We start from the raw sequence: 144,179 nt of genomic DNA, 5'->3' as shown, positions 1-144,179 counted from the left end.
AAAATAAATAACAGAGCAACAGCAAATGATGAGTGCAAAAGTGTGTGTGTGTGTGTGTGTGTGTGTGTGTGTGTGCGTGTGTGTGTGTGTGTGTGTGTGTGTGTGTGTGTGTGTGTGTGTGTGTGTGTGTGTGTGTGTGTGTGTGTGTGTGTGTGTGCGTGTGTGTGTGTGTGTGTGTGTGTGTGTGTGTGTGTGTGTGTGTGTGTGTGTGCGTGCGTGCGGGCGGGCATGCGTGCGTGCGTATATGTGTGTGTGTGTGTGAGTGTGCTTATGTATTTTGTAGGTATGTGCCATCGGAAAGTATTCAGACCCCTTGACTTTTTTCACATTTTGTTACGTTACAGCCTTATTCTAAATGTGATTCAATTGTTTTTTTCTCTCATAAATCTACACACAATACCCCATAATGACAAAGCATGTTTTTTAAAATATATTTCAGTTTTCTGTATTTGTATTTATTATGGATCCCCATTAGCAGCTGTTACTCAACAGTTACTCTTCCTGGGGTCCAGCAAAATTAAGGCAGTTATTTATACCATTTTAAAAACATTACAATACATTCATAACAGATTTCACAACATATTAAGTGTGTGCCCTCAGGCCACTACTCTACTACCACATACAGTAGAAGTTGGAAGTTTACATACAGTACACTTAGGTTGGAGTCATTAAAACTCCACAAATGTCTTGTTAACAAACTATAGTTTTGGCAAGTCGGTTAGGACATCTACTTTGTGCATGACACAAGTATTTTTTCCAACAATTGTTCACAAACAGATTATTTCACTTATAATTGACTGTATCACAATTCCAGTGGGTCAGAAGATTACATACACTAAGTTGACTGTGCCTTTAAACAGCTTGGAAAATTCCAGAAAATTATGTCATGGCTTTAGAAGCTTCTGATAGGCTAATTGACATACTTTGAGTCAATTGGAGGTGTACCTGTGGATGTATTTCAAGGCCTACCTTCAAACTCAGTGCCTCTTTGCTTGACTTCACGGGAAAATCAAAAGAAATCAGCCAAGACCTCAGAAAAAAAATTATAGACCTCCAGAAGTCTGGTTCATCCTTGGGAACAATTTCCAAACGCCTGAAGGTACCACGTTCTGTACAAATAATAGTACGCAAGTATAAACACCATGGGACTAAGCAGGCGTCATACCGCTCAGGAAGGAGACGCGTTCTGTCTCCTAGAGATGAACGTACTGTGGTGCGAAAAGTGCAATCAACCTTGTGAAGATGCTAGAGGAAAAAGGTACAATAGTATCTATATCCACAGTAAAACGAGTCGACATAACCTGAAAGGCCGCTCAGGAAGGAAGAAGCCACCACTCCAAAACCGCCATATGAAAAGCCAGACTACAATTTGCAACTGTACATGGGGACAAAGATTGTACTTTTTGGAGAAATGTCCTCTGGTCTGATGTCCTTTGGCCATAATGACCATTGTTATGTTTGAAGGAAAAAGGGGGAGGCTTGCAAGCCGAAGAATACCATCCCAATCGTGAAGCACGGGGGTGGCAGCACCATGTTGTGTGGGTGCTTTTCTGCAGGAGGGACTGGTGCATTTCACAAAATAGATGGTATCATGAGGCAGGACAATTATGTGGATATATTGAAGCAACATCTCAAGACATCAGTCAGGAAGTTAAAGCTTGGTCGCAAATGGGTCTTCCAAATGGACAATGACCCCAAGCATACTTCCAAAGTTGTGGCAAAATGGCTTAAGGACAACAAAGTCAAGGTATTGGAGTGGCCGTCTCAAATCTCTGACCGCAGTCCCATAGAACATTTGTGGGCAGTACTGAAAAAGTGTGTGCGAGCAAGGAGGCCTACAAACCCGACTCAGTTGCACCAGCTCTGTCATGAGGAATGGGCCAAAATTCACCCAATTTATTGTGGGAAGCTTATGGAAGGCTACCCGAAACGTTTGACCCAAGTTAAACAATTTAAAGGCAATGCTACCAAATACTAATTGAGTGTATGTTAACTTCTGACCCACTGGGAATGTGATGAAAGACATAAAAGCTGAAATAAATCATTCTCTGTCACGCCCTGACCTTAGTATTCTTTGTTTTCTTTATTATTTTGGTTAGGTCAGGGTGTGACATGGGTGATATATGTGTTTTTGTACTGTCTAGGGGTTTTGTATGTTTATGGGGTTGTTTACTATCTAGGTGTTTTGTATGTCTATGGTTGCCTGGATTGGTTCTCAATCAGAGGCAGCTGTTTATTGTTGTCTCTGATTGGGAACCATATTTAGACAGCCATATTCTTTGGGTAATTCGTGGGTCATTATCTATGTCTAGTTGCCTGTGTCTGCACTAGTATTTAAAAAAATTATAATAATTATAGCTTCACGTTTGTTGTTTTTGTGTGTTAAGTGTTCGTCTTCATTAAAAGTATGTATTCATCTTACGCTGCGCCTTGGTCTCCTCCCTACAACGAACGTGACATTCTCTCTACTATTATTCTGACATTTCACATTCTTAAAATAAAGTGGTGATCCGAACTGACCTAAGACAGGGAATTTGTACTAGAATTAAATGTCAGCGATTGTGAAAAACTGAGTTTAAATATACAGTGCCTTGCGAAAGTATTCGGCCCCCTTGAACTTTGCGACCTTTTGCCACATTTCAGGCTTCAAACATAAAGATATAAAACTGTATTTTTTTGTGAAGAATCAACAACAAGTGGGACACAATCATGAAGTGGAACAACATTTATTGGATATTTCAAACTTTTTTAACAAATCAAAAACTAAAAAATTGGGCGTGCAAAATTATTCAGTCCCCTTAAGTTAATACTTTGTAGCGCCACCTTTTAATGCGATTACAGCTGTAAGTCGCTTGGGGTATGTCTCTATCAGTTTTGCACATCGAGAGACTGAAATTTTTTCCCATTCCTCCTTGCAAAACAGCTCGAGCTCAGTGAGGTTGGATGGAGAGCATTTCTGAACAGCAGTTTTCAGTTCTTTCCACAGATTCTCGATTGGATTCAGGTCTGGACTTTGACTTGGCCATTCTAACACCTGGATATGTTTATTGTTGAACCATTCCATTGTAGATTTTGCTTTATGTTTTGGATCATTGTCTTGTTGGAAGACAAATCTCCGTCCCAGTCTCAGGTCTTTTGCAGACTCCATCAGGTTTTCTTCCAGAATGGTCCTGTATTTGGCTCCATCCATCTTCCCATCAATTTTAACCATCTTCCCTGTCCCTGCTGAAGAAAAGCAGGCCCAAACCATGATGCTGCCACCACCATGTTTGACAGTGATGAGCTGTGTTGCTTTTACGCCAAACATAACGTTTTGCATTGTTGCCAAAAAAGTTCAATTTTGGTTTCATCTGACCAGAGCACCTTCTTCCACATGTTTGGTGTGTCTCCCAGGTGGCTTGTGGCAAACTTTAAACTACACTTTTTATGGATATCTTTAAGAAATGGCTTTCTTCTTGCCACTCTTCCATAAAGGCCAGATTTGTGCAATATACGACTGATTGTTGTCCTATGGACAGAGTCTCCCACCTCAGCTGTAGATCTCTGCAGTTCATCCAGAGTGATTATGGGCCTCTTGGCTGCATCTCTGATCAGTCTTCTCCTTGTATGAGCTGAAAGTTTAGAGGGACGGCCAGGTCTTGGTAGATTTGTAGTGGTCTGATACTCCTTCCATTTCAATATTATTGTTTGCACAGTGCTCCTTGGGATGTTTAAAGCTTGGGAAATCCTTTTGTATCCAAATCCGGCTTTAAACTTCTTCACAACAGTATCTCGGACCTGCCTGGTGTGTTCCTTGTTCTTCATGATGCTCTCTGCGCTTTTAACGGACCTCTGAGACTATCACAGTGCAGGTGCATTTATACGGAGACTTGATTACACACAGGTGGATTGTATTTATCATCATTAGTCATTTAGGTCAACATTGAATCATTCAGAGATCCTCACTGAACTTCTGGAGAGAGTTTGCTGCACTGAAAGTAAAGGGGCTGAATAATTTTGCACGCCCAATTTTTCAGTTTTTGATTTGTTAAAAAAGTTTGAAATATCCAATAAATGTCGTTCCACTTCATGATTGTGTCCCACTTGTTGTTGATTCTTCACAAAAAAATACAGTTTTATATCTTTATGTTTGAAGCCTGAAATGTGGCAAAAGGTCGCAAAGTTCAAGGGGGCCGAATACTTTCGCAAGGCACTGTATAAATCCATGCGCATGAGTGTGCTTGGTGCGCATGTTATCATGTGTGTATGTAGGTGTCTGTGCTTGTGTTTGTGTCGCTTTACAGATGTATGTAATTGTAATATTGGGATACAACATAAAAATGTAATACATTTCATCTCTATTTTTGACATGGTACAGGTGTCTTCTTTTCTTAAGCCCATAACCATATATGTAATTTGTATACTTTTTTTTCAGGGTAGCCTAGTGGATAGAGCGTTGGACTAGTAACCAAAAGGTTGCAAGTTCAAATCCCCGCGCTGACAAGGTACAAATCCGTTGTTCTGCCCCTGAACAGGCAGTTAACCCACTGTTCCTAGGCTGTCATTGAAAATAAGTATTTGTTCTTAACTGACTTGCCTAGTTAAATAAAGGTAAAATAAAAGTAGATTTGTTTAAGACTACCAAAAAACACTCTGTGACCATGATTCAGCCCACTGCAGTAAAAGGTTAGATACACATTTAAAATATATGTCAACAAGTGTTCCTCCAAAGGACCCTTCTGTGGATGACATTTTTTGAAAATCCTAAGAAGCATGGTCTATTTTTGTTCTAGTTTCGTGAGGAATCACTCATGGGAACAGATATCTAACTGGACATCTGCGGTGAACTCCAGAATGTGCTACATTCTTCCTGGTGGTTGTTTATGACCTACATTTAAATTGGCCAGAGGTCACACCCATGGGTTCTGTCACATCAGGGGCCGTCATAAACTTCCTGGAGATGCGCTTTGCTCTCTGGGGACTGCCTGCAACTCTGATCACGGACAGCGGCCCTCAGCTGGTCTCCACCGAGTTCAGCTCTTACATCCAGAGCAAGGGAATCAAACTCATTAGAACAGCCTACTACCACTCCCAGGCCAATGGAGAGGTTCAATCAAACCCTGAAAAAAACGGACTGAGAGCTACAACAAAAGAAAGAGAAGACAAGCTCCAAGTGAAGGATTGGGTCAGGGTGCAACAATCACACCACACAGACAAGCTCCAAGTGAAGGATTGGGTCAGGGTGCAACAATCACACCACACAGACAAGCTCCAAGTGAAGGATTGGGTCAGGGTGCAACGATCACACCACACAGACAAGCTCCAAGTGAAGGATTGGGTCAGGGTGCAACGATCACACCACACAGACAAGCTCCAAATGAAGGATTGGGTCAGGGTGCAACGATCACACCACACAGACAAGCTCTGCACCTTCTGGTCAACACCATGTCAAGTTCAACATCAGCTGGGCCCAGCAACATTTCAACTAACTGACGGCTCTCTCTGGCATGCCAAGCGTCTGAGGAAGGTGCCACCTCCTGCATGTCCCACCTCTGCCATTGATGCCACCCTGAGTGGGGGTGGAGAATGTTGTATTATGCTCAGCACTGATTGGTTAGTGTAGAATATATGATTTGGATCATCAATTACTACAGTCTGTTTTGTTTGCAAGTTGTTTTGGGAAATCACTAGGTGGTTTGGTTGTCCCGTTTCTATTGTATCTGAGGTCTATACCTGAAGTCTATACCTATACCGTTTATACCTGGTGCTAACTGTTGCATCCCCGGTTAAAGGAAGCGGGTTCTTTTTCGTTATTGTAAAGAGAAACTCGACAGTTTATCTCCAATATAACAGTGAACACTACATAGCCGGTTCCAAACTGAGTCCATCTGCACCCGCTCAAAGGAAGCACACTTGAATACCTTGGCCAACAACCAATGAGACCTGCCAATAAAACTATGTGCATCCAATCAGATACATGTTTCCAATATCACACACTGAACACCTGCATACCATTTGAACCAGGAGTGCATAATAACATGCTGCGTATGTCTCAAACACTACACTAACATGGGTCCTGTATCCTGATCTTGTCCACATTCTGATTGTGCCCATGTTTTGAAATGTGTATACATGTGGTATTAAAATGTGTATCATATCCGTCCACTGTGTCTGCATTGTGACCAGATTGTGAACAGCTTTTTAAAAAATATATATTTATTTATTTATTTTAAGACATATTGTTAATATAAGTCAATGGTGTCACCTGTCAATCGTTTTTGAGGGCGGGACAATGCTGATTTAAAATCGTTTCTCTGTCCAGATCTGTCTAATGCCTCCGGAGGGGGTCAGAAAGATCTGATCCCAATCAGATCTTAATGCGTCTTTTAATTGTCTATACCTGTCTAAAATTGTGGCCATAACCAGAAAGTGGACATGATCAAGACAAAGGACGCATGTTAGAACCAGGTATTAACAAGGCTGGAGATGTGACTCATTCAGAAAACTTCAGCCTCAACTGAGAACAAGTGTTTGTTTCACTCTTTTAAAAGATAACAAACCAATCTCTTACTGTTGGGACTAATATGCAACATGTTGTTTCCCATGTTTCTAAATGCTGGGGGTTATTTTGTTAAGAGAAAACATAGTAAATACACACATTATTTCCTGTGTGTTGAGTGACAGCCACAGAATCCAAAGACCAAGGACAGATTTAGCATTTTCTGTGTTTTGCACCAGCTTTTGAAACTCAGATTGAGGAGGGAGAGAAAAAGTTAACCTTGGGAAATATTGTTTTGTCAGTATATTCTCTGTGCTCACGGGGAGGGCCTAGCTCTCCCTACTGCAGTCTGGAAACTGGGCCATGACTGTGGAATTGGGTGGCTGAGGTGGGTGGCAGCTCTCTTTGAGAGACCAAGGAGAGGTGTGGGAGTCAGTGTACTGTTCGCCTGACTGCCTACTAACCGCCAATAGACAATCACCAAGGCTGAATAGTCCCAGAACTGCTTATAAACCAACCTTATATACTTTGTTGGGGTCATTCTGGGGGTTAGAAGTATAGAGAACTCTCAATGTGCAGACTCAGAGGCGAGAAACTGAGGGACTACATCTTGGACTGTAGTCTCGGGCTGGATTGAAATTTCAAGGTAATTTCTGATTGAGCCGACATACGGTGCATTCGGAAAGTATTCAGACCCCTTGACCTTTTCCACATTTTGTTACGTTACAGCCTTGTTCTAAATTCGATTTAAAAAATATATATATTCCTCATCAATCTACATACAGTACCACATAATGACAAAGGAAAAACTGGTTTGTACAAATTGGCTAACATTTCGAAAAGCCTGTTGTCGCGTTCTCATTATGGGGTATTGCGTGTAGATTGATGAGGAAAATTATTTTTTTAAATCCATTTTAAATGATGCTGTATCGTAACCAAATGTGGGGAAAAATCAAGGGGTCTGATGCTGTGTTTACCGTGAATGAAGTCTCTGCAAATGTGGGAACGTTGCCTTTAAATTTGAATCGAGCTCTAATGCGGATCTTCCACTATACTTCAGCGATACAGACGTAATCCAGCCCCTCATCTACAGTTGAAGTCGGAAGTTTACATACACCTTAGCCAAATACATTTAAACTCAGTTTTTTACAATTCCTGACATTTAATCCTAGTAAACATTCCCTGTCCTGGGTCAGTTAGGATCACCACTTTATTTTAATAATATGAAATGTCAGAATAATAGTAGAGAGAATGATTTATTTCAGCTTTTCTTTCTTTCATCACATTCCCAGAGGGTCAGAAGTTTACATACACTCGATTAGTATTGCCATTACATTTTTAAACTTGGGTCAAACTTTTCGGGTTGCCTTCCACAAGCTTCCAACAATAAGTTGGATGAATTTTGGCCCATTCCTCAAGACAGAGCTGGTGCAACTGAGTCAGGTTTGTAGGCCTCCTTGCTCGCACACGCTTTTTCAGTTCTGCCCACACATTTTCTATAGGATTTAGGTCAGGGATTTGTGATAGCCGCTCCAATACCTTGACTTTGTTGTCCTTATGCCACTTTGCCACAACTTTGGAAGTATGCTTGAGGTCATTGTTCATTTGGAAGACTCATTTGCAACCAAGCTTTAACTTCCTGACTGATGTCTTGAGATGTTGCTTTAATATATCCATATAATTTTCCTGCCTCATGAAGCCATCTATTTTGTGAAGTGCACCAGTCCCTCCATAACAAAAAAACAAAATTTTGGCTAAACAGTTATATTTTTGTTTCATCAGACCAGAGGACATTTCTCCAAAAAGTACGATCTTTGTCCCCATGTGCAGTTGCAAATCGTAGTCTGGCTTTTTTATGGCGGTTTTGGAGCGGTGGCTTCTCCTTCCTGAGCGGCCTTTCAGGTTATGTCAATATAGGACCCGTTTTAATGTGGATATGGATACTTTTGTACCTGTTTCCTCCAGCATCTTCACAAGGTCCTTTGCTGTTGTTCTGGAATTGATTTGCACTTTTCGCACCACAGTACGTTCATCTCTAGGAGACAGAACGCATCTCCTTCCTGAGCGGTATGACGGCTGCTTGGTCCCATGGTGTTTATACTTGCGTACTATTGTTTGTACAGATGAACGTGGTAACTTCAGGAATTTGGAAATTACTCCAAAGGATGAACCAGACTTGTGGAGGTCTAATAAAAAATTATAAGGTCTTGGCTGATTTCTTTTGATTTTCCCATGATGTCAAGCAAAGAGGCACTGAGTTTGAAGGTAGACCTTGAAATACATCCACAGGTACACCTCCAATTTACTCAAAGGATGTCAATTAGCCTATCAGAAGCGTCTAACGCCATGACATCACTTTCTGTAATTTTCCAAGCTGTTTAAAGGCAAGAAATTTGAGGAGTGGTTAAAAAACAAGTTTTAATGACTCCAACCCAAGTGTATATAAACTTCTGACTTCAACTGTACATAGTACTTTCAGAAGTGTTCTACCTAACTACTTGTTTCTCTCTTGATTATTTGTTGCTGTATTCAAGGTACATGCCCTTGCAACAGCTCAGGCGATAAGAGACGGTGGGAGATGCACCAAGCAGAACGATGTGAAAGTCTATCATGTCTAAAGGACATAGGTTGCCTGATCCGATTCCTGAGCAGTTTTCCCAGACTGCACTGCTGCAGTAGCCGGCGCCAGCTAGGGAAATACTGCTCCATTGATGGAGGCTGGTCCTTTTTAAAAATGCATAAGACGAAAGGATGAGCATGGGAGCAAACAGATATGTGTGAATGCCTCAGAGATTCTGGTAGGATGACCGGTGAACTAATCCGAAAAGGTTTAAAGGTCCCCTCAGGAGCTGACACCATGAAAAAGTGAAATGTCAAGTTAGATATCCACACCTGGGTTGAGCCATAGTGTATGTTTACTCCTATTCTCAGCTATGCATGTTAAGTATGAGTCTCTTATGAATACTACTGTTTAATAAAATATCCTGATGATTGTATATAAAAGTAATCATAGTACTGTACAGATGTAAGATCTTAATTTGACCAGTTTTGAAGCAGGAGTAAAATAATGCTGCAGCAGGAGGATTTGATTACTGAAAATGTATATATTTTTAATACGCTATAATTGGCTGTAGTTTTGAGATCTACTGAGAGAAAAATAAAGGCTCATTTACGTTTCTTGTGGTGCAGGAACATTCTCTGTGACAGCAGAATGATCAAATTAAGATAGCATCTGTAAATTAATTGTGAGTATATTAGAAGATTATGCCACAAGCCCGCTGTGTAGGAACCAAACAAGGACAGCAGCCAAAGTCCACCATCTTTGATTTGCTTTCCAATTTCAACCTTTCCAATCTTGTCAAATTGTTTCATAGTATCCCAACCATTGTGCCAGACCATAGTGCCCACATTTTGTTTGGCAGTGGGAGGGCCCCAAAATGATGGATACCACCCCAAAACACATTATACACTGCAGGCTACTCTCTTAGTGGGAAAAAACATTCAGAACCTAAACTCTACACTAAGAACATTATGTGGGCTAATATTGTCTGATGGGTCTGTTGTACCTTTCTATCAACAATACATGACATTTAAACATACAGCATTAGATTTGTGAAAAAGTTTCAACCACAGTTATTCCCCTTAAATCTATTTTACTTAGAACCTCATTATCATGTTATTGTGAATATTGTTTAACATTTTGAAAATGTCTCTGCTTAATGGGAATTAATTTGTTAGAATTATCATGTGCCATATTTAAAATGTAAAAAGTATGCATTTCCTTAGACAGCCAGTGATCCTGCATAATGTGTACTTTTTAATGCAATTACTTAAAATGTGTGGAAAGTCAGCATGTTTTGGATTAATTTTCACAGCCAGTATGTGTGATTATTCTTTCATGCTCTTCAAACATGGATTCTAATTAAAGGCCAGAATTCAGATTACATGGAACTCACAAACACACCAGATTTACTCTGCTCTATCTGAAAGATCCCATCAATGTATTAAATATTCATCTATTAGCATATTAACAAGTTAAATGAGAGGGGCTATGGTAAAATATATACAGCTATTTGCCGGAAAGGAAATACAAATGTTGAAGCAGAACATTGGCTCTGTTTTAGCAGCAGATCTGCTAAAGGGCTGTCTAAAAAGCTGCTGTCCATAGGGGCTCATTACCAGCCCATATGGTCCAGATGTAGGGTCTAAAGTTGAGCCAGTTTGCTACAGCAGGGAAATAATCCTGCAGAAACAGGAAATGTGAATTATTATGTGGATTATAATTAATGGACATTTTAGTAGGGGTTGATACATTTTCCGTAATTGAAGAAATGTAAAAGTGGAAATTGCAGAAGCCTTTTTAAACCTCAAATACACGTTTTAAATGCATTGCAGGAAAGTTCTCCTGCAACAAGGTGATCAAATTAAGATCCTACATCTGTAGAACCCACTTTTTGTCAGGCCATCCTGATCTAACCCTCCACTTCTGCCTTATCGAACTGAAAGTCTGGACTTCATCAGGTGCCTTATCAAGCCACACTGTAAGAATGTGTGACACCTGAACAGGTTCAGAGATCAGCCACCATTGCTTATCAGCCACCTTGAGTAGAGCTAATATATAGCTGTCATTAAGTTAATTCATTAATTCATTCATAAAAACCAGTCAGCTGGACAGTTCAGCCAGTGCCATGATTCAACCAAACCTTATTATCTGAAGAAATATGCCCACCCTTCTGCAATGGTAAAAATCCCCTCTTCTGCAATGGTGTCATTTTGATTATGTCAGCATTTAGATCAGGCACAACAAAGGATGGGCACTCTTTCACTTTGTTTGGTATTTTCTTCCTCTTCCACTCTTTTCTCTTGGAAATTTGTAGTAGAGTATTTCTTTGTAACTGCACTAGAGGATGCTTATAATATGCTCCATCACTGCAGTTTAAAAGACATATGTGCAATATCAGTGTGGAAAAAGTAATGCTTCCAATATGAGTCATCATTAGTGGCGGGAGCAGTTGCCATGGTAATGTTTCATAGACACGATGCTTGTCACGTTCACTCTGCCCAGCCACCCCATGCCAACCTCATGGTGTACTGGCATGTCCAAACACGGGCCAGAACAACAGAACAGACAGGTCCGATGGGTCACCATGACATCAATTCTAACATTGTATGTCAATCAAGTCAGAAATGATCACTGCTATATGTGAAATAGATATTCTGGTTCATTTTGTTATGTTAGTTTAGAGAAAAGGGATACCAGCTGGCCGTCCCCATATGTTTGGTATATTTGATTGATCTAATAATAGTTTGGCGATATGGGTGTGACATTTTATCACTGCTACTCTCATTAAAACTATTTAATTCTGAAAGGACTTACTGCTTGCAACAGAAATATTACATCTCATTCATATCAATAGTCAACAAATAGTTGATAAATATGTTGATTAAATAAATGATATGTTGTTTTTTGTGCTGACCTGCCTAAAGATTACTGATATTTCTAGCCCCTGGGCTAGGGGCGTGAGATGGAGCATCTGTGCGGCAAGACAGAGGTAATGAGACATTTGGCTGAATGGTGACCTCAGGGGGAATGGGATGAGAGGCAGCACAGCAGGCAGATGATGTCATCACTAACAATAGATTTTTGTAAGTGTGGTCATTTTTTTTATGTCTTTGGAGCTGCCATGATTTTCATTCAGTGTGCAAGACATTGTTGAATCCATTTAGCCTCTCTTCCCACCCTCTCTCTCTCCCCTAATGACCAGACAGGAATTCCACTCTCTCCATAGCGGCTGCTTCCCTGCTGCTGCCCTCAAATGGGAGGTCCTTTGCAGAGTGTCTTCCAAGGTTGCTTTGGCTCACATTTCGGCTTTATTTCTACTTAAATGATACAATCAGTAACTGCATGCAATCACCTGCAAGACAAAGTACCTTATATAACTGGAGACTCCACTGCCGGGAAGTGGCGTTGTCTGTCTGTTGTTTTTGGGTCATTGGGGTGTGTGTTATTGACTTGCACTCAGCCGTAGAGAGACTGGACATAAGGAGAGTTAAAAGTTTAGAGGACTTAGAGGCCTGACCACTTAGTATGATTAAGCACATTTAAAAAATAACCTCTGCAAAAACTGAAACATATTTGTCCCTTTTAATGCATTCAAGATATTTTTCTGTCTACCATACTACGGGTGTTTAAAAAATATGTTGCATACTGCTATGACAACCAAACTATATCCCAGGAAGGCTATTTTAGATGGTTGTTGTATTGATATCAAATCCAGTATGTCATTTCCAGATTTTATATGTGGCCATTGGCCAATCTCTAGGGCCAATACTTCTGCAGCAGTGATGAAATGGGCTTCATTCTGTTGCTCAGACCCATTGACAGAAACTGAATTACAGGTTAATCCTCACTCCTCCAGGCATATTCTGAGATTAATGTGTTTACATCTAAATGTAAACGATTTCTCCAACAGTAATCATACGTTAATAGTCATAGACCAGCATACAGCCCTCCAACACTCTAAAACAACAATGTAAAAGCCAATGTTTACTGAACTGGGAGCCAGCTCCTGACAAGAATAATATATTCTGCTGGTGGACGTGCTGTTGGGACATTGCCTAACACTTACGTCCTCTATCATGGGCAGCACAAGACCCTCTGCCACATGGACAATGGAAATGAGGGTACCATGTTGAAAGAAAAACAGTGAGTGTGAGCAAAAAGGAAAGTGTCCACTTGACGTTTCTTTTCCTTGCTTGTAGATAATTGACTTTTCTTTGTGAGACTAGGAAGGGAGATAATGCAGTGGTCTTCATGGCATCAGTCTCTTCTCCCACTGATGAAATCCTCTAATTTGATTGGGCGACAGAGATTGTTGCGCCATCTGAACCAGTTTTCACTGTGCCAACTCTGGGAGGCCCCTAAAAATAGAACTGCCAGTCAGAATTCCCAATGACAGGATTGGGAAAAGAACCGGGATGGTGTAATATATTTAGCTAACAAGCTTCCAATCAAATTTGGTATCTGTGCCAAATGGGAGTGTGGGGGCTGATGTTAACTGCTCTGACTGACGCACATCGCCTGGCTGCTGATGTCGTTTGCAATAGACTCATCAGAATACCCCTCCTTATCCTAGATTTGGAACAATATGCACAATGGGTTTAAAGTGCATTGTCACGGATCCCTCTGGAACTTTCATTGCGCACACCTGGCCCCTATTCCCACTGATTGTATTTGTAAATATGTGCCCTTTGTTCACCATGGTGTTGTCGATTATTGTTACAATGTCCATTGGTGTGTGTGAGTACCTGTGCAGTGTGTTTAGGGCTTTTGTGCCCTTGTGGATTGCGCAGATGATTACGGGTCTCGTCCCGTGTGTTAATCATTGTGCGCGTGTGTATTTATTTGAGGTTCTCCTCGCTCTTTTGTTTGGGTTTCAACCCTGTGTTTTGTTATGTGTTTGTTTGGGTTTCAACCCTGTGTTTTGTTATGTGTTTGTTTGGGTTTCAACCCTGTGTTTTGCGTATGTGTTTGTTTGGGTTTCAACCCTGTGTTTTGTTATGTGTTTGTTTGGGTTTCAACCCTGTGTTTTGCGTATGTGTTTGTTTGGGTTTCAACCCTGTGTTTTGTTATGTGTTTGTTTGGGTTCCAACCCTGTGTTTTGCTATGTGTTTGTTTGGGTTTCAACCCTGTGTTTTGCGTATGAGTTTGTTTGGTCTTCATCCCCGTGCCTTTACACGGAATGCCGTAATTTGGGGCTTAATTTAAAAAAACTATTCCGCATTCCTGCGTCTGTCTCCCGAATCATATATACCAGAGTGACATGCATTGTATTTTGAACATTCAGATTGTACAGCTGTGTTGTCTACATATTTTAGGCTGAAACGTTTTCCTTTGGATTTTGACATATACAATAGGCAAATGAGCAAGTTGTTCAGTTTTGTCTTCTAGATTGGATACTTAGTATCATCATAGCATATTTAAGCAATAAGGCCCAAGGAGGTGTAGTATATGGCCAATATACCACGGCTTAGGGTTGCTCTTAGGCACAATGCAACACAGAGTATCTGTCACAGCCCTTAGCCATAGTATATTGGCCATATATCACAAACCCCCAAGGTGCCTTATTGCTATTATAAACTGGTTACCAACGTAATTAGAGCAGTAAAAATACATGTTTTGTCATACCCGTGGTATATTGTCTGATATAACACGACTGTCAGCCAATCAGTATTCAGGGATCGACCCACCCAGTTTATAATGAATGGTAAACACCATGAAGCAATCCCAAGTCATGCTGTTGTTTTGGCTGGGCCAGGCAAGCAGCTAATGGAAACCCTACTCTATGTTGTCCACCAGCCACAACACTTCACCCCGCAGCCCTTCTGATGAAGCGCCAGTCAACGTCTAACTGGTTCCATTAATATATTAGTAGCAGTGAGGTTTTCTGTAACCTCAGAGCAATGATGTTATCCAGCCCCCACCCTCGTGCTTCTTGTTTGCCATGGCAACATTTCACTCAAGACAGATTTGTTTCCTAGCATGCTTTTGAATATGACTACGTGCTCGCCATTCAACATTCGTTCTACGTTAATGAAAACCCCTGGTGAATAGAGATTAGGGCCTAATGTCACTGCACTCTAAAAACAAAGTGCTATCTAGAACCTAAAAGGGTTTTTCGGCTGTCCCCGTTGGATAACCCTTTGAAGAACCCTTTTTGGTTCCAGGTAGAACCATTTTGGTTCCTTTCTACAGAGGGAACGCAAAATGGTTCTACCTGGAATGAAAAAAGGGTGCTCCTATAGAGCCAGCTGAAGGACCCTTTAAGGATCCTTTTTTCTAAGAGTATGGAATTAATATTGCTAGCTGCAGGTGAAAGACTCCCTCTAATCCTCTATGTAGTCTATTTTCCTGTGCTCTATTTTCTCTCCAGACTTCTTCCCACTATTTCCTGTTTATATTTCCTCCGGCTCAAGATCACAGGGAAACATGAACCCCTTTAACAATACCCTCATGCTGTGAGATATGGGTAATGCATTATCTGAATCACAAAGTGCTTTGTTCATACAGAAGATTTTAGTTCCATGCTGAATTACTGTGGTTCCATGAACTATGATTCATTCTTAAGAATTACTTCAATCACGTTACAGAAACTGTGTGGAGTACATACACTACCAGTCAAAAGTTTTAGAACCCCTACTCATTCAAGAGTTTCTCTTTATTTTTTACTGTTTTCTACATTGTAGAATATTAGTGAAAATATCACAACTATGAAATAACACGCGGAATCAAGTAGAAACCAAAAAAGTGTTAAACAAATCAAAATATATTTTATATTTGAAATTCTTCAAAGAAGAACACTGGCATTTTCTCAACCAGCTTCATGAGGTAGTCACCTGGAATGCATTTCAATTAACAGGTGTGCCTTGTTAAAAGTTAATTTGTGGAATTTCTTTCCCTCTTAATGCGTTTGAGCCAATCACTTGTGTTGTGACAAGGTAGGGGGGTATACAGAAGAGTTCCCTATTTGGTAAAAGACCAAGTCCATATTATGGCAAGAACAGCTCAAATAAGCAAAGAGAAATGATAGTCCATCATTACTTTAAGACATGAAGGTCAGTCAATACGGAACATGTCAAGAACTTTGAAAGTTTCTTCAAGTGCAATCGCAAAAACCATCAAGCGCTATGATGAAACTGGCTCTCATGAAGCCTGCCACAGAGTTACCTCTGCTGCAGAGAATAAGTTCATTAGTTACCAACCTCAGAACTTGCAGCCGAAGTAAATGCTTTACAGAGTTCAAGTAACACACACATCTCAACATCAACTGTTCAGAGGAGACTGTGTGAATCAGGCCTTGCTTTGGCTAAGAAACACAAGCAATGGACATTAGATAGGTGGAAATTTGACCTTTGTTCTGGAGTCCAAATTGGAGATTTTTGGTTCCAACCTCCATGTCTTTGTGAGATACAGGGTAGGTGAATGGATGATCTCTGCACGTGTGGTTCGCACCGTGAAGCATGGAGGAGGTGGTGTGATGGTGTGGGGGTGCTTTGCTGGTGACACTGTCAGTATTTAGAATTTAGAAGTATTTAGTATTTATTTAGAATTCAATGCACACTTAACCAGCATGGCTAGCACAACATTCTGCAGGGATACACCATCCCATCTGGTTTGAGATTTGGGGGACTATCATTTGTTTTTCAACAGGACAATGACCCAACACACCTCCAGGCTGTGTAAGGGCTATTTTACCAGGAAGGAGAGTGATGTAGTGCTATATCAGATGACCTGGCCTCCACATTCCCCCGACCTCAGCCAAATTGAGATGGTTTGGGATGAGTCGGACCGGAGAGTGAAGGAAAAGCAGCCAACAAGTGCTCAGCATATGTGGGAACTCCTTCAAGACTGTTGGAAAAGCATTCCATGTGAAGCTGGTTGAGAGAATGCCAAGAGCGTGAAAAGCTGGCATCAAGGCAAAGGGGGGATAGTCTCCACTGATGTGTCTGTTTCTTGAAATCTGTGAAGCATTTATTTGGGCTGCAATTTCTGAGGCTGGAAACTCATCCTCTGCAGCAGAGGTAACTCCTGGTCTTCCAATTCCTGTGGCAGTCCTCATTAGAGCCAGTTCCATCATAGCGCTTGATGGTTTTTGCGACTGCACTTGAAGAAACTTGAAAAGTTCTTGACATGTTCCGTATTGACTGACCTTCTGTAACGGTCGCCGTATGAAGGAGAAGAGGAGGACCAAGGTGCAGCGTGGTATGTGTCCACATGAACACGGAAATAACAAAAATAACAAAGAGAAACAACCGAAAACAGTTCTGGCTGGTGCAGACACACAACAGAAAACAATCACCTACGAAACACAATAGAAAACCGGCTACCTAAATATGGTTCTCAATCAGGGACAACGATAGACAGCTGCCTCTGATTGAGAACCATACCAGGCCAAACAAAGAAATAGCAAATCATAGAAAAACTAACATAGACAACCCACCCAACTCACGCCCTGACCATACTAAAACAAAGACATAACAAAAGAACTAAGGTCAGAATGTGACACCTTCATGTCTTAAAGTAATGATTGACTGTCATTTCTCTTTGCTTATTTGAGCTGTTCTTGCCATAATATGGACTTGGTCTTTTACCAAATAGGGCAATCTTCTGTATACCACCCCTACCTTGTCACAACACGACTGAATGGCTCAAACGCGTTAAGAGGGAAAGAAATTCCACAAATTAGCTTTTAACAAGGCACGCCTGTTAATTGAAATGCATTCCAGGTGATTACCTCATGAAGCTGGTTGAGAGATGCCAAATGTGTGCAAAGCTGTCATCAAGGAAAAGGGTTGCTTCTTTGAAGAATCTCAAATGTAAAATATATTTTGATTTGTTTAACACTTTTTTGGTCAATACATGATTCCATATGTTTTATTTTATAGTTTTGATGTCTTCACTATTTTTGTACAATGTAGAAAATAGTAAAAATAAAGAAATACACTTGAATGACTAGGTGTTCTAAAACCTTTGACCGGTAGTGTACATATAATATAATGTTTACTCTGATAGGTATATTGCAGACATAACCAGTATACGTATTAGATCTGATGATATGGAACAGCGCAGTAGTTGCACTACAACTCTGCATTCTGTTTTTTTCCTCATTATTAACAGTTGGGATAGTTTAGTGGGTTTCAGCACCATAGACAGCTCCACCCATGTCATTTTCCATGGGAGTGATTTCAGCACAGTTCCTCCAATGCAGCTTTTCATGACAGAGGTCAATGGTCCATGTTTTCTTAATGCATCAAATGCATCAAAGTCTTTATCACTTGTAGCAACATACTTTACTGAATATAGAGTCATCAATCATTTTGTGTTTGTTCATATTGGAGTTTTGTTGTACAGTCATTTGGTCTAATGTAATTTTGAGTCTTCATCTGAAACCATATGTACACAATCATTGGTTAAGCCTGTTAAGACACAGCAAATGGATTAGCTTGTTAATCTACACCTTACCAAATGCGTTAAAACAAATCAGGGTGGCAGGTAGCCTAGCTTTTAAGAGCGTGGAGCCAATAACTGAAAAGTTGCTGGTTCGAATCCACCAGCCAACAAAGTGAAAAATATGCTGCTGAGTCATTGAGCAAGGCACTTAACCCTAAATGCTCCTGTAAATGACTCTGGATAAGAGCATCTGATAAATTACTCAAATGTAAAATGACAATTAGTCAGTCAGCAATCCATACCGAGTAATGCGGACAGGGATGGATTCATGCGTATCTTGGAAGTATCGTAGTGGATCCACGTGAAAATGGAAAGGCCATTTCCGTTTGGGCATACAGTGGGGCAAAAAAGTATTTAGTCAGCCACCAATTGTGCAAGTTCTCCCACTTAAAAAGATGAGAGAGGCCTGTAATTTTCATCATAGGTACACTTCAACTTTGACAGACAAAATGAGAAAAAAAATCCAGAAAATCACATTGTAGGATTTTTTATGAATTTATTTGCAAATTATGGTGGAAAATAAGTATTTGGTCAATAACAAAAGTTTATCTCAATACTTTGTTATATACCCTTTGTTGGCAATGACAGAGGTCAAACATTTTTTGTAAGTCTTCACAAGGTTTTCACACACTGTTGCTGGTATTTTGGCCCATTCCTCCATGCAGATCTCCTCTAGAGCAATGATGTTTTGGGGCTGTTGCTGGACAACACGGACTTTCAACTCCCTCCAAAGATTTTCTATGGGGTTGAGATCTGGAGACTGGCTAGGCCACTCCAGGACCTTGAAATGCTTCTTACGAAGCCACTCCTTCATTGCCCGGGCGGTGTGTTTGGGATCATTGTCATGCTGAAAGACCCAGCCATGTTTCATCTTCAATGCCCTTGCTGATGGAAGGAGGTTTTCACTCAAAATCTCATGATACATGGCCCCATTCATTCTTTCCTTCACACGGATCAGTCGTCCTGGCCCCTTTGCAGAAAAACAGCCCCAAATCATGATGTTTCCACCCCCATGCTTCACAGTAGGTATGGTGTTCTTTGGATGCAACTCAGCATTCTTTGTCCTCCAAACACGACGAGTTGAGTTTTTACCAAAAAGTTATATTTTATTTTGGAGCCTCTTAAAGAAGAAGTTACAGGTCTGTGAGAGCCAGAAATCTTGCTTGTTTGTAGGTGACCAAATACTTATTTTCCACCACAATTTGCAAATAAATTCATTAAAAATTCTACAATGTGATTTTCTGGATTTTTTTTCTCATTTTGTCTGTCATAGTTGAAGTGTACCTATGATGACAATTACAGGCCTCTCTCATCTTTTTAAGTGGGAGAACTTGCACAATTGGTGGCTGACTAAATACTTTTTTGCCCCACTGTACATATTCAGCAATTTAAATTGTCATTGCATTTAAATTTCAATCAAGCTATAACGTGGACCTTCTGCGATACTTCTGCAATATGGATTGAATCCAGCCCAATGCACAATAATATAGATAATTTAAAATCCATATGAACTTGTGTAACAGAAAATCTGTCAGATGTATCTGTAAAGCCTCATAATGACAGTCTTCCCAGCAGCAAGCCAATGTTCCACCCAAAGCAAATGACTAATTCGACATAGGAGCTTATTTTGTCATATGTCAGGAAGATTCAGCCTGCTTGTCAATACAGTCTAGCAGCTTCAAAGCTCATGATTATGATGAAAAAATATGTAATGAATGTGTAATTGATGGATAGTATTTTGCCAGTCTATTTCATTTCCAAAGTGAAATAATCAGTGGTGTAAATGTCATAGGTTTGAAGTCAGGCGCAGGAGAATTTATCTTGGTAAAATGGAGTAGTTTAATGACGTAAAAACATAACTCCAAAACCATGAAAAAATACACACAAAGTGGGTACGAAGACCCGACGCGCACCAATACAAACAACATGAAAATAATAACAAACAATCTCTGACAAAGACATGATGGGAAACAGAGGGTTAAATACATAACAGGTAATGAATGGGATTGGAACAAGGTGTGTAGGAAGACAAGACAAAACCAATGGACAATGAAAAATTGATCAATGATGGCTAGAAGACCGGTGACGTCGACCGCCGAGCACCGCCCCAACAAGGAGAGGCATCGACTTCGGCGGAAGTCGTGACAGTAAAGTACTTAAGAATAAATACTTTAAAGTACTACTTAATTTTGGGGGGTATCTGTACTTTACTTTGCTATTTATATTTTTGACTACTTTTCCTTTTATTCGTTACATTCCAAAATAAAATATTGTACTTTTTACTCCATACATTTTTCCCAACAACCCAAAGTACATTTTGAATGCTTAGCAGAACATGAATATTTTGAAATATACACACTTATCAAGAGAATACATGGTCATCCTTACTGCCTACAGTCTGGCAGACTCACTAATCACAAATGCATCCTTTGTAAATAATGTCTGAGTGTTGGAGTGGGCCCATGGCTATCCGTACATTTTAAAAACAAGAAAAGGGTGCTGTTTGCTTTGCTTAATATAAGGAATTAAAAATGATTTATACTTTTACTTTTGATACTTGCATATATTTTATCAATTACATTTACTGTTGATACTTAAGTATATTTAATATCAAATACTTTTTAACTTTTACCCAAGTAGTATTTTACTGTGTGATTTTCACTTTTACTTGAGTAACTTTCTATTAAGGTATCTATACTTTTACTCAAGTATGACAATTGGGTACTTTTTCCACCACTGGAAATAATGGCTAACTAGTTCTGTAATGTAGTAGTTCTCACTCATCTCTGATGACTACCCTTCCTAAAAAAATGTTTGATAGCATCTAAAATTATTATTTATATTTAAACAATAAGGCCCGTGGTGGTGTGGTGTATGGCCAATATACCGCGGCTAAGGACTGTTCTTATGCACAACGCAAAGCGGAGTGCTTGGATACAGCCCTTAGCCGAGGTATATTGGCCATATACCACAAACCCCGGAGGTTCCTTATTGCTATTATAAATTGGTTACCAACGTAATTAGAGCAATAAAAATAAATGTTTTCTCATACCTGTGGTATACGGTCTGATATACCACAGCTGTCAGCCAATCAGCATTCAGAGCTCAAACCAGCCAATTTATAATTAGACATATTACATAGTATCTGTTGAACCTGTATCTAGGTAATCGGCAGCAGTTGACTTCAGAAAACATGTACCTTTGCCTCTATTTTACATGGTCCTTACAATCAATCACTATTTCATTATGTCTTTTCATGTTTCCTCATGAACTTGCAAGAACTTAGAGAGAACTAATTCACTGGCTTCACCCCTGCAACTGTAAACCTAAAGAAAGAGGTCCCTGTCCCCCGTCGCAGGAAGACTGCAAATGTATTTGGGAGACAAAGATGTACTGACCCAGATTTGCCCTTTCGGATTTATTGAGCGGAATCCCGTAACAGCAATCGTGTCATCTTTAAGGTGGTGGGGTGGCTTGGTAGTATCAAATGCAGAACATGACATATTTAAAGTCTTACAAAGTAGTTGAGATTAAAGGCTGTTGGTGTGAATATGTTCCTGTGGCGTTGGAGGGCCAGGAGAGGAGAGGAAGCTCTGCTGATTGGATAACTAGCCCGGTTAATCTTTCCCCCTCAAGTACTCAGAGCCAAACCTATTCTTCCACACTGAGAATGGATGATTAAGCCCAGTCCATGGACTTCAAGCTGGCCAGAAGGGCAAGAAGCTGAGCTCAATCAGATGAGATAATGTTAAATCACTTTTTAAAGTATAGGATTTGAAAGTGCTTCTCTCCCTCTCTTCATTCACACTGTTAAAGACATACTCCAGAGGAATGAAAACAACCTTGTTATTGTTTAAACCTCCTGTTGCATCAATATGTTTTGACCATGTCAGTTTACAATGTATGGCTCATACATGCATAACAAATCCATCTACAGTCTTTTCCCAGCAGGAAATGGCACAGAATCTTAACATTCTAACCTGCCATCATTTAGATCATGAGATCTACAAACTCGTTCCTGTCATGTAGTAAATGCGCACTCTGAGTGGCTGCATGCGCTCACAATTAGTTACTTTGATAACAGTGAAAATACACTGAATATATCGATCAAATCCATGCATCATAAGTTAGAAAACATCCACACTTAGAAGTTACATTATCTATTAGACCTCGGTAGTAGTGTAACTTGTCTCTTTCAATGCATTTCTCTGCAAACTAGATCATTTTGTGTGCTAAAGATGGTGTTTCTAATCCGATTAGAAACACTGTACTGACAATCTTTCGCTCCTAAATGGTGTCGCAGGTGAATTTTGGAATATATTGCACACACAGGAGGTTGGTGGCACCTTAATTGGGGAAGATGGGCTCGTGACAATGGCTGGAGCGGAATCAGTGGAATGGTATCAAATACACCTTGTTTCCGTTCCAGCCATTATTATGAGCCGTCCTCCCCTCAGCAGCCTCCACTGATTGCACAATAGGCTGAAAGGTTTTTTCAAGGCATGCGTCCATTCATTTGTCCCATTCAATATCACAACGATATTGACGTGCTCGAGAAATGCATACTGGAGCAAACTTTCACCCACTTTTTAGACAATAAATTATGGGTCTACTTTTCTGTTGTGTCAACCATCCCTCCAAATAAAATAATTCCATGTGTCCACCTTTTGTGCTTAAAAACATTCACACATTATTTGTATTTTATTTTTTCGGATCCCCATTAGCTGCTGCCAAGCAGTCCACACAGGAATAAAACAATGACATCAGAATAAAACAATACATCATACTCTATTATTACACATTTTACGATATGTATTTTACAATACTACAATATAAAAACATTACAATATTACAGTGTGTGTGTGTGTGTGTATGTGTGTGTGTGTGTGTGTGTGTGTGTGTGTGTGTGTGTGTGTGTGTGTGTGTGTGTGTGTGTGTGTGTCTCTCTCTCTCTTTACAATCTGGGTTGTGCCGTGAGGATGTTTTATCCGTTTTTTTTATCTGATTTTACTGCTAGCTTGAGTTACCTGATGTGGAAGAGAGTTCCATGTACTACTGTGCATTTCCCACACTGTTCTGGACTTGGGGACTGTGAGGAGACCACTGGTTGAATGTCTTCTGGGGTATGTATGGGTATCTGAGCTTTGTGCTAGCTGTTTAAACAGACAGTTAGTTTGGTGCTTTCAACACATACAGTGCCTTGCGAAAGTATTCGGCCCCCTTGAACTTTGCGACCTTTTGCCACATTTCAGGCTTCAAACATAAAGATATAAAACTGTATTTTTTTGTGAAGAATCAACAACAAGTGGGACACAATCATGAAGTGGAACGACATTTATTGAATATTTCAAACTTTTCTAACAAATCAAAAACTGAAAAATTGGGCGTGCAAAATTATTCAGCCCCCTTAAGTTAATACTTTGTAGCGCCACCTTTTGCTGCGATTACAGCTGTAAGTAGCTTGGTGTATGTCTCTATCAGTTTTGCACATCGAGTGACTGAAATTTTTTCCCATTCCTCCTTGCAAAACAGCTCGAGCTCAGTGAGGTTGGATGGAGAGCATTTGTGAACAGCAGTTTTCAGTTCTTTCCACAGATTCTCGATTGGATTCAGGTCTGGACTTTGACTTGGCCATTCTAACACCTGGATATGTTTATTTTTGAACCATTCCATTGTAGATTTTGCTTTATGTTTTGGATCATTGTCTCGTTGGAAGACAAATCTCCGTCTCAGTCTCAGGTCTTTTGCAGACTCCATCAGGTTTTCTTCCAGAATGGTCCTGTATTTGGCTCCATCCATCTTCCCATCAATTTTAACCATCTTCCTTGTCCCTGCTGAAGAAAAGCAGGCCCAAACCATGATGCTGCCACCACCATGTTTGACAGTGGGGATGGTGTGTTCAGCTGTGTTGCTTTTACGCCAAACATAACGTTTTGCATTGTTGCCAAAAAGTTCAATTTTGGTTTCATCTGACCAGAGCACCTTCTTCCACATGTTTGGTGTGTCTCCCAGGTGGCTTGTGGCAAACTTTAAACAACACTTTTTATGGATATCTTTAAGAAATGGCTTTCTTCTTGCCACTCTTCCATAAAGGCCAGATTTGTGCAATATACGACTGATTGTTGTCCTATGGACAGAGTCTCCCACCTCAGCTGTAGATCTCTGCAGTTCATCCAGAGTGATCATGGGCCTCTTGGCTGCATCTCTGATCAGTCTTCTCCTTGTATGAGCTGAAAGTTTAGAGGGACGGCCAGGTCTTGGTAGATTTGCAGTGGTCTGATACTCCTTCCATTTCAATATTATCTCTTGCACAGTGCTCCTTGGGATGTTTAAAGCTTGGGAAATCTTTTTGTATCCAAATCCGGCTTTAAACTTCTTCACAACAGTATCTCGGACCTGCCTGGTGTGGTCCTTGTTCTTCATGATGCTCTCTGCACTTTTAACGGACCTCTGAGACTATCACAGTGCAGGTGCATTTATACGGAGACTTGATTACACACAGGTGGATTGTATTTATCATCATTAGTCATTTAGGTCAACATTGGATTATTCAGAGATCCTCACTGAACTTCTGGAGAGAGTTTGCTGCACTGAAAGTAAAAGGGCCGAATAATTTTGCACGCCCAATTTTTCAGTTTTTGATTTGTTAAAAAAGTTTGAAATATCCAATAAATGTCGTTCCACTTCATGATTGTGTCCCACTTGTTGTTGATTCTTCACAAAAAAATACAGTTTTATATCTTTATGTTTGAAGCCTGAAATGTGGCAAAAGGTCGCAAAGTTCAAGAGGGCCGAATACTTTCGCAAGGCACTGTAAATACCAGTCACAAAGATGCAGTCAATCTCTCTTCTACTTGAAGAGATTGACATGCATGTTCTTGATATTAGCCCTCTGTGTACATTTAAGGGCCAGCCATGCTGCTCTCTTCTGGACCAACTGTAATTTGCCTATGTCCTTATTTGTAGCACTTGACCATATACTGTAACTGGGCAGTAGTCCAGGTGTGATAAAACTAGGGCCTGTAGGACTTGAGGCCCATTATCAGCAGCCATCACTCATGTGTTCCAATGGCACATTGTGTTAGCTAATCCAAGTTAATAATTTTAAAAGGCTAATTGATCACTAGAAAACCCCTTTGCAATTATGTTAACACAGCTGAAAACTGTTGTTCTGATTAACGAAGCAATAAAACTGGCCTTCTTTAGACTCGTTGAGTATCTGGAGCATCAGCATTTGTGGGTTCGATTACAGACTCAAACTGGCCAGAAACAAAGAACTTTCTTCTGAAACGCGTCAGTCTATTCTTGTTCTGAGAAAGGAAGGCTATTCCATGTGAGAAATTTCCAGGAAACTGAAGATCTCATACAACGCTGTGTACTACTCCCTTCACAGAACAGCACAAACTAGCCCTAACCAGAATAGAAAGAGGAGTGGGAGGCCCGGGTGCACAACTGCTCAAGAGGACAAGTACATTAGATTGACAGACGCCTCACAAGTTCTCAACTGGCAGCTTCATTATATAGTACCCGCAAAACACCAGTCTCAGCCTCAACAGTGAAGAGGCGACTCCGGAATGCTGGCCTTCTGCGCAGAGTTGCAAAGAAAAAGCTATTTCTCAGACTGGCCAATAAAAAGAAAAGATTAAGATGGGCACAAGAGCACAGACACTGGACAGAGGAACTTTGCCTAGAAGGCCAGCATCCCGGAGTCTCCTCTTCACTGTTGACGTTGGTGTTTTGTTTTCTTGAGTAAGGCAGCTCCAAAATCCAGGGGGAAATGTATACAGTAGCTAAGAAAGTAATACTAAGTGTAAGATGTTAGTAGCCCATGTGCTTCAACCTAATAATTTGGTCAATTTCTCCCTCTTAATTTTGCCTAATGTTCTGACTTGGTGGTGCACATGTAGCATATAACCTGTTTTATAGAAATGTAATCATCAAATATTGTAAGAGCTTTCATTGTCTGCTTATATGCCCCCTTTATTTATTTATCCTACAGTTCTGACTTGGTGTACAGGGAGAACACTGTAAGAATGACCCATGTTCTGAATTCTGTCGCTGTACATTTCAAAAGTGCTAAACAAATAGTTATATTGACTACGTCCGTCCTAGCTCACTCATTAATGTCTTAATTAATTGAAATTAAGGATTTCCTCTTATGTGCTTGTCGTCCCCTTGTGCCATAGTTTGTACATCTCAATTGTCATTAGAAACCACATTTGTTTAAGCAAGTCAGCCATGTCAAATATGTTTTTTTGAAAGACAGTAAATGAGACTGAATTAACTCTTTCGCTGACAGAAAGGCTCTGCTGATAGCCAGGTTTAGCAGTGGTAAGATGTTGAGACAGCTTTTTGTGGGCACCGTTTGTCACCGTTATAGTGGAATTAATGTATTGTTTAGTGTTGTGTTGTGTCGTGTCGTGGCTTTGCTGGCATGCATCCCACTTTAGTTTTTTTTGCCCCACCAAGATTTACATGCTAAAATTGCCAATGGGACAGATCTTTCCCCATCTTACCAACCATTGCATCAATATGTTTTGACCATGTCAGTTTAAAATTCAGGGTTACACCAAGCAGTTAATTTTCCTCAACTTGCTCAATTGCAACAGTATTCATTGCAACATGTATAGGAGGTTTAGGATTAAGCAAATGATTTGTCCCAAATACAATGCCTACAATGCCTATAGTTTATATATATATACAGTGGGGCAAAAAAGTATTTAGTCAGCCACCAATTGTGCAAGTTCTCCCACTTAAAAAGATGAGAGAGGCCTGTCATTTTCATCATAGGTACACTTCAACTATGACAGACAAAATGAGAAAAAATGAATTTTAATGAATTTTAATGAATTTATTTGCAAATTGTGGTGGAAAATAAGTATTTGGTCACCTACAAACAAGCAAGATTTCTGGCTCTCACAGACCTGTAACTTCTTCTTTAAGAAGCTCCTCTGTCCTCCACTCGTTACCTGTATTAATGGCACCTGTTTGAACTTGTTATCAGTATAAAAGACACCTGTCCACAACCTCAAACAGTCACACTACAAACTCCACTATGGCCAAGACCAAAGAGCTGTCAAAGGACACCAGAAACAAAATTGTAGACCTGCACCAGGCTGGGAAGACTGAATCTGCAATAGGTAAGCAGCTTGGTTTGAAGAAATCAACTGTGGGAGCAATTATAAGGAAATGGAAGACATACAAGACCACTGATAATTTCCCTCGATCTGGGGCTCCATGCAAGATCTCACCCCGTGGGGTCAAAATGATCACAAGAACGGTGAGCAAAAATCCCAGAACCACACGGGGGACCTAGTGAATGACCTGCAGAGAGCTGGGACCAAAGTAACAAAGCCTACCATCAGTAACACACGACGCCGCCAGGGACTCAAATCCTGCAGAGCCAGACGTGTCCCCCTGCTTAAGCCAGTACATGGCCAGGCCCGTGGCCAGTACATGGCCAGGCCTGAAGTTTGCTAGAGAGCATTTGGATGATCCAGAAGAAGATTGGGAGAATGTCATATGGTCAGATGAAACCAAAATATAACTTTTTGGTAAAAACTCAACTCGTCGTGTTTGGAGGACAAAGAATGCTGAGTTGCATCCAAAGAACACCATACCTACTGTGAAGCATGGGGGTGGAAACATCATGCTTTGGGGATGTTTTTCTGCAATGGGACCAGGACGACTGAGCCGTGTAAAGGAAAGAATGAATGGGGCCATGTATCGTGAGATTTTGAGTGAAAACCTCCTTCCATCAGCAAGGGCATTGAAGATGAAACGTGGCTGCGTCTTTCAGCATGACAATGATCCCAAACACACCGCCCGTGCAACAAAGGAGTGGCTTCGTAAGAAGCATTTCAAGGTCCTGGAGTGGCCTAGCCAGTCTCCAGATCTCAACCCCATAGAAAATCTTTGGAGGGAGTTGAAAGTCCGTGTTGCCCAGCAACAGCCCCAAAACATCACTGCTCTAGAGGAGATCTGCATGGAGGAATGGGCCAAAATACCAGCAACAGTGTATGAAAACCTTGTGAAGACTTACAGAAAACGTTTGACCTCTGTCATTGCCAACAAAGGGTATATAACAAAGTATTGAGATAAACTTTTGTTATTGACCAAATACTTATTTTCACCATAATTTGCAAATAAATTCATTAAAAATCCTACAATGTGATTTTCTGGATTTTTTTTCTCATTTTGTCTGTCATAGTTGAAGTGTACCTATGATGAAAATTACAGGCCTCTCTCATCTTTTTAAGTGGGAGAACTTGCACAATTGGTGGCTGACTAAATACTTTTTTGCCCCACTGTATGTACTGTATATATAGGACTAGCTTATTACTAGCCACCCATTTTAAGACTGAAGCTCTCCGTTAAGGGTGGCAATGATTTTACTTGCTGTTGCAGCTGACATGCATAATCCTGAGTCATCAGGCTACACCGCCTTCAGTGCCAGGTGTTTTGTCATTATTGATAGACAGCCATATTTGTTTTTATACAGGTATGGGGTCATAATCCAACATTGCAATTGATTTCCAGCGATCATCATTCATCATGTAGGCAAATGCTATATATAATCAATACACAACTTTCAAGGAATAGGAAATGTAATGCAAACATATAACTATAACTTTTCCATTGTATAAAAATACATAATCACATTCACTTGCTTGTTTGCCGTACTAGTCTGATGAGACCATACTTGCAACTACGGAAAGTCAGGAACTAGCCTGCAACAATCAAACGTGATAGACAATATTGATTGGCAAGTGGAATGATGTCCAATGAGTTTGCCAGGTTAAAATGGGAGGCGGGGATCAGGTCGGCCCAGTGTTGTCCAAAGAGGTTGCATGGGGTGAGACTAACATACACACCCAACATGGACACCACAGGAACACCATATCGTTTTTTTTATCTCTTTGGGCACACGCTACAGAGGCTTGAGAACAATGACATGATGGGGTTGTACACAATTGTGCAACATTTTCGGGGAGCCGTTTTGGCTCTTGATCTGTACTTTCAAAACTACTGGCTGAAATTATATGAAACTTCCAGAAAATCTCTTTAATGTGCTTGGGTTTCTCACAGAGTGTCTCTCTTTGTGCAGTTTTTATTGGTCCCTCAGGGCCCACTGTATTTATTTTGAAAGAAGATCGAAACAGAAGATGACAAATGGTTCAAAGTTTGTTGTTTGTTTGCTTTCTTGCTATACAACATTTCCCCAATTATTTTGCAGCCTGAGACTTAGGCCCCAATCAGTGTTGAATCATTATTGGCTGGATTGAGGCTATAACTGCTACCATGAACTCTCTGACTCTCCTCCCCATCAGGGTACCTCTGTGTTCACACCCGCTCTCATTTATGGCTAAATTTCCCTCATAAAAGCAGTGTCTTCTTTTTCGTTTAACTCTCCTCCCTGTTGGGTCAGAGAGCTACCATGGTGATTTTATAAAGGGAGAAAGGGAGGCCCTATGCAGTTTTACCATCCCACTGAATATGGGATGTTGGATGTGGTAATGAAATGTAAACAAGTAGCCTCCTTACAGCGTATGTTCTTTATCTTGAGATTGTAATGTTGTAATACTTTGCATTTCAGACAGCCAAGGGCACTTTAACAAGTCATGATATACTGTAAAAATGGGTAAGACCTCCTTTGACAACATACAGTGTCTATGAAATCTGTTGTTATGATATGTAAACACGTTTGTAAGCAAGCTATTGCAGCTGGCCTCCATGATAGTGCCTCCACCATGGATCAGCTGTGGAGCGGAAGCCTTCTATGTCCCGCAGACAGGATGGTGGTCCCTCATGGAGCAAATGGATTCACAGCTGTGCAATGTCCTTGGGGAGGAGAGAGTTTGAGAGAGAAAGAGAGGTTTATTTCAAATTCAACATTAAATAGTATCAATAGCACTTAATGCTGAATTATTTGACACAGCATATATAAATACACAATACACATGAACACCATCAACACAATAAAATATACAACTTATGAGAGGGGGGAGGGGTGTAAAGAGAGAGAGCAAGAGAGAGGGGGGGGGGCAGAGAGAGAAGGGGAATCATTGAGACAGAGATAGTGCCAGGGAGATGAACAGAGGGACAAGAGAGAGAGGGGGGGCAGAAAGGAGGGAGTGCACAGAGAGCAAGAAAGTAAGATTTAAAGTGGAAGAATGGGGGAAAAACATTCAAATGCTTAACTGCAGTTAAAGCAGAGGTATTTTTGACTGCTTTGCTGATCACTAATTTCTTATATGGCCACCCGCACTGCTTCTTGACACACTGCTCGCTTAACTAGCGACTGTGGCAGTGCGCATGAGCCCAGCCCGCCATAGGAGTCACTAGAGCGCGATGGGGCAAGGACATCCTTGCCGGCCAAACCCTCCCCTAACCCGGACGACGCTGGGCCAATTGTGCGCAACCTCATGGGTCTCCCGGTCGCGGCCGGCTGCGACACAGACCGGGATCGAACCCGGGTCTGTAGTGACGCCTCAAGGGATGCAATGCAGTGCCTTAGACCGCTGCGCCACTCTGGAGGCCCAGTGAAATTCACTTCAAATAATGGCACTCTTCTGGGTGTGTGTTGTATTGTCTGTGTACTTGTAGTCTGTCCAGTATGCCCCTCCTTCCCCCATCCTCCTCATCCCCCATATCCCCCTCGGGAGCTGCACGGATGAACGAGTTCATTCTACTCGCTGGCTGTTCCCCATGCATGACTGATGTTCGGTTGGATATCCTTGACTGATTTCTGTTCTGTGGTGAGGAAGTGTGTCAGAGCACAGCCATCCCCCCAGCACCCCATAGATTTAAGCACCATCATGACCACCATAATCCTCAAGACTCTCCAGATACTGGGGGGGGGCTTGTCCACTTGGCAGCATCCCCTCCCTTGAGGCCCAGCTGTAGACACATACCCTGCTAAGATGGTGTGTCTATCCTCCTCTGCCCTCTGCATAGGGAATACTGTTTGGATACTGTATATGGTATAATCTATTTTTCACTTTATTTATTTCTCACTGGGGTCCTTGAGGAGTTTCATTCAAGGTGCTGTGGAAATTAACCTCTTACAGTCTGTTAGAGCTCCAGTGTCTCATGTCAGTTTTTCTGTTACTGTTTTCACTCAGTTTGAAAAACAGACCGTTGGCTGTGCCTATTACAACCCTTTCCACCTGAAATCACACAGGATTAGCTCTTTCTCTGAGCACTCCTCTGACACGGAGCATAAAAACAACTGCAGTCTCAGTGGCCAATGAACCTCAGAAAACTAAAGATCAATAAATGGGCAAGAATAGGAAGAGGGGAATGTCTGGCTATTTTCATGTTCTCTTTTCATATTTCCCCCTTTACATGAAAAACCGGAAGACGGAATATACTGTAGGCGCTGGTTAGTTGTGTGTTTGGACCAAGAGCAACATCTTCTGGTGAGATTTGATAGTGGTGAGCACTGTACACAGTAAAATGACAGATGATACCATTCTGATGAACAAATCTCCCAAAAAGAACATGAGAGAAAAATTTGCCAACACTTTATTTTAAGGGTATCTAATAAACCATTAAAAAATCATGTATAAATTCTGTGTTCACCATTTATTACTCATTACTCCCACATTTATAAACCATTTACTAATCATTAGTAAAGTATTTTTGCAGTCCCTAATCTAAAGTGAGCCCTAGTTATACTTAATAAATCCTTTATAAATGTTGTGAGTGACCAGTGTAATTTCTCACAATAAGATGGGTATGCCTTTGGTAGACAATCCATTAGTACCACAACCTGGAAAAAGATTAAGCACCAACACAGGATCTTTAAGGAAATATACAATTTATGAATGCCTTCTAAATGGTTTATTAGGTAGCCTTAAAATAAAGTGTTACCAAAAATTCATATAAATTCATACATTTCTGTCCATATGTTTTACATCATTCAACATGAAAAAACAAGCAAGTGATGTTTCTTGAAAAGCAAGCGTTGTTTTTTAAAATACCATCTGCTTGTTGCACATAATAACCGTTGTATGAGCTATGGCCAGCAATAAGAGCAAGACTTTTTCATCAAAACTGAAAAATGAGCTGTCATCAGTAGGGGTCATACTATTAGTTATAGCCAGCACACAGCTCTGCTTCAAATGACCCCTCACCATGCACTGGAACTTCTAATGTAATCAGAATGATGTAATCCACTGACCAATGCCGCCCCTATTCTGACGTAATTCCTGTTCTAGAGCCGAAATGCTTGTTTAGGTTACATCTCTGAAGAATGACACAAGCAATACACATTCACGAATTGGGGGTGGGAAGGAACATCAAGGTGATTTCCACGTAGAGTGGAGAAACATCATCAAATAGGGCACTGACAGCTGTCAGTGTCGCTAGCTAGCACGCTAACTTTATCTAGCTAGCTAATGTCATCTGTTGTTGCTGTTTTTTTTTAACTACACTGTATTCAAAAGAGCTAGGCTATGGCTGGTTCTGCAGCTGGAGTTGTCATAAACATTTAGGGAAAACCAGTATCTTTGACTTTGCCATCTATTGATATCTCCAAAGTGTTAACATTTTCCATAAATTGCGGCCTCGAATCCGCAATAGAAATAGTAATAAAATGAAGCTCCGGTAATATGGATTACTATTGAAAGATTTAGAGACATGCGCTTTTCCATATTGTAATGGACAGGTGCAACCTTTGTAGGTAGGCTGCTGGGAGTATTCGGCTGCGATACAGCGAAGCCAAATCAGACCCTGATTTGGGAAGTAAAATGATAGGCTACATACATGACTTTGCTCATGATGCACGCTGCAAATGATGTTCCCAGGGTTGCGTAGGTTACTTTCTAAATGTAATTTTGTTACAGTTACTACTTACCTCTCCAAAATTGTAATCAGTAACAGTAATATACCTTTGGATTACCCAAACTCAGTAACGTAATCGGATTACTTTCAGTTACTTTTAGATTACTTTCCCCTTAATTGGCATTAGAAGGAGACAAAAATAAATATTGCCAATTGAAATTCATCTAGGCTATTGCAGGATAAATCAATGTTAAAGTTTACATAGCTGGCCATTAATAGATGTTGCATTTTACTTTATGGGTTGGTTATATAGGCTTCTTCTAATCCATTGCATTCTACTTTAATACAGTAAATAATACGATTAGGTTATATCTTTACATCCTCGGAGTGTGGTGTCAGGAAAATAACCTCACACTCAACGTCAACAAAACTAAAGAGATGATTGTGGACTTCAGGAAACAGCAGAGGGAACACCCCCCTATCCACATCGATGGAACAGTAGTGGAGAGGGTAGTAAGTTTTAAGTTCCTCGGCATACACATCACAGACAAACTGAATTGGTCCACTCACACAGACAGCATCGTGAAGAAGGCGCAGCAGCGCCTCTTCAACCTCAGGAGGCTGAAGAAATTCGGCTTGTCACCAAAAGCACTCACAAACTTCTACAGATGCACAATCGAGAGCATCCTGGCGGGCTGTATCACAGCCTGGTACGGCAACTGCTCCGCCCACAACCGTAAGGCTCTCCAGAGGGTAGTGAGGTCTGCACAACGCATCACCGGGGGCAAACTACCTGCCCTCCAGGACACCTACACCACCCGATGTTACAGGAAGGCCATAAAGATCATCAAGGACAACAACCACCCGAGCCACTGCCTGTTCACCCCGCTATCATCCAGAAGGCGAGGTCAGTACAGGTGCATCAAAGCTGGGACCGAGAGACTGAAAAACAGCTTCTATCTCAAGGCCATCAGACTGTTAAACAGCCTGACTGACTTAACTCCAGCCACTTGAATAATGGGAATTGATGGGAAATGATGTCAAATATATCACTAGCCACTTTAACTATGCCACTTTGTTTACATACTCATCTCATATGTATATACTGTACTTGATACCATCTACTGTATTTTGCCTATGCTGCTCTGTACCATCACTCATCCATATATCTTTATGTACATATTCTTTATCCCCTTACACTGTGTATAAGACAGTAGTTTTGGAATTGTTAGTTAGATTAATTGTTGGTTATCACTGCATTGTCGGAACTAGAAGCACAAGCATTTCGCTACACTCGCATTAACATCTGCGAACCATGTGTATGTGACAAATAAAATTTGATTTGGTTTGATTTGATTTACATTAAAAATCAGGTTTGTCAAATTTCCATTCATTCCAATTAATTGAATAACCCTCGATCTTCAAGAATAGCACTTGGAAATATAGATTAGCCAAATTGTTTAACCTGAGCATGACCCACAACTAAGGACTTATTATTGTTTATGATTATTTTGTTGTCATGGAGGACCAATTGAACTCATTGCTTCGAGTTGAAAAACAAATGCTGCTCTCATGGAATGGCATCCCTAGTCAAAAAATATAGGATTCTTGTCACGCCCTGACCTTAGAGATCCCTTTTATTCTCTATTTTGGTTAGGTCAGGGTGTGACTAGGGTGGGTAATCTACGTGTCCTATTTCTTTGTTGGCCGGGTATGGTTCCCAATCAGAGGCAGCTGTCTATCGTTGTCTCTGATTGGGGATCATACTTAGGCAGCCTGTTTTCCACCTTAGTTTGTGGGATCTTGATTTTGTTAGTTGCTGTAAAGCCTGCAGAACTTTACATTCGTTTTTTTTTTTTTTTGGTGTTCATTTTCAATCAAAGTAAGATGTTTGCCTACCACGCTGCACCTGTCTAATTCATCTAACGAGCGTAGCACCAATAGGATTTTGTGTCACCTCTATCAGAATCCTATTGAAATCCTATTGGAATCCTTTTTTCCTATTGGAAATAAAAAGTAATAATTGAATCCTATAGGATTCTTGCAGTTCTATAGGATTTTGTGTCACCTGCATCAGAATCCTATTGGAATTCTATTGGACTACTTTTTTTGGGACCCACCTGCTCACACCCTCCTCTCCAGTGCCCGGATCACTCTCCGCCACATGGCCTCAAACTGCACCATTTTGTTTCTCGCCGTCGCACACTCAATTTCAACATTTAGATAATAAAGCAATTTACCTTACCATTATGTTATCAGATTTTGGATCCAGTTCTATTGGACTCCTATGTAATTCTATCTTATATGATTAAATCTTATAGTATTCTATAAGATTCCAATACAATAATCAAATCAGTCCTATTGGACTCCTATAGGATTCATCTTGAGAGAAAAAAATACTATAGGAGTCCAATAGGACTGGTTCCAAAATCTGATAGGAATCATATAGGATAGTCTTCCAAATCTGATATGATTTTCTATTGGATTTGTAAAAATTGTAATCTTATAGGATTTTTTGACTAGGGATGCTTTGGGCACTACTGAAAAGTGCTATTTGCACTTGGGCACTACCGAAAAGTGCTATTTGCAGGCGTAATGCCATAGGCCTATGCTGAATTTGCTATAAGCCTATTGTTTATGTTTTTGTTGGTGACACTTTGAGATCTCTATAATTTGCAGCTGCTTAAGTCTATCAAAAGTGTGTGAGTTTGATCATGTGTCCATTAGGCCTATGGAGAAGAAAAATAAAATAACAGTATGGAGCACAATACCATGGAGGAGTTTAGAAGAAGGGAGGAAATCCCTCAAACCTTTATTCCATAGGCTGGGATCCACACTATGCAGCTGTTGAAAGAGCCCATTTTTTACTTGATGTCCACTTGTCGCAAAAACAATAATTGATAGGCAGCTCAAACTTCTTCAATTCAACCATTATTGGGTTAAAATACACATATACAATTGTGAACAGCCATCCACAACAACCACAATCCGTAATGCGCACATAGCTAAATGAGAGAGCAGCAGTGTGATTCACATGAATGCCCTATGTAGATTTCTATAGAAAGACTGTTGACATCTAGTGGAAGCCATAAGATTTGCAATCTGGGAGCTAGAATTGCATTGGACCCAGAGCTTTCCATTATAAGAGCCTGGAACCTCAACAACAAAATCTGGTTGGTTTTTCTTTGGATTTTCGCCTACCATATCAATTGTGTTATAGTCTGATACATTATTTTAACATTTCTACAAACTTCAAAGTGACTCAGGTAGCCAAGGGGAAACAAAGCTGTTTGGCTTAGCTCAGTCATGAAGAGGAAGAACTTGGCAGCTCTTTCTGATTAATGAACAATGCCATGCTGGTGGGTGGTAACATTCAAATAAAATAAAAACCAGGGCTGAAACAAAACGTAGTCTGAAAAGTATTTGCATGTAATCTTATAAGGAAACACATGGCATTGACACATATTTCTACGAATGTCCCACTTTGGATTTCCCACTTCAACCCCAAAGACAGTGCCTCCAGAAAGTATTCGAACCCCTTGACGTTTTCCAAATGTTGTTGTGTTACTAGCCTACACACAATACCCCATAATGTCAAAGTGGAATTATGTTTTTAGACATTTTTACAAATTAACTACAAATTAAAAGCTGAAATGTCTTGAGTCAATAAGTATTCAAACCCTTTCTAATGGCAAGCCTAAATAAGTTCAGGAGTAAACATTTACTTATCAAGTAACAGAATAAGTTTAATTTACTCACTCTGTGGGCAATAATATTGTTTAACATGATATTTGAATGACTACCTCATCTCTGTACCCCACACATACAACTATCTGTAAGGTCCCTCAGTCGAGCAGTGAATTACAAACACAGATTCAACCACAAAGACCAGAGAGGTTTTATAATGTCTCACAAAGAAGGGCACCTATTGGTAAATGGGTACAAATATTTAAAAAAAAGCAAACATTGAATATTCCTTTGTAGTGGATGGTGTATCAATACAACCAGTCACATTAAAGATACAGGCGTCCTTCCTAACTGAGTTATCGGAGAGGAAGAATACCGCTCAGGGAATTCACCATGAGGCCAATAGTGACTTTAAAACAGTTACAGAATTGAATGGCTGTTCTAGGAGAAAGACAACATTGAATGTTCCTGAGTGGCTTAGTTACAGTTTTGACTTAAATCGGCTTGAAAATATATAGCAAAACTTAAAAATGGCTGTCTAGCAATGATCAAATCAAATTGTATTTATTCGCGTACACATATTTAGCAGATGTCCGGAGTATAAATATATACAGTTGAAGTTGGAAGTTTACATACACCTTACCCAAATACATATAAATTAAATTTTTCACAATTCCTGACATTTAATCCTAGTAAAAATTCCCTGTTTTAGGTCAGTTGGGATCACCACTTTATTTTTTTTAAGAATGTGAAATAATAGTAGAGAGAATTATTTATTTCAGTTTTTATTTCTTTCAACACATTCCCAGAGGGTCAGAAGTTGACTTTCACACTAGCATCGCCTTTCTTTTTTTTTTTACTTGGGTCAAACGTTTCGGGTAGCCTATAGGATTGAGGTCAGGATTCATGATGGCCACTCCAATACCTTGACTTTGTTGTCCTTAAGCCATTTTGCCACAACTTTGGAAGTATGCTTGGGGTCATTGGGGTCATAGTTTGTTAACAAGAAATGTGTGTAGTTGTCACACCCTGACCATAGTTTGCTTTGTATGTTTCTATGTTTTAATTTTGGTCAGGGTGTGATCTGAGTGGGCATTCTATGTTGGATGTCTTGTTTGTCTATTTCTATGTCTGGTCTGATATGGTTCCCAATCAGAGGCAGGTGTTAGTCATTGTCTCTGATTGGGAACCATATTTATGTAGCCTGGGTTTCACTGTGTGTTTGTGGGTGATTGTTCCTGTCTCTGTGTTTTGCACCAGATAGGGCTGGTTTTGGTTTTCCACGTTTATTGTTTTTGTTAGTTTATTCATGTCTAGTGTCTTTATTAAAAAACATGAATAACCACCACGCTGCGTTTTGGTCCGCCTCTACTTCACCTAAAGAAAGCCGTTACAGTAGTGGTTGAAAAGGCGAGTTTTCATGACTCCAACCTAAGTGTAGGTAAACTTCTGACTTCAACTGTATATGCGATGGGATGTATAGACATGATCAACAGTATGTGGATCGAATATTTAGTGTATCTGTAGAATACTGAGGATATAATTGTCACACCAAGATCTGTTTCACCTGTCTTTGTGATTGTCATCACCCCCTCCAGGTTTTGCCCGTTTTCCTCATTATCCCCTGTGTATTTATACCTGTGTTCTCTGTTTGTCTGTTTGTCTTGTTTGTCAAGCCAGCCAGCGTTTTTGTGTCAGCTCCTGCTTTTCCCCAGTCTCTCTTTTCTCGTCCTCCTTGTTTTGACCCTTGCCTGTCCTGACCCTGTACCCACCCACCGGACCACTCTGCCTGCCCTTGCCGTCCTGTATCTTTGACCCACCTCTGGATTACCAACCTCTGCCTGACCTGACCTTGAGCCTGCCTGCCGTCTTGTACCGTTGCCCCTGTTGCTGTAATAAACATTGTTACTTCAACACGGTCTGCATCTGGGTCTTACCTTGATACCTGATAATAATAGTATATGAATAGAATGGCATTTACTAGAATACAGTATATACAGTTGAAGTCGGAAGTTTACATACACTTGAGTTGGAGTCATTAAAACTCGTTTTTCAACCACAAACTAGTTTTTTCTCCACAAATTTCTTGTCAACAAACTATAGTTTCAGCAAATCGGTTAGGACATCTACTTTGCATGACAAGTCATTTTTCCAACCATTGTTTACAGACAGATTATTTAACTTATAATTCACTGTATCACAATTCCAGTGGGTCAGAAGTTTACATACGCTAAGTTAACTGTGCATTTAAACAGCTTGGAAAATTCCAGAAAACGATGTCATGGCTTTAGAAGCTTCTGATAGGCTAATCGACATAATTTGAGTCAATTGGAGGTGCACCTGTGGATGTATTTCAAGGCCTTCCTTCAAACTCAGTGCCTCTTTGCTTGACATCATGGGGAAAGCTAAATAAATCAGCTAAGACATCAGACAAAATCTTGTAGACCTCCAAGTCTAGTTCATCCTTGGGAGCAATTTCCAAACGCCTGAGGGTACCACGTTCATTTGTACAAACAATAGTGCGCAAGTGTAAGCACCATAGGACCACGCAGCCATCATACCGCTCAGGAAGGAGACGCGTTCTGTCTCCTAGAGATTAACTTATTTTGGCGCGAAAGTGCAAATCAATCCCAGAACAACAGCAAAGGACATTGTGAAGATGCTAGAGGAAACAGGTACAAAAGTATCTATATCCACATTAAAACAAGTCCCATAACGACATTACTTGAAAGGCCGCTCAGCAAGGAAGAAGCCACTGCTCCAAAACCGCCATAAAAAAGTCAGACTACAGTTTGCAACTGCACATGGGGACCAATATCGTACTTTTTGGAGAAATGTCCTCTGGTCTGATGAAACAAAAATATAACTGTTTGGCCATAATGACCATTGTTATGTTTGGAGGAAAAAGGGGGAGGCATGCAAGCCAAGGATCACCATCCCAACCGTGAAGCATGGGGGTGGCATGATCATGTTGTGGGGGTGCTTTGCTGCAGGAGGGACTGGTGCACTTTACAAAATAGATGGCATCATGAGGCAGGAAAATTATGTGGATTTATTGGAGCAACATCTCAAGACATCAGTCAGGAAGTTAAAGCTTGGTCGCAAATGGGTCTTCCAAATGGACAATGACCCAAAGCATATTTCCAAAGTTGTGGCAAAATGGCTTGAGGACTTAAGCCCTGACCTCAATCCTATTGAAAATGTCTTGGCAGAACTGAAAAAGTGTGTGCGAGCAAGGAGGCCTACAAACCTGACTCTGTTGCACCAGCTCTGTCAGGAGGAATGGGCCAGAATTCCCACAATCTAATGTGGGAAGCTTGTGGAAGGCTACCCAAAATATTTGACCCAAGTTAAATAATTTAAAGGCAATGCTACCAAATACTAATTAAGTGTATGTAAACTTCTGACCCACTGGGAATGTGATGAAAGAAATAAAAGCTTAAATAAATCATTCTCTCTAATATTATTCTGACATTTCACATTCTTAAAATAAAGTGGTGATTCTAATTGACCTAAGACAGTGAATTTTTACTAGGATTAAATGTAATTTATTCTGAAAAACAGAGTTTAAATGTATTTGGGTAAGGTGTATGTAAACTTCCGACTTCAACTGTACATTTGAAATGAGTAAAACAGTATGTTAACATTATTAAAGTGACCAGTGATTCCAAGTCTATGTACATAGGGCAGCAGCCTCTATGGTGCAGGTTTGAGTAACCGGTTGGTATCCGGCTAATGACAGTGACTAAATTCAGGACAGGGTACTTTGTGGAGGCCGGCTGGTGATGGGTAAAGGCCAACAGTTTGATGGCCTTTAGATAGAAGCTGTTTTTCAGTCTCATGATACCAGCTTTGATGCACATTTACTGACCTCGCCATCTGGATGATAGCGGGGTGAACAGGCTTGGGCTCAGGTGGTTGATGTCCTTGTTGGTGATTTGTTTGGCCTTCCTGTGACATCAGATGCTGTAGGTTGCCTGGAGGGCAAAGCAGTGTGCCCCCAGTGATGCGGTTCTGGGCAGTAAAGTTGCCGTACCATGCAGTGATACAGCCCGACAGGATGCTCTCAATGGTGCATCTGTAAAAGTGTGTGAGGGTCTTACACATGCCAAGCCGCATTTCTTCAGGGTCCTGAGGTTGAAGAGGCACTGTTGCGCCTTCTTCACCACACTGTCTGTGTGGGTGGACCATTTCAGGTTGTCAGTGATATGTACGCCGAGAAACTTTAAGCTTTTCATATTCTCCAATGTGACCCTGTCGGGGGCTGAGCACACACCCTTGTGGGGACGGCCCATTCAGAAGTCCACAACCCAGTTGCACAGGGCAGGGTTCAGACCCAGGTCCCCAAGCTTAATGATGAGCTTGGAGGGTACTATGGTGTTGAAAACTGAGCTGTAGTCAATGTACATCATTCTGACATAGGTCTTCCTCTTATCCAGGTGGGATAGGGCAGTATGCAGTGTGATGGCCATTGCATGGCGTGGATCTATTGGTGCGGTATGCAAATTGAAGTGGGTCTAGGGTGTCAGGTAAGGTGGAGGTGATATGATCCTTAACTAGCCTCTCAAATCTCTTCATGATGACAGAAGTGAGTGCCAAGGGGCATTAGTCATTTAGTTCAGTTACCTTTGCTTTCTTAGGTACAGGAACAAGGGTGTACATCTTGAAGTAAGTGGGGACAGCAGACTAGGACAGGGAAAGATTTAATATGTTCATAAACACTCCAGTCAGCTGGTCTGCACATGCTCTGAGGACGCGGCTAGGGATGCCGTCTGGGTCGGCAGCCTTGCAAGGGTTAACACGCTTAAATATCTTACTCACGTTGGCCACAGAGATAGAGAGCCCACAGTCCTTGGGAGCGGCCCCCGTCGGTGGCACTGTGTTATTCTCAAAGCGGGTGAAGAAAGGGTTTAGCTTGTCCGGCAGCAAGATGTCGATGTCCGCAACGTTGCTGGTCTTCATCCTTTGTAATCCGTGATTGTCTGGAGTCCCTGCCTCAGACTTCTCGTGTCTCAGCCATTGAATTGCGACTCCACTTTGTCTCTGTACTGACATTTTGCCTGTTTGGTTGCCTTACGGAGGGAATAACTGCACTGTTTTGTATTCAACCGTATTCCCAATCACCTTGGCATAGTTAAATGCGGTGGTTCGCGGTATCAGTTTTTTGCGAATGCTACCATCTATCCAAGGTTTTTGGTTTGGTTAGGTTTTAATAGTCATAATGGGAATATCCCCTTCCTGATGAACTCAGTCACAGTGTATACGTCAATGTTATTCTCAGAGTTATAGTAACCCAGAACATATCCCAGTCCGCGTGATCAAAACAATATTGAAGGATGGATTCTGATTGGTCAGACCAAAGTTGAATAGACCTTAGCAAGCGTACTTTCTGTTTGAGTTTCTGCCTATTGGAATAGACGAGCATAATGGAGTTGTGATCTGATTTTCTGAAGGGAGGACAAAGCTTGAAGAAGTTTTTAAATAATAATGTGCAAATATTGTACAATCCAGGTGTGCAAAGCTCTTAAAGACTTACCCAGAAAAACACAGCTGTAATTGCTGCCAAAAGTGATTCTAATTCTAAGTGATTCTATTCTGTATTGACTCAGGGGTGTGAATACTTATGTAAATTAGATATGTATATATTAATTTTCAATACATTACCAAACATTTCAAAAAATATGTTTTCACTTTGTCATTATGGGGTATTGTGTGTAGATGGGTGAGAGAAATAAATATATTTAATACATTTTGAATTCAGACACAACAAAATGTTGAATAAGTCAAGGGGTATGAATACTTTCTGAAGGCACTGTGTATCCTACTTTGACTAAAATGTTAACTTATTGACTTAAATCGTTGTGCAACATCATGGGTAAGCTTTGGGCATCGTCTTTAAGTTATAAAAAATAAATAAAACATGTGCTGTTGTGGTACTTTAAAGATATGTTGTTTACAGAGGAGGCTGGTGGGAGGAGCTATAGGAGGACGGGCTCATTGTAATGGCTGGAATGGAAGTAATGAAAAGGTATCAAACACATCAAAGATATGAAAAGCATTAATTCCGTTCCAGCCATTACAATGAGCCCATCCTCCTGTAGGGCCTCCCACCAGCCTCCTCTGCTTGTTTATCAATCAATATTAAATTACTCTCACATCCTGACATTCTTAGTTGGCAACCTCAATCACCTGCACCATTTGTCAATAATAGTTGTATGTATGCCTGTTGTCATACATGCAGTACCTTCAACTATACACCGCTGCATTCCACAGATCACTAATACCTTGCTTGAATAATACATTAAAACTGCTGTATGATGGTGTTTTCCCTTAGTTCCCTACAATGGCACCTTTCCTCCAGGGTGGTCTTGACCTGCAAGTCTGTTACAACTGTAGCACCCCAGGGGGTAGCAGGTTTGTCATGGCATAAACCAGAGTCAAGGCCCTCTATCCTGCTGAACAAGCTGCAGCGCTAGCACATAGCTGAGAGGTCCCAACTTTTTATCGAGGTAGTGTCGGGGGTCACTAATGTGGAATCCCTTCTTGGGTCCTTTTCTCAAGGATTCCCAGTTCCACACCGTCTACACAGAGCTAAAAGCTCCACAAGACTCTCTCAAATATTAAATCAAATCACAGGTCACATGTCACCAATCACTCACAGCCTCTAAGTGATGAGCTTAGCAACTCTGTTCTTTTCCATTTTGATGAATATACTCCCCTGCGTATTTTTTTTGACAGTAAAGCTTTTCATTTGTTGACAGTACAGAATGTCACCTTTTATTTGAGGGTATTTTCATACATATCTGTTTTACTGTTTAGAAATGAAAGCACTTCATGTATCTAGCCCCCCCATCTGAAGGTGTCACAAGTATTTGGACAAATTCACTAACAGTATTAAATTAGGTCAAAAGTTTTGTATTTGGTCCCATATTTCTAGCACGCAATCAGCACATTAAAGCTTGTGACTACAAACGTGTTATATGAATTTGTTTGTTTTGGTTGTGTTTTGGATTATGCTGTGCCCAATGCAAATGAATGGTACATCATTTATTGTATTTTGGAGTCACTTTTATTGTAAATAAAATATAATATGTTTTTGAACACTTCTACATTCGTTCTACATGGGGTGGAGATACATTTTTGCAGTTTTAAAGCACATTCCCTGCCATTCATGACTTACACCATGGAGGTCAGGGCCCTTGGGCATGTGCCTTGCGTCCCCGGTTGGTATTCGGCCATGATAACTACAAGTTTGCTGGCTAGACTAACTACCAATCTAAAAATTGTTAGCTCACATGGCTAATTGAGTGACTGTCAGTGACTGACATAACAAGAGAAAAACTGCTGGTCCACAGACAAATTTCTAAATTGCACGTGATGTACTCCACTATTCTTACTTTTAGTAGTAAATTGAACTACTGCTTATGTCGCTTATGCCTAGGACCGGCCCTAATGTGACAACAGGAGGTGGGAGCTGCATGGAGAAGGCTGGTCTGTCCTCATTACCAGTTTAATACAGCAGAATGGAAAGCCATTCTCCCCTGGCCGCCAGTAGCTTCTGGGGATGGCAAGATCCACCCGTCTGTAAAACTTGTCTCCGCCACACTGCAGGACACAGAGAGAGCTACATAAATTCTATCCTTGCTTGGCTGTGTGGCTGCAGGCTGCTGCTCCGCATCAGAGCACCTCAGTCTGTGCTGACTGGGTTACACTGAAAACAGGCCCTTCTCCAGGAAGTCCCACCCAGCCAAGGGGGTGAGGCGACCGTGGGTGAAATTACTGCAGATGCAGCCCCTTGGTTATTATTAATGAGAGGACAGGAAGAGATGTCAGGAGAGAGTGAAGGCACGTTGGTACATGAAAACCCATTCATGCACCTCAGCACAACAGAGCCACATTAATCCTCCTAGTCATATACGGTATCTTATCCTGCAAGGTACACCATTTCAAGCCTCATTGACAAGAGACCATTTTTCACAAGAGACTATAACATTTTCTGGGAAAACGTAATATCATCGCAACTGCCTATATCTGAATGGTGTCCTAATTTTTACTGGACTGACCGACTGATGACACGAGAGAGTAGAGGACAGAAAGCATTTAACCCGTTTTAACTCCTTTTTTACCTCACTCCCCTACCAATCTATCTTCCTCACTTGAGAGACCTTTAAATCAAGATGAGGAGCCCAATGGAGTGTATCTGAGCCAATCTCCTGTCTTGTGACAGGGTATCTATGGATGTGCGAGGGGGGCGGCCTTCTCGCAGGCCCTCCTCTCAGATTGATGGTTCCCGCTCCCATAGCTTAAATCTCTACAATCGCCATAGTTCTTGTCATGAGTCGACACATAAAGACTGGCTGTCAGGGTGGCCAAGTCTACAAGCAGGTGACAGCCCCTTACAGATTACAGCATTGGAACACATCAGAAGAGAGTTAATGGTTACACCTACATTTATCGCAGTAACATACTTTAAATTGTGGGGAAATGGTATACTGTCTGTGCAAAGGTCCTCTGTAATCACTGTACACTGAGTTTTTCCCACATTAAACAATTTCATAATTAAGTTACTGCTGTCCATAAATACCAGCAAATGTGTAACTCTGCTATCATTTCATGCTTATGTAGCCATAATAACAGGCTTATGGAAGGTTACCAAGTAAAACTGCTCTTGGAATCAGAGAAAATGTGAATGTGTGCATGTGTTGATGTGAGAACTAACATGCGTACACGTGGTTGCTAGAGCGTGTGTGAATGGAGTTGGATTGCACATAAACGGAGGCACTTAAAGGTCCAATGCAGTCGTTTTTATCTGAATATCAAATCATTTCTGGTTAACAATTTCATTGCGTTAATGTGATTATTTTCAATAAAAATTGTCAAAAAAGTACAACAAAAAACTTCTCAGCAAAAAGCTATTTTTCAAGCAAGAATTTTGCTAGGACTGCCTGGGAGTGCTCTGAGTGGGGAGGTGAAAAGTGAAAAGTAACTTTTATTGCCCCAGGTTTGGAAATCTCTTTCTTATTGGTCTATTAACTACTTTACCACCTGGTGATGTCATCCCACCAAAAAAGGCAGAAATTTCAGGGGGCCGTTTTCAAACAGCAATTACACAAAGGGTCATTACTGTATTTGTAACTGTATTTGTCACGTGCGCCGATTACCTTACAGTGAAATGCTTACTTACAAGCCCTTAACCAACAATGCAGTTTTAAGAAAAAATCTCTTACTTTTTGGGGGAAAGAAAAAGAAATAATATAAGAGCAGCAGAAATAACAATAGTGGGGCTATATACAGGGGGTACCGGTACAGAGTCAATGGGTCAATGTGCCGTGGCACCGGTTTCGAGGTAACTGTGGTAATTATGTACATGCAGGTAGGGTTATGCTATTATGGCTAAAGTGGCTATTGCATAGATAATAACAGAGAGTAGCAGCAGCGTATGGGGGGGGGGTGCAAATAGTCTGGGTAGCCATTTGATTAGCTGTTTAGGTGTCTTATGGCTTTGGGGGTAGAAGCTGCTTAGAAGCCTCTTGGACCTAGACTTGGCACTCTGGTACCACTTGCCGTGCGGTAGCAGAGAGAACAGTCTATGACTAGGGTGGCTGGAGTATTTGACCATTTTTAGGGCCTTCCTCCTGCACAGACTGGTCCTGGATGGCAGGAAGCTTGGCCCCAGTGATGTACTGGGCCATATGCACCACCCTCTGTAGTGACTTGCAGTCAGAGGCCGAGCAGTTGCCATACCAGGCAGTGATGTAACCAGTCAGGATGCTCTTGATGGTGCAGCTCCTCGATGGTGCAGCTCCGCCTCTGGATGAGCGTTTTCCTCTTTGCTTATGGCGGAACACAGCTCATTTAGTACGGTTTAGTAAGGATTTAGTACTCATTTAGTAAGGATCTGAGGACCCATGCCAAATCCTTTCAGTCTTTGTCATGCCCTCTTCACGACTGTCTTGGTGTGCTTGGACCATGTTAGTTTGTTGGTGGTGTGGGCGCTAAGGAACTTGAAGCTCTCAACCTGTTCCACTACAGCCCTGTCAATGAAAATGGCGGCGTGCTCGGTCCTCCTTTTCCTGTAGTCCACAATCTTCTCCTTTGTTTTGATCACGTTGAGGGAGAGGTAGTTGTCCTGGCACCACACGGTCAGGTCTCTGACCTCCTCCCTATAGGCTGTCTCACTGTTGTCGGTGATCAGGCCTACCACTGTTGTGTCATCTGCAAACTTAATGATGGTGTTGGAGTTGTGCCTGGCCGTGCAGTCATGAGTGAACTGGGAGTACAGGAGGGGACTGAGCACGCACCCCTGAGGGGCCCCCGTGTTGAGGATCAGCGTGGCGGATGTGTTGTTACCTACCCTTACCAACTGGGGGCGGCCCGTCAGGAAGTCTAGGATCCAGTTGCAGAGGGAGGTGTTTAGTCCCAGGATCCTTAGCTCAGTGATGAGCTTTGAGGGAACTATGGTGTTGAACGCTGAGCTGTTGTCAATGAATAGCATTCTCACATAGGTGTTCCTTTTGTCCAGTTGGGAAAGGACAGTGTGAAGTGCAATAGAGATTGCATCATCTGTGGATCTGTTGGTGCGGTGTACAAATTGGAGTGCGTCTAGGGTTTCTGGGATAATAGTGTTGATGTGAGCCATGACTAGTCTTTCAAAGCATTTCATGGCTACAGACGTGAGTGCTACGGGTCGGTAGTCATTTAGGCTGGTTACCTTAGTGTTCTTGGGCACAGAGACTATGGTGGTCTGCTTGAAACATGTTGGTTTTACAAACTCAGATAGGGAGAGGTTTAAAATGTCAGTGAAGACACTTGCCAGTTGGTCAGCGCATGCTTGGAGTACACGTCCTGGTAATCCGTCTGGCCCAGCGGCCTTGTGAATGTTGACGTGTTTAAAGGTCTAACTCTCATCGGCTGCCGAGAGCGTGATCACACAGTCATCTGGAACAGCTAATGCTCTCATGCGTGTTTCAGTGTTACTTGCCTCGAAGCGTGCATAGAACATACGGTATTCACTGGACAGCTCTCGGCTGCGCTTCCCTTTGTAGCCTGTAGTAGTTTGCAAGCCCTGCCACATACGACGAGCGTCGAAGCCGGTGTAGTACAATTCGATCTTAGTCCTGTATTGACACTTTACCTGTTTGATGGTTTGTCGGAGAACACAGTGGGATTTCTTATAAGCTTCCGGGTTAGAAGCTTCCGGGTCCCACTCCTTGAAAGCGGCAGCTCTACCCTTTAGCTCAGTGCGAATGTTGCATGTAATCCATGGCTTCTGGTTGGGGTATGCACATACAGTCACTGTGGGGACGACATCCTCAATGCACTTATTAATGAAGCTAGTGACTGATGTGGTGTACTCCTCAATGCCATCGGAAGAATCCCAGGAACATTTTCCAGTCTGTGCTAGCAAAACAGTCCTGTAGTTTAGCATCTGCTTCATCTGACCACTTTTTTATAGACCGAGGGAGAGCTTTGTACGCGTCTCTGTGTGTGGAGTAAACGTGGTCTAGAATTATTTTCCCTCTGGTTGCACATTTAACATGCTGATAGAAATTTGGTAAAACTGATTTATGTTTCCCTGCATTAAAGTCACCAGCAACTAGGAACGCTGCCTCTGGATGAGCGTGTTCCTCTTTGCTTATGGCGGAACACAGCTCATTTAGTACGGTTTTAGTGCCAACCTTGCTCTATGGTGGTATGTAGACAGCTATGAAAAATACAGATGAAAACTCTCTAGGAAGATAGTGTGGTCTATAGCTTATCATGAGATACTCAACCTCAGGCGAGCAAAACTTTGAGACTTCCCTAGATATCGTGCACCAGCTGTTGTTTACATATATGCATAGGCCCCCGCCCCGTGTCTTCCAGAGGCTGCTGCTCTGTCTGCCGATAGAGTGCATAACCCGCCAGCTGTATGTTCTTGATGTCGTCTTTCAGCCACGACTCAGTGAAACATAAGATATTACAGTTTTGAATGTCCCATTGGTAGGATATACGTGCTATCAGTTCATTCCATTTATTTTCCAGCGATTGATCGTTAGCTAGCAGAACGGAGTGCAAGAGCAGATTAGCCTCTCGTCATCTGATCCTTGCAAGGCACCCTGATCTTCTGCCTCGAAATCTCAGTTTCCTTCTCCAGCGAATCACGGGGATCAGGGCCTGGTCGGGTGTCTGCAGTAAATCCCTCGCGTCTGACTAATTGAAGAACTCCTTGTCCAATTTGAGGTGAATAATCCCAGTTCTGATGTCCAGAAGCTTTTTTTGGTCATAAGAGATGGTAGCAGCAACATTATGAACAAAACAAGTTACGAACAACGCAAAAAAACTAACAAAATAGCATGATTTGTTGAGAGCCGATAAGACGGCAGCCCTACCACCCGGGGCCATCATATTTCAACCTCTTAGTGTGAAAATATATATAAAACACAGGAAAATTGAGTTTTTTGACTGCACTAGACAGCTAAATAACAGCTAGCAAACCAAATATCAGGAATCAGCAGAGAAATGGACGGAAAGTGTGGAGAAACTACAGAAAAGGGTTCCACAGCCACCAGAGGGACTCTAGGGAGCAGTGAGGGGAAAAAGGTACCATCTGATCTGGGTCCCCAGCCACTGCCTCTAACTTCTCCCTCTGATTGCAGACTGGGTCTGGAACAGCCTTCAGAACAGATATCAGACACAAATATGAACAGTTTGTACTTTAATTTGAATGTGGGCAAAAGCCAGTTTGGGACAGTTTTGGGAGATACGTATGCGGGCAGGGGGGGATCCAACTGTACTTGTTCTATTTCTGTTCTATTCCTCTCCTTTCTGGCATAATTGTTGCAATTGGGAATTCCTGTTGGAAGCCATGTACAACATGTTATTTTTAGAGTATTCCTTATTTCTCTGTAAGACACAATCTATAAATATCATACTGATATTGAGGGAATCCAGGGGAAATGTTTCACCAGTAAACCCTTAACATGAAACATTTAAGAATGGGTGTAGATACTGTATGTCATAGGAGTATATGGATTTTGGCAATTATGTCTCTGTGTACTAACAGATACCAATAGACTTCCAGTCATTGAGCTAGTTAGCATTGGCCCCCGAAATGACATCGAATTTCCTTCATACTGGACAAAGAGACATAACCATGGTATCCATGAGTGCATCTGACTCTGGGAAAGTTGATAAAGGGCCTCATTGCCAAAATCCCAAAGTATGCCTTCAAGGTCAAAGAGGTTCAGTGGTTTGTCTGATTGGACAGGTGTTATTAATAATTCCAATGATACATGGAGGGTGGCAGAGAGGCTTGGCTGGGAACGATGGAGTGTGGAAGTGGAGCATCATGCTGCAGCAGCTCATAGAGCCCAGGTCTCTTTCTGTCTCATCCCTGCTGCCTCCTGAGGAGCAGACGGAGGGAACTAGGGACAGGCCGTTCCGCTATATTGACTTTAATTTGTTGAAAGTGCCTGATACAGCAAAACATATTTTATTTACTTGCTTGGTAAAGCCCCATCCATCAAATAAACCACTGAACCTGAGAATAGCCTGCCAGACGCTACTCAAATCTCTCCCGTCCCATTTTTTTCCCCCATGAGTCACCTTTTTGTCTCTTTTGTCTTCAAGGAGAGGCTTTTGGACAACAGGAAAGAGAGTATGACAAGCAGCTCTAATTCCTAATTTTACATGCAGACATCATTGGTGATATAACATTCTCTCTGTTATTAGACTATAACCATTAGGATATAAATATACACTGCTCAAAAAAATAAAGGGAACACTTAAACAACACAATGTAACTCCAAGTCAATCACACTTCTGTGAAATCAAACTGTCCACTTAGGAAGCAACACTGATTGACAATAAATTTCACATGCTGTTGTGCAAATGGAATAGACAACAGGTGGAAATTATAGGCAATTAGCAAGACACCCCCAATAAAGGAGTGGTTCTGCAGGTGGTGACCACAGGCCACTTCTCAGTTCCTATGCTTCCTGGCTGATGTTTTAGTTACTTTTGAATGCTAGCGGTGCTTTCACTCTAGTGGTAGCATGAGACGGAGTCTACAACCCACACAAGTGGCTCAGGTAGTGCAGCTCATCCAGGATGTAACATCAATGCGAGCTGTGGCAAGAAGGTTTGCTGTGTCTGTCAGCGTAGTGTCCAGAGCATGGAGGCACTACCAGGAGACAGGCCAGTACATCAGGAGACGTGGAGGAGGCCGTAGGAGGGCAACAACCCAGCAGCAGGACCGCTACCTCCGCCTTTGTGCAAGGAGGAGCAGGAGGAGCACTGCCAGAGCCCTGCAAAATGACCTCTAGCAGGCCACAAATGTGCATGTGTCTGCTCAAACGGTCAGAAACAGACTCCATGAGGGTGGTATGAGGACATCCTCCAGCATGACCGGTTTGGCGGTGGGTCAGTCATGGTGTGGGGTGGCATTTCTTTGGGGGGCCGCACAGCCCTCCATGTGCTCGCCAGAGGTAGCCTGACTGCCATTAGGTACCGAGATGAGATCCTCAGACCCCTTGTGAGACCATATGCTTGTGCGGTTGGCCCTGGGTTCCTCCTAATGTAAGACAATGCTAGACCTCATGTGGCTGGAGTGTGTCAGCAGTTCCTGCAAGAGGAAGGCATTGATGCTATGGACTGGCCCGCCCGTTCCCCAGACCTGAATCCAATTGAGCACATCTGGGACATCATGTCTCGCTCCATCCACCAACGCCACGTTGCACCACAGACTGTCCAGGAGTTGGCGGATGCTTTAGTCCAGGTCTGGGAGGAGATCCCTCAGGAGACCATCCGCCACCTCATCAGGAGCATGCCCAGGCGTTGTAGGGGGGTCATACAGGCACGTGGAGGCCACACACACTACTGAGCCTCATTTTGACTTGTTTTAAGGACATTACATCAAAGTTGGATCAGCCTGTAGTGTGGTTTTCCACTTTCATTTTGAGTGTCACTCCAAATCCAGACCTCCATGGGTTGATAAATTTGATTTCCATTGATCATTTTTGTGTGATTTTGCTGTCAGCACATTCAACTATGTAAAGAAAAAAGTATTTAATAAGAATATTTCATTCATTCAGATCTAGGATGTGTTATTTTAGTTCCCTTTATTTTTTTGAGCAGTGTATATTCCACAACGACACCTAATTTAGGTGAACAAGAACATTGCACCCTAGACGATTACATCCAAGTTTGCATACTATAGCATGTACCATTACATTTTTACCCCACTCTCTTCCCTGGCCCAAATAGAGAAATGGCATCCCCACAAATGAAGCTACAATTCTGACCCTGGGACCTCCATTGATTGTGTTTGGTATTGACAACAGAGGCTGAGGGAGATCCGGTCGGCGTGGGGAATACTGTTTCTCCTGGGTCTGTGGTATGATCTCTAACTGTGGCTCAGTGAAGCGGCCGCCATATCGAACAAGGCCAAACACCCCATTTTTGTCGATACAAACACAGGGCTGACTGAGGCACAGGAGGGAGAGTTAGGGAGGGAGTGCCCTGTTGACACACTGATGGACCTGTAGAGCTGCACAGTTCATGGTTCTGAATCAATCCCTCTGTAGAACAGTTATGTGGCTTAACCTGTCTGTTGCAAACAAACATATTTGTCATGTAAGGAACAATTAGGATCAGACACACCAGAGACTGTCCGCCTAATATTGTTCTGCTGGATTTCAATGTATTCAAGTTTAACCAGGTGTTAGGGATATTCCATTTAGTAAATTTTTTTATGAGGATGTAATTTCTTTCAGAAGTATTTCTTTGCAAAGAGATTTTAACCATTCAATCTACCCATTGGGCACACCACGTCATTTAATTGTGGAAATGTGGGTAATTTTTGATTGAGACATTGACCAATGAGATTGCAACCTCTATTCACCCACGCAAAAAGACAGCCAGAAGTTTGTTGAATTCCCAATGTGTTATCATTATGATTTCAACCGTCTAAAAGCAACCAAATAACAATGGAAAAACAATGTCTGATTTTTGGTTTAGTTGTCATCTAAATGTGTTATCACTCCTGCACTTTCAGCCATTTAAAAGCACAACAAAGTTCAAATGGGAATACAATGTCAGATATTTTGTATTAATACAACAACTCAATGTGTTATCACTGTGCTTCATCTCATATCACAACCAAATCACCTCAATTGTAGTTGAGATCCATTAAAAATACATTGTGCAACTGATCTGTTTGAGATTCTGCAAAGATATTTATATTGGGAAGATCGCCACAGACCTGTGACATCGACATCGCCTCAGTGGAGAGGGAGAAAAGCTTAAAGTTCTTTGTTGTGTACATCACTGACAACCTGAATGGTCCATCCACTACAGCATCTCTTCAACCTTAGGAAGCTAAAGAAATTTGTCTTGGCCGCTAAGACCATCACAAACTTCTCTAGACGCACCATTGAGATCATCCTGTAGGGCTGTGTGGTGCGGTCAGCCCAACGCATCACCGGGGGGACACTGTCTGCCCTCTAGGACATCTACAGCACCCGAGCCACGGCCTGTTCACCCCACTACCATCTAGACGGCGGAGACAGTATAGGGGCATCAAAGCTGGGACTGAGAGACTGAAAAACAGCTTATATCTCCAGGCCATCAGACTGTGTCACCACTAGCCCGGCCTCCGCCCAGTACCATGCCCTGAACTTTAGTCACTCTTACTAGCTGGCTACCGCCCATTACTCAGCCCTGTGACTTAGAGACTGCTGTTTGCTGTTTACATACTGTTTTACTCACCAAATAAATAAATATATATACAGTGCCTTGCGAAAGTATTCGGCCCCCTTGAACTTTGCAACCTTTTGCCACGTTTCAAGCTTCAAACATAAAGATATAAAACTGTATTTTTTTGTGAAGAATCAACAACAAGTGGGACACAATCATGATGTGGAACGACATTTCTCTCACTCTCATTTCTCCTTCACCCAAATCCAGACAGCTGATGTTGTGAAAGAGCTGCAAAATCTGGACCCCTTCAAATCAGCCGGCCTAGACAATCTAGGCCCTCTCTTTCTAAAATTAGCAGCCGAAATTGTTGCAACCCCTATTACTAGCCTGTTCAATCTCTCTTTCGTATTGTCTGAGATCCCCAAAGATTGGAAAGCTGCCGTGGTCATCCCCCTCTTCAAAGGGGGAGACACTCTAGACCCAAATTGTTATAGAACTATATCCATTCTGACCTGCCTTTCTAAAATCTTCGAAAGCCAAGTTAACAAACAGATCACTGACCATTTTGAATACCACCGTACCTTCTCCACTATGCAATCTGGTTTCCTAGCTGGTCATGGGTGCACCTCAGCCACGCTCAAGGTCCTAAACGATATCATAACCGCCATCGATAAAAGACAGTACTGTGCAGCTGTATTTAACCTGGCCAAGGCTTTTGACTCTGTCAATCACCACATTCTTATCAGCAGACTCAACAGCCTTGGTTTCTCAAATGACTGCCTCGCCTGGTTCACCAACTACTTTTCAGACAGAGTTCAGTGTGTCAAATCGGAGGGCCTGTTGTCCAGACCTCTCTATGGGGGTGCCACAGGGTTCAATCCTCGGGCCGACTCTTTTCTCTGTATTCATAAATGATGTCGCTCTTGTTGCTGGTGATTCTCTGATCCACCTCTACGCAGACGACACCATTCTGTATACATCTGGCCCTTCTTTGGACTGTGTTAACTAACCTCCAGACGAGCTTCAATTCCATACAACTCTCCTTCCGTGGCCTCCAAATGCTCTTAAATGCAAGTAAAACTAAATTCATGCTCTTCAACCGATCGCTGCCCACACCTGCCCGCCATCCAGCATCACTACTCTGGACGGTTCTGACTTAGAATATGTGGACAACTACAAATACCTAGGTGTTTGGTTAGACTGTAAACTCTCCTTCCAGACTCACATTAAGCATCTCCAATCCCAAATTAAATCTAGAATCGGCTTCCTATTTCGCAACAAAGCATCCTTCACTCATGCTGCCAAACAAACCCTCGTAAAACTGACTATTCTCCTGATCCTCGACTTCGGCGATGTCATTTACAAAATAGCCTCCAACACTCTACTCAGCAAATTGGATGCAGTGCTATCACAGTGCCATCTGTTTTGTCACCAAAGCCCCATATACTACCCACCACTGCGACCTGTATGCTCTCGTTGGCTGGCCCTCGCTTCATATTCGTCGCCAAACCCACTGGCTCCAGGTCATCTATAAGTCTCTGCTAGGTAAAGCCCTGGCTTATCTCAGCTCACTGGTCACCATAGCAGCACCCACCCATAGCACGCGCTCCAGCAGGTATATTTCACCTTTTTTCTGATAGTGGATATAACGTTAAAGATCTGACATTGTTTTAAAGGTATGAATTCAACATATTTTATACAAGGTTTGTCTATGCTGAAAATTGGTTACCATGATGACAATTCTGTGGTCGAAATTTCAACCTCAAAACAACAGTATGTTGATGACTTTTTGCAAAAACCAATGTATTTTCCACATAGATTCCACGTCACAATATGTTGACAAATTCTGTTGAAACAACGGTGATTCCACCTATTCGTGCCTAGTGGGTCTTACCACTTTGTTTTGATGAAATCAGAGATTGTGATCTACAGTGATATGGGTCAGAGGTCAAGTATCTCATATCCTGTCTCTCTCCAGACCAGGAGGAGCCTGCTCATCTGTGACAGCCTCTCATTTCCTGTTATAGCAGCCTCGCATCACTCAATGGATTGACCATGCATGATGTGCTTCACTTGTTGTCTGCAGTGGTACTAGTAGGGAATCGATACCAAATATTGTTGTTGTTTGCTGCTACAGGATGAGTGTCACAGGACAGAAATAGAATTGAGTGACAATAAAAAAAAATGATATTGCACACTGCCATAATGTAGAGTGCATTTCACATGTTGTTGCTGATCATGCCAACAAGAAGCCTTCAATGATTCTTTCCTGAGGAGAAATAGTCTGTGGCTACTGGCTGGTGCTGTCATATGTCCTATACATCTTCAGGGTTAGAAAGCTCTTTACATTACATCAGTCCAAGTCAAATAGCCTCTCCAATTCCAGGGCATGCAAGAGACCGTATAATATCCATCCGCCCATGTGAAGGCATACATCCCATCCCTCTCACAGATACACAAATATAAATAAACTTATCTTATCTTGTCTTATCACGCACATATTCATTCTGGTCTCACATCAAACAATGATTTTGATTTCAACTGAAGACCTCTTGTCACAGTGGCCTACAGTGTATGTTCTAACCCATTTCTGGGCCATTTTTTTTTTGTTTTTGGGGGGTGATGGGAGTCCTAATTCAAAGTGACACCTAGTGTTCGTGACACAGGAAGTTCAGTTACTGTGGCACGCTTGGGGCACAGTGGTTGCCTTGCAGAGTTCACAATAGGCTCCTCTACTTCGCTCTATTATTTGGGACAAGTTGATCTGTGTAAGAGGGATGAATGGCCCTTCCGCTTCATTTGTTTACAAATGTTTGCATGGTGTTTAGTCACAATCACAGTAATGGCCTCTGCAGTTATAAATGTGATTTCTCCCTCATGATGAAGTGGGTTGCCTGGGCTGTGACAGGGCATTTCTTAAACACAAGTGGGGAAGAGAGTTACTGAAGTTAGGATTTGCTAACTTTATGAATCAACGAAAGTGTTTACTTGAATTCTTGTAGAGCTTACTGTTGACACTGTCCTCACAGATTGCCATAGAGAGAGTGAGGTCAACATGTTGATTGAGCTGTTATTTATATTTTTACTGCCACCAGAGAATAAATAGACACACACACACACACACACACACACATAAGACATACACACACCAACCAAGGTTTCAGATGTTGGACTTTAATGTGGTCCTTGATTCATCATGGTACCTGGGAGGCACATTTGGATCCTTTTCAGCAGGGTAAACCAATCAACTGTGAGTTCCTCTATGCTTGGTAGTGACAGCGTGACAAAAACTCATTTTCTTTCATGCATGGAGCCACTTAAGTGAAATGTTTAAAGGCTCAGTGCAGTCAAAAACATGATTGTCCTGTATATTTCCACACTATGTGAAACTGTGAAAATTCTGATAATATCCATTTAATGTAAGAGCTGTTTGAAAACATCGCCTGAAATTGGTACCTGTTTTTGTGGGATGGAGTTTTGGCCTTCCTGGTGGTAAATTAGTTAATAGACCAATAAGAAAGAGAGTTCCAAACCTCTGCCAAAAACAGCTCGTTTTCAGTTGTATCCCCCTCCCCACTCCGACCACTCCCAGACAGTCCTAGCAAAATTCTTGCTTGAGAAATTGCTCTTTGCTAAGAAGCTACAGTATTTTTGTTTCTTTTTGACCATTTTCATTGAAAACAATCACTTTAAGGTACTTAATTGTTACCCAGAATTTATTTGATATTGAGATACATTTTTAAAAAAAACAGCTGCTTTGGACCTTTAACATGACACATCAAATTCACATATTTCAAAAAGGAGACTCATGACACCACACCCCAAGGGTAGATAGAATGCATTCATTTCAGCTTAGCTCAACACAGCTCACTGCAACAAAAGGCAACTGTCTGCAGCCCAACTGAAGTTACAAGAGCCTGTCTGGGCACCAGTGTTATCTTCCGTCCAGACGACCACAAGTGAACCAAGCAGCCACATTTCAACTCATCTGACTGAACACACATAGGCACCTTTCCTGCATTTCTGGCCCAAACACAATTCACTAAACTGGGGAAGTTTGTCAAGCAGAAAGGGTTGCCTGGAGGAGCATGGGCCAGGGTTCAGGGCTGGGACCAGAGAGACATACTCCTGAACAAAAACAAGGGGAAGTGTCACGGCTCACTCATCCTCTCACTGTCGTGTTCTATCAGGGGAGCTGCTGCTGGTGTGTCTGAAGGGTTCACCTGTTCATCTTCTCTCTCATATCTCATTTTATATACACTACATGACCAAAAGTATGTGGACAACTACTCATAGAAAATCTCATTCCAAAATCATGGGCATTAATATGGAGTTGGTCCTCCCTTTGCTGCTATGACAGACTTGCTTCCATTCAGCCACATGAGCATTAGTGAGGTTGTGCACTGATGTTGGGCGATTAGGCCTGGCTTGCAGTCGGCATTCCAATTAATCCCAAAGGTGTTTGATGGAGTTGAGGTCAGGGCTCTGTGCAGGCCACTCAAGTTCTTCCACACCGATCTTGAATAATCATTTCTGTATGGACCTCGCTTTGTAAATCGGGACATTGTCATGCTGAAACAGGAAAGGGCCTTTCCCAAACTGTTGCCACAAAGTTGAAAGCACAGAATCATCTAGAATGTCATTGTATGTTGTAGCGTTAAGATTTCCCTTCACTGCAAGGGGCCTAGTCTGAACCATGAAAAACAGCCCCAGACCATTATTCCTCCTCCACCAAACTTTATAGTTGGCACTATGCATTGGGAAAAGTAGCATTCTCCTGGCATCTGCCAAACCCAGATTCATCCATCGGACTGCCAGATGGTGAAGCGTGATTCATCACTCCAGAGAACGCATTTCCACTGCTCCAGAGTCCAATGGCAGTGAGCTTTACACTGCTCCAGCCGAAGTTTGGCATTGACCATGATGATCTTAGGCTTGTGTGAGGCTGCTTGGCCATGGAAACCCATTTCATGAAGCTACCGACGAACAGCTCTTGTGCTGATGTTGATACTAGAGGCAGTTAGGAACTTGGTTCTGAGTGTTGCAACCAAGGACAGCCGATTTTTACACATTACGTGGTTCAGCACTCAATGATCCAATTCAGTGAGCTTGTGTGGCCTACCACTTCGCGGCTAAGCCGTTGTTGCTCCTAGACGTTTCCACTTCACAATAACGCCACTTACATTTGACTGGGGCAGCAAAAATATTACGAACTGACTTGTTGGAAAGGTGACATCCTATGATGGTGCCAGGTTGAAAGTCACTGAGCTCTTCAGTAAGGTCATTCTACTGCCAATGTTTGTCCATGGAGATTGCATGGCTGTGTGCTCAATTTTATACACCTGTCACTAACGCGTGTGGCTGAAATAGCCTCCACATACTTTTGTATATATAGTATACTTCCATCTAGAAAATAGAAGTCATGAAATGGTTTACTGGAACTCTGCGGTTCTGTGATCAATGTACCTCTCCAACCCCAAGGCTATGAATGATGGACAATAAAACTAGCATAGAGGAAAAGAGTAGATTGGCTCAGTATACAGTGCCTTCGCAAATTATTCAGACCCCTTGACTTTTTCCACATTTTGTTAGGTTACAGCCCTATTCTAAAATTGATTAAATAGTTGTTTTCCCCTCATCAATCTACACCACATTTAAAAAAAATACCACATAATGACAAAGAATCAGACCAGAGAATCTTGTTTCTCATGGTGAGAGTCTTTTAACTCTAAATGGGCTGTCATGTGCCTTTTTCTGAGGAGTGGCATCCGTCTGGCCACTCTACCATAAAGGCCTGATTGGTGGGGTGATGCAGAGATGGTTGTCCTTCTGGAAGATTCTCCCATCTCCACAGAGGAACTCTAGAGCTCTGATCATCAGGTTCTTAGTCACCACCCTTACCAAGGCCCTTATCTCACGATTGCTCAGTTTGGCCCGGCGGCCAGCTCTAGGAAGAGTCTTGGTGGTTCCAAACTTCTTTCATTTAAGAATGATGGAGGCCTCTGTGTTCTTGGGGACTTTCAATGCTGCAGACATTTTTTGGTACCCTTCCCCAGATCTGTGCCTCGACACAATCCTGTCTCGGAGCTCTATGGACAATTCCTTCAACCACGTGGTTTTTGCTCTGACATGCACTGTCAACTTTTTCTAAAAAACTGTTTTCTCTTTGTCATTATGGAGTATTGTGTGTAGATTGCTGAGGATGTTTTTATTTAATCAATTTTAGAATAAGGCTGGAACGTAAAAAAATGTTTTGAAAAAGTCAAGGGGTCTGAATGCTTTCCTAAGTCACTGTATGCCCATATAAAGCCTTTTTAAAGACTATTTGTAAGTCACAACAAGGAAACGAAACATAGATAATCAATGCAATAGGGTTGGAATAAACCCCTGTGAGGCATCAATGGGTCTCATAAGAAACCAATGGTCTGACAATCTCTGGGAGTGAGTGCCCCGTCACCGTGGTTCAGGCCTGGGAAATGCAATCACATTTTAGTATTCACTTCGACTCCTCACCTATACAACCACCACGGGTGGATGTAACTACCACATTCATCTTTTTTTATTTTCATGTATGCTGTGATTTACGACATCACAGGTTGTTATTAAATGTAAATAAGTAAATTAAAAAAGGGGGGAGCCGACACTGCTGCTGATTGCCCACGGTATGCAACAAACTGCTTCAGATCTGAACTAAGAGCGGAGAACCATTTGTGTAATGGAAATAATACATCTCAGACTAAATCTAAGACGTAAATACTCTTAGACCTTATAGAGTGGGATTGGGAACCAGAAAAAAGATGAAGGTCCTCGTGGTAGAGGTGGTGATAGAAACACTAAGATTCTTAGAGAGCTCTTCAGGCCATGAGCTGGAACTATAAATATCAGGAACCAAACAATGACAAAAGAACATGGGTTAACAGTAGTATTTTATCTGTTTCCAAGTTATTTTGTTGTTCAAGAGCATAAATGTTCCTGTTATATTCAGCCATTTGTAGTAGGTTTATTTTAGGCAAGTGTAAAGCATGTAGAGTTACGTTAGTGAGTTGCGTCCTTCAATATAATTATACTCCGATGAGTTCTGCCTATAACAAAATCTCTTGCATAGTTTGTTTTGTTTCGGTATGTTGCATTGAAAGTGGCTAATATTGTGCTGATTCTATAACAATTGCCACAGTAAAGGGGAACGTTGATAGTGTTAACAGAGAACTGTGGTAATCACATTTTTCTGAGTCAAGATCACTTTCTGAATCAAAATGGAAACCGAGATCTACCGCCCCAATTTTTTTTTACGTGACTTAAAAAACGTAAGCCTATGCAACATTAACCAATTAAAAACAGTACTGTAGCAACGAGGTTTGTGCAGTTAGCTATAGGCATAATACATTATCACCGCATATTAGCTTTGCTTGAATTGCCCTGCCAATGCATTGTTGTTCGGGACATTTTTTTAAATGATATTTCAACATTTCAGGTAGGCTATATGATCACACCAGTAAAAGATCCGTTGTTGCATTACTTGAGGCACGGCTGAGTGAGTATACATTTAAATCATTTGCTTTTTATTCTACTGGGCTGTTGGTGCCTGCATCTGAAGGTCAATTTCAGCAGACACTCAACATCCCTCCGCTCTCCCTTTCATCTACTGACGAAGACCAAAAAGGGACATCGTCTTTCAGCTGATGGAAAAACTCGAGTCACACCGCATCATTTCTGCCTCATGCACAAATTCATGTTGTTACTCCTATGAACAGAGAAAGTAAATATTCCTCAATATTAAAAAAAGACCCAAACCGCTAATAATAACAACAACACAAGCCTATATATAGATGCACTATCCTACTCATTCATTACTACTGCAGTGCTTGTTGTAGCGCTGAGTGGAAATAGGAAGAAATTGCATTTTATGGCTTATTAAAGAGTTGAATACAAAATGTTGACAGTGCTGAGTAAGAACTTAAACATGAACTCAGTCATAAAAACAGCAGCTCTTTGCTGTATTCTTTGACAGTCTCTCTCTAGTCGTGGTTTTAAACGTTTTGAAATCTCACAGTATCAACTTTGCTGTAGCTTTCTTTTATGCCTGCTACGTTAATGCAGACAAGGTAATCTGAGCCTTCCGATTGGCCAGTGTTAGGCTTATAGTGCACTTGATTTGCTCTCTGGGAAGGCAGAGTTTGTACCTTCAGACTCATGAAATGGTTTAAAATGGCAAAAGTCACCTACCCGGTGCGCAGGGCAGCTGAATCGGGTGCACCTACTGCCAACAGCCAGAGACAAACCAAAAAAATAGGAACAGAAATCTTTATCGTTGGGTTTTTTACAGAAATGTTTGACGATTGAATAGGAATGAATGCATTGCAGATAGCGATCGACCTGTTGGTTGGTGACCACTGCTCTAAAAAGTTCTCTGTGGTCTGATATTTCTTTGCTGGGCTAATGCGCATGTGCTCAGTTTACAGGGAAAATGTTTTTTTCTTTCATATCCCTATATAAAAACAGCAGAAAAGTTCAAATGATTGAGTGACAGGTTGGAGGAAAATCTGTATATTCGCTGTGTTGTGTTAGCACAATGGACAGAGCATACCACAGTGTGTGTATGGGGGCTATGGAAAGCCACTGGGGCACAGGGTTTACGTTAGCCGGGAATTGCTGACTTTTGGCATATAAAATAAATGAAAAGCCGATAAATAAAATTGTAGCCGGGCAAATTGTCCAGAGCAGGTCTGCTGCTGAGGAGAGAGAGAAAGCAGAGAGGAGCCTTGGCCTAGTCTACTGTTGCGTAGATGGAGGGCTTTTTCATTGAAGTAAAACGGAAATTAGAGAGTATGACTACAGTGAAAAGCCTATACTGCAGGTCTTCAGACTGCAACCATTTAGTTGCATTTTGCAACCCTTTTACACCTGGCTGTAGGAGTTAAAAAATGTCTTGGTTGTATCGGTGTGGGCTGCACATTCGTTTAGTTTGCATTATTTTGGGAAGACGAATGCATTCACATAGGGTAATTTGCCTGTTACAAACGGCCTATCTATCCTGTAGACTATATTCATTAACAAAACGGCCTTGCTTTAGTGTGTAGCACAGTGGAGGTTGGCATGAAATCGTCTCTCAATGATCTCTAAGCCTTTGCATTTGAACTTTGTTTGTTGTATAGTGTGATATAAGCAGAGTTACATTTAATTACAATGCATGAACTCCCCAAAAATGTGACCCATCTCCGATTTCAACTGCCCCCTTAGTCACTATCTTGGTGCCGGGTCTGCATGGGATAGGTAAAGTTTATTTTAATCTAAGCTGCCAGTGGCTTCTGGTTTTCACATAGGCACTTTATGAGCCGTGTGTGTGTGTGTGTTTAGGAGCTTTAGGAGCAGTGTGTGTGTGCGTTTGCGTGTGTGCATGCAGAGGACAGTGTCTGATCGGCCCCTGTCTATTTCAGAGATAGTCATTAAGCACTGTCACTATCTGGTACGTGACTGTTCATCTGAAGCCAGAAATGCACCTGTGTGCCAGCCTCCCGATACTCCCTGTTGTAGCCCTAGACCTGTTGTGTCCCATCATGGGCTGGTCTTCCACCACAGCTCCCATTCCCTACCCTGCCCTCCCTACACTTTCTGATTCATAGAGCCTTGCAGTTCACACTCCATTCCTCTCTTCACACTCAATAAAAAGTGCCCTTCTGCCAGAAGTAATAAACACAGAAATGATGGGAAGGGATCTGCTATGATGGCAGTGGAACGTCACTTTCTCTATATCTTCACATCCTCCACAACCAGAGGTGCTTAATAATAATAGTGTCACTAGTCCATAGGACTAATCAGATGGTTGAGTCCGATTTTGTCGCTTTTATTCTGGTGTAATGCTACTGTTTGTGAGTACACACAACCTACATGTGCTAAACATACAGGATCTAGTAAGAAAAAGTTTTTAAATGTGTTAAGTTATGTGATGAAAATTCAGTCCTGCATGTCATGTGAGCAGCAGAAAAAACCCTTGATGTGTAAACAGTAAGTAGGCTTGCACTGCCCCCTTGTGGAAATACCATTGTCATATCATTGTTTGAAATCGAGGACCATTATTCTCTGGTGATGTTCATCATCATCATAATTATTGTCAACACCATCAACATAATTTCCATGGAAGGGACCATAGAAATCTAAAAACAAGAAAACTTTATGCAAATTACATGTTTTTTTGTGTACAGGGGCTCTTTTAAAAGTTACACTCTCCTCCACTTCTCCCTCCTGTCCAGTGTCACCTCTAAAACTAAGAATTGATGAGGAATCTACCTGCATGTGCACAAGATGAAGCTTCAGTAATAGTGGTGAATATTTGGTTTTAAATTATCTATTTCATATGGACATAGATATTTGTTGTATTCTAGCATATTTGCAGTTGTTTTTCCTCTAGTTTCTAGGGCTTTTTTAAACAATTGGAAGTGTTTAGGGAGAAAGGCCTCTTTTTCCAGCACCATCAAATGGGCTATGACAATGCATTTATTTCCATCCACAGAGCGAATTACAGCTGATGCGTGTTATTATTAGTTCAGCTTTATCTTGCTTGACCTTTCCATCAAACCACTGCCATATGCTTGAGTCCTTGGGGGATGGAAAGATATGCTGTCTACTGTAAATGGGATGATGTCATGACCACTGGTTTCACACAAGGATTCCAAAGCAATAACAGATTGAGAGAGAAAAAAGAAGAAAAGATAAACAGACCTTTGAAAACTGTATTCATCAGTCAAAAAAATATGTCGATGTGCCCTAGAGGAAGACACTTAACCCTAATTTCTCAAGGGTCGCTGTTGATAATGGCAGATCCTGGCCGTGACCCCGACCATGACCCCACTCTCCGAGGGTATTTTAGGGACAGATTTCCAATTCACGGTTGTATAATACACACTTGTGTGAAATAGGACAAATACCGTGGGGCAAAAAAGTATTTAGTCAGCCACCAGTTGTGCAAGTTCTCCCACTTAAAAAGATGAGAGGCCTGTAATTTTCATCATAGGTAGACTTCAACTATGACAGACAAAATGAGAGAGAAAAAAAATCCAGAAAATCATATTGTAGAGTTTTTATGAATTTACTTGCAAATTATGGTGGAAAATAAGTATTTGGTCACCTACAAACAAGCAAGATTTCTGGCTCTCACAGACCTGTAACTCCTTCTTTAACAGGCTCCTCAGTCCTCCACTCGTTACCTGTATTAATGGCACCTGTTTGAACTTGTTATCAGTATAAAAGACCTGTCCACAACCTCAAACAGTCACACTCCAAACTCCACTATGGCCAAAATCAAAGAGCTGTCAAAGGACACCAGAAACAAAATTGTAGACCTGCACCAGGCTGGGAAGACTGAATCTGCAATAGGTAAGCAGCTTGGTTTGAAGAAATCAACTGTGGGAGCAATTATTAGGAAATGGAAGACATACAAGACCACTGATAATCTCCCTCGATCTGGGGCTCCACGCAAGATCTCACCCCGTGGGGTCAAAATGATCACAAGAACGGTGAGCAAAAATCCCAGAACCACACGGGGGGACCTAGTGAATGACCTGCAGAGAGCTGGGACCAAAGTAACAAAGCATACCATCAGTAACACACTACGCCGCCAGGGACTCAAATCCTGCAGTGCCAGACGTGTCCCCCTGCTTAAGCCAGTACATGTCCAGGCCCGTCTGAAGTTTGCTAGAGAGCATTTGGATGTTCCAGAAGAAGATTGGGAGAATGTCATATGGTCAGATGAAACCAAAATATAACTTTTTGGTAAAAACTCAACTCGTCATGTTTGGAGGACAAAGAATGCTGAGTTGCATCCAAAGAACACCATACCTACTGTGAAGCATGGGGGTGGAAACATCATGCTTTGGGGCGACTGATCCGTGTAAAGGAAAGAATGAATGGGGCCATGTATCGTGAGATTTTGAGTGAAAACCTCCTTCCATCAGCAAGGGCATTGAAGATGAAACGTGGCTGGGTCTTTCAGCATGACAATGGTCCCAAACACAGCGCCCGGGCAACGAAGGAGTGGCTTCGTAAGAAGCATTTCAAGGTCCTGGAGTGGCCTAGCCAGTCTCCAGATCTCAACCCCATATAAAATCTTTGGAGGGAGTTGAAAGTCTGTGTTGCCCAGCAACAGCCCCAAAACATCACTGCTCTAGAGGAGATCTGCATGGAGGAATGGGCCAAAATACCAGCAACAGTGTGTGAAAACCTTGTGAAGACTTACAGAAAACGTTTGACCTCTGTCATTGCCAACAAAGGGTATATAACAAAGTATTGAGATACATTTTTGTTATTGACCAAATACTTATTTTCCACCATAATTGAAGTGTACCTATGATGAAAATTACAAGCCTCATCTTTTTAAGTGGGAGAACTTGCACAATTGGTGGCTGACTAAATACTTTTTTGCCCCACTGTATAACCACCCACTAAATTATTCTTATAAAATATCTAACCTGAAAAGCACCAACTGGGGTCAATACAATTGAAATTATTGCTTGGAACAGGCCCACTGAAAGAAATACAAATTAATGTTCCCCTCTGCAATAAATTGCAATAACAGTAATTGAATAAATCTACCAGAAATTAGTCTGATGAACTTTTTTTATTAAATGCATAATTTGTGGCAATGGTAGCGTATGACACAGCATTCCCTCTGTGGCATGTTAAAAAGTCATCTGAAAGGTTTGACGGTGGATGACTTCAGTCATGTATCTATTCTGAAACAATACAGTATATTACAGTTCTATATAACCTTGGGCGGGCTGAGGCAGAAGTCACTATGAATTACAGCAGTTCCGGGTCGGCAGTTTATAATAATCAACTTGTCACCCAACCTCCATTTCCCAAGAATCATGGGTTTCCCCTTCCCTCCATCCCTATACTGGAGTCTCGGATGCACAGTGAACGATGCAGGCAATGCCATCCCACATTACACATTAGCAATGCTATGACGCGCAGTGAACCACCATCCACAGAGAATCACTGATGAGAGCATCTGTGTATTGGGATGTTGATGAAAATGTGATTACACAAGGCCAAGTGAGAATACAGCACATAATATTCACTTCAGTTATCTGCCAAGTCCAACCTCAGTACCTTTTAACCATGCGTTTGTTTGTATTTCTGAGATGAGGAAACCTTGTATCTCTGGAGAACAATGCCTCGACATAGAGGAATAACATAGAACATTTGAGAATGATTGAGGCTGTAACGAGGATGATTGTTATTGTGATAGTGATTAGGATGACAGTCAAAGCATTTAGATTGGCAGATTTCAAGTCAGCTCTAGAGGCATTACATCTCATTTATAGGCCTTAATACTGTCTACACCATCTGCCATGCATGACGCCTTGTGCTTGTCACTGATTTCTGGTTGGTATTACTGCTAACAGGGCCCCCTACAGTTCCTCTCACAATGCAACTCTTTCACCTCACTAAAGGCTATTTCAACATCGTGAGGTATCATTGAATAAGACCATAATGAAGATATGTCTCTCAGGAAATTGCTTTCCCTCTGCTCATGTGAATGCAGCAGCACCATGACAGACAGAATATTGAACCACTCCAGCAGATGGGCAAAGCTGTTTCTATAGCAACTCTCAGATGGTCAGATCTTTTCAAAGCATCAAAAAAATAAAATCTCTCCATCATTTCTATTGTACACACAAAACCAGGCCGTTGAGAGCCGTTGGTAGTTTGCAGAACTATTCCTGCACTAAAAATTAAATGTATGTAGATGTTTGAAATATGACTCTGAAAGCCAGTCATTTTTAAATGACTGCTTACCCAATTTGAGCTGCATACATCTGCATGTGAATGTGGTGTAGCCTAGATTTGGAACTGGTATGGCTTCATTCAACTGACACAAATACTGTAGACAGTGAGTCATCCCCCCAAAAAATTGAGACTGGGGGGGGGGTTTAATCCCTCAAACAGAACCCATACAAGCATGACAAGGCACACGATGACTAAGCAACTGACTACTAAATAAGCTACAATTAATACACCAAAATGCAGATATAAAATTACATAAGAAACATAATTTAGCTAACAATGCCGTATTAACCAAACAGATATCCTAACTCTTCCACGACCCCTCCTTCATAGGAAATAGTTCATTACAAATTGCCCCTACTAATGCCATTCTATCAGAATGAGAACCAACACATTCTGAGGTTATCCGACCAAAAGCCTCACATAGAACTCAAACTCTGCAGGAGCTGAGTGGTTTAATGTTTTGGAATAGAAATACAGTGCATTCGGAAAGAATTCATACTCCTTGACTTTTTACACATTTTGTTACAGCCTTATTATAAAATGTATGACATTTTTTTTTTGCTTCAATCTACACACAATACCCCATAATGACAAAGCAAAAAACTGTTTAGACATTTTAGCAAATAAAAAGCTGAAATTGTAGTACTTTTTTGGTTACTACATGATTCCATGTGTTATTTACTAGTTTTGATGATTTCTTCACTATTATTCTACCAAGTAGAAAATGGTCAAAATAAATAAAAACCCTAAAATGAGAAGGTATGTGCAAACTTTTGACCGGTACTCTAAGTATTCAGACCCTTCACTCAGTACTTTGTTGAAGCACCTTCTGCAGCGACTACAGCCTAGAGTCTTCTTGGGTATGACACTACAAGCTTGGCACATCTGTATTTGGGGAGTTTATCCCATTCTTCTCTGCAGAACCTCTTAAGCTCTGTCAGGTTGGATGGGGGCGTCGCTGCATAGCTATTTTCAGGTCTCTCCAGAGATGTTCGATCGGGTTCAAGTTCGGGCTTTGGCTGGGCCACTCAAAGACATTCAGAGACTTGCCCAAAGCCACTCCTGCGTTGTCTTGGCTGTGTACTTAGGGTCATTGACATGTTGGAAGGTGAATCTTCGCCCCAGTTTGAGGTCCTGAGCGCTCCGGAGCAAGTTTTCATCAAGGATCAGTTAACAAATTCTTATTTTACAATGACGGCCTACCCCAGCCAACCCCTCACCTAACCCGGACGACACTGGGCCAATTGTGCGCCTCCATACTTTGCCCTGTTCATCTTTCCCTCGGTCCTGACTAGTCTCCCAGTCCACTGCCGCTGAAAAACATCCCCACAGCATGATGCTGCCACCACCATGCTTCACCGTAGGGATGGTGCCAGGTTTCCTCCAGACATGACGCTTGGCATTCAGGACAAAGAGTTCAATCTTGGTTTCATCAGACCAGAGAATCTTGGTTCTCAGGGTCTGAGATCCTTTAGGCAAATTCCAAGCAGGCTGTCATGTGCATTTTACTGAGGAGTGGCTTCCATCTGGCCACTCTACCATAAAGACCTGATTGTGTAGTGCTGCAGTGATGGGAGAATCTTCCAGAAGGACAACCATCACCACAGAGGAACTCTAGAACTCGGGATCTTGGTCACCTCCCTGATGAAGGCCCTTCTCCCCCAATTGCACAGTTTGGCAGGGAGGCCAGCTCTAGGAAGAGCCATGGTGGTGGCAAACTTTTTCCATTGAAGAATGATGGAGGCCACACTGTGTTCTTGGGGACCTTCAATGCTGCAGACATTTTATGTATTCCCCAGATCTGTGCCTCGACCCAACCCTGTCTTACATTAGGTTTCTACGGTGTATTCCTTCAACCTCATGGCTTGGTTTATGCACTGTATATAAACAGGTGTGCCTTTCCAAATCATGTTCAATCAATTGAAATTTACCACAGGTGGACTCCACGTTGTAGAAACATCAAGGATGATCAATGGAAACAGGTTGCACCTGAGCTCAATTTCAAGACTCATAGTAAAGGGTCTGAATACTTACATAAATAAGGTATTTCTGTTTTTATTTGTAATACATTTGCTAACATCTCTAAAAAACAGTTTTCACTGTCATTATGGGGTATTGGGTGTATATTGAGGAAAAATATTTATTTAATACATTTTAGAATAAGGTTGTAACATAACAAAATGTGGAAAAAGTGGTCTGAATATTTCCCAAATGCACTGTACATTTCCATAAACTCATGAAAACATTCATAACTACAAGTAATCAGAGAGTGAATGACTCATCCCCTTTGACACCTAAGAACACAAATAAAGAAGCATGAAACATTAAAAAATGATTTAATAAGCAAATACCTGGATATACTATGTCACATTTAAAGAAATTAGCAAATCACATGGGGACATCCTTTCATAACATAAATAAATATAAGTTGATGAAAATTAAAAACGCATCCAATACTCAGTGCCAAGGAAAAAACATGTGACAATGTCTCTCAAAAATACAGTAGTGTTTATTAGTAAACAGAACATTACCTAACAGGAAACAGTGGCATTGGGAAGCAAAGACAAGCGTTCAGAGCAAAAAACTTTGTTACGATGGAGAAAGATTCAGGTAGATGGTGGTTAAAATTCCACGCTCACAGATCACTTAGCCATGATGAGATTCCCTTAGTCACTTGTCCCCGTGTGAGAAGATTTACGGCACTGCAAAAACATAAGTATTTTCCTTACCTTTCTCTCTCACATGGTTGCCAGCTCCTGAGTTAGTCTCTCCTTATCCAGCTGCAGCTCAATGACGCTCTGTCTGTTCTGCTCCAAACGGTCCTCCAGCCACTGCAGCAGGGGACCACTCACAGCAGACATCTGACTGCACAGGTTCTTAGTGAACACTGAAACACACACACACACACACGTCAGGTGGAGAAAGCAGTCCAGACACATGCACCGTCTGTGATATTAATGTGCATGCTGATACAATCAAATATCAGTTGTCAACAAATACATGACACCAACCTGAGCCATTGTGTATCTTCGTGATCGGATCCAGGTGAGTTAAGCTGCAAAAGGAATGAAATACTACAATTATTCCATTAACAATGAGCAATACACAATACACAATGAGCTTCCCTGTGTCCTGTGTGTGCAGCAAGACAATTTTGTATATTATGGTAGACAAAGGGGAAATGTGTTCAGCGTGGCAGAGGCAATTGCAGGGGGGCTCAAAACACACCAAAAAGAGGTACCAGGGAGCTCCTCCCTCACTGGCTTCACCCGCTCATGTGACGGGCAATAGCCTGGTACAACCCAGGCCAGTTTAATCAAATACATTCAATGCATCACTAGTTTCAATCAAGACTCCATCCCTTTTATTGTCTTCCTGAGAACTTCCACAGGCTTTCGAACAAAACGTTAGAAGCCTGGGGTGCGTTCAGTACGACAGAACAGTGTTGAAGGTTAAATTCAATGGAACTGTACTAAACAACCAGTTGATGAATGACGTGATTATGGTGTCCCAGAGGGCAATTATGCATAGCGTGCTGCAGGAGTTTTGCGATCTCAAAATGGTCACCACCATATTGATCAGGCCACAGTGCGCCACAGCCACCAAACGTACCTTCAACGTATCCGTTGAAGAACGATGTGTACCGTTGTGTTTCCTGGAAACCCGACATTGAATTCTACGTCAGTCAGAAATGTGCGTTTGACACAGTAAATCTTCCGCTCACGACTTCTACTAGCCAGAATGTTGAAAAAAAATACATTTTGACAGACTTTACCGGTTGTCCGTACGGTCGGTCCTTTTGGAGGTAGTAATGGGAGACATATCTACAGTAAAGTATAATCAAATCAAACTGTCACACCTTACTGTGAAATGCTTACTTAACCAACAATGCAGTTCAAGAAAGAGTTAAGAAAATATTTACCAAATAAACTAAAGTAAAAAAATTATAAAAAGTAACAAAATAACAACGAGGCTATATACAGGGTGTACGGGGTAATTGTGCAGGGATATCAACTTTTCAAAGCCCTGGAAGTGCTTTCAGATCTCTAGCAACTGAAGCATGCGCACAGCAACCATGTCAACATGTGCACGAGCTCAGAAATGATGGATGTGTCTCGTGCATGTAGTCTTTTCTTGTGCACATGCTGCAGGTGATAGAAATCTGAACGCACTACCAGCGCTTTGAAAAGTTGATGCAATTATACTCTCCTGTGGATACATGGTCTCACATTCCTACCGCCAATGACCAACCGCACAGACAACTGGTAAAGTACATTAAAATATAACTTTATTCTACATTCTGACTTGTAGAGGTTGCGAGAAGAAACTTTCCTGATTCAAACGCTCATTTCTGCCCAACGTAGAATTCAATGTGATTCAACATTAGGTTTCCATGCAACATTTTGGCAAAACGTATCATTCAGTACAGTCACAACAAAGCAAACATTGAACCAAAATAAACGCACCCCCTAGGCTTACGAGGCTACATACCTGTGAATCTTTCTGTAGGTATCCTGCTCTTCCTGGCAGAGGATTCTTGGGAGCTCTACTGCTGATTCAAGGCACACTTTCCCAATGGCCTCATGCGGGACCACATGAATTGGGATCTCGATTCTCTCGTACCTTTATCAACACAGATAGGTATGCAATTCAGTATTTGTGCCGATATTGTCAAATGGCTTATTTTTTGGGGACAACTGCTCTGAGAAGGACTGAATCAACTGAATATTCCTCTAATTAGTAGTCATGAGGGAGAAAAGATAACGAGAATCTAATAACACCTCAATTTGTTTAACAGAGAGTTGGATAGGGTATTAATTTCACTGCAAACAGTGGTTTCCAAACAGGGGCACACTTACTCAGAGCCTTTCTGGGCTTGTACAGACTGGAAGCAGGTGTAGAGAACTCGACCAGTCTAAGAGAAAATTATCATTGAATTCATTCAATGCCCCTTTGTATATCAAAATGACTTTCTATATTTCAAATTGCTGTCATTTAAACCCTACTTTTGTGTTCTTATCCTCAATGAAACAGGAGAATATCAGCCCAACAAAGCCCTGGTCCATCATTTGGTACATGGCCTGTGTCCTTACATCTGTTGTAGAAAATGAATGACGCAGACACACCAACTGAAACAGTTTGCCATGACAGTGAAAACTAAAGTTGTGGAACTGATGTGGTAGAGGGGTGCTCTGGTTCTTACCCACATGTGATGGCCACACAGTGATGTGGGGGTGAGAGTGGTACCAACCAACTACACGCATCGGCCGTCCAGTCATATCAGCCAACCTGTAGCTCTTACTAAGGAAACGGATTACCAAAAATAATAAAATGGCTATGTCCCCAGGAATCCTATGAAACCTCCACCGGTCACACTGACATTTGTGACATCCATGACACTGACTTTGTCACACTGATCTCCTGCAAGACACCACCAGAAGACAGAGATTTGTTTTTTTCATGAATGAGACATGTTTCACAAAGGATATCTCAGCTTCGGTAGCAGCTGAAGATAGCTGCTCAGGCGAGATTTCCACGCGATCCTTCCTCTTGTCTGAGCGTCGCAGAATAATAACAGAGTGAATGTGGACGATGCGGTTGGTGTCCACCTGTGTAAACAAACCAGGTGACTTAGAAAGCAGAATACTTAGTATACTTAGTAGGGTTGTTAGCGAATCAATGAAATGTGTCACTATACCAGGTTGGAGACATATGCCAACTGAAAATATAAATGCAACAAGGGATACACATGCATGCATGTAGTCTGATTAATCAGGCTGGAATACACAATTAAATTGTACATACCAAGTGTGTATTACAGCCTGATTAATCATACTAGAATGCATGTAACGTTTTCTATTTATCGCGCTAAGTAACACAAGCATTTCGCTGCATCTGCTAAAACACCTGCTCAACGTGTACGCGACCAATAAACTGATTGATAAAGTTATATAGCTAAATTGCTAGTAAACGTAACTTTACCTCTCCGATGCAGAGTCCCATTACTTCCTCCTTCTCGGTACTTAATGCATGATTCATGCAAACCAAAAAGGCATCTGATTCGAGGTGAACTGCGCTCACTGCCATGTTATAGCTAGCTATTTATCAAACTCCACAAACTAGAGTTAACTATCTACTCCTTATCAAAGCGTGTGTTACATCAATAACAGTACGGTTTTGCAAGGAGGCGGATTATTCCATGGGTGAATCTCAAGTGTTAACGCTTCGCGTCCTCTCTCCTTCAAACCTATTGGACGAGACGACCATAGGGGCGGGACCAGTAGATTTCTCATCCAATGGGTTTTGAGAAGGAGGCGAGGAGAGAGGACGCGAGAAGGCTGCAATCGAGATCTCCCCATGTGGTCCTACCTACATAAGTGTGCCAAAGTATTTAACCTCTTAGCCCTCAAAATCTTACATTTTTTATACAGTCGTGCGTTTTCCACAAACATAAAATACATTTATAGACATCACAAAATAATCTTGTTATAATTATCTGCAGTTTAATCAGCAAAGTCCATAGGGCCGCCAATCCAGTCGGACGACATTTGGTAAACACCCGGGATTCCGGGGACGTTTGTATCGCTCTTGAAGACCGAACAGGTAGGCAGGTATACAATCATGACAGTTCAGTATCGTAGGCTAATTGAAATATGTACAGGTGGTTAATCGTTTATGCTGATTGTCCAAGTAATCAAACTGTCTGTGTTTTCTTGATAGTGGTAAAATGCCACAGAAAGATCCTTGTCAGAAGCAAGCATGCGCAATTCAGAAGTGTTTACAAGGTGAGGTTTTTCCACAACATAATCTATTTCTGATTTCTAACGTGAATAGCTTTTGATATCTGATTGGGTTTCTTGTATTACACGCACTTAGCCCACTGTCTTTGTCTTCCAGCAAACAAGTACATAGAGAGCAGGTGCGAGGATGTAATAAGAGCTATGCGTATGTGCTGTGAGCACGCAGGCGAGAACTCCATCTGCTGCTCAGGGTTCGCCAGGGAACAAAGGTCTACAGAGCCTAAAATTCTTGGTGCATCCTGACCTGATTGTGGACACTGGACAACGGTCTTATTTGTAAATTGTACATAATGACAATGCTTCAAATGTAATAAAGTTGTTTATAATGACAGTAAATTATCCTACGGGGATGAAGTCCAGTGTTGTTCAAGTACTGTGGCCAGGGGTACAACTTCCACGGGGGGGGCATGACCCCCCTCACATTCTGAAATTGCATTTTTGTCCCCCTCAGTTGTATCATTGCACTGTGATACAAAACGCTGCTCGGGTGTGCTTTAGGACCATGCAGATGCAATGTAACTGCTGTTTGACAGAAAATAATCTATATTCATAAACTGGGTGGTTCGAGCACTGAATGCTGATTGGCTGGCAGTGGTGGTATATTTAAGCAATAAGGCACCTTGGGGGTTTGTGGTATATGGCCAATTTACCATGGCTAAGGGCTGTTCTTAGGCACGACACAGATTATAATAGTAATTAGAGTAGTAAAAAATGTTTTGTCATACCTGTGGTATACTGTCTGATATACAACGGCTGTCAGCCAATCAGCATTCAGGGCTCGAGCCACCCAGTTTATAACAGACTATACCACGGGTATGACAACATTTATTTGCACTGCTCTAATTGAATTGGTAACCAGTTTATAATAGCAATAAGGCACTTAGGGGGTTTATGGTAAATGGCCAATTTACCACAGCTAAGGTCTGTATCCAGGCACTCTGCTTTGCGTCGTGCTTACCACACCCCCTTCTTATTGCTTAAATATATTCCCAGTGCTGAGCTAGTAGTGTAACTGACATTTTACGTTAGCTAATGTTTCACCCCCTCTCAAATTAAGGGAATGAAAAACTAGCAGCTAGCTACCACAGTCAGTTCAGCTCTAGCTAGCTGTCAGGTAGCAGTATCTTAACAGCTGTCATGTGTATGGAAATGTCTTGTAGCCTTTTTTGTCTTGTAGCCTTTTTTTCAACAGAAGTACATTTGATGATGTACCATTAGCTAGCAGAGCTAGCCAAAAGAGCTAACGTTAGCTAGTTAGCTCATTAACTTTAGCGATTATTTTTGCCTCAATCACACGACCTGAATTAAACGATGAAACCAGCGGCCAAACGAATGAAGACTGATATTCTGACTTTTTTTCAGCTCAATGTGAGTTCTTAGTCAGTATACCACTGTAAGGTTATTGATCTATCAGTTTCCCTAGCTAATTCCCTACTTTTCACTGACACGGTGTAAACATCTTTAGAGGCTTCACTGTCATGCTGCAGTCAGTACACAACTCATCATGTCTTAGCAGGATCAGATGTTGACAGATGTCCCTGCAGGGTCAGACAGCCAGGGAAGACCAATCTACGGAGGAGTTTAGGGACATTTTGCAGTATATTATAATCAATGAATGGATGCAAAGTTCCATCTTGAGTTGATAGGTAGGCTAGTCTGGGATCCGTGGTAATTTCAATTGTTGAACCATTGATTCTATTCATGTATAATATAAATGTTCACCAATGCAATTCTTTGTCATGCCTCATCTGAGCAGGATCAGATGGTGATAGTGGTCTCATCAGGGTCAGGCAGCCAGGGAAGACCAGTCTGATGGAGCGGAGGTGACTTTTTGCAGATACAACACTATTTTCTCTGTGCCGCAAACACTGTAAAGAAAGAAGCTTCAAAGATTGAAACTATTTTAAGTCCGTCTGACAAACCAATAAAGCGTCGATAGAGGCTTTTCCCGATGACACAGAACTTGTCATACAGAAATGTGAGGAAGACCTGGGAGACAATGAATGGATACAGATATGTTAGAATGCCCAGTCATGCTCATATAATCTCAGACATCAATTATTGCAGTTTAAGACAATCCATAGAATGTACAATATGCCAGTGAAAATGAATATCATGCACTCAGAAATGTAATTATTCTGCTGGAGGTGTAACACAAAAGGGGACATATTTGCATATGTTATGTTCTTGTGAAGGCTTGCTGAATTCTGCCAAAGAATATGTTCTATCTCAACATGTCTATAGATTCTCCCTGTTTTTGTTTGTTTGGAAATGTTGATTACTGGAGACATCAGAAAAAAACTGTGTAACCTAGCATTTACAGTGGCTAAGAAAAGCATTGCCATTAATTGGAAGGTTGGTTATCCTCCCACAATGGATGGAAGAAATGTCTATACATATAATCTTGTAATTAATCAAATCTATTTAAGAGTATACTATACTGTGCAACTTTCATAACGTCTGGATGCCTTATGGAAAACAGTACGACAAAAGGAGATACCTATTTAGGCGCTGCTGGGCTGCTCAATCCTGGCCCTGGGTGTCTGCCGTACTATTGGTTAGCACTTTGGCCAAACACCTGAAACCAATAATGAATGTTTCACTAAGATCCTCAAGCTGAATAGTGTGTTGGGTTGGGGTGCTGCAGGGTCGTGGACCCCTAGGGACAGGGTGACCCAGCTAAATTGTGTGCAAGTAAAAAAAGCTCTAGAGTACTATTAGGCCTATGAATTATATGGAGGGTGTACTGTTTGTGTGTTAATGTGTAGCTGTTTTTATAAAACTTGTTTTCCAAACCTTTCCTTGAGACAAAACAACAAAAAGATGGGAAGGAAGTGTTGGGGGGAGAGTTTAGTTATTGACTAGACTGGTGGGTGTCGGACATGCAGATGGCTCAGGCTGGCTGGCTGAGATTTGATCATCAAAAGGCGTTGTACTTTATTTGTAAGAGTTGTTAATTTGTTAGGCTATTGATTAAAAAGGTGCAACACAATATTAATTATTGATCTAGTTCAGTCTTATCAATCACTTAAACATATTTAATGATCTCTTACCTAGCTTGATGACAGCATTTTTGCTTACTTTATGTGGTTCCAAATAGTGATGATGAAGGGCCATATTCAATTGTGTAGAAATGCAGGAAATTAGCTTGAGATGCCCCCCCAAAATGGGAGGGCCCCCAGACCCTCCACCAAGTTGTCCCCCCACTTCTAAAACAAAGTTGCACACCTTACTACAGCTGTATTCTCAGTGAAACGATGGCAAACAAAATCATTCTAAAAAGACAGTTCACTTTTTTATTACTTCTCCCAGAATTTTACATTTTGTTTGTAACAAAATATAGAATTTTAAACGGTGAAAAAAATACTATGAAGCTTTTGAACAGCACATTTTACACTTTGCTAAGTAATTGGGTAAGGGTTGCATTGAGGAGGATAAACATTGGAGAAATAATTGTAGCAAACCTGCATTCCTATCAGTGCATTACCTCATCACATGTTCTCTACCAAAGGCTTATTGATATGTTCCATGTATTACAGTACATTCCATAATTGTCCTTAGTCATTTGTAAATACACTGGACTCTTGTATGCTGTGCGGCAGCTTTTGATCATGCAACTTTAAATCAACACAATCTGTACTTGCAAACAAATCTGACTCAGACCTCAGTCTCAAGCAGGGATTTAGAACGCCAGATATGTCCAGTCTGGCTTTCTAAGTCCCTGGTCTCAAGTAAGAACTTGACACGCATCCTCATCCACTGGTAAATAAGTCACTACTATTTGGGATGATTAACATGCACACACCATGATTGTCCTTGAATTACACTTTGGAATTTTAGGTAAGAAAATATGATGTCTAATACCATTCAAACTTGTGTTACTGCAGCCTCTTAGTCCCCTTGTACAGTACTTACTCACACATGTATTTCTGTTTGTAACGCAGACCCTTTGGTTTGAAGGAACATAAACACACATACAACCTTGATCTTAACAATTTAGAAAATGAAGGATATTACTAAACAAATCCCAAATTAGGGAAAACAAGTTAAAAGGGCTTTGCTCCAGTTCCATCTGACAGAATGCATTTACATGTATCCAGGTAGACATATTTTGGTGGATTTCAAACCATATCTCAAATAAGTACTGTATTATACCAGAATAATGCATAGGAAAATGTAATAATAAATTAAATAGGTCATGCATAAGCCTCAATGATAAACAGTTTTTTAAATGGTTGTGTTTTCAATTGGACGCATTCTCATGAGCCCAACAACACACATCAAGCCTATGAGTTACAGTTTGACATATTATTGATATGTAGTCTACTTGCATATCTAGATAGCTGGTTAGGTTTAAGCTTTTTTTCAGCCTTGTATTTGACACAATATTAAATAAAAGAGATTAATTTGTAGATTTAGGAGGCCAAGCCCAGCAGAAATCCACCAGCAAAACCTCCTGTGAGGACAATATTCTTCTTCACAAATGTCTGCACCTGGTAAAAAGAAAAACACCAATGCATGGTTAAGTTTAGCAGAGTATTGATAAGCATTGGTCTTAGTATGGAAGCCCGTTCCTTATGAGCCCAAGCCCGAAATGACAAAACGTTAAAGTTATGAGTGTGCCATTATATAACACATAGCCTACCACATATTACGCATGGCAGCAAAACAAAACTGATTTAAGATGTCTTTAGTACATAATTGGTCTAGCTTATACTCCAAAATTAAACAGATTTGAGTAGTCACCTTTGGGTGTGGACTCTATTATTATGCATATTGGATGGACTTCATGCGACGCTCCAAAATGTCTATCCATGAGTCTGGGAGAGAACGTATAGGCCTAAGCGATGCACTTGATTAATTGATTTTGCAGTGCGACTTAGTTAGCCCAGAATTAGTGAATTTGCATTTGATAGCCTACTAAATAGGGATTTTTTAAATTTATTTTAAGAATTAATTGATTGACACATTACCTTCAGCTATACAGAATATCTCACCAACATGCATTTCCATCTGCTCTCCTTTATTCCTTTCTTGAGTGCGCAGAAGGGCTGTCAACAGTGTAGTGAAATATGTTTCCTTGTGTAAACATGTCACTATTGATGTTCCCGAACAGATTTCACTTGCCGGACCTCGGGGTCGAGGGTTCGAGACCTGCTCCCTGTTGTTTCATTACAATACCATAAATGTTTTAGACCTGACTAAAATAAACAGATTTACTGTGGTGTATATTAAAATGATTTATTAGACTTTTCTAAATGTAGCGGTTCCAAAGGCGTGCATCAGGGACTGTATGCGTGAAGGATAAACTTTACCTTGATACTGGCAGTCTTTTGCATGACAAGACAAAATGTAATTTGTTTCGGGGAACACCAAAACTCAGGCTTCTTTAAAACTTAAATAAGTTGAACTCCACCTCAGCTGATGTGAAGTGTAGCTCTCCCCAACATCTCTCAAGCTCCACTGGAACACTGGCCCAGCCACCCCTAAATAGCACCTGGGCCAACACAGGTGAAACACCTTCCCACTAACGAGATGGCAACCAGCACAGGTGTAACACATACTGACTGACAAGGTGACAAATCGGTGTGCCCTACGTGCTAAAAAGCTATACGTGTGAAAGTACAACCTCAAAACATAAATGAAAAAACCAAAGCATGTAATAACTTTAAAGGATAACCATATCTATGTCGTATAGTCAACGTGCAAGCTTTGATATTAATGAATTGGAGAGTTGTTGATGTGAGTTGATGACTTACTATCTCGTAATTAGGGTTATTACTTTTTTCCTCGAGAAATTAAAAATGTTTCATGTTTTGTTTGCGTGCCACGATACAAGTATTGCGATACGAAGTATCGTGGCAAGGAAACAAAACATTACATTTCTCGAAGAAAAAAGTCAAAACAAACAGCATTATGTTGTCACCAAGAGTCACATGTTTATTTTGCAAACTATAGCACCGACATTTTAAAATAAAGTAGGACCATAGAGTTAGTCTAATTCCTGTTGTTTTCTTTGTGCAATGGAAAATCTGGTGTCGTAGTATCACGACACTGGTATCATGACAATCCTACTTATAATGACTTACTATCTCACAACTCAAGTCAGATGTTCTTTTTTGGGTGGCAGGAAACGGGCTTCCATATATTTGATTTTGTTCTCTTTTATACTCTGGAGTGAAAAGGTGTGGATAGCTTTAACATCATACCATTAGTCATGAGCATATTTGAAATGCTAAAATCACAACACCAAAGAGATCATAAGACATGAATCAGATAGGAAACATCCACCATTTTATAGTAGACCATGATAACCCCTTACCTCATCCACTTTTGTCCTGACTTCCTTACTGGGCTTTTCTGTATTCAACTTCAGCTGCTTCTTGGCCTTGTTTACATCACGCTCCACTCTCTTCCAGTCCACTTTGATGTACCCTGTGTGGTTGGCAATCTAGAAGGAAATTAATCACACACCAATAATGGCAATGTGACTGGGGTTGAGCCATAACACACTTCCATGTGTCCCAATGTGAAACATGAGTGTCAAATATGTGTTAAATGTAGGTAAATAAGTCAGTGTTGTTTAGAACTATGGATTTTCAAACACAAAATAAATTAATGCAGAGCATAAAAGAAGTCACACCTTACCTGAAGCAAAAAGAAGCCTCCACCCACTGCTGAAGCCGCCAGCTTTCCAACTTTCTGGAACAAATACCCAGCACACCTAAGAGGAAAAACAGCTATTAAACAGAGACCTGCCAATTCATAAATGGTTCAAATTGTAGAACACCACAGCAAATTCACATGGCTTATCCATTTATTATTTATTCATATTACACAATCAGGACTGATTGACTCACCAGCCAGACACTCCACCAATGGCAAGCTGGGTGGCAACATCATACTTCTCTGCTACTGGCCCAGAGTTCTTGCCAAAAACTTTGTTCCACCATCTCTGTTTCTTGGCATAGTCTACCACCTCTTCACTCTTATCTAGAAGATACTCTACCACCTCCTCACTCTTATCTAGAAGAACAAATCACACACAAAAAAAAGAGTCAGACCCACCACCATGTAACTGTATCTAGTTGTAATTTGATATAGCCAATTATTACATTGATTTCAAAGTCATACGCTTGATCGTCCTTGGCTCACATGACCTTGCAGGACACTGAAATACACTGTGCATCTTATGCTGTGTCTGATGCCAGAAAGTAGACTACATTGACCTTTACAAATCCAGGCTTCTGGACACTTGAAAATAGAGGCCTAAAATAGACCAGCCTAGAGAGACCAGATGGCCATCAATTTCACTTTCAGTCAGACAAACTTGTGATCAGTCGAGAGATTTGGTCTGTCTCAAGATCAAACACACTGACCTGGCAGACACAATCCTTTTTGATGCATACCATTGATAGTGAAACACTTTTGTGTCATTTTATGGAATTGGCCCTGTTTGTTTTAAGGTCAGTGCTATCCAGGATCCTTGTGACATCCCTACCCTAAAAGCCCATTTATGCTTGATCTGAAAATGTGGTCGGAGGCTCCGTATGGAGGATGTGACGTAATTGCGGCGCCTTCGGAGGCATGTAAAGACCAAAGGATCATCGATGCTTGGCTGTCATTTAACAAATATAATTGTAAAAAATTGCCTGCGCTACAGACAGTGATACCGGTCTGCTAATACAGGACTAGTAAAGGCCCAGTGCACAACTTAAAAAAAGGCCACTGCAGAGCAGTGCTTGAGGCATCACTACAGACCTGGGATTGATCCCAGGCTGTCACAACAGGCCGTGACGGGGAGTCTCATAGGGCGGAGCACAATTGGCTCAGCATCATCCGGGTTAGGGAAGGGTTTGGCCGGGGGCTTTACTTGACTCATAGCGCTCTAGTGACTCCTTGTGGCGGGCCAGACAGCTGCAGGATGACTTTGGTCGTTAGTTGAACAGTGTTTCCTCCGACATGTTGGTGCAGCTAGCTTCCGGGTTAAGCAGGCGGGTGTTAAGAAGCAGGTCATGATTTGGAGGACGCATGACTCGACCTGCACCACCCCCGAGCCCGTTGGGGAGTAGAAGCAATGAGACAAGATCGGAATTGGATCGCAATTGGGTATCACAAAATTGTGGAGGAAAAAGCGGGTAAAAACAACATACACACAGTACCAGTCAAAAGTTTGGACACAACGACTCATTCCAGGGATTTTATTTTTACGTTCTACATTGTAGAATAATATTAAAGACATCAAAACTATGAAATAACACATATGGAATCATGTAGTAACCAAAAAAGTGTTGAACAAATCAAAATGTATTTTATATTTGAGATTCTTCAAAGTAGCCACCCTTTGCCAGCTTTGCACACACTTGGCATTCTCTCAGCCAGCTTCATGTCACCTGGAATGCACTTCAATTAACAGGTGTGCCTTCTTAAAAGTTAATTTGTGGAATTTCTTTCCCTCTTAATGTGTTTGAGCCAATCAGTTGTGTTGTGACAAGGTAGGAGTGGTATATAGAAGATAGCCTATTTGGTAAAACACCAAGTCAGTATTGTGGCAAGAACAGCTCAAATAAGCAAGAACTTTGAAAGTTTATTCAACTGCAGTGGCAAAAACCATCAAGTGATAGGATGAAACTGGTTCTCATGAGGACCGCCAGAGGAAAGGAAGACCCAGAGTTACCTCTGCTGCAGAGGATAAGTTCATTAGGTTGAATTGCTGTAAAGAAACTACCAAAGGACATCAATAAGAAGAAGAGACTAGCTTGGGCCAAGAAACACGAGCAATGGACATTGGACCGGTGGATGTTAGGATATATATACTAAAGTGATGTTAGGATATATATACTCCCGGTCAAAGGTTTTAGAACACCTACTCATTCCAGGGTTTTTCTTTCTTTTTACTATTTTCTACATTGTAGAATAATAGTGAAGACATCAATACTATGAAATAACACATTTGGAATCATGTAATAACCAAAAGTGTTAAAATCCAAATATATTTTATAATTGAGATTCTTCAAATAGCCACCCTTTGTCTTGATGACGGCTTTGCACACTCTTGGCCTTCTCTCAACTAGCCTCACCTGGAATGCTTTTCCAACTGTCTTGAAGGAGTTCCCACATATGCTAAGCACTTTTTGGCTGCTTTTCTATTACTCTGCAGTCCAGGTTACTACATGATTCCATATGTGTTATTTCATAGTTTTGATGTCTTCACTATTATTCTACAATGTAGAAAATAGTAAAAATAAAGAAAAAACAAATGTCCAGTGAGAGAGGCTGGTTGAGGTTTCCAGGGTTAGAGTACTGCAGAAGTTGTCATATGCTGAGGCAGTGAAGAAAGTAGATGAAGTAGATCAAGGGATCCTGAGAGGTGGTCTCCCGGGTGGCGCAGTGGTTAAGGGCGCTGTACTGCAGCGCCAGCTGTGCCATCAGAGTCCCTGTGTTCGCGCCCAGGCTCTGTCGTAACCGGCCGCAACCGGGAGGTCCGTGGGACGACGCACAATTGGTCTAGCGTCGTCCGGGTTACCTTGGTTGGTAGGCAGTGCGGCTGGTTGGGTTGTGTATCGGAGGACGCATGCCTTTCAACCTTCGTCTCTCCCGAACCCGTGGGAGTTGTAGCGATGAGACAAAACTACAACAATTGGATACCACGAAATTGGGGAGAAAAAAGGGGGTTAAAAAAAATATATTAAAAAAAAAAAGGGATCCTGAGTAGTAGATCTGTACCAGTAGGCCAACTTATGCTTAACTTATGCGTAAGATTGGATTTTTAGCGTTTATGTACTAACAGGGATGGAATGGAAGTTGCTGGAAACTTGAGGTTGTGGTGGCAGCTGCAGAGGTATTTCGGTGTGTGAGACTTGACGTCAGAAGAGTTACAGGGTGTGGTGGTGTCCTGTCCTTTCAGACTGTTGGCCTGAGGAAGGACTAGATAGATTTAAATAGTGGAGAAGGGGTTGTTGATTTACTTTCTATAAGGGAGTTATACTCCAGTCTCTTAGGTAGCAGTAATGCAACATTTGATGCCAACCGCCATTAAACCTCATCGAATAACAAAAATAAGTGGTTAGTAATACTACAAGATTGGACAAGAAAGTAGGCGGGGTCCCATAAAACGGCCTATCCCCTATAAGAGACCTCAGTAACGGCACAGTAAGACATACCAGTCATGTATGCCATATCAGTTAAGGAAGGCTTAATGCCAAATATTATATTACAAAGTTATTGAATGGACCCAATGTGTGTGTCTTAGTTAGTAGTAAATGTTGTGTTAGCTAATGTTAGTGGTTCAGTAGCTGGTTAACCTAAATACCGACCAACACACCCAGGGGCACTGGAAGTTACGTTAGCCAACTACCGTTACAGCTGCTAGCTGAATAGCAGGCGTGGTGACTTGCAAACGGAGGCACGCTGATGTGCATTTCACACCGAGTTCTTTCTATCTATCTAGCTAACGTTAACTAACTGCGATTTTTAGCTAGCATAACATTTTGCACATGCTAGTTAACTTTCTGAAGGGCAGCGTTCAAGTGCATTAACGTAAAGAAAGGCAAACGCATGCAGTTTGGGTGCCAATATTTTATATTTTCAGTCAGATTAAAGACTTTGTGGATAGTTACCTAGATCAATATATTTAAACTATGTATTATATTTCAAATATTTGTTGCTAGCTTGTTTCTCACCTTTCTTCTTCTCGGCCATTTTTTCTCAAGTCACTTCGTTTCAACCCGGATTTGAATCGAGAGCCCATCCGGAATATCACGTGACGGAGCAGAAAACTGGCCTAGTAGAAGAAGAGAGACATTCTCCATGTACGGCTGACTGCAGTGTGCGATTCGGCCCACGTTTGACCCCGCCCACCTTTTTTTGGCCCATCTGAGGTTTGACAGTCACACTGAATACAAACACACACGTTTGCGCAAGGCACACGTTGAATAAAAGCGTATTTCATTTTTGAAGATCGTAAGAAATATTATATCAAATCAAATGTTATTTGTCACATGCGCCGAATGCAACAGGTGAAATGTGAAATGCTTACAAGCCCTTCACCAACTATGCAGTTTTAAGAAAATACCAAAATAAATAAAATTAAGAAAACAGTAAGATAAGAAAAACAAATAATTAAAGACCAGCAGTGAATAACAATAGTGGGGCTATATTACAGGGGGTACCGGTACAGAGTCAATGGGTCAATGTGCGGGGGCACCGGTGTCAAGGTATTTGAGATAATTATGTACATGCAGGTAGGGTTGTTAAAGTGGTTATGCATAGATAATAACAGAGAGTAGTAGCAGCATGGGGAGAGGGGGACTGCAAATAGTCTGGGTAGCCATTTGATTAGCTGTTGAGGAGTCTTATGGCTTGGGGGTTAACGCTGTTTTAGAAGCCTCTTGGACCTAGACTTGGTGCTCCAGTACCGCTTGCCGTGTGGTAGCAGAGAGCACAGTCTATGACTAGGGTGGCTAGAGTCTTTTACGATTTTTAGGGCCTTTCTCTGACACTGCCTGGTATAGAGGTCCTGGATGGCAGGAAGCTTGGCCCCAGTGATGTACTGGGCCGTACACACTACACTCTGTAGTGCCTTGCGGTGGGAGGCCGAGCAGCTGCCATACCAGGCTGTGATGCAACCCATCAGGATGCTCTCGATGGTGCAGCTGTAAAATCTTTTGAGAATCTTAGGACCCATGCCAAATCTTTTCAGTCTCCTGAGGGGGAATATGTTTTGTTGTGCACTCTTCACGACTGTCTTGGTGTGCTTGGACCATGTTAGTCTCTCAACCTGCTCCTCTACAGCCCCGTCGATGCGAATGGGGGTATGCTCGGTCCTCTTTTTCCTGTAGTCCACAATCATCTCCTTTGTCTTGATCACGTTGAGGGAGAGGTTGTTGTCCTTGCACCACAAGGTCAGGTCCCTGACCTCCTCCCTATTGGATGTCTCATCATTGTCAGTGATCAGGCCTACCACTCTTGTGTCATCAGCAAACTTAATGATGATGTTGGAGTTGTGCCTGGCCGTGCAGTCATGAGTGAACAGGGAGTACGGGAGGGGACTGAGCACACACCCTTGAGGGGCCCCCGTGTTAAGGATTTGTGGCGGATGTGTTGTTACCTACCCTTACCACCTGTGGTACGGGCCGTCAGGAAGTCTAGGATCCAGTTGCAGAGGGAGCCATTTAGTTCCAGGGTCCTTAGCTTAGTGATGAGTTTTGAGGGCACTATGGTGTTGAACGCTGAGCTGTAGTCAATGACTAGCATTCTCACATAGGTGTTCCTTTTGTCCAGGTGGGAAAGGGCAGTGTGGAGTGCAATAGAGATTGCATCATCTGTGGATCTGTTGGTGAGGTATGCAAATTGGAGTGGGTCTATGGTTTCTGGGATAATGGTGTTGATGTGAGCCATGACCATCCTTTCAAAGTATTTCATGGCTACAGACATGAGTGCTACGGGTCGGTAGTACTTTACGCAGGTTACCTTAGTGTTCTTGGGCACAGGGACTACGGTGGTCGGCTTGAAACATGTTGGTATTACTGCCTCAGACAGGGAGAGGTTGAAAATGTCAGTGAAGACACTTGCGAGTTCGGAGTACACATCCTGGTAATCCGTCTGGACTTCTTATAAGCTTCCTGGTTAGAGTCACGCTCCTTGAAAGTGTCAGCTTTACCCTTTATCTCAGTGCGAATGTTGCCTGTAATCCATAACTTCTGGTTGTGGTATGTACGTACAGTCACTGTGGGGACGATGTCCTCGATGCAGTTATTGATAAAGCCAGTGACTGATGTGAAGTACTACTCCTCAATGCCATCGGAAGAATCCCGGAACATATTCCAGGCTGTGCTAGCAAAACGTCCTGTAGTTCAGCATCTGCTTCATCTGACCACTTTTTTTATAGACCGAGTCACTGGTGCTTCCTGCTTTAATTTTTGCTTGTAAGCAGGAATCAGGGGGATAGAATTATGGTCAGATTTCCCAAATGGCGGGCATGGCAGAGCTTTGTGTGTGGAGTAGAGGTGGTCTAGAATTTTACCGGTGGTTGCACATTTAACATGTTGATAGAAATTCAGTAAAATTGCATTAAAAAAAATGAAAACTCTCTGGGTAAATAGAGAGGTCTGCTGCTTATCATAAGATACTCCACCTCAGGCGAGCAAAACTTTTGAGACTTCCTTAAAGTACCAGCAGATGTGTTGTAACACTTTTTGCTTCATGCTATATTTGAGACAAGCAACTGACAGTGTTGCAGTGAACAACAATGTATTTTTATGCATGTCATGTACTGTTAGAATTGTGTTGATAAATGTTATAACTTTAATATATTATTTAATTGAGCATATCAGTGCAGTTACCACCTATCCTGATTTATAATGCTATTTACTTTCCTCATGAGAATGGAGACAGACTATACCATATAGACATACTGACAAGCTGAATGTGCTTTGTACATTAAGTTATACCAGCTCCAGTAAAGAGATCAGAGACTCGGGTGACTTCTAAGTCATCTTTACTAAACAACATAAACACAATTAACAAAGCAGACAAAAACAAGGTTTGACAACTCCTCAAAAATGGCTTCACTCCTGCTCCTCAAAAGAGGCAAAGACAGTATTTTTCTTGTTGTCAACTGCCTCCACATAGAACATCAACTGCCTCCACATAGAACATCTCATCATCTCTCTGTAACTGGAACATGAATGGTTCCTTGAGGAGAATAATTTCCTCTTCATCCAGGCCATCGTACAACCGTAGTTCTTTAAGGGTTGTAATGCGGTCTTCCCCGTCCATCCCAATTACACTATGGAGGCAAACAGTGCCTTTAAATGTTTGCAGTTCACACCACCTTGCTGCCTCTAGGGTGTCCCTTAGAAGAACATCTGCTTCCTTGAAGAAAAAGGCAAACAAAATCCTCTATTACTAAAGGGGTTTTCAGTGATATATATAACTACTCAACAAGTCATCACAACTATTATATCTTTCCATGCATCAAGCCTTCAGCATTACACACAGACTATATACCCAGTTCACAGCTCGCCGTGCATTTTGTTTTCAGTATCGTCTAGAAAGAAAACAGATTGTTGTCATTAAGTAATGTAAGGGAACCTCTAGGGATGTGTGTACAAAAATGCGCCTTACTTTAGCTAATAGCCTACACAGTACCTGATCCTGCAGAGCTGTTTTCGCCGCCTCTTTCGATCTTTCTACCTCTCTTCTTCAGACCTTAGAGAGTGAATGACATACTTTCAATATGAAAATATATTAAGGTTAGTCTGGCTACAGTGAAACAAGCGATTTTAAGAATGCAAATTAAAGGTTTTTATAATGTCCAAGACTTACGGCATGGGAAAGTTCTGCAGGAGAACTAGGCACCAGCATCGCCTAATTTGCTGCATGTTTTCCTTTTAAAAAGAAAATCACACAATCGGATGGGGATCCCAAAAAGCATATCCACTAGTGATGAGAATTTCATAATTTATACATACAGTGCCTTGCGAAAGTATTCGGCCCCCTTGAACTTTGCGACCTTTTGCCACATTTCAGGCTTCAAACCTAAAGATATAAAACTGTATTTTTTTGTGAAGAATCAACAACAAGTGGGACACAATCATGAAGTGGAACGACATTTATTGGATATTTCAAACTTTTTTAACAAATCAAAAACTGAAAAATTGGGTGTGCAAAATTATTCAGCCCCCTTAAGTTAATACTTTGTAGCGCCACCTTTTGCTGCGATTACAGCTGTAAGTCGCTTGGGGTATGTCTCTATCAGTTTTGCACATCGAGAGACTGACATTTTTTCCCATTCCTCCTTGCAAAACAGCTCAAGCTCAGTGAGGTTGGATGGAGAGCATTTGTGAACAGCAGTTTTCAGTTCTTTCCACAGATTCTCGATTGGATTCAGGTCTGGACTTTGACTTGGCCATTCTAACACCTGGATATGTTTATTTTTGAACCATTCCATTGTAGATTTTGCTTTATGTTTTGGATCATTGTCTTGTTGGAAGACAAATCTCCGTCCCAGTCTCAGGTCTTTTGCAGACTCCATCAGGTTTTCTTCCAGAATGGTCCTGTATTTGGCTCCATCCATCTTCCCATCAATTTTAATCGTCTTCCCTGTCCCTGCTGAAGAAAAGCAGGCCCAAACCATGATGCTGCCACCACCATGTTTGACAGTGGGGATGGTGTGTTCAGGGTGATGAGCTGTGTTGCTTTCACGCCAAACATAACGTTTTGCATTGTTGCCAAAAAGTTCAATTTTGGTTTCATCTGACCAGAGCACCTTCTTCCACATGTTTGGTGTGTCTCCCAGGTGGCTTGTGGCAAACTTTAAACGACACTTTTTATGGATATCTTTAAGAAATGGCTTTCTTCTTGCCACTCTTCCATAAAGGCCAGATTTGTGCAATATACGACTGATTGTTGTCCTATGGACAGAGTCTCCCACCTCAGCTGTAGATCTCTGCAGTTCATCCAGAGTGATCATGGGCCTCTTGGCTGCATCTCTGATCAGTCTTCTCCTTGTATGAGCTGAAAGTTTAGAGGGACGGCCAGGTCTTGGTAGATTTGCAGTGGTCTGATACTCCTTCCATTTCAATATTATCGCTTGCACAGTGCTCCTTGGGATGTTTAAAGCTTGGGAAATCTTTTTGTATCCAAATCTGGCTTTAAACTTCTTCACAACAGTATCTCGGACCTGCCTGGTGTGTTCCTTGTTCTTCATGATGCTCTCTGCGCTTTTAACGGACCTCTGAGACTATCACAGTGCAGGTGCATTTATACGGAGACTTGATTACACACAGGTGGATTGTATTTATCATCATTAGTCATTTAGGTCTACATTGGATCATTCAGAGATCCTCACTGAACTTCTGGAGAGAGTTTGCTGCACTGAAAGTAAAGGGGCTGAATAATTTTGCACGCCCAATTTTTCAGTTTTTGATTTGTTAAAAAAGTTTGAAATATCCAATAAATGTCGTTCCACTTCATGATTGTGTCCCACTTGTTGTTGATTCTTCACAAAAAAATACAGTTTTATATCTTTATGTTTGAAGCCTGAAATGTGGCACAAGGTCGCAAAGTTCAAGGGGGCTGAATACTTTCGCAAGGCACTGTACTTCATGAAATCACACTGTGCTTCCATTGCAATGTACAGAGCGTACTGTAACGTAAGAAAGAGTATATTGTTAAGTTTGATAGTTATGATATCAACAATAATGATAATAGTAAATAATAACCCCCCCCCCCCCCCCTCCCAGGAATATATTTCAGGAAGTAGAAGATGTGTGTGTGTGTGTGTCCCAAGAAGTCACAGCATGTCACATCAGCATCCAGCTCTGCAAGGTGACCGGAAACATGACCGAATACAAACAGTGTAGCTATTCCCTCCGCAAGGCAATCAAACAAGCTAAGCGTCAGTATAGAGACAAAGTAGAGTCGCAATTCAACGGCTCAGACACAAGAGGTATGTGGCAGGGTCTACAGTCAATCACGGATTACAAAAAGAAAACCAGCCCCGTCGCGGACCAGGATGTCTTGCTCCAAGGCAGACTAAACAACTTCTTTGCTCGCTTTGAAGACAATACAGTGCCACTGGTCACGGCCCCGCTACCAAAACCTGCGGACTCTCCTTCACTGCAGCCTACATGAGTAAAACATTTAAACGTGTTAACCCTCGCAGGGCTGCAGGCCCAGACGGCATCCCCAGCCGCGTCCTCAGAGCATGCGCAGACCAGCTGGCTGGTGTGTTTACGGACATATTCAATCAATCCTTATCGCAGTCTGCTGTTCCCACATGCTTCTAGAGGGACACCATTGTTCCTGTTCCCAAGAAAGCTAAGGTAACTGAGCTAAATGACTACCGCCCCGTAGCACTCACTTCCGTCATCATGAAGTACTAGTCGAGGACCATATCACCTCCACCCTACCTGACACCCTAGACACACTCCAATTTGCTAACGGCCCCAATAGGTCCACATACGACGCAATCGCAACCACACTGCCCTAACCTATCTGGACAAGAGGAATACCTGTGTGAGAATGTTGTTCATCGACTACAGCTCGGCATTTAACACCATAGTGCCCTCCAAGCTTGTCATCAAGCTCGAGACCCTGGGTCTCGACCCCGCACTGTGCAACTGGGTACTGGACTTCCTGACGGGCCGTCCCCAGGTGGTGAGGGTAGGTAACAACATCTCCACCCCGCTGATCCTCAACACTGGGTCCCCACAAGGGTGCGTTCTGAGCCCTCTCCTGTACTCCCTGTTCACCCTCGACTGCGTGGCCATGCACGCCTCCAACTCAATCATCAAGTTTTCAGATGACACTACAGTGGTAGACTTGATTACCAACAACAACGAGACGGCCTACAGGGAGGAGGTGAGGGCCCTCGGAGTGTGGTGTCAGGAAAATAACCTCACACTCAACGTCAACAAAACAAAGGAGATGATCGTGGACTTCATTCAGGAAACAGCAGAAGGAGCACCCCCCTATCCACATCGACGGGACAGTAGTGGAGAGGGTAGTAAGTTTTAAGTTCCTCGGCATACACATCACGGCCAAACTGAATTGGTCCACCCACACAGACAGCGTGGTGAAGAAGGCGCAGCAGCGCCTCTTCAACCTCAGGAGGCTGAAGAAATTCAGCTTGTCACCATAAGCACTCACAAACTTTTATAGATGCACAATCGAGAGCATCCTGTCTGGCAGTATCACCGCCTGGTACGGCAACTGCTCCGCCCACAACTGTAAGGCTCTCCAGAGGGTAGTGAGGTCTGCACAACGCATCACCGGGGGCAAACTACCTGCCCTCCAGGACACCTACACCACCTGATGTCACGGGAAGGCCATAAAGATCATCAAGGACAACAACCACCCGAGCCACTGCCTGTTCACCCCGCTATCATCCAGAAGGCGAGGACAGTACAGGTGCATCAAAGCAGCGACCGAGAGACTGAAAAACAGCTTCTATCTCAAGGCCATCAGACTGTTAAACAGCCACCACTAACATTGAGTGGCTGCTGCCAACATACTGACTCAACTCCAGCCACTTTAATGGAAAAATTGACATAATTTGTTTTATCACTAGCCACTTTAAACAATGCTACTTAATATAATGTTTACATACCCTACATTACTCATCTCATATGTATATACTGTACTCTATACCATCTACTGCATCTTGCCATCTTTATGTAATACATGTATCACTAGCCACTTTAAACAATGCTACTTAATATAATGTTTACATACCCTACATTACTCATCTCATATGTATATACTGTACTCGATACCATCTACTGCATCTTGCCTATGCCGTTCTGTACCATCACTCATTCATATATTTTTATGTACATATTCTTCATCCCTTTACACTTGTGTGTATAAGGTAGTTGTTGTGAAATTGTTAGGTTAGATTACTCGTTGGTTATTACTGCATTGTCGGAACTAGAAGCACAAGCATTTCGCTACACTCGCATTAACATCTGCGAACCATGTGTATGTGACAAATAAAATTTGATTTGATGTAGTGTAAAAACTGTAGGAAATAGGTTCCAAAAAGTGTCAAGAATAATAAACAAGAAAAAGTATGAGCAATAACAAGTGTGCTTTGCATGCTGCAAGCACATAAATAATAACTTTACATATGTTATAACAGAAAATAGGACTAATATAATATACTGAATAGCCAGCATCTTGTGGACAAGTTACAATGACTGTTCTTGACTTGCCATGCATGTTGGGACCAGGTGATTTCATTATTGTATATACACTATGTGTAGGCTCGTTGTGTAACTAACACGGAACCCAAACTGGCTGCGCGCGTGCGCCATTGTGCGCTATCGTGCATAATTGTATTTTGCCCCCCCACAATTTTTCATCTTTTAATTTATATGGTGATCGCATCTAAACTTTCATTGTATTACCACAACTACCGGCAAAACAGTTTGTCTTTCAATCACCCATGTGGGTATAACCAATGAGGAGATGGCATGTGGGTACCTGCTTCTATAAACCAATGAGGAGATAGGAGAGGCCGGACCTGCAGCGCGATCTTCTATTTTAGCCCTTGGTGTCGCAGACGCTAGTTGGTGCGCGCGAGCAGTGTGGGTGCAATAATTGAATAACATGGATTTCTACATTTATTTTGCGACGCTCGGCACGTGACGTGTCCGGTTTGGTCAGCATGTAAGGGAATGGCATCAACGATACACATTTAGAGCCAGCCAAACACAACAAGGCATACATTGAAGAAACAAAGACAATGAACGATCAAATCCGATTACTTAACTACACATGTAAACCTAGGCTTACTGCTCAAGTAGGCAAATTTGTCCAAATACGATTCCCTCATTGTGAGCAATTAGCGAACTCACGTGCAAATGGGTGCTAATGAACGCTATGCTAACATCGGAGCGGTAATTTGTCATATAATAAATTACGACTGCAATGGTATAAGATTAATATTACAAAGTACATTATGCATAATGAAAGTTTCACTTATTTCCATGGTTTATATTTTTATCCATGTAGGTTAGGTTCGATTACGAATCGCATTTGTTGATGGTGACCTTGAAGGACACTGGAAGGGTTCGGGTTAAACGCGTTTGACTCCGCCCACATTGATCCCGGCCCCGAACTGCACTGCGGTCAGGAGCATGATGAGTTTTTGTATGGAGGTCAATGAGTGTCGAATTTGGTGAACAAAAAATGTAATGGCTTATTTGCTGTGTGAGGTTTATTTGATCGAATAGGAGTTTCGTAATGATTTGGTTGTTACGAGTGTATAAGTAGCACACGTGACACCCCGGCAACTTAGAGAAAACACACTTTGTATCTGAGTTGTCTCGATATGGCTATGCATATACATGGTATAAGGCTGTAGCATAGTATCACCATTGAATTCAGGCGGTTGACGTCACCAACCCTCGTTGTATATTTCAAAAAAGTATTGAAATAATGAGATACAGCCATCAGTCCAAAGAAAGGATAGGCGGGAGCTAGAAAGTACAATTTCGATCTCTAGTGTCTCTTATGTCCTACTACCCTTGTGGTGTTTATGGATTCAAAGGACTGGACAGGTGAAAACTACTCTTTGATTTTGAATAGGCCTATTTCATAGGTATGTTTAATTATTATTATTATTAATATTATTATCATTATTTTGAATGTATGCATGGTGAGAAAGGACAGAAAGAGCAGAGGGCATTGCTTAAGTTTAGGAGAAGGTTGCATCCAATCATCTAAAGTAGATTCCTCTTCTCTTCTCTGTCCCTTCATCACACTGGCCTGGCAGACACCATGCAGGGCTCCCTTGCAAAATAGACATTGGTCTCAATGGGACTCCCTTCTAAAATAAAGGTTAAATCAAATCTGCACTGATCTGAAATAACTGGACAAGTACAGTGCCTTTTAGGTAGGGTTTCGCAAACTCAGTCCTCGAGTGGCGCATGTTTTGTTTTTTGCCCAGCTCTACACAGCTGATTTCAAATAATCAACTAATCATACTTTGAATCAGCTGTGTAGTGTTAGGACAAAAACCAAAACGTGCACCACTTGGGGTCCAGAGAACCGAATTTGCATTGTTGGAAAAGGTACCCAATTGTCATACTTGAGTAAAAGTCAAGATAATAGAAAATGTGTCATGTTCTGACCTTTATTTCCTTTGTTTTGTCTTTATTTAGTATGGTCAAATCAAATCAAATCAAATGTTATTTGTCACATACACATGGTTAGCAGATGTTAATGCGAGTGTAGCGAAATGCTTGTGCTTCTAGTTCCGACCATGCAGTAATAACCAACAAGTAATATAACTAACAATTCCAAAACTACTGTCTTATACATAGTGTAAGGGGATAAAGAATATGTACATAAGGATATATGAATGAGTGATGGTACAGAGCAGCATAGGCAGGATACAGTAGATGGTATCGAGTACAGTATATACATGAGGTGAGTATGTAAACAAAGTGGCATGGTCAGGTGGGCAGTCTATGTGTGTTTTTCTATGTTGGGGTTTTGAGTTCAGCCTAGTATGGTTCTCAATCAGAGGCAGGTGTCTCAATCAGACCGTGCTTACCGGAGAGAGAGAGGGACCGGGCAGGCACCCGTGTTATGCGGTGGAGCGCACTGGGGCTGTGCGTGTGCATAGCCAGGTGCGGTACATTCCAGCTCCTCGTATCGGCCGGGCTAGAGTGGGCATCGAGCCAGGTGCCATGAAGCCGGCTCTACGCATCTGATCTCCAGTGCGTCTCCTCGGGCCGGCGTACCAGCCTTACACATGGTGTCCCCGGGTTCGCCAGCACAGCCCAGTGCGGGCTATTCCACCTCGCCACACTGGCCTGGCTACGGGGAGCATTCAACCAGGTAAGGTTGGGCAGGCTCGGTGCTCAAGAGCTCCAGTGCGTCTGCACGGTCCGGTCCACCCAGTGCCACCTCCACGCACCAGCCCTCCGGTGGCAACTCCCCGCACCAGGCTGTCTCTCTTCTGCCTACAGGTGTTCCCACCTGTCCAGCGCTGCTAGAGCCTTCCTCCTCTCCAGCGCCGCCAGAGTCTCCCGTCTGTCCTGAGCCGCCAGAGTCTCCCGTCTGTCCTGAGCCGCCAGAGTCTCCCGCGCCGCCAGAGTCTCCCGCGCCGCCAGAGTCTCCCGTCTGTCCTGAGCCGCCAGAGTCTCCCGTCTGTCCTGAGCCGCCAGAGTCTCCCGTCTGTCCTGAGCCGCCAGAGTCTCCCGTCTGTCAGAGCCGTCACAGCCAGGAGCCGCCAGAGCCGTCCCAGCCAGGAGCCGCCAGAGCCGTCAGTCAGCCAGGCGATGCCAGAATCGCCCTTCAATCCGGAGCTGCCGGAGTCTCCTGTCCATTCGGGACCCATTTCTAGGGTCCCCATTCCGAGGTTGGCGGCGAGGGTCGCCGCTTGTAAGAGGCCACAGAGGCGGACAATGAGGCGGAGAAAAACTGTGGTGAAGTGGGGACCACGTCCCGCGCCAGAGCCGCCACCGAGGACAGACGCCCACCCAGACCCTCCCCTATAGGTTCTGGTTTTGCGGCTGGAGTGGGGGGGGGGGGGGGGGGGGGGGGGTGTTTGTGAGTGTTTGTTGCCACACGGTACTGTTTCTGGTTTTCGTTCATGTTCACGTTTATTGTTTTATGTTTCATAGTGTTCAGTTTATATCTTATAATAAACGTTATGGACACTTACCACGCTGCGCATTGGTCCTCCGATCCTTGCCGTTACAAAATGGCCCAAGTAAAAGTCACCCAGTAAAATATTACTTGAGTCAGTCTAAAAGTATTTGTTTCTAAATATACCATTGTATCAAAAGTAAATGTAATTCCTAATATACTTAAGTATCAAAAGTAAAAGTATAAATCGTTTCTAATTACTTATATTAAGCAAACTAGACGGCAAAATGTTCTTGTTTTTATTTATTTGTCGATTTCCAGGGCACACTCCAACACTCAGACATTAAAGGAAGGAAGCATGTGTGTAGTGAGTTCGCCAGATCAGAGGCAATAGCGATGACCGGGGTTGTTTTCTCGATAAGTACGTGAATTTGACAATTTTCCTGTCATGCTAAGCATTCAAAATGTAACGAGTTCTTTTTCGTGTCAGGGAAAATGTATGGAGTAAAAAGTACATTATTTTCTTTAGGAATGTAGTAAAGGAAAAGTTGTCAAAAATATGGATAGTATAGATATTCCAAAAAACTACGTATATTTACACCATTGCGAGTTTGGGAAACACTGCGTTCAGGCGTCAAATCAATAAGTGCAGATGAGAGCAAAAATACAAAAAGAGGAGGGTTCTATAGATTATTGAGATGCACTTATGACAAATCCAACCATCCTCATTATATCCAAAATCCCCCAGAGCCCTATATTAGACATATTTAAACATTGTGTAGGCCTACCACTTGTACAATACTGAACAGCCAACTAAAAAAATACAGCTACAGGCTACATTGAGACAGCTTTATTCACTTTTATACGAGACACCTTTTATTATTAATATTATCCTCGATTATCATGTATGGCATGATGATGACTAAGTAGAACAAAAGTCACATTTTATATTCCAATAAATAATGAACCAACGCTATACTTAGTCAAATGTGTATTTTATTAAACAAGAATACAGTTGGTATAACGGTCTACATACCCAATGAGGTGTTCCGTTAGGGCACATGCAGATTATAACGTCATTCCTGACCCAGTAATCAGATGTAGCTCTACTTTGATCACACAGACCTTACACTGAGAACTGGGTGAGCAGTGGACATCTTGGTGTGAGTGACCCATGTTGAGACCAGATCCATCTTGAAGATGACCACAATGGAAACAAGTACTTGAAGATGACCACAATGGAAACAAGTACTTGAAGATGAACACAATGGAAACAAGTACTTGAAGATGACCACAATGGAAACAAGTATTTCGACTTTTTTGTGTATATTATCCTTTGCAATTTTGATATATCTGTTGCCTGCTGTTTTATTTGTATGTGTTTTAAATATGTTCAATGTTTGGACTGTGAAAACCAAACCATTTCCTTGAATAAAAATAGATAGCAATATACATATTTCCCATGTTGACCTGCCAATTTAAATGCAAGTGTTTGCCTTATTGATTTCAAACAACCACTTCTTGACACCCATAAAGACACTAGAACAGATTATTTATTACAACTGCATCTCAGTCAACTCAGCAGGGTTGGTTTTAAGCTCCATGTCACATGTTGTGTTTTACATACTGTTTTTAAAAAAACACTCTGTAAAAGTGAAAGTGTCTATAACTGTGTGAAAGTGAAATTGTCTATATCTCTGTGTTTGTATGACGAAGAGGGAAATGTCCTCTTCATTATAAGCATTCATGAGTGATGTTTATGTTTATTGGCTGGTTAATGTAAACATTATATTGACCAAATTTGACATAATGAATGTAAGTTATCACAATGTTATCTTTTCACCTTTATAAAAAATAATCTACATTTCATTCTAACTATATGGAATCAAAAACTTACTCTCCATATGGTTTCATCCACCAGCACCATACCAATATCCTGGCCAATACCCATAACCAAAAGATCCAAAGAGAATAAGCCATAGCTCATTGTTTGTTTTCAAGGTTTTGTTGTAAAGTGTGATAGTCTGTTGGGCTGTACAAGAAGCTGAATATATACCTCTGCCTTGAATTCATTCTAAAGTTTGTCACAAGTCAATGGATCACATTATGAATATTCTCACACCATTAAAACATTCAAAATTAAACTTTTTTTTTTCATAGACCTACCTGCTGGTTTGTGTGGACCTGTCTCCACTGAACCCCTCGTTTGGTGCCTCTCAGCAGCACTGCTTATTGCTCCACATCCTTCCTGCTTCACTAGACCCTGAATTCTAAGAATCAGATGAAAAAGGTTACTTCCTTGGTTGCAGAAGAGAGTAGTTCAAACATTTAGTTGCCTTATGTTTGTGATGTCAGGGAGGACAGGTTCCTTTGGGTCGCCTTAAAAAGTGTGTGTGACAGAGGAGGGGACAGCTGTCACATTCAATCAAATTTCCCCTGGGTCTCTCCCGGCACCTGGATGGGAATTATGAATTAGTCACTTTTTAGGTACTGTCCCTACAGCCAATTCTTACAGCTCGTTGACACACTCTTACGCATATAGTATAATAACAACATTTTCTTTCAAACATTAGCAGGATTAATATTTCTGTCAAGATAAGAGAACAGTATTTAATTTGACATCTTCTACGGATTGTGTATTATGACTTCTGATTTTAGTGCTTTTTCAAAATGATCTTGTGTCTTTTTATTCCATATGAACAGCATACAACAGACAATGGATCATGCTAGCGAAAGTTTTCCTTTTGTTTTCTGACCTCTCTTGCAACTACGGTATCAGAGCCATGTTAAAAATGAAAAGAGGATTTGGTCATATGATGAAGGCTATGTGAATTACTTTATTACATTTTGACATGTACATTTTAGTCATGTAGTAGACGCTTTTATTCAGAGCGACTTAACAGGGTTAAATGCCTTGCTCAAGGGCACATCAACAGATTTTTCACCTAGTCACCTCACATTTCTTTGCAAAAGATCTTAGGGAAAAAAAGAAAGGACCACTTTATTTCATGAATTCATTTCATATTAAAATGTCAATAAAATTTGACTTTCAGAACGATCACAAAACAAAAAAGGTTATTGTCATTAAAACCTATTTCTCAAAGTTTCAGAGAAGTATTAACTTTGTTATGACTTATTCTTGAAACTAAGTACATTACAGGTGTTGTGTTCTGTGATTACATTTTTTTGTGTGATTTATTTGACCATTTTATAACACAAAACAACCACACGTGGATACAGTACAATGCCATTAAAATCATTGAGGATGACACAAAAAAGTTTTAAAATGTATTTCCATTGTGGTCGTCATGAAAATAAATGAAAACAAAATATACACAAGATTATAACATGAAAACCAAGTACATCTCAAACACATCTCATCAATAGGGAGGAAACCGTAAAAGGAATAAAATAGATTAACAATTATACATTCCTTTAAGCCTGTGCAGTTTTATAGCATTTTGTCCATAAACCATTTCTTAAGGTTTATCTTAAAACTTTCTAGCATAGGAATGGATTTTATATGGTTTGGTACACCATTGCATTCCACAACGCCAGTGTTAAGGAAAGAGCTTTTTCCAGCCATGCTCCTATAGCAGAGCGGTCTGATATTGGCAACACTGTCTCTGGTGTGATGGCTATGAGTCTCTAATGAAATAAAAATAACCAGTCGGGTAACTGGGGGCAAGGTCATGTATAACTTTAAAACCCCCAACAGTTTGATCTGCACCACCCGGAGATCAACTGGAAGCCAGTTTAGTTCCCTGAAATGGTTAGGACCAATGTGCGTCCTAGGGAAGAGCTTGAGTATAATTCTCATTAGTTTGATTTTGTGCCGTTTGAAGTTTGTACTTCATATTTTTTGTTATACCACTGAACCATGAGATACAAGCATATTCATAGTGGCACTGTATCAGATGTTTCCATAGTCTCTGTATCCAGGAACTTGGCAACCCTTGCCAGGAACTTTGTCCTGGAGTTAACCTTCCCAATGTCCTTCAGAGCCATGAGTTCACCTGTCGTGTTGGTCCAGTTCACATCCAAGTATGTAACAGAGCATTTTTCGTTCACCACTACACTTGACCTAGAAGTTGGAAAAGTTTCTTACTTTTTGTTTGGAACTAAACAGGTTACATTCTGTCTTGCCTAAATGCAGAGACAGTTTGTTGTCGGATAACCACTCACTGACTCACTGTCAGTTTGCTGCTTAGGGTCTTTTCAACTGTCTCCTTATTCTTATGTGAAATCAAGAGGGCAGAATCGTCCGCATACAGGAACAGAGGGCATGAACAGGCAGAATCCATGTCATTTATATAGACATAGGAACATGACCACATGATGACAGGCTCCTAACACATTTGCCAGAGAGCCATAGAACTGACCCTGATGGTTGATGTAGAGACAGTATTGATGGAAAGGATATCTTAACATTAACTTATTACCAGCGTTTATGCCTTTGATATGACTTGATATTCCCAAGTATGGATTATCTCCATAAAAAAAACCTATTAGTTGACATAAAAACTATTAAAACAGAGTGGGGTGGGTGTGGGCGCAGTTCAGCTCTTAGTGCTGGAGTGATCTCATAATCTTTTCAGGAAATCTGAATGTCAATATTTTCGCTGTGCACTCCATTAGAAGTTTTTTATTTGCATAAACATTTTGGTGAATCATACTGACACCAACATCCATAGAGGGGAAACGTTTTAGTGTTTTGAAGCCCAAAGTACAGGAAGTAACTGCTCATCACTACCGCCCACCCCCAGAGGGTGGGTGGGGCTTTTTTCTGTCTGCATGTACATTGTCTTTGATGTTTATGGAGACAGTATTAGATCAGACAAAACAAATCCAAACCATAGGCAGTTTAAGTCAAGAAAGAGTTGCACATTTACCTTTACGTCTTGATTGCAATCTCTAATCCTAGCAATTTACAGTCCAGTAGCAGTCAGTGCCGTTTAGGATGAGGCAGGACAAATTTTTTTTGTTAATGGGGATGGCCTTATTTCTATTACAGCATATTGGATAACTGTCATTCATATTCCATTCACCCAGTTCAATGTAACAGCGATAGGTTTAGGCTACTACATACATAATACTCAAATTTTCCCTACACCCATCATGAAGTTGCTACAACCTAGCCTATGAATGAAAGTTTACAACGTAGGTGCACACAGGTCGAGAGAAAATGTTGAGGTGACAGACAGTGACACATAAACAGACAGTGACACATCCAATACCGCCTTGCACACTCTTGCCTGCATCTAGCTTATATAGGGTGTAATCATTAGTCCAACAGTTTCAAACAATAGTTTTTATTGGACAAATTCAGGTATGTTTATCCCCATTTTGTTCCGTTTGCTTATGTTTAAGAAAAGTTTTTCAACAGAATCGGCAGAATGAATACATCCCTGATTACTGTAAATACAGTTCACTTTCATAGCAGCCACTTTGTATTCCTTCTCGCATCTATGCACTCCCCCCCTCTCACCTTTTCCCTTCGCTTGTGGACTTCAATGCACAACACATCAGCTGTTCCAAGCCAAACTGTTGTTACCATATTAGCTAAAGAAATGTCATAGTCAACATAGCTAATAGAACTAACGCGTTGGTAAACCCGCTACAATCATGCAGTAACATTACAGCGTACAGTCAGTAAGCAGTTCAGCACTTACACCGGCAGGACCCGGTGGCAATAAATTAGTAAAACCAAAAGCTTACCTTGACTTGGAAGAGTTGTTTGGATAGTCATAGCCAGCTAGCTAACGTAGCACCCCCCTGTTTGAGCAGTGTTTGAGTCGACTAAACTAGCTAGCTGCATTTGCTAGCTAAGTAAGTGAAACTGCTCTTACTTCTCCATAATTTTGGAAGAAATGAATTTGTTCAAAACTGTTAGACTATTGTCTTTCTCTCTTTTTGAGGTAACTACTCACCACATGTTATGTACTGCAGTGCTAGCTAGCTGTAGCTTATGCTTTCAGTACTGGATTTATTCTCTGATCTTTTGATTGGGTGGACAACATGTCAATTCATGCTGCAAGAGATCTGATAGGTTGGAGGATGTCCTCCTAAATTTGTCGTAATTACTGTGTACGTTTATGGACGTGGATGAGAACCATGAGCCTCCTAGGTTTTGTATTGAAGTCAATGTACCCAGAGGCTACACTGTGGTGCTGCCCTACAGAGTGCTGTTGAGACTACTGTAGACCTTCATTGCAAAATGGTGTTATTTATTTATTAATAGTCAATTATTTGGTTATATTTAGTATAGTTATATCTAAAAATGATAACTTGTTTAATGTCTTAACATTTTTTTTTTAATGAAATTCACTGAGGAGGATGGTCCTCCTCTGAGGAGCCTCCACTGTTACAGTCAGCACATATTATACAGGTTCTGTGCAAAAACGTATATTATTCTCAGAAAAATACACTGCCATTGCTTCATGAGCCCTACAAATCAATTGTATGAATTAACCATCTCCTGTAGGTTCTCTATACGGGCAGGTGGGAAAGCACATAGCTTATGGGTGGGGAGGGCAGACATGGGGTATAGAGAGAAATAGTAACGTTATATTTTTGTAGGAACGAACTCCGTCTCGGTTCGTTGGACAAACAAAGCCTATGGAAGAAATTAATGGCGTTTTTGTAGGGTTTTTGTATAAACGCCCAAAGGAAGGTCTGTCGTAAACAGAGGCATACGAGACCGTATGTTTTATTCAATGAGACTCTTTATCAGCTAACATATCTTTGGTGATTATTTTTAAATTACTTTTATTTTAAAAAGCACATAAAGGCTTCATAATTCATAAAGGTCATGTTAACCGACTGCTGCTGTATCATAGAACAAAACGTATAAGATCTCCTAAACCTGTGTTAACCTCAGACCTTATTTTCGAAGTTTATTCCAAAATCCTATTATTTTCCCATAGGGATGGGTGAACGAACTAGAGGTTCCTCGTTTCCGGGTTTTAGGACTACAAGCTGGCGAGATCAATATGTAACATAGACTGATGTCAAATATTTGTATAACTAACGTTAACCCAAAAACAGACCAGAAGTCTGTCGTTTCCAATGGTAGCAAATAAATCATAGCGGGCAGAACAAGCAAGGAGGCGGGCAGAGCCAAGCACGAGCTAGTGAGATCATATTGGCGCGTTCTAGCCTTTATTTGCATATTTCCGTTTGGAACGCTACTCTGTTAAATGCGCGTGTGCAATAACTCAATTCGCCCTTGCACAATTCGTCCAAAAACATTATTATGTTACGTTGGCAAAGGGTAACGTCTACACAACGCAGTCCACTCTGTTTGTTTTAGATTCTTGTTTTGGAAACAGAAAATTAGATGGAGATCAAATGTTTCATCAGTGATACAATTGGCAGAATGTCGGCCAAAATCCACATCGTTCCATCTTCTCCACTGCCGGTCACTGGGCTTCCTCTCATCACAATTTTGGTAGTGAGTGGAAACGCCAACCGGATGCTTCACATGTATACATTCAGTAAAATATCAGGCTAATTGTTCTGTATGTGCTGATATGTACCACTATCAAATTTCCTGGGGTCACTTCTTCAGCTGTGATGAAAAACCACTAGAGGGCGAGCCTGCACTTATATTAATGCGATACTGCGAGAGCTACACCCTATGGATACACTCAGCACAGGTCCATTAAAATGTCACTTATTGTTGACTGAAATAATAATGATACATTTTATTTGCACAGCTTAATAGATTGGTTTCCATCTCAAACGACATTTTAAAACCTCAATGGTGTTTACCGCTCTTACGTGACAGGGCAAGCTGTTCCATAAATATAGAACACTTGTTATTGTTAATGAATGTTATGTTTTGTTTTTTTTTACACATCAGATACAGCAGATTGTAAATGTATAGACATCTGTATACAAAGGGGGTCTAGTAGTCAGGGGTTAACTGAAAAAGGCGGGGTTTAAACGCAACTATCCCCTAGGAAGTAATTTTCCTAGTGTGTAGAGACGAAATTTTAAATGGGTTAGAAGGAACTTGATGGATAGAGCTAAACTGGTTTGGTGAAGAAAGCTATGCTATATTCTTTAATACAAACATATCTGAAAGAAAACGCCGTTGTAGGCAGCAAGAACCGTATGTTACAACGCACGTGGACTCGAATATCAGTTGTAATGTAACCAGTTAGTAAGCTACCTTCACAGTCTCGTGCTTGATCGAACGATGTTAACTCTTCGCGATTCTGCTAACTTGTGATAAATGGTTGGATTGAATAGTGCAACTGGGGACCAACGATGACCTCTCTTGATGAGATATAGCAACATAATAACTACAACTGGACTGTTGAATTTGCTACTATTTATCTTACTCGTAGCCATATCTTTGGATGCTGCTGCCAGCTAGTTAACTTAATTTCTTGCAACTAATGAATAGCTAAACGTCTAAAATGCCACTGCAAATAGGTGACTTGGTCGACATGTCGGTAGCTAATCACGTGGTTACTTGTATGTACACGGGGGTACAACCATAGCTTCATTATGAATGACCAGGTTTCCATATGATTGAGAAGCAGCTATAGTTAACTAGCTACTCCCACACTGCAATTTGGTCTCACACTGGCGGACTCCGAGTTACAGTCCACGCAGTCTAGCTAGCTGAATTTCTACTAGTACTACGTCTACTTGTCAAGAATAGGAGGCGGTGGCAGCTGTAGTGTACATTTCTGCGTTCTTTATAGAGATCACTGCCAGGGTGAAATACTGCAGTTCATGTTTCGACAAGAAGTCAGTGTACTATCTTTTATTTCCGTCTTGTTCTTACCTTTTCCAAAACGAGAAGAGGAATATGTCTAGATATAACATGTACAGTCTTTTAGACTGGTTGTATGGCGGCGTGGACCCAAAGTTTGAAGGCAACGGGGGCCCAGAATGTGCCGCCTTTATTGCACCCCAACAACGTATCGGCGAGAGTTTTGTCATGGTTCTGATTTCCATCGTGGAAGTTGTCGTCGCACTGAGGAAAATCAACATTTCTAAAGAACTCAAAGAGATAGCGAAATATGGTCCAAGCATAAAAGAGGACAGTTTGGGCAAGAACCTGTTGCTGGTTGCTTTGTGTATGACGTTTGGAGTTGAGGTTGGATTCAAATTCGCCAAAAAGACAGTGATATACCTACTGAATCCTTGTCATGTTGTGACCATGTTGCAGGTAAGATTGCTATAAGGCTGGGAATACTAGCAACAACCACTTTTTGCAAACATACATGGTGTTATTCACACAGGATTTAAACGTACTTTTAAAGGGGCAATCTGCTGTTGCATGTATACATTTTGCATTTATACATGAATGATATGTACCCATTTGATTCTTGAAGAATGTAACTTCTAAATGACTCGAGCTAAGTATAACTGTTGTAACCCATCAGAAGCTAAACTTTACCCATGTTTTTCTCCAATGTTTGTAAGCAAACACTATAGCCTCCAAACATGGTTAAAACTATAGTTTTGATATCATGGATGGTCAGTCCTTCATCCATGGCGCTGTCTTTAAATTTGAGTGGTTACATTTCTCCAGCCCCATCCCTCAGTTTTTTACGGAAACGGGGGCTTTGCTATGGTTTCAACTGCTGATTGCCCGTTAGTTACTTTTGTCTTTTGGGGAATTGTATCTCAAATTTAAAGTGTGAACTTGAGATGGGCCTACTAATTGTTTTAGTGTTGAATGTGCATTGAGCATTTCTGTGTAGAGTAGACCTACTCAATGTACACTGAACAAAAATATAAGCACAACATGTAAAGTGTTGGTCGCATGTTTTATGAGCTGAATTAAAAAATCCTAGACATTTTAGATACATACACAACAAGCTTATTTCGGTCAAATTTTGTGCACAAATTTGTTTTCATCCCTGTTAGTGAGTATTTCTCCTTTGCCAAGATAATCCATCCATTTGACAGGTGTGGAATATCAAGATTCTGATTAAATAGCATGATTATTACACAGGTGCATCTTGTGCTGGGCAAATAACAGGCAACTCTAAAATGTGCATTATTGTCACACAACACAATGCCACAGATGTCTCAAGTTTTGAGGGAGCGTGCAATTTGCATGCTGACAGCAGGATTTCCACCAGAGCTGATGCCAGATAATTGAATGTTCATTACTCTACCATAAGCGACCTCCAACATCATTTAGAGAATTTGGCAGTACATCCAACTGGCCTCGCAACCACAGACCACATGTATGGCGTTGTCTGGGCGAGCGGCTTGCTGATGTGAGTGCCTCATGTTGGGGTTATGGTATGGGTAGTCATAAGGTACAGACAACTAACACAATTACATTTTATCGATGGCAATTTGAATGCACAGAGATACTGTAACGAGATCCTGAGGCCCATTGTTGTACCATTCATCTGCTTCAATCACCTCATGTTTCAGCATGATGATAGATGGCGCCATGTCTCAAGGATCTGTAAACACTTCCTGGAAGCTGAAAATGTGGGTATATGCAAATTATGCATATACCCATAACCAGATATTGACTGGTTTTCTGATCCACACTAGAGGTCAACCGACTATGATTTTTCAACACCAATACCGGTTATTGGAGAACCAAAAAAAGCCTATACCGATTAATCGGCCAATTTCTTTTATTTTAATTGTTTATTTATTTGTAATAATGACAATTACAACAATACTGAATGAACACTTATTTTAAATTCATATAATACATAAATAATATCAATTTAGCCTCAAATAAATAATGAAACATGTTCAATTTGGTTTAAATAATGCAAAAACAAAGTGTTGGCGAAGAATGTAAAAGTGCAATATGTGCCATGTAAAAAAGCTAACGTTTAACTTCCTTGCTCGGAACATGAGAACATATGAAAGCTGGTGGTTCCTTTTAACATAAGTCTTCAATATTCCCAGGTAAGAAGTTTTAGGTTATAGTTATTATAGGAATTATAGGACTATTTCTCTCTATACGATTTGTATTTCATATACCTTTGACTATTGGATGTTCTTATAGGCACTTTAATATTGCCAGTGTAACAGTATAGCTTCCGTCCCTCTCCTCGCTCGAACCAGGAACACATCGACAACAGCCACCTTCGAAGCAGCGTTACCCATGCAGAGCAAGGGGAACAACCACTCCAAGTCTCAGAGCAAGTGACGTTTGAAACCCTGCTAACTAGCTAGCCATTTCACATCGGTTACACCAGCCTAATCTCGGGAGTTGATAGGCTTGAAGTCATAAACAGCGCAATGCTTGAAGAATTGCGAAGAGCTGCTGGCAAACGCACGAAAGTACTGTTTGAATGAATGCTTACGAGCCTGCTGCCTACCATCGCTCAGTCAGACTGCTCTATCAAATATCAAATCATAGACTTAATTATAACATAATAACACACAGAAATGCAAGCCTTTGGTCATTAATATGGTCGAATCCGGAAACTATCATTTCGAAAACAAAACGTTTATTCTTACAGTGAAATACGGAACCGTTTCGTATTTTATCTAACAGGTGGCATCCCTAAGTCTAAATATTGCTGTTACATTGCACAACCTTCAATGTTATGTCATAATTATGTACAATTCTGGCAAATTAATTACTGCCTTTGTTAGGAATAAATGGACTTCACACAGTTCAGAATGAGCCAGGCGGCCCAAACTGCTGCATATACCCTGACTGCTTGCACGGAACGCAAGAGAAGTGACAATTTCCCTAGTTAAAATAAATTCATGTTAGCAGGCAATATTAGCTAAATATGCAGGTTCAAAAATATATACTTGTGTATTGATTTTAAGAAAGGCATTGATATTTATCGTTAGGTACATTGGTGCAACGACAGTGCTTTTTTTCTCATGCGCTTGTTAAATCATCACCTGTTTCTCAAAGTAGGCTGTGAGTCGATGAGAAATGAACAGGCACCGCATCGATTATATGCAACGCAGGACATGCTAGATAACTACACATGGTTGATGATATTACTAGTTTAACTAGTGATTGTGTTAAGATAAGTTTAATGCTAGCTAGCAACTTACCTTGGCTTCTTGCTGCCCTCGCGTAACAGGTAGTCAGCCTGCCACACAGGCTCCTCGTGGAGTGCAATGTAAGGCAGGTGGTTAGAGCGTTGGACTAGTAACCGGAAGGTTGCAAAAACGAATCCCCGAGCTGACAAGGTAAAAACCTGTCGTTCTGCCCCTGAGCAAGGCAGTTAACCCACCGTTCCTAGGCCGTCATTGAAAATAAGAATGTGTTCTTAACTGACTTGAATAAAGGTGTAAAAAAAAAATCGGCAAATCGGTGTCCAATAATACAGATTACCGATTTTTTTTATTTTATTTTTTTTACCCCTTTTTCTCCCCAATTTCGTGGTATCCAATTGTTGTTGTAGTAGCTACTATCTTGTCTCATCGCTACAACTCCCGTACGGGCTCGGGAGAGACGAAGGTTGAAAGTCATGCGTCCTCCAATACACAACCCAACCAAGCCGCACTGCTTCTTAACACAGCGCACATCCAACCCGGAAGCCAGCCGCACCAATGCGCCGGAGGAAACACCGTGCACCCGGCCACCTTGGTTAGCGTACACTGCGCCCAGCCCGCCACAGGAGTCGCTGGTGCGCGATGAGACAAGGACACCCCTACCGACCAAGCCCTCCCTAACCCGGGCGACGCTAGGCCAATTGTGCGTCGCCCCACGGACCTCCCGGTCGCGGCCGGTTACGACAGAGCCTGGGTGCGAACCCAGGGACTCTGATGGCACAGCTGGCGCTGCAGTACAGCGCCCTTAACCACTGCGCCACCCGGGAGGCCAGATTACCGATTTATGAACACTCGAAATCGGCCCCAATTAATCAGCCATTCCGATTAATCGGTCAGTATACAAAGATTGTCTCTCTCTGTTCCAGCACCTTATGCACTATATGGGTGGTTCTAATCCTGAATGCTGATTGGTGAAAACCGTATTCCAGCCGGTGTCTATTCCACAAATTACCACCGGCTAAATCTATGATGTTAAAATGCCTATTTACTCTGTTCTATCTGACTACGCAATCCACTGTCTCATCAGCCCAGCCAGGCAATTTATAAACTTGATCTCTACTATAAAAAGCATCCAGACATGATCTCATATTTCTTTTAGACTAACATTTCGTTTTCAATAGCGGAGATTTGTGTAAGCCTTAGTTGGTCTCTGACATTTGGAACATTGTTTCAATATTCAAATTCGATCTCCAGCTGTCCCATAGTAATGAATGAGTCGGGACCAGACAGGCAGGCAGTGTTTCTCAGTCAGTCGAAATCATGAATGAATCAGCTTATCATGTTGTAGCTTCAATTAAGGGAGTCCTGATGGCGAGGAGGGGACTAGATAGAAACACATGGTGAAGGAAAGGAGAAGAAACGCTGGCAAGTAGGGGGAATGTATCTTGACTAGCTGCCCACCTAGTACACAATGAGGGGTTTGTTGTTCAGTCAGCCTCAGTCTGAACATGAGGTGTGGGCTGTGAGTGTGTCTACTGAGCTGACATTTGGAGAGCACTCAACACAGGGGGTGTTGAGGTAGGGGCTCATCTGTTGTAATGTTGTGCATGAGTATCCCCCTCTTCCCAAAGTGGTGTGCTGCGGTGCACTGTAATTGTCTGATCTTATCCCACTCAATTTAACTGAGAGGATCATGTTGAATCATGTAAAGGGCAATGTCATCAGTTTCAGATCATTGATCAGAAAAAGGGCATGTTATGATTACAATATTGCAGTCATCAAGAAAGTCTGTTTTATTTGGCTCTGAAGCCCAAGGCTATCCAACGTGTCAACAGAAAGAGTGGTTAGAACTTGTTACTTGGGCTGACACCATTTAGTCCACTGGTTGATTAGTTTGGTCGATAAGCTGTTAATTGACCAAGATTTCTTTAGTCGAGCAGCAGCAAAAAAATGTAAAAAAATCATGGTGTACAAGACACCTGTCTGATTCGTGCCTGTGAGTGGACTGATCCTTTGTGGAGGCTGTTGGGATGACACAGTCCATCAGTCTAAGACGTGCTACTGAAATTGTATATGGTTATTATATTTATATTATATATGGTTAGAATGACATTTTATAGCATGCGCTTTCTCCCGCATTTGGATAATGGTCTATGTCCGCGGTTCTGAAACGCATACGTGCTTGTTGAATTGGTGCCTTTTCCTAGACCATGTTGCTATGTGCATAATAGCCAAGTTAACCAGCATATTGGTGTTGAGAACAATGCAGCGGGGGCAGCAGCAGAGATGGGGAACAAGAAAACAGTCCTTGCCTTAATTGTCTAAGAAAAGTGAGGAGAGGAAACCTCAACTAAACTAGGACTGTAATCAATAGCTTAACTGTTGAATGTGCCTGGCTTTAGAAATTATCCATATACTGTATCAGTCAAGTTTGGACACACTTACTCATTCCAGGGTTTTTCTTTATTTTTACAATGAAGAATAATATTGAAGACATCAAAAGTATGAAATAACAACATATGGAATCATGTAGTAACCAAAAAAGTGTTAAACAAATCAAAATACATTTTAGATTTTTCAAAGTAGCCACCTTTTGCCTTGACAGCTTTGCACACTCTTGGCATTCCCTCAAACAGCTTCATGAGGTAGTCACCTGGAATGCATTTCAATTAACAGGTGTGCCTTAAGTTCATTTGTGGAATTTCTTTCCTCTGTAATGTGTCATCGCTTGATCGTTTTTGCGTCTGCACTTGAATAAACTTTCAAAGTTTTGTACAATTTTAAGAATTATGGAGGCCACTGTGTTCTTGGGGACCTTCAAAGCTGCATAATTATTTTGTACCCTTCCTCAGATCTGTGCCTTGACACAATCATGTCTCGGAGCTCTACGGACAATTCCTTCGACCTCATTGCTTGGTTTATGCTCTGACATGCACTGTCAACTGTGGGACCTTTTATATAGACAGGTGTGTGCCTTTCCAAATAATGTCCAATCAATTGAATTCCAATCAAGTTTACAAACATCTCAAGGATGATCAATGCAAACAGAATGCACCTGAGCTCAATTTCCACTTTTGTTTTTCTTCAGGTTTTTAGAAATGTTTGCAAATTTATGTTTTCACTTTGTCATTATGGGGTATTGTGTGTCGATTGAATTAGTATTTTTATTTTTTTCTTAAATCCATTTTAGAATAAGGCTGTAACGGAATGTGGAAAAAGTCGAGGGGTCTGAATACTTTCCGACTGCACTAATATATATATTACACACAGTTGAAGTCAGAAGTTTACATACACTTAGGTTGGAGTCATTAAAACTCATTTTTCAACCACTCCACAAATTAATTTCCTAACCAACTTGCCAAAACTATAGTTTAACATCTACTTTGTGCATGACACCAGTAATTTTTCCAGCAATTGTTTACAGACAACTTATTTAACTTATAATTCACTGTATCACAATTCCAGTGGGTCAGAAGTTTACATACACTAACTTGACTGTGCCTTTTAAACAGATTGGAAAATTCCAGAAAATGATGTCATGGCTTTAGAAGCTTCTGATGGGCTAATTTGAGGTGTACCTGTGGATTTATTTAAAGGCCTACCTTTAAACTCAGTGCCTCTGCTTGACATCATGGGAAAATCAAAAGAAATCAGACAAGACCTCAGAATTTTTTTTTTTTGGTAGACCTCCACAAGTCTGGTTCATCCTTGGGAACAATTTCCAAAAACCTGAAGGTACCACATTTTGTACAAACAATAGTACACAAGTATAAACACCATGGGACCAAGCAGCCGTCATACCGCTCAGGAAGGAGACTTGTTCTGTCTCCTAGAGATGACCGTACTTTGGTGCGAAAAGTGCAAATCAATCCTAGAACAACAGCAAAGGACCTTGTGAAAATGCTGTAGGAAATGGGTACAAAAGTATCTATATCCACAGCAAAACGAGTCCTATATCGACATAACCTGAGAGGCGCTCAGCAAGAAAGAAGCCACTGCTCCAAAACCGTCATTAAAAAGCCAGACTACGGTTTGCAACTGCACATGGGGACAAAGATCATACTATTTGGAGAAATGTCCTCTGGTCTGATGAAATAAAAAACTGTTTGGCCATAATGACCATCATTATGTTTGGATGAAAAAGGGGGACGCTTGCAAGCTGAAGAACACCATCCCAACCGTGAAGCACGGGGGTGGCAACATCATGTTGTGGGGGTGCTTGCTGCAGGAGTGACTGGTGCACTTCACAAAATAGATGGCAGCATGAGGAAGGGAAATTATGTGCATATATTGAAGCAACATCAGTCAGAAAGTTAAAGTTTGGTCACAAATGGGTCTTCCAAATGGACAATGACCCGAAGCATACTTCCAAAGTTGTGGCAAAATGGCTTACGGACTTAAGCCCTGACCTCAACCCCATAGAACATTTGTGGGCAAAACTGAAAAAGTGTGTGTAAGCAATGAGACCTACAAACCTGACTTGGTTACACCAACTCTGTCAGGAGGAATGAGCCACAATTCACCCAACTTAATGTGGGATGCTTGTGGAAGACTACCAGAAACATTTGACCCAAGTTAAACAATTTAAAGGTAATGCTACACTCAATTAGTATTTGGTATGTTAACTTCTGACCCACAGAGAATGTGATGAAAGAAATAAAAGCTGAAATAATAATTATCTTTACTATTCTGACATTTCACATTCTTAAAATAAAGTGGTGATCCAATCTGACCTAAGACAGGGAATTTTTGCTAGGATTAAATGTCAGGAATTGTGAAACTGAATTTAAATGTATTTGTGCGTAGGTGTATGTAAACTTCTGACTTCAACTAATATATATATGTATGTGTGTATATATTCCAAGACATTGAACTGTTTCCCCGTAAACCACGTTCCCCGTCTTGCTTTAGCAGTATGCTTAGGGTCATTGTTCTGCAGGAAGGTGTCCCCGTCTCAAATCTCTGCAAGACTGAAACAGTTTCCCCTCAAGAATTTCCCTGTATTTAGAGCCACCCATCATTCCTTCAATTCTGACCAGTTTCCCAGTCCCTGCTGATGGAAAAACATCCCCACAGCATAATGATGCCATGCTGGACACTCTTCCGTAAAGCCCAGCTTTGTGGAGTGTATGGCTTAAAGTGGCCCATAGTCCTATGGACAGACACTCCAATCAATGCTGTGGAGCTTTGCAGTTCCTTCAGGGTTATCTTTGTTGCCTCTGGTTGATGCCCTCCTTGCCTGGTCTGTGAGTTTGTGGGCGGCCCTCTCTTGACAGGTTTGCTGTGGTGCCATATTCTTAAATTTTTAAAAATAATGGATTTAATGGTGCTCCGTGGGATGTTCAAAGTTTCAGATTTTTTAAATAACCCAACCCTGATCTGTACTTCTCCATAACTTTGTCCCTGACCTGTTTGGAGAGCTCCCTGGTCTTCATAGTGCCGCTTGCTTGGTGGTGCCCCTTGCTTAGTGGTGTTGCAGACTCTGGGGCCTTTCAGAACAGGTGTGTGTATATACAGTGGGGCAAAAAAGTATTTAGTCAGCCACCAATTATGCAAGTTCTCCCACTTAAAAAGATGAGAGGCCTGTAATTTTCATCATAGGTACACTTCAACTATGACAGACAAAATTAGGAAAAAAAATCCAGAAAATCACATTGTAGGATTTTTTATGAATTTATTTGCAAATTCATAGTGGGAAATAAGTATTTGGTCACCTACAAACAAGCAAGATTTCTGGCTCTCACAGACCTGTAACTTCTTCTTTAAGAGGCTCCTCTGTCCTCCACTCGTTACCTGTATTAATGGCACCTGTTTGAACTTGTTATCAGTATAAAAGACACTTGTCCACAACCTCAAACAGTCACACTCCAAACTCCACTATGGCCAAGACCAAAGAGCTGTCAAAGGACACCAGAAACAAAATTGTAGACCTGCACCAGGCTGGGAAGACTGAATCTGCAATAGGTAAGCAGCTTGGTTTGAAGAAATCAACTGTGGGAGCAATTATTAGGAAATGGAAGACATACAAGACCATTGATAATCTCCCTCGATCTGGGGCTCTATGCAAGATCTCACCCCGTTGGGTCAAAATGATCACAAGAACGGTGAGCAAAAATCCCAGATCCACACGGGGGGACCTAGTGAATGACCTGCAGAGAGCTGGGACCAAAGTAACAAAGCCTACCATCAGTAACACACTACGCCGCCAGGGACTCAAATCCTGCTTTGCCAGACGTGTCCCCCTGCTTAAGCCAGTACATGTCCAGGCCCATCTGAAGTTTGCTAGAGAGCATTTGGATGATCATGAAGAAGATTGGGAGAATGTCATATGGTCAGATGAAACCAAAATATAACTTATTGGTAAAAACTCAACTCGTCGTGTTTGGAGGACAAAGAATGCTGAGTTGCATCCAAAGAACACCATACCTACTGTGAAGCATGGGGGTGGAAACATCATGCTTTGGGGCTGTTTTTCTGCAAAGGACCAGGACGACTGATCCGTATTAAGGAAAGAATGAATGGGGCCGTGTATCGTGAGATTTTGAGTGAAAACCTCCTTCCATCAGCAAGGGCATTGAAGATGAAACGTGGCTGGGTCTTTTAGCATGACAATGATCCCAAACACACCGCCCGGGCAACAAAGGAGTGGCTTCGTAAGAAGCATTTCAAGGTCCTGGAGTGGCCTAGCCAGTCTCCAGATCTCAACCCCATAGAAAATCTTTGGTGTTGAAAGTCCGTGTTGCCCAGCAACAGCCCCAAAACATCACTACTCTAGAGGAGATTTGCATGGAGGAATGGGCCAAAATACCAGCAACAGTGTGTGAAGACTTCCAGAAAACTTTTGACCTCTGTCATTGCCAACAAAGGGTATATAACAAAGTATTGAGAAACTTTTGTTATTGACCAAATACTTATTTTCCACCATATTTTGCAAATAAATTCATCAAAAATCCTACAATGTGATTTTCTGGAATTTTTTTTCTCATTTTGTCTGTCATAGTTGAAGTGTACCTATGATGAAAATTACAGGCCTCTCTTGTCTTTAAGTGGGAGAACTTGCACAATTGGTGGCTGACTAAATACTTTTTTGCCCCACTGTATATATGAGATCATGTGACACTTAGATTGCACACAGGTGGACTTTATTTAACAGATTATGTGACTTCTGAAGGTAGTCGTTGGTTGCACCAGATCTTAATTAGGGACTTCATAGCAAAAGGGTGAATACATATGCACGCACCACTTTTCGGTTTATTTTAATTTTGAGATTCTTTTTAAACAAGTTATTTTTTTTCACAACCAATTTAGACTATTTTGTGTGTATTACATGAAATCCAACTAAAAATCCATTTAAATTACAGGTTGTAATGCAACAAAATAGGAAAAACATTTTTTAAATAAGCATTTACATCAAGCAAAGTGAGTGCAGTCTAATCTTTTACATTTGTACAATTCTGCTTTTATCAATGACCAACAGGCATATCTATGCAATCAGTCACTCTGATGACTGTATATGAAGCACCTTTTCACAGGCTGCCAGCTGTTTGACTGTTTATCTGACTTGTTTGCACTAGACCAATATTTGTCTGGTAAATAAGGAGTAGTCATAGTTCTGCCCGCCTCCTAGAGACTACTGGGAGATGCCTTTCACTGCCAATTCCACTTACCGTTTATTATTCTGGAAACTTTGTATCCTGGTCAATGTTAACCAGGGGTTTAGAGTTACAGGTCTGCGCTGTGGCCCCTCATTAGCATATGTCTCGTGTCTGGTCAGTCTGTGGACAAAGATAAGCTGCTGTGATTTATTGTGGAGTAAGTTGGAGGTTTTGCATGGAAAGGAACAGTGGATTATTTTGCTGTGAAGTTTGCTATAGAACAGTGGATTCTTTTGCTGTGAAGTTTGCTATAGAACAGTGGATTATTTTGCTGTGAAGTTTGCTATAGAACAGTGGATTATTTTGCTGTGAAGTTTGCTATAGAACAGTGGATTATTTTGCTGTGAAGTTTGCTATAGAACAGTGGATTATTTTGCTGTGAAGTTTGCTATAGAACAGTGGATTATTTTGCTGTGAAGTTTGCTATAGAACAGTGGATTATTTTGCTGTGAAGTTTGCTATAGAACAGTGGGTCCCAACTGGTTTTACTTTGGGACCCAAATTTCACCAGGTTGTCAGTTTCGAGCAAATATTCACATCCTGATTTATTTTTATGCCAAAATGCAAGCTGGAAAACTATTTTTAATTCTATATTATAGTAAATGTAGCAATTATTTGACAAGGGAACAACATTCCCACATTTTTTCATTGTCAATAATTTAAATATTGTCCATATTCTTGATGAAGAATGTTAATAAGCTCACTGGTTTGAGATCACAAACTCAACCAAATCTGCTAAAAAGCTCTGCTAACAGCTCTATATTAAAAATACTATGATTGAAGAAAAATTGTTCAGATTTAAATTCTAACTTTTTTAGGTTCTTTATAATTTCTACACTTCCTGGTTTTAGTTGTTTAAGTTCAGTCAGGAATATTCCCCCCCGCTATTATTTATTATTTTCATTTATTTCCTCCGACACCCACGACCTATTCAAAATCTCCTGCGGGGTCGAGACCCACGAGTTGAGAATCTCTGCTATATAACATGCAACAACGACAACCGGGCTTGGCCGGTATACCGGAGTATTTTGGTAAAAGCCACAATGGTTTTCCAATACCGTTGAAACTATTTATTTTAAGTTGAATATATTTAAATTCGGGATGCACAATATATCGGTGAACAAATCGGCCGACATTAGCTAAAAATGACAACATCGGTATCGGCCCGGTGTCTAGTTTAACACCGATGTGCAAAACCGATGTCAAAGCTGACGTGCATACCTTTTATAACATAGGTACATGACATAATGACACCACGTAAAATGTTGCACTACACATGCAACACAGCATTCCTAACCTAGCCCACAATGTCTGCTGCCTGGATCGAGCAGTCAACAAGTCGAGCAGTCATTTGAAAGAGTAAGTAAGAAAATTTCAGTGAGACAACTCAAAGGCAAAATCCATTCACGCCAAGATAATGGTATTCATTGACCTTGGCTATCAACTGTTCTATGTCGTGGGTGACGTTGGCTTTCGCTGACTGGTCGAGCACCGATACACATTTTGCTCTACCAGAGTTACACAGTAATAGCTATTAGCTTCATGACATACTATGGAACACCGTTTGGGTCTGCGTGTCAAAGGAAAATATTGGATATCGGTATCAGCCAAAAATGCATCACTAATATGAATATTCTTTTAGCTACTTTTGAAGTAAATACCTGTTGTCAACTTGTGCAATACGATAGGAGATACAGATCACGATTTCAGAGTTAATGCCTAAACTTAAACATTTAGATTTGGAACAACTTCGTCTAATTCTGATGTGATACTGTTAAAGCTTATAGGAACACTAGTTAACTGCCACTCGTGAGCTATGCAGACTTGCAGAGGTGATTGGGGAGTGCCAGAGAGTCCTATGGGGTCGGGAAATGTGTGAAATTTCTTTCCTTTCTTTTTACTATTTTCTAATCGTGAAGAGGTCAAAACCATGAAATAAGACACATGGTATCATGTGGTAACCAAAAAAGTGTTAAACAAATCAACATATATTTGAGATTATTCAAAGTAGCTACCCTCTGCCTTGATGACAGCTTTGCGCAGTCTTGGCATCTTTCAACCAGCTTCATGAGGTAGTCACCTAGAATGCATATCAATTAATAGGTGTGCCTTAAGTTAATTTGTGGAATTTCTTTCCTCCTTAATGTGTTTGAGCCAATCAGTTGTGTTGTGACAAGGTAGGGATGGTATACAGAAGATGGCCCTATTTGATAAAAGCCCAAATCCATATTATGGCAATAACAGCGCGGAACCATCAAGCGCTATGATGCAACTGGCTCTCATGAGGACTGCCACAGGAAAGGAAGACCCAGAGTTACCTTTGCTGCAGAGGATAAGTACATTAGAGTCACCAGCCTCAGAAATTGCAGCCCAAATAAATGCTTCACAGAGTTCAAGTAACACACATCTCAACATCAACTGTTCAGAGGAGACTGCGTGAATCAATCAGGCCTTCATGGTCGAATTGCTGCAAAGAAACCACTACTAAAGGATACCAGTAAGAAGAAGACACTTGCTTGGGCCAAGAAACGCAAGCAATGAAGACTAGACTAGTGGGATTCTGTCCTTTTTGTCCGATGAGTCCAAATTTGAGATTTTTGGTTCCGACTGCCGGGTCTTTGAAACGCAGAGTAGGTGAACAGATGATCTCTGCATGTGTGGTTCCTACCGTGAAGCGTGGGGGTGCTTTGCTGTTGACACTGTCAGTGATTTATTTAGAATCCAAGGCACACTTAACCAGCATGGCTACCGCAGCGATATGCCATGCCATCTGGTTTGCGCTATCATTTGTTTTTCAACAGGACAATGACCCAACACACCTCCAGGCTGTGTAAGGGCTATTTGACCAAGAAGGAGAGTGGATTGCTGCATCTGATGACTTGGCCTCCACAATCCCCCAACCTCAACCCAATTGAGATGGTTTGGGATGATTATTATTATTTATTTTTTACCTTTTTATGTAACTAGGCAAGTCAGAACAAATTCTTATTTACAATGACAGAACGACAGATTTTTATTTTATCAGCTCTGGGATTTTATCTAGCAACCTTTCGGTTACTGAGTTGGACCCGCAGAGTGAAGGACAAGCAGCCAAAAAGTGCTCAGCATATGTGGGAACTCCTTCAAGACAGTTGGAAAAGCATTCCAGGTGAAGCTGGTTGAAAGAATGCCAAGAGTGTGCAAAGCTGTCATCAAGGCAAAGGGTTTCTGCTTTGAAGAATCTAAAATATATTTTGATTTGTTTAACACTATTTTTGGTTACTACATGATTCCATATGTGTTATTTCATAGTCTTGATGTCTTCACTATTCTACAATATAGAACATAGTAAAATAAAGAAAAACCCTTGAATAAGTAGGTGTGTCCAGACTTTTTGACTGGTACTGTATGTCTATATTTCTTTTGGCTACTGCTTGACTAATCTCGGTCGACCAACAGCTTATCGATCAGTCTACTAAATGGGGTCAGCCCTACAAGACTGTGGGTAATATCAAACAGAGATACCTTGGTCAGTTGATCACTTCTCTTTCCATGACAGACTGAGCAGGTGAACTCTATCCCTTATTGATGTCATTTGTTAAATATACCTCAGTCAGTGTAGATGAAAAGGAGGAGACTGGTTAAAGTATGATTTTTAAGCTGAGACAATTAAAACATTGATTGACAACAAATGTAAGTGCCTTTGAATGGGGTATGGTGGTAGGTGCCAGGCACACCAGTTTGTGTCAAGAACTGCAACACTGCTGGGTTTCCTATGTGTATCAAGAATGGTCCACCACCCAAAGGACGTCCAGCCAACTTGACAGAACTTTGGGAAGCATTGGAGTTCAACATGGGCCAGCGTCCCTGTGGAACGCTTTCGACATCTTGTGGAGTCCATGCCCCGACAAATTGAGGCTGTTCTGCGGGGGGCTTCCCATTGTTACTCACCACTGTGTCATCTCGCTGGAACAAAAGCACAGCATGCACACGTAACGAATGCTTTTCCCTGTCATTATCTCGTTAGATAGAACTCAAGATGTTGTCCCTGGAAGGAGGTTTCCAGAGGTGTATGTCTCAGGATGTTCGATTGAATGTGAACAACCATTCTCTGGAGATCAATTATCCTGAGAACGAATGATTCTTAAATTGGTCTTTGGGTGGGATGGGTCCACCTATGGTTTCCATAAGGGTCTACTGCACTGAACAACAACTAAGTAGATGACATCATGGCTCAGCATGCCATAGCCCAGCCAAGCTAAGAGTAGAATGCTATAGTGCTCTAGTACAAGGAAACCTGTTCCTGGGGCCCACACTAGGTGGAAATGTAGTTTTTTTCCCCCCCCCTAGCACTACACAGCAGATTCAAATAACTAACTCATCAAACTTTGATTATTTGAATCCACTTAATAGTGCTAGGTCTAAAACTAAGCTCCCTGCCTGCCCACCTTGGTCCTGGGAAACACTGCTCTAGTATCACAGCCTCACCCAGCAGGGTATAGCATGGGGCCTTCTCTTGGTGCTGCATATTAAATTAGGCTACCTGCGTCGACATGCAAATAAGCACGCACCAGTCTTTACATGTATTGGCCAAAAACTCTTTGTTGTCAGATACCATACCAGTGAGTAAACCTGCAAATGTGTATGGCAAAACCCTAATTTACATACAAGACATGCTTGTTCCTGTTTTGTGTCAAGGCATTTACAAAACCCAAGCAGAGTCTCTGGGCAGAGAGGTGGGTAGGCAGGCAGGCAGCTCTGTGGCTGGAGAAGGATTAGTGTGTAAAGCGGCCTATTCTTCTTGAGGGGAAGAGCAGTGAGCAGCATGAGAACACAGGGTTCTGGCCTTGACGGACCAAGATATTCAGAATGTCACATCTGGCTGAGAAAATGTCCACCAAAACAGAACACTACTAGCAGTTTAGCACAATACTCACGGATACGAAGGCATGCTCACACAAGTGCAATGAACAAATATTTGCAAACTGGTAATTTTACAGTTTAGTCATGTTGCAGACGCTCTTATCCAGAGGGACTTACAGTTAGTGCAGTCATCTGACTCTGGGGAAGTAGATAAAGGGCCTCATTTGCCAAAATCCCAACGATTCCCTTTAAGATAGCGGTGGGACAGCAACATCTCAGTCATAGTAAGTACATGTTTCCTCAAAGTAGCTATCAGCAAAGTCAAAGCTAGTAGGGTGGGAAGAGTCAAGTGTGAGTTAGTTTACTGGTTCCACCATTGAGGTGCCAGGACAGAGAAGAGCTTGGACTGGGCTGAGCGGGAGCTGCCCTCCCGTAGGGGTGGGAGGGCCAAGACACTAGAGGTGCCAGAACGGAGTAGTCTGGTTGTAGGATTTGAGCATAGCCTGAAGGTAGGGAGGGGCAGTTCCTCTTGCTGCTCCGTAGGCAAGTACCATGGTCTTGTAGTGGATGCGAGTGATGATTTGACTGGGAGCCAGTGGAGTGTGTGGAGGAGCGGTGTGACATGGGAAAAGTTGAAGGTTGAACACCAGGCGGGCTGTGGCATTCTGGATAAGTTGCAGGGGTTTGATGGTAATAAAATATTCATACTAATTTCCTTTCGGCTCCATCATTCAGAGCTTCTGCCATTTTTAAAATGTCATCTGCTTCAGGTTAGTAGCTTATGCAGTAAATGACAGTTGAGAAGGTTGTAAGTGTTCACTTTATCCATTGTTCGGTACGTTTACATGCACACAATAATACAATTATTGTGAATACTCAGATTTAATATAATAGTTTAAAAAGTGTACCTGCTTTGCAAGAAGAAAGATTTCCCTCATAATCCTGTTTACATGGACACATCTGAAATCAGACTACCTGATGGGACTTCGATAAATATAGAAAATCGGCAATCAAAATAAACATCACAGCGACCATGTTCTTTTTGAAGACATTTGTGAGAATGCATACTTTCAGTTTTTCCGAACTCACTTCCCTCCCGCAAAAGAGGGAGGCTTGAGCTGCTTGTGCAAAGCATGTGTGCAGATCACACTGCTGGAACTGATGTGTAGTTATCTTTTAACAACTTGACAAATGATTAGATACGAGTATAGTCTCGCAAAATGTTGCATGTCAGCAATCAAGTTTAAGATGTATAACTTCAGAAATACAGCCAGTATGAGGCATTTTGCATTATATCATCCTGCTTTTGAAATCATATGACATTTTGGGACCATATCAGCAATGGACCTTGAAGGAATTTTCCTTTCAAGGTGTTTACATGTCCTAATAATTTGAGAGATTACGCAGAAATCTAGGTGTTTAAACCCCCTAATGTTGATGTCAGCACCCCCGCTGAAATCTAATTAGTAAAAAAAACTATCCCCATAAAAATCAGTCAGTTTAAACTTGAGATGTTTTTTGTTTGCATTGGATGCAATCCATCACATTGTCACACTTCTACAGCTGTGGAGAAAGGCCATGAGACATCCCTTTCACAAAATCATATGTAGTGTCCGAACGGTTTGGCCTACAAACTATTGTGATTGCTCTACGACCCCCACAAGCGTCCAAACAGTTTGGGCTGCACACTAATATGACCCGATCTGTGCAAAGGGGAAACTCTCACAAACATGTTTTGCTCTAGGACGACCACAGGCCTCACAAGACTCGTTCTAAAGGTCCCCCGGTACCAGTTGAAAAAGTTAAGTACATATGGAGACTGTTTAGTGCCAAAAATAAGGAGTTAAATACACTGAACAAAAATATAAATGTAAAGTGTTGCTCCCATGTTTCATGAGCTAAAATAAAAATCCCAGAAATGTTCCATATGCACAAAAAGCTTATTTCTCCCAACGTTTGTGCCCAAATTTGTTTACATCCCTGTTAGTGAGAATTTCTAATTTTCCAAGATAATCCATCCACCTGACAAGAAGCTGATTAAACAGCATGATCATTACACAAATGCACCTTGTGCTGGGGACAATACAATGCCACAGATGTCTCAATTTGAGGGAGCATGCAATTGGGAGGGTGCTGAGGAGCAATGTGCCCTCTAAGCTGCGTGTGTGCGCAGGCACGCAGGACTGCCGCGGAGAATAACTATCAGCCTGCGTAGAGAAGTACGAGATTAAACTTCACTCACCTTTCTTTTTTCCCCCTTTTTAGTTAACACTATCAATATTTCCCTCTGTGGGAATTGCCCATATTAGCCACTTTCAATGCAACACACCAAAACTAACTATGCAAGATATTTTCTTGCAGAATGCATCAGAGTAGGAGTCTATTGCATTGACAGGGACGACTCAGCCCGTACTCTACAGACCGATGCGGCATAACGAATCAGCTGCCGTATCCCTATATACAAATATACCATTGCCATGTATGGATCTGACCATTCACTTTGAACTGGACTGTGTTTACAGCATGAGTGGTCATGAGTAGATGTACTTTTAGAGATCAAAGCGATAGCTGCATTTAGCCACATGCACATTTGTTCATAGTTTGTGTTAGTGAGTTATTAGCCCAGTTATAACACCTTTCTAGTCAACAATGGGGGAGTGGTTGCTTCCTACAACAGCACAAAATGTGTGCATTTCTAGCATTGTTGTATTTTTAAAGGGGCAGTGTTGTATTTTGAGATGGGCTTAAATAAGTAGCCATTACATACAGGGTAACATTTGTCTGATTCTCTGTAATAATGGTATGGGAATAATACTTTATTTTGTAAAGTGGTTTCTTGTATCAAACAACACATTTTTGTCACCTCCTTGTCTGAATGACAAGTGGATAAACAGGTTAATGTCAAGCTCTGCATATTTTTTCCAAAAGTCTACATTGAACACCACACATTGGCTGCTACTGTAGGCGGAATGACAGCACAGCTATTTCCATGTTAAAATATTATGGGATGCATTTAGTTTTTTATGGTAGGCCACTCTGATAGGCTTACATTATGATCAAATAGCCTCCGTAGCCGCCTTGGCAACTGTTATAACTGTAACCTAAAACAGGTACAGCCTGTGTTTGTAATAAAGCATTTTTTGAACAGAAAAACTAATTCTGATTGGCTGGGCCTATGCGCAAGGCCCTCCCATGGCTGCACCCCTTTCCAGTCATGTGAAATCCCTAGATTTAGGGCCTAATGAATTTATTTCAATTGACTGATTTCCTTAACTCAGTACAATCTTTGAAATTGTTGCTTGTATTTATTTTTGTTCAGTATAATATTGGTGGTCAGTCTGATTTATATAACCTGTTGGTGTTGGGTGGCACTAAAAACCTATGTACATTCTATGACCTTTTTAGGATGCAGCTTTTACAACAACTCGAGGAAGCACCACCGCCTACCCAGTATCTTGTGTAGTTCCACGGCCTACCCAGTATCTTGTGTAGTTCCACGGCCTACCCAGTATCTCGTGTAGTTCCACGGCCTACCCAGTATCTCGTGTAGCACCACGGCCTACCCAGTATCTCGTGTAGTTCCACGGCCTACCCAGTATCTCGTGTAGCACCACGGCCTACCCAGTATCTCGTGTAGCACCACGGCCTACCCAGTATCTCGTGTAGCACCACGGCCGACCCAGTATCCGTAAAGGACCCGACTTGGAGTTGAATATATCAGTAGCATATTTATTTTTTATCAGTGTTCTTTCATCTTTTTCCACAGATCTTCTTGCTGGCCTGTCCGCCATGTAAAACAGCCATGGTCCTCTTTAGGTGAGTACCTCCATTCTACACACTCTCACTGCCATGAAATCCCAACCCCACCTCAACAAACCACCACCCTCAAATACGTATCCAACCACCCTCACGCCAAGTACCCACCCATTCTATCCTCCTGACCACACCATGTATTAAGGTGTCATGCTGAGTTAGCTATGTGAGAACGCAGACTAGCCAGTGACTGGAGTTTCCCAGGCATTACTTCAACTGACTGTCAAAGTTCTTCTTAAAATAGACCAACTGTCAACACCTCAGTGCTCATCTTATGACTGAGTCCCAACACAGTAGGACACTGAACTTAACCAGGAACTGCATGTACAATATGTGAAGCTGAGGGGAATTCTGAGGGTTTACCACAATCTGTTGAATCGGTTCTCTTCTTTCTGAAGTTGCTCTAGCTGGTTGCATGCATTAGGCTACACTCGAGAGACGAGGAGGGAGATCCAATGAGACTGACTGGACACTGGCTTCATGGTTCCACAAATCTGTTAATGCCCATTTTAATTTGTAAACAATAAATATTGATAAATTACTAGCTCAAAAACGTAATATGCTAAAATTACAAGTTAGTGGGGGATGCTAATTTCAGAACCAAGGTGGGGTGGACAAAAAACAGGCAACACTCTTCCCCCCCCCCCTAATCTGACAGTGGGGTGGTAGATGCCTAGTCTCTCCTATGGCTCAGCTCAGGTGCCTACATAGTACATGCACAAACATTTAATTACACACACACACAAGTTTTACTATCCTTGTGGGGACCAAAACATTTATTCCCCTTCAAAAGCCTATTTTCCCTAGCCCCTAACCCTAAAATAGCCTTTTTCCTTATGGGGACTGGCAAAATGGCCCCACTTGTCTGAATTTTCCTTGTTTTACTAACCTTTTTAGGACTTTTGCAAATGCCACGAAAGTGAAAAGAACATTGTGGTTTTAGAATGTCACAAGCAACAGTTGACTATGCTGTTGATATATGACCACCGTGCACATTTCACCACACCAGAGCATGACATTTCAAACCAATGCCATGCAAATTTAGTTCCATCAACTGGCGGTCAGGCTGAGGTTCCTTCTCAGGACATTTCATAATCACAGCCGACGTGTGTAATATTGCCAATGTCCCACAAGAGTTTTTGTTAGTCCACTTGTTTTTGAATTACTGTACTATCATTATTGAAGCTCATTTTGGAAAAAGCTGCTATAGTACAACACAGCTTCAGAAACCATGGACACGCATGGCACAACCAGACTGAAGTCAAACAGTCTAGTCTGTATACTTGGGAGTCCCTCTTTTTCCCCCAATTTTTTTTGTTGCCCTTTTTCTTCCCAATTTCTTGGTATCCAATTGGTAGTTACAGTCGTCTCATTGCTGCAACTCCCGTACGGACTCGGGAGAGGCGAAGGTCGAGCCGTGCGTCCTCCGAAACATAACAGAACAACCCAACCAAGCCGCACTGCTTCTTGACACAATTCCCACTTAACCAGGAAGCCAGCCGCACCAGGAAACGTACACCTGGCGAACGTGTCAGCGTGCATATGTAGGCATATAAATGTGCCCATTTGGGGATCTGATAGTGTTTCTGATTGGCTTAACGCACCACCACTAATGAGCTGTGGAGTATCTCAAAGTAATGTTTTCTTCACCTCAAACAGCAAGCTGTTTTTAAATCCTTTGAGAATGACAATAGTTCCTCAATGTATTTGAAAAATCTTTCCAGTTTTCTCCCTTTCCATAACCACTCAGCGTGAAAGTGAAAAATATAATGCTCTGATCCAGTGGAAACATCATAAAATATGCCTACCTGATTACTTCTTATCCCTTGCGCAAATAGCCTACAGCTGTGTCTGTCCCGAGCTCACTGGTGCAGGAAACTCTGAGGGCCCAAAATATATTATACAATTTTGCAAATTTGATAGCACACTTCGGGCTGGACAAAAGTTAATAGTTGATACAATGTTCCAATGTGATTCCTAGGATATGTATTTTTATCAGGATATTTTCTACCTGTAGGCTGCAATGTTTTTATTTGTTGGCTTTATAGGCAATTTTTTTTTTACATAGTTTGCAATGGCAATTGAAGTTACTTTTGAATTGAAGTTTGTATTATTTTGATTTTAGATTTGGACAGTATTTTGATTAACAGACCAATTATTTTGAGATACAAAGACTTTATTATAAATTAAATGAAACTGTTCCATAAAAATGTGCATATGATAACCATAACTGGCATGCAGATCAGTAGAAATGGTAAAATAAATTGGCATTCCACATGAGAAAGGCTACATGAGGAGTCGGCGACCTATTACTGGCAACTTCAGGAGAGTAACAGCAGTCTGTGAATGCCAGTAGGAGCAGGAGGACTTTTTGAGTCATTGTCTTGTTTCATCAAACATTGCGCTTAATTAAAGCTCAATGTATGTGTGTGCGTGTATGTGTGTATATATATATATATATATATATATTTTACTGCGCAAAAAAAATAAAGGGAACACTTAAACAACACAATGTAACTCCAAGTCAATCACACTTCTGTGAAATCAAACTGTCCACTTAGGAAGCAACACTGATTGACAATAAATTGTACATGCTTTTGTGCAAATGGAATAGACAACAGGTGGAAATTATAGGCAATTAGCAAGACACCCCCAATAAAGGAGTGGTTCTGCAGGTGGCGACCACAGACCACTTCTCAGTTCCTATGCTTCCAGGCTGATGTTTTGGTCACTTTTGAATGCTGGCGGTGCTTTCACTCTAGTGGTAGCATGAGACGGAGTCTACAACTCACACGTGGCTCAGGTAGTGCAGCTCATCCAGGATGGCACATCAATGCGAGCTGTGGCAAGGTTTGCTGTGTCTGTCAGCGTAGTGTCCAGAGCATGGAGGCGCTACCAGGAGGCAGGCCAGTACATCAGGAGACGTGGAGGAGGCCGTAGGAGGGCAACAACCCAGCAGCAGGACCGCTACCTCTGCCTTTGTGCAAGGAGGAGCAGGAGGAGCACTGCCAGAGCCCTGCAAATAGACCTCCAGCAGGCCACAAATGTGCATGTGTCTGCTCAAACGGTCAGAAACAGACTCCATGAGGGTGGTATGAGGGCCTGACGTCCACAGGTGGGGGTTGTGCTTACAGCCCAACACCGTGCAGGACGTTTGGCATTTGCCAGAGAACACCAAGATTGGCAAATTCGCCACTGGCGCCCTGTGCTCTTCACAGATGAAAGCAGGTTCACACTGAGCACGTGACAGACGTGACAGAGTCTGGAAACGCCGTGGAGAACGTTCTGCTGCCTGCAACATCCTCCGGCATGACCGGTTTGGCGGTGGGTCAGTCATGGTGTGGGATGGCATTTCTTTGGGGGGCCTGACTGCCATTAGGTACCGAGATGAGATCCTCAGACCCCTTGTGAGACCATATGCTGGTGCGGTTGGCCCTGGGTTCCTCCTAATGCAAGACAATGCTTGACCTCATGTGGCTGGAGTGTGTCAGCTGTTCCTGCAAGAGGAAGGCATTGATGCTATGGACTGGCCCGCCCGTTCCCCAGACCTGAATACAATTGAGCACATCTGGGACATCATGTCTCGCTCCATCCACCAACAGACTGTCCACCACAGACTGTCCAGGAGTTGGCGGATGCTTTAGTCCAGGCCTGGGAGGAGATCCCTCAGGAGACCATCCGCCACCTCATCAGGAGCATGCCCAGGCGTTGTAGGGAGGTCATACAGGCACGTGGAGGCCACACACACTACTGAGCCTCATTTTGACTTGTTTTAAGGACATTACATCAAAGTTGGATCAGCCTGTAGTGTGGTTTTCCACTTTAATTTTGAGTGTCACTCCAAATCCAGACCTCCATGGGTTGATACATTTGATTTCCATTGATAATTTTTGTGTGATTTTGTTGTCAGCACATTCAACTATGTAAAGAAAAAAGTATTTAATAAGAATATTTCACTCATTCAGATCTAGGATGTTATTTTAGTGTTCCCTTTATTTTTTTGAGAAGTATGTGTATATATATATATATATATATATATATATATTAGTTGATTTCTTAAAACACAAGGTGTGTGTGTATATATATACACACTGTAAAATGCATGTTTCAAATTTTCGGCCAATCGATTAGTCAAAAGATCGGATTATTGGTCGGCCAAGATTATATATTTTTTTGTCAGAGACATGCCTATTAATATGAGCAAAACAAATGGGTGAACTGCCTATTCACAACATTTTAATAGATTTTCTGACCAACGCATGCTACATTTGGGTCGGTTTGCGGTCCGCGAATCGATGCACTTGTATCTTAAACATTTGATTTGTGGACCGATGCGTATTGGTGAATCGTTCCATCCCTAAAGGATCCCCTTAGAGATAAGAGCAGAGCCATTAGTTGTAGATAACAAACATCACTCAAAGTCATTGAGACTCCAACTAGGATCTGTATCACAGCACCAATCACTCCCAAATTGCAGACATGCCTGTCAGCCTCTAATTATGTTGGTAGGGTCTTATAGCAGAGGGAGGAACCCTAAGGTTGGGGTCAGTACAGAACACCTGGGCCCTGTTCTCTGTCCTCTACTTAATCAGGAGGGTTGGAGCTGGACCACAGCCATGCTGGCCTCCCAACCCTCCCTGTTCCAATCAGGACCTTGCCTTGTCCTTCTGCCATGCAGTCATAGGAGAATTGAAATGTAGCTGAACTAGTCTGCATAGAAACAAAATGATATGAAGACTAATCTGGATTCCCTGAGGGAAGGAAATGAGATGTAATGCAAAAGCTACAGGATTATGTCACATGGGCCATGCAGAAGATGATCAACAACCAGATGTAGGGTATACTACAAAATTAGGATATATATACTAGTATATGAGATACACAAACGATGAATCTACCTAAATTATCATCTGCGGATGCCCAAGTTCATTGCATTCAACCACCGGTCCAAGTGTAGCACGTTTCCATACTAGCCTAGCACTTTAACAGGTGCTGGTTGGTATCATATGGTATATGATGCATTTGGCTTGCAGAATCTTAAGCAAACACTTATTTGGTTTTGTTGATTATGGTGTTAAGTGTGTGACGTGTACTCTCTGTCTGCAGGCTTCAGGTCCATATGCTGAACGGTGCCCTACTGGCCCTCGTCTTCCCTGTGGTCAACACTAGGCTGGTAAGAAACCATCACCTATCTGTTAAATTCACTGTATTAGTGAGCACTGCAGTCACTCACAATTAGACTTCCACTCTTTCATAGTTTCAAAGATCATATTTCATTATGCATATCAAATACAAATGCCTAGTATGTGAAACACAGAAAAACACATCTTGCATTGCTTATGGTTAAAAAGTATTTTTCAAATAAATACAACTTTATCAGGAAGCTGAAATACCATGTTTGTTTGAAAAATACAGTATCAGGACATAGAAAAACCCCAAGGTTGCATCTCCTAGCCTTGTGGGAAAGCAACATAACTGTCCTTTGTGCAGAAGATGAACACAGCGATGACGTCCTACTGTTCTCAGGGACTTGATGAGATGTTTTTCTGTAAGCAAATGTAACCGTCTCTAGTTGACAATGGCAGATGTGTAATGCATCTCGGAAAATATCAACTTCTCTCAATCCAATGTAACCATGGTGACGTGGTCACAGAATAGGATCGGGGAGAAGATACTCTTTTTCTGAGCCTTCCGGACTCAGTAATTGAATGTGAAACAGCAAAAGCAGAGCCCTACAGTAGCTGTGCTTGGCTGCTGCTGACAGAATAACTTTGAAGCTGCCCTGTCACAACCCCCACTTGCTCTTTTTCTCTTTGTCCTCAGGCTGTTCTTTTTGCTGCATTTCCCTTTTCCTCAAGAGTAGCTCTGCTCCCTGCTCTTGAATCATGTCTCTCTTGCTACTAATCACATCTCAGCCATGGAAACAAAGCCCAAATTCAATTAGGCCTATTCGGCCCTTTCCACATTTCATTACCACCTTCCCAAACATTCATCCATCAATGACTCAAAAGCACTTCAGTTTCTCTTGTTCAAAAAAGAACAATACTCAATTCAATGCTGAGTCTGGCCCAGCCCCTGAAATGACTCTGACAACATTGTATGTGAGGATTCTTTTGGCTTCCTCTAGACTTCTGCCTTATTGGTTTTGTTCCAATCCCCCTACATACCTCTGGGAAGTAGAGGTGTTGTGATCACATCCTGTAGGTCTGATGATCTGATTTGGAAGTGCACTTTTACTGTATGCTATGGGTCAACAACTCCACTTTTGAATACCACAGGTCAGATGGTTATAAGAGTTCAGTCTCTTGGTTCCATTCCATGTGGGGCATGTTCTCTAGGCTATAGACTTTCTCTGTTTTCGTGTCAAGTCATTGTGTCTCATACACATGCAACAGACATCCATTCATGTGTCAATGGCACCTGCTCATGGGCAGTGTGGAATATCATGTTTCAGGACATACCTGGGGCTGTTCAGGAGAGTGCAACATTACATAAGTTTCAGATAGAATGTACCTCAACTACTACAGTACACTGTGTAAATGTGGTACTTGCACTGACCCTGTATATACACTGAACAAAAATATAAACGCAACATCCAACAATTTCTAAGATTTTACTGAGTTACACTTCATATAAGGAAATCGGTCAATTGAAAAATTCATTAGGCCCTAGTCTGTGGATTTCTGGGATACAGATATGTATCTGTTGGTCACAGATACCTAAAAAGTAGGGGCGTGGGTAAAAAAAAAAAGTCTATCACCATTTGTCTCATGCAGCGTGACACATCTCCTTCGCATAGAGTTGATCAGGCTGTTGATTGTGGCCGGTGGAATATTGCCCAACTCCTCTTCAATGGCTGTGCAAAGTTGCTGGATATTGGCGGGAACTGGAACACGCTGTCGTATGCATCAATCCAGAGTAGAGGTCGACCAATTTAATTGGGACCAATTTCAAGATTTCATAACAATCGGAAATCGTTATTTTTGGGCGTTGATTTGCCGATTTAAAAAAAAATAATAACAATTTACATTTTTTGTCATTGTTTTTATACCTTTATTTAACTAGGCAAGTCAGTTAAGAACAAATTCTTATTTTCAATGACGGCCTAGGAACAGTGGGTTAACTGCCTGTTCAGGGGCAGAACGACAGATTTGTACCTTGTCAGCTCGGGGGATCCAATCTTGCAACCTTACAGTTAACAAGTCCAACGCAATAACGACCTGCCTCTCTCTCATTGCACTCCACAAGGAGACTGACTGCCTGTTACGTGAATGCGGTAAGTTGCTAGCTAGCATTAAACTTATCTTATAAAAAACAATCAGTCATAATCACTCGTTAACTACACATGGTTGATGATATTACTAGATATCTAGCGTTTCCTGCGTTGCATATAATCTGACTAAGCATACAAGTATCTGACTGAGCGGTGATAGGCAGAAGCAGGCGCGTAAACATTCATTCAAACAGCACTTTTGTGCGTTTTCCCAGCAGCTCTTCGTTGTGCGTCAAGCATTGCGCTGTTTATGACTTCAAGCCTATCAACTCCCGAGATGAGGCTGGTGTAACCGAAGTGAAATGGCTAGCTAGTTAGCGCGCGCTAATAGTGTTTCAAACGTCACTCGCTCTGAGCCTTCTAATAGTTGTTCCCCTTGCTCTGCATGGGTAACGCTGCTTCGATGGTGGCTGTTGTCGTTGTGTTGCTGGTTCGAGCCCAGGGAGGAGCGAGGAGAGGGACGGAAGCTATACTGTTACACTGGCAATACTAAAGTGCCTATAAGAACATCCAATAGTCAAAGGTTAATGAAATACAAATGGTATAGAGGGAAATAGTCCTATAATAACTATAACCTAAAACTTCTTACCTGGGAATATTGAAGACTCATGTTAAAAGGAACCACCAGCTTTCATATGTTCTCATGTTAGGCCGTCATTGAAAATAAGAATTTGTTCTTAACAGACTTGCCTAGTTAAATAAAGGTTAAAAAAAACAAAAAAAATAAATGTTCTGAGCAAGGAAGTTAAACATTAAGTTTTTTACATAGCACATATTACACTTTTACTTTCTTCTCCAACACTTTGTTTTTGCATTATTTAAACCAAATTGAACATGTTTCATTATTTACTTGAGGCTAAATTGATTTTATTTATGTATTATATTAAGTTAAAATAAGTGTTCATTCAGTATTGTTGTAATTGTCATTATTACAATTTTTTTTTTTAAATCGGCCGATTAATCGGTATCGGCCTTTTTGGTCCTCCAATAATCGGTATCGGCGTTGAAAAATCATAATCGGTCGACCTCTAATCCAGAGCATCGCAAACATGCTCAATGGGTGACATGTCTGGTGAGTTTGCAGGCCATGGAAGAACAGACATTTTCAGCTTCCAGGAATTGTGTACAGATCCTTGCGACATGGGGCTGTGCATTATCATGCTGAAACATGCGGTGATTGCAGCAGATGAATGGCACAACAATGGGCCTCAGGATCTCGTCACAGTATCTCTGTGCATTCAAAATGCAATTGTGTTTGTTGTCTGTAGCTTATGCCTGCCCATACCATAACCCCACTGCCACCATGGGGCACTCTGTTCACAACGTTGACATCTGCAAACCGCTTGCCCACATGACGCTGTCTGCTATCTGCCCGGTACAGTTGAAACTGGGATTCATCCGTGAAGATCACACTTCTCCAGCATGCCAGTTGCCATCTAAGGTGAGCATTTTCCCACTGAAGTTGGTAATGACGCCAAACTGCAGTCAGGTCAATACCCGGGTGAGGAAGCATGCAGATGAGTTTCCCTGAGACGGTTTTTGACAGTTTGTAAAGAAATGATTTGATTGTGCAAACCCACAGTTTCATCAGCTGTCTGGGTGAATGATCTGACGATCCCGCAGGTGAAGAAGCCGGATGTGGTGGTCCTGGGCTGGAGTTGCATACATGTGGTCTGCGGTCATGAGGCTGTTTGGACATACTGCCATATTCTTTAAAATGACGTTGGAGGTGGCTTATGGTATTGAAATGAACATTCAATTATCTGGCCATTACTCTAATGGACATTACTGCAGTCAAAATGCCAATTGCACGCTCCCTCAACTTGAGACATCTGTGGCGTTGTGTGACAACTGCATATTTTAGTGGCCTTTTGTCATCCCATGTATGATAGAGCCTTGCCAGGATTTAACCAAAGGGAGGTGTCAGTGGAGCATAGAGATGAATTTCACACATCTCAAATTCCCAGTACTTTTGTTTGAACAGTCAATATCAATTCCTTTATCATAGAGAGGGAAGATGAACCATGTGTTGTCCTTGATGCTGGCACAAACCTGGGGGGTTACACTCACATTAACATCTGCTAAACATGTGTGACAAATACAATTTGATTTGGTGTGTAGGGACGGGCGTGCTCTGTCCTGGGGAGGAACCACATGTCCAGCTGGAGTATGTATTGTAAAGCTATATTCCAAACTCGGTCCTGGTGACCTCAAGGGATGCACGTTTTGGTTTTTGCCCTAACACTACACAGCTGAACCAAAACGTGCACCCCTTGAGGTCACCAGGACTGAGTTTGGTAAATCTGAGCTACATGGTGAGGGGGGGGAGGGTTCACACAGACACTGCGTCATCACACTGATCTGTGATCACACTGATCTGTGCTTTGTAATGCTATTGCTATTTCTCTACAGTCACATGCTCATATGGCTGTGTTAGTGTGTTGATCATTTTTAAGATGTTTTCATTTTATACATTTAGATAGGCCTATTGGGTGTGTTTTAAAACTTGTCATTTCTGACTGTTGTAGTGACAGTGTTGCTAAAACATTTCTCACTATGATTACAAGATCACTGTTATCTTCCTGTGTTTTATATCCAACTATCTGCACTCTGTACCAGAACACACATCAATAACTTTTTCAATTTCATATCTCAATAGCAAGGAAAGCATGGCCACACATTTATACTTCATTCCAAACTATTTTCTAAATAGTTGAACAAAGCACACAACATGGTGGTAAATATCCAAACCGAACAAGACATTTATTTTAATTTTAGTCCAGTTCACAATACCTGAATGGAATTAGTTTATTTCCTGAAGATTGTTAATCTATGCTGTCCGGTTTGGACGGATGGTCATTCTGATGAGCAGTAAGGATTTGGAATAGTTTTTGTTCATACAGAAGATTTGTCTCTCTTAAAAAGTGGATGCATCCTTTGAATGTCTCAAGTCAAGTTTTCCAGCCATTTGTGTCAACTGTATTGAATGTTGAACAGCAATAAAGACAAATACTACTTGCATAACTATGGCCTCATTATGTGGCTTTGCCCTTCGGTATGCTTGAGTCCCCTTGACTTGCTCTGGGCCTGTGACCACCAATTCCTACCTTTTTTACTGCTGCCTGGCAGTCGAGAGGTAGGCAGGCAGGGTTTATTGTGTTGTTGGCTGAGTAACAGCAGCAACATGTGACAGGAGACTCTCAGGAACCCCTGACAAACAGTGAGGAAAATTGTATTTACTATCAGCAAAGTCAGTGGTCACGAAAGGCAAGGGTGTATGCTACAGCACAGACACGGTCATCCAAGGCAGGGATGAGCAACTTTGATGGGGGTGGGGGCCACATATACAATCTGAACTCATCATGGGGGGGGGGGGGGCAATGGCTCGGCGCATCTGCGTACCCTCATCCATACCCACACATGCAGTCAGAGCATTTTGGGGGCCCCAAATCTACATTTTGTTGGGCCTTCTGCATATTCTCTACAGCGTCATGTCCAAACTGATGCTGACGTGATGGAGGCGCCAGAAAATGTGGCCAAACTTAAATGAGACTTTTTTTTAATGACAGAAAATCGAGGCTAAACACCAGTCATGTTTGACAAATAACAATTAACATTAACGTCTAAATAATTGAATGAAATTATTACTAAACGAACCCTTTCCTAACAATGCAGTTAATATAATTTTAATTTAACTAGTACGAAAAAGAACATTTAACAAATGGATCAAAAGAAAATAGTAATACTAAAATAACACAAATAACAATAACGAGGCTATATACAAGTTGTCCTCTAGGCACGGTTCGTTTTAGATCAAATGGTCACAAGACCAGAGAGTGCAGGTATTGCGCTCCGCAATTCACACAACTTGAATCGGAGCGGACGCGGTCAGTATTTTACGACTATTTAACCATAAACTTAATTGTTGAAACCCTGAATGTTTTATTTTATGAAGCATGTCTTGTTTCAAAGTAGCCTAGCCAAAATACGACCATAGAAATGTTGAGGGAATTATTTTATTAACACCATCATGACATTGAAACCAGCATTTTTCTCATTGGTTTTCAACAGTATTTTATTGTCCAGAAGCCGGGGCGTCCTTCATTTCAAGCCCTGGAGGGAATTATTTAAAGATATATAAAAGTATTTGTTTGTAATTGTAATGTTGCAATATTTTAAAGACTACAAAGGGTGGCCAACCATCCTCTAGGAGAGCTTTAAAAGGGGAGTGTTGTATTTTGAGACAGGCTTGAATATGCAATGAAGCCAATAGGCAGTGTAGCCTACATTTTTATCTGATTCTCTATGGTGTAAAAAAAAAAGGACAATTGGCTAAAAAAAGTTAATGTCAAGGGAACCCGGTTACTCATTTTGCCATGGGGTGGAGAGAAACGTGCAGTTTTAATATCTTACTGAGTGACTAAAAAAAAGAAAGCTGTCTGCTTGACTAAATCTAAAAAACAATAAGCTGATATGGCCTAATTGTAAGTGACTGACATGACAAGAGAGAAAGTGCTGATGCACAACCAGATTATGTGTACCCTGTGGATTTCCAGTGCTTTACCAACCAGCCTCTCCCTTTCCGTTCCAGCTCACCATCTCACTCACAGATCCTTTTACTGTTAAGGCTGGCTGGCAATTTACCGATTGGTTACACTTATGCCTAGGGAAGGGTCCTCTTTGTTTTCTACGCGAGTTAGTCTAACTGAATCCGAAACACCAGTCATGTTTTGATCCAATTGTGCTCGCACACACACACAGTTTCAAACATTTCCATAGCCAAACAATGTGGAAATGCAGGAGCAGGGCATTGTTTAACATTCAATATAGTAAGGCAAACACTAATTGTTGACATGTACATATCTGTACTGCTATAATGAAGCTGATGATGATCATGTAGATACTGAACACTGGTCCATTTTGTTTCTTCAGCTTCCATTTGAGAAGGAGGTCTACTACATCCAGCATTCCTTGCTCTACCTGGTGCCTGTATACCTCTTCAGGAAAGGAGGTACGTGCCGGCTTCTTCTGCACTTATGGAATTCTGTGCTCTGTCTCCATTCCATGGGTGCTTCACTATCATTGAGAATTTGAACCATCTTGAGTTACTTCTCACTACTACCTTAACTCAACCAATCAAAACCCTCCTCCCAGTTCTGAAATTGTTGCAGTGAGAGAGGCAGAGCCCTGGAGTAAACTAGACTGCCATCTAGTGTTGTGATGCCATTCTTGCAAACACTGTTGACATTATTTATTTTTTGTGAGAATGTGATAATTATCCATGTTTAACATTAAAATCAAACATAATATGGCAATAAAAACAAAATGAACTTAACAATTCGGAGGAATAGGCCACCGTAGTCTCTATGTTAGAATTAGCTTCAATACATCGTGAAATAGATCCCCAGTCAACAACAGACTAGGCTACAATTTGAACAAAGAGAATGGAATGAACTATCCATCGTGATCTACCATTTCTCCAATAGGATGAAAAAGCAAAATTGCTTCAAAATGGAACCGAAAAATGGTCACACACCACCCTGGCTCCTAACAAATTCAAACTAATTTGGAACAACAGTCTGATGTATTACACACAACATATCTGTGAACATAAGGAATAATTCATATCCCTGTCATAGCAGCATCACTGGCGAGCTAAAAAACCAAACAAAAACCAAGTCCATATCTGTACTGTAGCAGTATGACTTAAAGGTGCTACACACAGTATTTTTCTGCGTTGTAATTTCAGAAAATGTCCGTAATACAGTGCCATTCGAAAGTATTCAGACCCGTTAACTTTTTCAACATTTGTTACATTGCAGCCTTATTCTAAAATGTATTGTTGATTTTCTTCGTCAATCTACACACAATACCCCATAATGACAAAGCAGAAACAGGTTTTTTAGACATTTTTGCTATCACATTTAAATAAGTATTCAGACCATTTATTCAGTACTTTGTTGAAGCTCCTTTGGCAGCGATTACAGCATCGAGTCTTCTTGGGTATGATCCTGAACGGAGCCTTCACTGTGCGCTGCCTCTTTAAGAGCGCTTCAGCAGTAAAGGAGGAAATAAAGTTGCGGTTCAATTGCTCTGCCATTATTATTATTATTATTATTATTATTGTATGAGGTATTATTAGTGGGGTCACCCCTGTGCTGTGATGTGGGTTTATATGGTGTGTCTTCTCTCTTCTCTCCTCTGGTAAACAGGCTACACTCTAGGCAGTCTCTTCTGCTGATGTGTGTGGGTCTGGTAGTGGTACTCTCTATTCTACTCTTTTTCTTTCAGCTTGGTTAATACCTGCTTGGCGCCCGAACAAAACCTTTATCTTTCTTCTCTAATAATACCGCTTCAAGCTTTGCACACCTGTATTTGGGGAGTTTCGCCCATTCTTCTCTTTAGATCCTCAAGCTGTGTCAGGTTGGATGGAGAGTATTGCTGCACAGCTATTTTCAGGTCTCTCCAGAGACGTTCGATTGGGTTCAAGTTTGGCCTCTGGCTGGGCCACTCAAGGACATTCAGAGCCACTCCTGTGTTGTATTGGCTGTAGTTTTAGGGTCGTTGTCCTGTTGGAAAGTGAACCTTTCGCCCAAGTCTGAGGTTCTGAGCACTCTGGAGCAGGTTTTCATCAAGGATCTCTCTGTACTTTGCTCCGTTCATCTTTGCCTCGATCATGACTTGTCTCCCAGTCCCTGCTGCTGAAAAAACACCTCCACACCATGCTTCACCGTAGGGATGTTGCCAGGTTTCCTCCAGACGTGATGCTTGGCATTCAGGCCAAAGAGTTCAATGTTGGTTTCATCAGACCAGAGAACCTAGTTTCTCATGGTCTGAGAGTATTCAGGTGCCTTTTGGCAAAAGCAGGCTGTCATGTGCCTTTTACTGAGGAGTGGCATCCGTCTGGCCACTATCATTAATGCATGATTAGGGGAGTGCTGCAGAGATGGTTGTCCTTCTGGAAGGTTCTCCCATCTCCACAGAGGAACTCTGTCAGAGTGACCATCGGGTTCTTGGTCAACTCCCTGACCCAAGGCCCTTCTCCCCTGATTGCTCAGTTTGGCTGGGCGGCCAGCTCTAGGAAGAGTCTTGATGGTTCCAAACTTCTTCCATTTTAAGAATGATGAGGCCACTGTTCTTGGGGACCTTCAATGCTGCAGAAATGTTTTGGTACCCTTCCCCAGATCTGTGCCTCGACAGGATCCTGTCTCGGAGCTCTACGGACAATTCCTTCAACCTCATGGCTTGGTTTTTGCTCTGACATGCACTGTCAACTGTGGGACCTTATATAGACAGGTGTGGCTTTTTCCAAATCATGTCTAATCAATTGAATTTACCACAGGTGGACACTCCAAGTTGTAGAAACATCAAGGATGATCAATGGAAACAGGATGCACCTGAGCTCAATATCGAGTTTCATAGCAAAGGGGCTGAATACTTACCGTATATTATAAGGTATTTCTGTTTTTTATTTGTAATAAATTTGCAACTATTTCTAAAAACCAGTTTTTTTTTTCCGTTTTGGCATTATGGAGTATTGTGTGTAGATTGCTGAGGATTTGTATTTAATCCATTTTAGAATAAGGCAGTAACGTAACAAAATGTGGAAAAAGTCAAGGGGTCTGAATACTTTCCGAAGACACTGTATATCTGCAGTAATAGTGGAATGATAGTGTTTCACAGTATTATTTACCCGCCAGTGTTGTGATTGGCTGGCCAGTGTTGTGATTGGCTGGCCAGTGTTGTGATTGTCTGGCCAGTGTTGTGATTGGCTGGCCAGTGTTGTGATTGGCTGGCCAGTGTTGTGATTGGCTGGCCAGTGTTGTGATTGGCTGGCCAGTGTTGTGATTGGCTGGCCAGTGTTGTGATTGGCTGGCCAGTGTTGTGATTGGCTGGCCAGTGTTATGATTGGCTGGCTAGTGTTGTGATTGGCTGGCCAGTGTTGTGATATTCGCTTATTGATATCTCCCGCCGGGCCGGCACCTGTTGTCAAAGTAGGAAAGCTGTTTTGACTTTTTGGCTGTTATCTAGTGGACGTCGGGTCAAGTGGCCAATGTAGAAATCCCTCTCATTTCCTGGCTGCAAACAATATGCACTGTTTGCTCAATTTTAGTTTGTGAGAAAACATGCACTGAATAGTGTAGGGAATCATTGTAATATATTAACAAAAAGGGGAGTCTAGGGTGGGAAGGGCCTCATTAAAGCAAAGGCTGTATTTGATTATTATTGTGAAACCGAACAACAACAACAAAGTAGACGCCGCCATCCATACCTACTCAGTACTGTTTTCTTACGTTTTATGTTTAAGCAACCGCATTGGACAAACAATCGCATTGTCAGTACACATTTTTACATGATATTCAATAAAACTCAATACAAATATTATTAAAAATACAAACGTTCTTAGTACATGCACACACTTATCTACTCAACACTGTTTTTTAACATAGATAAAAGTAGGGCTGTGCTGAGTACTCGGATGTTTTTTAACATAGATAAAAGTAGGGCTGTGCTGAGTACTCGGATGTTTTTTAACATAGATAAAAGTAGGGCTGTGCTGAGTACTCGGATGTTTTTTAACATAGATAAAAGTAGGGCTGTGCTGAGTACTCAGATGTTTTTTAACATAGATAAAAGTAGGGCTGTGCTGAGTACTCGGATGTTTTTTAACATAGATAAAAGTAGGGCTGTGCTGAGTACTCGGATGTTTTTTAACATAGATAAAAGTAGGGCTGTGCTGAGTACTCGGATGTTTTTTAACATAGATAAAAGTAGGGCTGTGCTGAGTACTCAGATGTTTTTTAACATAGATAAAAGTAGGGCTGTGCTGAGTACTCGGATGTTTTTTAACATAGATAAAAGTAGGGCTGTGCTGAGTACTCGGATGTTTTTTAACATAGATAAAAGTAGGGCTGTGCTGAGTACTCGGATGTTTTTAACATAGATAAAAGTAGGGCTGTGCTGAGTACTCGGATGTTTTTTAACATAGATAAAAGTAGGGCTGTGCTGAGTACTCGGATGTTTTTTAACATAGATAAAAGTAGGGCTGTGCTGAGTACTCAGATGTTTTTTAACATAGATAAAAGTAGGGCTGTGCTGAGTACTCAGATGTTTTTTAACATAGATAAAAGTAGGGCTGTGCTGAGTACTCGGATGTTTTTTAACATAGATAAAAGTAGGGCTGTGCTGAGTACTCGGATGTTTTTAACATAGATAAAAGTAGGGCTGTGCTGAGTACTAAGATGTTTTTTAACATAGATAAAAGTAGGGCTGTGCTGAGTACTCGGATGTTTTTTAACATAGATAAAAGTAGGGCTGTGCTGAGTACTCGGACGATGCAAGTATCAAAAAGGATATGGAGAATTTTTCAAATACGATTATGACAAGTATTTTCTAATTATCCGTCATCTGGAAAAATTAATTTTCAGCTGACAGCACGTATTTTTCTTTCACTCAAGTTGTGTGAAGCACTGGGTGCTCTAAACTACTATTAGGTAGTTTTTGTCTGTAAATAAAATGGACGGGGCCGCTCTCATGTCACTCACTCGTCTCAGGGAACAAGTCTCCCTTTCTCCGTCTATAAATCAGAATCCGTAGCTAGTCATTGTTAAATCAATTTATTTCCTTTTGACCTTTGTGGTGGAATTATTGTAGTCAGAAGGAGAGACTTTTAGATTTCTTCAAAACAATCAAACTTTATTATTTCATTAGTGCAGTAATGGAGCTGGTCGGTGATTACCTCTGAAAACTCAACCAGTGGATTTGAGCGACAGCGTTTTGTAGCAAAGTCCATCCCCCTGGATGTTCGTGACAAACAAAGGCTGTATGGATGGGTCACAAGGTTGCTAATAATTCACAGCAAACAGTACCTGCTGTAAATACTGTCCTCATTGTATTGAGACCAGGGTCTGGCCCCCCAACTCCATACTGGAGCCATCTAGAGGCAGTATCACCCAAAGACATAAATCTCCTGTCAGTGTTTAATCTCCCAGAGGCCCACCCTCAGTAGAACACACACATATGAGTGTTCTAACAACCCCTTATTCTGTTGCATAAAACAACCATTTGATGCAATTACAGTATTATAGCATCATTTTGCAATTTTGCTCTCACACTTTGCTGAGGCCATAAATTGTTTTTGTCTGTCTACTTTGCCTTGTTTAGTAGGCCTACTTTCTGTCTGCATAATTAGTATAAGTCTCTCGTTTTGTCGTGATCCAAGCCCATGCTTGCTTGCTACTTTTTCTCGCCCAGGCATGTTTGCCACGCAACAAATAATTCGAAAATAATATCACAAATGTAGATTGTTTATTTTGATTGTAAAAGTATTGGGAGAGATGTTTTGCTTCTCACGAAAGTGAAACAATATATGGGGCAAAAAATTTGCCTGCCTTCATCTGAATCTGTCTGGAATAAATGCAGTCCGTAGTAACTGGCCATGCATTAGGCAATTTATTAGCCTATTCCATTCATAATTGAATAGGACCAAGTAAGTAAATCGTGGGCATTTTTAAATGTTTTATTTACAATGAGTGAAGAAACTTAATGGTGTACTCTGGGTGATATTGCGCAGTAATGCACATTTAAGGTATAGGCATTACCGGCATTTTAAAGTGCACTTCCGGGTTTTCCGATCACAAGTAATTCCCATTACGAATATGAGTATGACAGATCGGCACACCCATTGTGAAAAGGCATGCAATAGTGGGTCTCGGGAGCAAAAAAATCCACTGCCAGCTGCATTCTTTAATTTTCAAGGGAACTTGAGAATACCCATATTGATTAGTCTGCCATAAAATGGAAGAAATCCATAACTGTATTTTCAGTTCTGTTTTGAATTATGTTCATACGTTTACTATTCTTGCCTCCCCCTCCGCCAGGTGTGTACAAGCCGGAGCCCCTGGGGGACATGTGGTGGGCTATCCTCTCCACTGGCATCCTGTTCCTTTATCACTTCCTGTTCCTGCAGGGCCTGGGCCTGGTAAGATTGATGGAGGGAGCCCTCTACTGGACACTCGGTGCAACTCCTCTTCACTCGCTCTTAAAAGAGAGGCCAGTAACGAGACACATGACACAGATATAGGAGTCAGACACTAATGTACAGGTCACACTAGCATGACTAATGAGCTGCATGACACAGCGGACTGCTCTTCTCCCACTCTGCCTGACTGATGGCACGAAGGAAACAAACACCAAGCAAGGCCACCGTTACAGTAGGTCTGCTGAAGGGAGAACGGCTCATAGTAATGGCCGGTACGGCGCAAATGGAATGGTATTATACACCTGGAAAGCATGTGTTTAAGGTATTTCATACCATTCTACTAATTCCGCTCCAGTCATTACCACTAGCCAGTCCTCCCCAACCTCCTGTGGCCTCAGTGTGTCTCCTTCTACATAGTCTCTCACTTTTGTCTCTTTCTCTCCCTCTTCCCAGATGACCGAGGTCAATCTGAACAACATGCTGTGTCCAGCAGTGTCAGATCCATTTTATGGGCCTTGGTACCGGGTTTGGGCTGCGGGTCACCAGACCCTGTTGACCCTGGTCCATGGGAAGGCCCTGACCCTCCTCTCCCACCACACCGGCCCCACCTGCAGGTACTTGCTGGACACCGCCAGACTGCGCAGCAAGAAGATTGACTGAACATCCACACACAGAGACAAACACGAACGTAGCCTTTTCCAATCCAAACGCCTGTTATGTTGGGATTTTCTATCCACATTTTTAAAGCATCTGTACCACCTTTACCATATTTATTTACTGTAAAGAAATAATCATTTCAGAGTCAATGAAATATCATTCCTTTAGTGTTTGTGCTGGATTGCATTATATGCATGCACAATCATGGGCACCTGATTTTGTCTGAAAGTGGGGGTGCAAATGCTTGGAAGGGGGGGCTTGACTTTTTTTGGCACCGTTTGAAGCGCTGTCACCATAAACATTAAAACAATTTATTTGTCTCAGCAGTGTACATATTTGATTAAAAAAGGGTAGAAATGGCTTATTTGGTCAAAATTACTTACCAAGCCAAGGACACAGACCCGGCACCAGGACAGGCTTTAAGTGATTAAGGGGTGCAGATGAACTCGGTGAGGGGGCACAATTTTTAAGGGTTCTTGCATTGGAATTATATTGAATTCTTATCACGCTATAACGTAATAAACTAAGTTCAAATGCAGAGACTCAGACCAGTGAGTTCTTTTTGAAGTGACAGATTAACGTGAAATCTGTAGCCCAGCTCCACTGTGCTGTATCAGCACAATGGACAGCGCCCTACACAAGGCCATTTTGGTAATG

The 144,179-nt window shown here is 41.6% G+C and overlaps 4 protein-coding genes across 9 annotated transcripts; 2 read left to right on the top strand and 2 right to left on the bottom strand.

Moving 5' to 3' along the window:
- Window positions 1–28,863: 28,863 nt before the first annotated feature.
- On the bottom strand, window positions 28,864–73,624 carry LOC110509941 (lys-63-specific deubiquitinase BRCC36). Its single transcript, XM_021591165.3, has 9 exons — window positions 73,410–73,624; window positions 72,917–73,036; window positions 72,631–72,718; window positions 72,434–72,522; window positions 72,287–72,342; window positions 71,919–72,050; window positions 70,439–70,482; window positions 70,157–70,314; window positions 28,864–30,329 (listed from the first exon to the last, which is right to left on the bottom strand). The coding sequence occupies exons 1-8, from the start codon at window positions 73,512–73,514 to the stop codon at window positions 70,166–70,168; spliced, it is 783 nt and encodes a 260-aa protein (XP_021446840.1). The 5' UTR covers window positions 73,515–73,624; the 3' UTR covers window positions 28,864–30,329; window positions 70,157–70,165.
- A 273-nt stretch (window positions 73,625–73,897) lies between these two features.
- LOC110509942 (C-X9-C motif containing 4) lies at window positions 73,898–74,563 on the top strand. Its single transcript, XM_021591168.3, has 3 exons — window positions 73,898–74,030; window positions 74,148–74,212; window positions 74,325–74,563. The coding sequence occupies exons 2-3, from the start codon at window positions 74,155–74,157 to the stop codon at window positions 74,468–74,470; spliced, it is 204 nt and encodes a 67-aa protein (XP_021446843.1). The 5' UTR covers window positions 73,898–74,030; window positions 74,148–74,154; the 3' UTR covers window positions 74,471–74,563.
- Window positions 74,564–77,509: 2,946 nt separating this feature from the next.
- Window positions 77,510–85,064, bottom strand: LOC110509943 (FUN14 domain-containing protein 2). Its single transcript, XM_021591170.3, has 5 exons — window positions 84,910–85,064; window positions 81,088–81,253; window positions 80,876–80,951; window positions 80,550–80,678; window positions 77,510–78,720 (listed from the first exon to the last, which is right to left on the bottom strand). The coding sequence occupies exons 1-5, from the start codon at window positions 84,926–84,928 to the stop codon at window positions 78,643–78,645; spliced, it is 468 nt and encodes a 155-aa protein (XP_021446845.1). The 5' UTR covers window positions 84,929–85,064; the 3' UTR covers window positions 77,510–78,642.
- Window positions 85,065–103,929: 18,865 nt separating this feature from the next.
- LOC110509944 (transmembrane protein 164) lies at window positions 103,930–143,842 on the top strand. 6 transcript variants are annotated; one of them, XM_036967656.2, is made up of 7 exons: window positions 103,930–105,521; window positions 124,565–124,614; window positions 129,718–129,784; window positions 133,266–133,325; window positions 136,817–136,895; window positions 142,765–142,865; window positions 143,319–143,842. In XM_036967656.2, exons 1-7 carry the CDS (start codon window positions 105,159–105,161, stop codon window positions 143,523–143,525), a joined length of 927 nt encoding a protein of 308 aa, XP_036823551.1. In that variant the 5' UTR covers window positions 103,930–105,158; the 3' UTR covers window positions 143,526–143,842. The 6 variants fall into 6 exon arrangements, with proteins under 6 accessions (XP_036823551.1, XP_021446846.1, XP_090082873.1 ...); XM_090226746.1 differs by lacking the exon at window positions 103,930–105,521 and adding an exon at window positions 120,967–121,082; XM_090226745.1 differs by lacking the exon at window positions 103,930–105,521 and adding an exon at window positions 121,369–121,488.
- Window positions 143,843–144,179: the final 337 nt, after the last annotated feature.

This window comes from Oncorhynchus mykiss, chromosome 29 (assembly GCF_057628025.1).
Source record: "Oncorhynchus mykiss isolate SJ-2025 chromosome 29, ASM5762802v1, whole genome shotgun sequence".
NCBI classification, from domain to species: domain Eukaryota; kingdom Metazoa; phylum Chordata; class Actinopteri; order Salmoniformes; family Salmonidae; genus Oncorhynchus; species Oncorhynchus mykiss.
Note: the sequence above shows the minus strand (reverse complement) of the source record. Positions and strands in the feature narration are given on the sequence as shown.

What these genes read in the sequence shown, in the direction of transcription:
- LOC110509942 (XM_021591168.3), top strand. Translation starts at nt 74,155, where the DNA reads ATGCCACAGAAAGATCCTTGTCAGAAGCAAGCATGCGCAATTCAGAAG. An exon ending in AATTCAGAAGTGTTTACAAG is followed by an intron (nt 74,213 to 74,324) that starts GTGAGGTTTTTC and finishes TTTGTCTTCCAG; the next exon opens with CAAACAAGTACATAGAGAGC.
- LOC110509941 (XM_021591165.3), bottom strand. Translation starts at nt 73,514, where the DNA reads ATGGCAGTGAGCGCAGTTCACCTCGAATCAGATGCCTTTTTGGTTTGC. An exon ending in CAAGCCCAGAAAGGCTCTGA is followed by an intron (nt 72,051 to 72,286) that starts GTAAGTGTGCCC and finishes GTGTTGATAAAG; the next exon opens with GTACGAGAGAATCGAGATCC. An exon ending in GAAGATACACAATGGCTCAG is followed by an intron (nt 70,315 to 70,438) that starts GTTGGTGTCATG and finishes TGTGTGTTTCAG; the next exon opens with TGTTCACTAAGAACCTGTGC.
- LOC110509944 (XM_036967656.2), top strand. Translation starts at nt 105,159, where the DNA reads ATGTCTAGATATAACATGTACAGTCTTTTAGACTGGTTGTATGGCGGC. An exon ending in ACAGCCATGGTCCTCTTTAG is followed by an intron (nt 124,615 to 129,717) that starts GTGAGTACCTCC and finishes CTCTGTCTGCAG; the next exon opens with GCTTCAGGTCCATATGCTGA. An exon ending in CTGTGGTCAACACTAGGCTG is followed by an intron (nt 129,785 to 133,265) that starts GTAAGAAACCAT and finishes TGCCCGGTACAG; the next exon opens with TTGAAACTGGGATTCATCCG.
- LOC110509943 (XM_021591170.3), bottom strand. An exon ending in GAGGCTTCTTTTTGCTTCAG is followed by an intron (nt 80,679 to 80,875) that starts GTAAGGTGTGAC and finishes ATTTCCTTCTAG; the next exon opens with ATTGCCAACCACACAGGGTA. An exon ending in TCAGGACAAAAGTGGATGAG is followed by an intron (nt 78,721 to 80,549) that starts GTAAGGGGTTAT and finishes TCTTTTTACCAG; the next exon opens with GTGCAGACATTTGTGAAGAA.